We start from the raw sequence: 144,179 nt of genomic DNA on the forward strand, positions 1-144,179 counted from the left end.
AATATGTCATCCATTAGCCTCATAAAGGTTGTAGGAGCATTCGTCAATCCGAAAGGCATGACCAACCATTCGAAGAGGCCCTCCTTGGATTTGAAGGCAGTCTTCCACACATCGGAGGGTTCGATTGGTACCTGGTGATATCCTGACTTCAGATCGATCTTGCTGAAATATTTCGCCCCCTTTAGTTGGTCTAGGAGGTCATCAATCCGCAGGATTGGGTACCTATTACGGACAATGATCTTGTTCAGCGCCCGATAGTCAATACAGAGTCTCCACGTCCCATCCTTCTTCTGTACCAACACGATCGGGCTCCCACAAGGCGATGAACTCGGACGGATGTGACCTTTCTACAGGAGCTCCTGAATCTGTCTCTTGATTTCATTGTTCTCCAGAATGGAGCGCCGATAAATTGGTCCATTGGGTAGCGGCGCACCTGGGGTCAGATCGATGGAGTGCTTGACTTGACAGTGCAGAGGAACCCCTGCCGGGGAGGTGAAGATGTCCTCGTACTCCTCCACAACCTTGTCCATCTGTAGTTGTCGTGCAGAGGGACCCCGTTTGGAGGCCGCGGCCACTGTCTTCTTCTTTCCTTGAGGGCGTATCATCAGGAAACAAATTTCCTGGTTTTGGAAATGATCTTACTGCATTGTTTTGCAGTAATCAAAGAGATGGCGGCAGGTGGTGCTACCTCTGGTATCCTGAACAACTTATTTCCCAATGTAATAATAACAGCACGGGGCCTTGATTCATATACAGCATGTCACTTCCACAAGTATGGTTGTCCTAGTAATACATCACAAACTTCAAGGGGAGCAATGTCACACAATACCTCATCCGTGAAGGGCTTGATGTTGTATGGAAGGCGACACTGCTGGCTCACGCGAAGATCTCGTCCTTGGTGAAGCCACCCAATGGTGTATGGTTGTGGATGTGCTGTGGTCGGTAAGCCCAACCGCTTCATGACCTCTGCCGAAATGAGGTTCTTTTGACTCCCGCTATCAACAATGAACTGTATCGGGGAGCCCTTTACCCACATCTGGGAGTGGAAGAGACGCTCCTCCTCCTCTGGATCTTCGGGTTCATTTTTCTGGATCTTTGCGGTAGCAACAGTGGCGCTGGGATCCGCATCAATGATCTACTTCCCTTTTTCATACCCCTTATCGGGTTCTGACTCAGAGTCGGAACATGCATCTGATTCTGAAACCTTTAGCTCAGCCACCAGTGACTGCTTGGCCCGACACTCACTTGTGTTGTGAGTGGAGCTCTTATGGAACTCGCACCATTTTCCAGTGTCCTTTCTCGGCTTAGCGACGCTGTTCTTTGCTTGCAGCTTCGGCTGGTTGTCTTGGGCTGTCCCGCCTTGGCTTTGTCCTTTGTTCTGTGGTTTAGGGGCACCTTTCCCCTGCTTTGGATTCGTAGATCCAAATTCTCGCTTCTTTTGTTTAAACTTCTGCTCGACCTTGACGGCATATCGGTATGCTACGCCGAGCGAGGGGATGTTTAGGAATTGTATTTCTTCCTGGATGTACTTGTGCAGGCAGCCACGGTATTTGAGTATCAAATGTTGCTCCGAATCCTTGATACCCAACTTTGTGCGAAGGGTATGGAAAAGATTGGTGAACTCCGGCACGTCTTGGTCCCTTCCCTACCGCAGCGTGGTCCACTTTATGTATTCATCCTCATAGCTTCCGACAGGGTAGTACTGCTCCTTGATGGCATCCCGGAACGAATCCCAGGTGGGTGCGGCTGAAAATAGTGAGCCAGTACTTTCATCCTTCTGCTCGCAGTAGGTTTCCCACCAGTCCTTGACGTGGGGGGCTGCTTTGAGAAGAGCAAAATCAATCTTTTCCCGACTCGAAAATTCATGAACAGAAAAATAACCCTCTAGCAGATTTAACCATTTATCTACGGCATCTACGTCTATCTGACCCTCGAATATGGGGATTTCAAAATTAACTTGTACCTTAAAGGGTGTGGCGTTTCCAGAGTAGCTGCTGGAAGCCGATGCGTTGCTTCTGGGTAGCCGCTGAAGGATCTGGGCAAAGCTGTCCATCATCGCGTTCCGTTGTCGCTCGAGGGCTTCTTCGAGCAAGATTTTGATAGGATCTCCTGCCCCCTCGTCTTTCTTCTCGTCCGCCATGGGAGGCCGTCGGGATTTGCGAGGCTGGTCTTGCAAAGGTTCAACCAGTTCAAGCCCTAACTCCTTATATCCCGACCTTGTTGGGGACATGCAAAGAAAAACAGAGAAAAAGCAGACCGCTCTGATACCACTGATCCGGATTTAAATAGGAACGCAACAAATTACAGAGATAACCATATACACAAAGATGCAGCGGAAATAATACTTCATTTCATTAATGGAAAATACTGAAATATGCTTACAACCAGAAATGGAAATAAACCAGCTAGGGCGATGGTAGCTTATCTCTGAGAAGAGATGTGATGGCTACATGCCTCTGAACTATGTTACAATGAGGCTCGAAGGCCTATTTATCGTTGAGAAACAATGGAAAACCCTTAACATTCCAAAACCTAACCCTAGGAGATGAAACGCCAAACTGTGGGCCCCGTTTGGGGGTAAATTGGTACATCAACTTCCCGGGGTCGTAACTTTGGCATATGATCTCCGTTTGATGTGTAAGTTGTGCTACAATTAAGGAAACTGAAAATGCTGAGAAAGACAATGGTGGGGGTCCACGTGGACTTGGCAGGTGGCCACCAATATCCACCTGGATCATCCTGAGGCATCATATTCCACAATAAAGGTTTTTGTGAAGTCCGTCATAGCTAAGACTGGTGTTCGGCACATTGACTCTTTAAGATGTTCAAAGGCCTTGGTTGCTTCTGGAATCCATGAAAATCCATATTTCTTCAATAATGTTGTTAGAGGTGCTACTATTCTCCCATAATTCTTAACAAATTTGCAATAATACACTATCAACCCGAGAAATCCTCACAAATGCTTTATGGATGTGGGGATTTTCCATTCCTTAATGGCTTTAATTTTGCTAGGGTATACCTTAACACCTTCATGAGATACAATATGACCCAGATATTCCACCTCTTGTACTCCAAAGAAAAATTTGGAGCTTTTTGCATATAATTGTTTCTCCTCCAATAGTTTGAGCACCCTATCAACATGTTGAACATGATCCTTCCAAGACTTGTTGTAGATTAGTATATGATCAAAAAATACTAACACAAATTTTCTAAGGAAGGGTTTGAAAATAGAATTCATCAAACCTTAAAATGTAGAAGGTGCATTGATAAGGCCAAAAGGCATGACCAAAAATTCATAATGACCCTCATGAGTTCTAAATGAGGTTTTCGAAATGTCTTCAGTCTTCATTCTGATTTGATGATATCCTAAACAAAGATCCAACTTGGTGAAGTAAATTGATCCATGCAATTCATCCAATAATTCATCAATGGTAAGAATGGGAAATTTATCATTAATAGTGAGCTTGTTGAGCTCCATATAATCAGGACACATGCGCCATGATCCATCCTTCTTGTGCACCAATACTACTGAAGAAAAGAAAGAACTTTGACTAGGTTGAATTATACTAGCCTCTAGCATTTCTGTAACCATACGTTAAATTTCACTCTTTTGGGCATAGGGATATCTGTAAGGCTTGATGTTTGGAGGAACACTTCCTGGAATCAAATGAATAGCATGACCATGATCACAAATAGGTGGGAGGATTTTGGGAGTCTCAAATACCTTGGAATGATTTTCCAAGGTTGTTTGGAGATATAGAGAAATAGATGATTTCGATGTGGGAACCTCTAGCGAACATAATTGTGCAATTTCGACTCGTTGTTCTTTCTTTAGAAGCTTTGTCATTCCATTAGAGATGATTATCTTTCCTAGTTTCCCTACGATACCCCTTAATTCAACTTCCTTTCCTTCTGAACATAATCTCATGAAAAGTTCTTGAAAATTAAAAGCTATGATACCCAAGGATTGTAGCCATTAGACTCCTAGTACAACATTAGCACCACCAATTGGAATGGAAAGCATTGGGATATTCAATACATATTCTCCCATGGATAGCTTGATATTATGGCACTTTCGAGAGAAATTTATGGTTCCTCCACTTGCAACCATCACTTGACACTCTGGTGCTAGATAAAGGAAGCAAATCAATTGCTTGGCTATATTACAATGAATAAAATTATGGGTACTACCCAAATCAATTAACACTATTACCTTTTTCTTCTTGGTATGTCCTTCTATCTTGATAGTTTGAGGAGTGGTAATTCCAGCCAATGCATTACAGGATATGGTCGGATTCATTTATTCTTTCTCTAGGGTTTGTTCCTCATGTATATCCTCTTCTTTTGACGTTTCTTGTTCCTTTTCTTCCTCCTCTTCACAATCTCTGTAAAATAATTTATTCTCAGCACACTTATGACCTTTAGTGTCTGTAACAAAGCCCTTTTGCTCTTTTTTCTTCCAATTGTTGTGTTGTCAACGTTGTAGGTTGTGGAAGGCTAGGGGAAACAACACTTCCATCTTTATAGTTGTGAGTGGTAGGCTTCCTTGTTGCCATAATCTTTCTTTCCATTTTTCTTTCCAACCTAAATGCCTTCTCCAATGAATCAGGTTCCCAAAGGCGAACCTCATGTTGGATGTTATCCTTTAAAGTCCTATGAACACATCAATCTTATGCTCCTCTGGAATATATTTTACCATTATATTCAATTTTTGGAATTCCTTAATGTGCTCCATCATTGAACCCTTTTGTTTGAGATTTATCAATTGGATAAAAAAGGTGTTTCCTTTTGTATCCTCATAATGTGCTATCATTTCTTTCGTAAAAATTGCCCAAGTGACAATTTTTCTACGAGAGAAAATCCATCGATACCATACAAACTGATTTGGTTTGAAATATAAAGTTGCAATGCATACTTTTTGTGTGTTTTGCACATTATGGAGATCGAAATATTGCTCCATCTGTAGTATCCATGTTACGGGATCCTTGCCATCAAACTTCCTCGTATCAATCTTTGGAATATGGTGGGTCTTCAATCCAATGTTAGAGTCTATGAAATCGCGATTAACATTTATTTTGTTCTCACCATGAGTTTCCTTTACTACCCTTTCACCATTAGTAAACATTTCTTGTAGCAACTTTGTCAAATCTATCTTCAAATCTTCTATTCTACTTCCATCTTAGCTTCCATGACTTTATTTAAACCATCCATCTTATCTTCCATGCCATCCATCTTAGCTTCCACGTATTTATTTAAACCATCCATCTTAGCTTCTGTTACTTTTTGTGGGAGTGAATTTTGTTGCACTTGGTCTCGTAATTTTGATATATCATGTCGCATTTCTTCCTATTCTTCATGAGTCATGCTAGAGTTTTCAGGTTGCTTACTAGGTGTTTCCATTTTCTTTCTTCGAGGAATCAATTAATGATAATTATTCTTCACTATGCCCTTTGAATTCCTTCAAACTAATTTTTCAAACCAAACTTATGCAAAAATTTAAAAAAATACACACCTTTTTTCACTTTGTAGGAGCTCAATATTGAATTTGATGTATCTCTAAAATTTCAAATCTCTAGGGTCTGAAATTGCGAACTGTACTAGCCCTCTGATTCTCTTTCCAATGCCACCAGTCTGATCGAAATTGGATTCTCCGAGAAAGAGTTGTATCCAATCTCCCAAGAAGACCTGATTATACACTTTTTCAGTAGAGCGAACTTGTACTAAGTTCCACATGTCACTGTTTCAACCTTCAGACCTAAAAATGATGTACATAATAATAAGTTCCATCCTCTTTCTGTAACTTCTTATTAACTTTCAATATGATACTCAGAGAGAAAGTTATTACGATTTTCCCAAGGTTACCTATTTGGGATGTAATTCGGGAGCCTGCAAAAACCCTAACTTACTTAGATCATATCTCCGAAAATCTAGTGAGACAAGATCCAAAATTCCATCCAGAGGATCATCGCGATTTCGGCTCAAATGGGTATTTTTTAGCTTCTGAAATGTTGCAAAAAAAATAATAATAATAAATAAATAAATAAATTATAGCGAAAATGCCACGATGACCTGTTTGAAGCAACAAAACCCTAGAATCCAAAACTCTGATACCAAATGTTAAGAACTAGCTCACAAAAAGATAGAAAAGATAGATCAACAACTTCAAAATCAACCTCTTTGAGGGGGAAACCTCCTTTACATTACGCAAATGAACAATTCTTGGATGATACAAATGACTAAACCTCCTTTCTATATATAGGAGTCTAAGAGGTCACAACATAATCAAAGCTGACATAACAATAATAATATAAGGGCGCAACAATAACAATAGTGGGCTTCTATGGGGCACACTAATAACAATATGGGGACAATAGGGGCACAATAATAACAATAAGGGCTACAATGACAATAGTAATGGGGGAATCACTAGTACTATAGGGACCTAACAAAGAAGGAGAGATGGAGAGAAGTGGGGAGAGAAGGAGAGAGAAGGAGAGAGAAGGGAGAGGGAGAGATATAGTAACATAGTTGGAGAGAGAGAGAGAGAGAGAGAGCGATGGGGGAAGAGAGAGGATTGGAGGGCAAAGAGAGAGAGAGAGAGAGAGTGCAGGGGAGAGAGAGAGGAAGGATGAGAGACGAGACTTTAGAGAGAGGAGGAGAGTGATGGGGGTAGAGAAAGGATTGGATAGACAGAGAGAAATGATGGAAGAGAGAGGGAGGTAGGAGAGAAAGAGAGAGAGAGAGGAAGGACAAGAGAGATGAGGAGAGAGGGAGGGAGAGAGGAGGAGAGAGGGAAGGATAGAGAGATGGAGTTGGAGGGGGAGAGAGGGAGGCAAGGATAGAGAGATGGAGTTGGAGGGGGAGAGAGGGAGGGAAGAAGAAAGACATAGAGAGTGAGAAGTGGAGAGAGAGAGAGAGAGGGAGTGACAAGGGAGATATGGAGAGAGAGTGTGTAGGTTTGGGGGTGAGATAAATAGACAAAGAAGGAGATATGGAGAGAATGTGGGAGAGAGGGAAGGATATAGTAACAAAGTTGGAGGGTGAAGAGAGAGAGATAGAGAGAGAGTGAGAGGTGGGGGAAAAGGAGAGAGAAGAAGAAAGAGAGAGAGGATGTGAGAGAGTGGAGAGAGGGAGGGAAAGAGAGATGGAGTTGGAGGTGGATAAAGAGGGAGGTAAGAAGAAATAAATAGAGAGAGAAAGGTGGAGAGAGAGAGGGAGTGATAAGGAATATGGGGAGAGAGGGAGAGAGGACAACAAGAGGGAAGAGATACAGAAGCAGAGGAGTGGTAGAGAAGGGGAAGAGAGAGAGAGAGAGAGAGTGGGAGTGGAGGAGGGAGGGATAGATAGATAGATTGGAGAAAGAGAGTGTACGTTTTGGGGGTGATATAGAGATACAAAGGGAGATAGAGATATAGATGGAAGGTGAAGAGAGGGAAGAAGAGAGAGATGGAGAGAGGGAGAGAGGGGAAAAGAGATTGATAGATATGGAGTGAGAGAGAGTGTGCATTTGGGGGGTCAGATAGAGAGATAAAGAAGGAGAGATGGAGGGCGATATAGATATAGATGGAGGGGGGGGAGAGGGAAGAAATTTTTTTGCACTAGATGCATTAATTTCATTGTAGATGATAATTTCTAATCCTATTTGATTTCTTGCACTAGATGCATTTATTTTAGTGTAGATGTTAATTTCTCATGATATTTTATTACTTTCACTAGATGCATTGATTTCAATGTATATGATTTCTAATCCTGTTTGATTGCTTGCATTAAATGCATTGATTTCAGTGTATATGGCGATTTCTAATCCTATTTGATTGGTTGCACTAGATGTTGATTTCAATGTAGGTGTTGATTTCTAATAATATTTGATTACTAGCACTAGATGCATTGATTTCAATGCAGATGATTTCTAATCCTATTTGATTGCTTGCATTAAATGCATTGATTTCAGTGTAGATGGTGATTTCTAATCTTATTTGATTCCTTGCACTAGATGCATTGATATTAGTGTAGATGTTGGTTTCTAATCCTAGTTTCTTAGTTGCACTAGATGCGTATATTTGAGTGTAGATGTTGATTTCTAATCCTATTTGATTGTTTGCATTAGATGCATTGATTTCCATGTAAATGTTGTTTTCTAGTCTTATTTGATTGTTTGCATTAGATGCATTGATTTTAGTGTAGATGTTGATTTCTTATTTAATGTAATTGGATGTATGATGGTACATTAATTTTAAAGTGATTGGATTAGCATTGTGCGTTGATTTCAGTATAAGTACAAAAACTTATTGACAATGTACATTGATTTTTGTGTTATAGTAATTCAACCTATTAATATTGGAGAACAAGAGAGACAAGGTATGATGTTTACTACAACAACTCGAACTAAAGATTTGAATGGTTTATAATTTCAATTGTCCTTTTCATATAATCGATATGAAAAGATCACGAATGTAACAAGGGCGACAATAAGAATATTAGAAGAAAATAGTTTGAGATTAATCGCAATGAAGACTATTTTTAATTGACTACATTCTTATTATTCACATTTTCTATCATTCAACACTATTACATTGTCACTTTGCATTCAAAAAATGTATTTTATCATTTTTCATAATTAAAATTAATAACAATATTTATCATCTCAATAAATTGACGTCACTAAGAAAATTTAAAATTAAAATGACCATATTAATCTCATACGTATTTAACATATTTAAAATGATTATATTAATATTAGATGTATTTACATATTATTGATAAAATTAATCACATCTTCGATATATTTTGTTTGGCTGCACACGATTGAAACTAACCTGGATCCATATTAACTTCGGATATATCAAGTGCAGAGAGGGATCAAATTTTTCGAGGTGCAAACCTTTCCTCAAGTTTTGCACTAAAAAAGGAGGTTTGCACCTAGAGAGATTTGATCCCTCTTGGCGCTTGATAGATTCGGAGTTAAGATGGATATAGGTTGGTTTTTATTATTAGTGTAGCTCTCTTGTTTTTATTGTTAGTATAGCCCCCTATTGTTATTGTTGTGCCCTTTCATTATTATATATTGTTATGTAGGCTCTGATTATATTGTGACTCCTTAGACTCTTATATATACCAAGGAGGTCTTGTCATTCGTATCATCCAAGAATTGTTCATTTATGTGATGTAAAGTAGGTTTCCCCCTTGAAGAGGCTAATTCTCAAGTCGTTGATTTATCTTTTCTTCTGTTTTGTGATATGCTTTCATAACATAGCCTATTTAAATTGGAAAAGTAAACCAACCTAGGTTCATCTTAACTTTGGATCTATCAAGTGCCAAAAGGGATCAATTCTCTTGAGATGCAAACCTCTTTTAAAGTAAAAAGAGATTTTATCCCTCTCGGTGCTTGATAAATCCGGAGTTAAGATGGATCTAGGCTGATTTTAATTGAGTAAAGTTTAAATCCACTTGATAACTCAATTAAGAGAAAATTTGAAACTTCATGCACCTCACTTCTATTAATTCAAAATTATAAATGAAAAGAAGGGCATAACATTTGTTGAAAGAATTTCAAAGTATGTCATCCATCAAACATTTTAAATTAAACTTTTTCTTAAATATAAGTGGTTATGTTTTTTTTAAATAAAATTATATATTACAAAAAAAAAAAAAAATTCTCTATTTAATATATAAATGGTTTGTTTAATTAATATAAAATGATTAATGATCTTATAGCTCCTCCCTTGTTTCCCTCAACGCAGTGCCTCCCTCTTCTCATCATCCCCCTCCCGCGCAGACAATGCCCCTATCCTCCTATGCAGGGCCTCCCTCTTCTCATCATCCCCCTCCCAAGCAAACAATGACCCTCTCCTCCTATGCATTGTCTTCCCTTTCTAGCGCAACACCTGTTTCCTCCAGCGGTCACCCATATGGATCTGATGAACTGTCCTTCTAAGAGTTAGCCCTGCACCCATTAAAACACGCAGAAGGTTGTGTTGGAGCATATCGAATCAATGTTGGAGCAGTTGCACAGTCAAACAAAATCAGATCACGCTCTCATCTTCTAGAAACTCAGCGAGCACATGGAGGAGTTGGAAAAGCTCAACAACATATGTGCACACTTAGAGAACACAATCAATTTCCTGAGAGAAGTCATAACAAAGAAGCCAGGGGAAAGCTCCAATACTGTGGATCGAATCAGCAAGAACCAACCTAAAGAGTAAAAAACAGTCAATTAGTGTTAAAAGGATTCATGGGCCTAATGTATCAACATCATTTTGCATTCAGTCATATGAAATATCAGATCTAGTTGTCTCCTGATATATATTTTTTGCTATGAAATGTAAATGTAAATTACTGCTCTAATAGTTTGTCAAGATCTTCAAGCTTGGAACTATAGGTAAAATAGAAATCTATGAAGTAAACTTAGCAACTGGGAAAAAAATTAAGGATTTTTTTCTCAAATCCTTCCTTGTTCTCTTCAACAATTTTGTAACTCGAAGCGTAGCTTCCTTCTTTATTTTGGAATGAAAATCAAAATACCCGACTTTGTTTATATATATATATATTTAAAAAAAAGGAAATTGTGTGTTTTTATTATAAAAAAATTATATAAAAAAAAAAAAAAAATTTATTTAAAAGAAAATAAGTTTGATTTTTAAAGGAAAATTTAGATAATTGAGAAAATGTATTGTTAATGAAATAAGTGTTTCTTAGAGTGGCATCATTATATTGACTTTTTACCAAATAAATTACCCAAACATAAAATGTTGATAGCGAGAATAATTTTGTTAGTAAATAAGTGTTTAATGGTTGATAATTTATTGAATAACTCCCACTTTGAAAAATAAAGTAATTCAAGAAGGCCCTTGAGGACCTTGCATTGTGAGCAATAATTTGAGCTATGAAGGCTCTTATGTAGTTTTCTCTGTGAGCCACAAATTAATCTATAAAGGCCTTAGATTCCTTTGCATTGTGAGTACTAAAAGCGATCTAACAAGGTGTCATTAGAAGTAAATTGAGCTAGATGTTATGCAACTGTAAGTTTAAAATGTTTATTATGATTTTATTGATGAATAATTCTTCGTGACATATGAGTTTGACAAAGCTATTTTATTGAGTATACCCATAAAACTGCAAGGGATGGGTACCAACTTTCAACGAATAGTCCATGAGAAGATCATGAGTGATAGTTGACTTACTACTTCATCACATCCCAAGTATGGTCCAAAAGATGAGATGAGTCACTAAAAGGGTTGTAGTATTAGCACTTGAACTTGCTTTTGGATCTTGAATGGTAACACCAACCTACATCTCACTTGTAGAAAGGGGACAAGCAAATCAACATCAAGAGAATTAGAATGAGTGTTTTGTTTTAATTGAACTTCAAAAATATGGCACTTGTGAGAAGGCACATGAAGGAGGACTTTACGATCCAAATGACATATTTAGTTTCCTTGCATATGTAAGGCCTTCTCAACCCTACTTTGATACCATGAGCGAGTGAGACATTTGGAAGAGGTATAATAGAACCACTCTTTCCATGATCCAAGTGTGAAGAAAAGAGTGGAGTCAATAATTCCCTAAGTTTGTATGAAATGACAAATGGTGGTCCTTTGAACAAAGAATGGCCCTAAATTTGTCAACATGATTGATGTAATAGTTCAAATATGTAAAGTGAGATTCTACTAAGCACCAAACATTAGAGAAGGAGATCCAACAAAATTCAAGCCTTAGAAGAAGGTTGTTGGACGTTGAATGGGTAATCACCTAAAGTCTTTGGTATTTTCCACGGTTTCAGAACCTTGGGGAAATTGGTCACAAGGAATTTGGAAGATTAGAACTAGCTCAAAATCCCAAGGTGTTTAAAAACTTAAGCCTTAAAATTTCAATGTCTTTCCTAGAGGAAGGATGACCACAAGAAATTGAGTCAAGGTATGTAATAAGAACCATGACCAAGAAACTCAAGAAAGAGCAATGAATCATTCACCATCCTTGGTACATAATTTCACATACCCCTATCGAGTGAAGGTGTGGGTACACAACAACATCAACGGAAATAGGGTGACAACGTAGTTTGATGAAACCTATACAATCGTAAGTGCCTTGGCCTAGTTTAGGCTTGACAGATAAAATAAAGTTATCAATATTGATAGATAATGAAGTAACCTCATACTACCAATATTTTGGTTCAACTAGGAATGAGGTTCCACCAAGTGAACAATTTATCTCATAACAATGATAAATAGATGTTAAGTGTTGTGGACTATATTGAAGGGAAGACCCTCACAACTTTTCCTCCCTAACTTGAATACAATCCCCAATAATCTTACTTCCTAATGCACACAAAATGTAGTTTGAGGGTAGTTATGTGGGAATCCCTACGCAGTTATGCACTATCATGAAAGCTTCTATAAAACCAACTTGTCAAATGAACATTTATTGGGCATTCACCATCAAGTTTGGTGGAAGTGCATAATTAAGCAAATAATCTTAATAGAGGTTGTTAATTATAATTGCTACCAAATTTATAGTGAAATCACACTTCATATAAACATAGATATGACATAAAGAAAGATTTTCACTCTTCCTTGTTAGGATCTTCCATCTGTCAAGAAGTGTTAAGTGTTCTGTGAGTGACACAAAAGATACAATATCTATGCAGTAGTGATTCATCTTCGTTACATCCTCAATCTATATGGACAGGTTTATATTACTAAATGAACAATCAATATTCAAAGGAATCATCCCTTGTGTATGTGAATTAAAGTAATTCGATAACTTTAAGTAGTAGTTTAACAAGGTGTCTTTTTAAAATTTAGGCTTTTGAGATCCATATCAAGTTTATTGAGGAGAGTTTTCGGCAAAAATCACATCAAAATACATTTGTTGACACATTTCAAACCAACAAGTGTGGTTTATCTTGTCCTGATGATGAACCACACTAGCTGGTTCGAAATGCGTCAACAAATGTATTTTGATGTGATTTTTGCCGAAAACTCTTCTCAATAAAGGTGTCTTTTTGTTTTTTACATATTTTTCAATGGATTTTTGCCTAAAATCTAGTTAAAAATTGGGAAAATTGTAGTTTTAAATTATTGAGATTGCACAATCCAAGTGTCCTAGGGGTTTTCCAGGGTTCTGAGTCTATTTCTGGATTCAAAAATGCACTTTAAAGGACACAGTAGTGCGGTCTCACCAAAAATCATGTTACCAGATTCCGACAAAAGAACCAAAAAATTGTCTGGTTAAACTATGCCTAGTTTTAATGGGTTTTGAAAGTGACCATAAATACACATTTAAATTATAAACTTATGAAAATGATGTTTGAACACAGAATTGATTTTAAAATAAAAATAAAAATGATGAGATTGCTAGTAAAGTTGACTTCAAAGACACATTGCCATGAAGTTGAAAATAAATCATATATGAGACTGATAAGTAAAATTTGACTTTACTATATATTTCCATGTCCATGCATAGTTATGTTTTCACATATACATGGGAAAATACTTTAATGATGTCTTCTAATTTTAATGGTGATTCAAGTTGTTCAATTACTTGTTCAAATAACACACCGCAGTAATAGAATGAAGCAGAGCGTTATTGAATGATTAAACTGTCTCGAAAGTAACTCGATTCGATGGCAGCGGTTTTTTAACTTTCTGTTCATGTATCATACCTGGAATATGGTAAAACTTTCAAAAATGGATCCAAACAAGATGGGTTGCTCAATAAAAATCCAAGTTCCATGAGAACTAGCCCAAGTTGTTGCTTTAGATCCTATACAGTAATCAGGTCAGTGAAATCACAAGGCATGAAAATAGTTCATTCTCTGTGATTTTATTTACAGCATCGGTAAAGCTGAATACAAACCCAAGTTCCATGAGAACTAATTAAAGTTGCTGCTTTAGATCCAGTACAGCAATCAGGCCAGTGAAATCACAGGGCATGAAAATAGTTCACTCTCTCTGTGATTATATTAACAATTTCATTGAGAAGCATACAAATACACAACCGTAACAAATTGCAATCAAAACAAATCATGCATATCTTTTTCCATTGAACTCCATAGCAAGATTTCTGAGGGATTTGAAATAAGTTCAAACCCTCAATTTCCCAACATAACTATGTACAAGCTTTTATGAAAGTCGCCAACTTTAGCTGTAATTTTTAATCACGCCCTTGTGAAAGTTGCCACTGTCAGCTACAGTCATTAATGGTCAGCCCCAGCTGGAGAACCTTCTTGCTTTTCTTCTTCCTTTTCAGCCTACAGCAGCAAGAAGACAAATGTTGAGGTGAGACCATAATGCCTGACCTTACTGAAATGCTTATGCTGGCCTATATGACTTGCATATTTTACATGTAGGATCCTTGAAATATAATGTGAGGAAGAGGCACTAGTGACTCATTTAAACTTATACCCCCAGACTCCAGTACACTTAGATCAGAAATGTGTCAAAACATTTTGTAGAAATCTGAAATCTTCCTTTGATATAGAGAATTATATAATGTGAGGAAGAGGCACTAGTGACCCATTTAAACTTATACCCCCGGTATACTTAGATCAGAAATGTGTCAAAACTTTTTGTTGAAATGTGGAATCTTCCCTTGACATAGAAAATTATAACCAAAGTAAAATGCAAAGTAGGTCTTGCATTCCAGGTAAGGTAGTGACAGATTAACTTTCCAAACTAGAGGCTTAAGCCAAAAATAAATTTTCTACTTGCTATCGACCCCTAAAGAGTTTTTTGATTTAGAGAATCTCTTGAGAAATGTAACAAAATTTTCCTCGTCCTTCAAGACATTCAAATGCATTTTAATTTGTAAGAGGAATAGAAAATCATAGGATCCAAGTGGAAAGAAAACAGGTATAGTCCTTACTTCTTTAATAACCCTTTCGAGTGAATCATAACCATGTATTGCAATGTAGCGTTCAACTCCAGCTCTTGCAGTAGGGCTTATCATTCGATAGACCTGCTTTTTCCCTTTTGGTAACTCTGGGCTGCTGGGTTGCTCTTTGGCAACAACGAACTTTCTAACATAGTTCTCATATATGTAAGCTGCTCCATTGAACATTGGTAAGACCAACCAGAATAGCAGAACCAGTTTTACATAAGGCCAGATGGGGATCCTGTCAAACATGCATGGTATCTGAGTTTCGTCTTGAGTTTTGTAGCATATACTTTACAGCTATTATAATTGTTAAGAAAGGAAAAAAAAAAATGTGAGCAAACAACTTTAATTGCAATGGAGAGAAACTCCTTTCAGATATCTCACATGGCTTTCTAAACAATGATAAGTGTATCTTACCAGGCAAGAATTTTATAGAAACTAAGCTCAAAAAGGGTAATCAATGAGTACAGCACCCAGTAAGTAAGCCACTGTTGGTCATCCAGCTCCGAAGGACTTTCAATTGCTCTGATTGAGGCATATCTGTACAGTGCAATGTATTACATATCGACCCTTCACTTAACAAATAAAAAGAAAGACTACATATTTAATTTTTAGGAGCTCATTTGAAGTGAGCTTATTAATATTCATTATACTCCTCTCTAGTCCAATACATATTTAGCTCTGCAGCTACCCAATTCCTCATTAAACAAGAAAGAGAGATAAAAAATCATTTCATATTTTCACTCACAGCAGAAGACTTGCATGAAACCATTTTTTCACTCATTAAATTGCATATAAGTATACACATCCCTTGTTTAGTGCGAACCATCATTGCACAAGATCAAAGTTCAAGCTGGATTCTGCGAAAAAAGATCACAAGATTTGGTAGGATTTGAAGTACTTACAGAGGATAAATTAGCATCACCGTTGGCCTGGATCATAAACACAAACAACCGAAAGAAGGTTAATTGTGCAATGAAAATCAAAGCTGTCCTTTGCATTGGCAATACTTGCTACTAAAGAGCAGCTTAAAATAGAGCAGAACAATACATTCAAAACCTAATTCATGAAAGTTTAATTTCAAATCAAAAGCTTTCTTTGATCGAGCTAAAGCTGCCACCAATGGCCAATTCTTTGAGCGTTGCCCTCTGGGAATATAACAAACATACGCCTTTATGCTTAACCCTAACAAGAAAATCTGAATGAAACAAATGCTATATGGTTTTTGAAGATAAGTTACATCAAACATTGAAATGTTGTCTGAATTACTCCTTGAAATCCCTGTCATCCTATTAACCAGAGAAATTAACACAACAGAGTAGTAGTAGCCAGATAAGATCTATTGGCTAAGAATTATAACTTGGGAAAAACAGAGTAAGCATAGGAGGCCTTGAAACTTCAAAAAGGCCATGTTACAGAAGAATTTTCCCAAACCCCACTAACAAGATTAACCGAGAAAAAAGACCATCAGATCAGCTTGATACATTGACATGATATCAGGTTAGCTGGATGAATGTGGGGAATGTGGAAATGAGAGGCCTTAAAAGTTGGGTCGAGCCTCCGTAAATTTTATCCAGGATTCCCTCTCTAATTCACTAGATGGATCAACATCGCATGGGTTTGCTCCACGTGTTTGACAAACTGTAAAAAACTGCCCGTCTTCAATTCAACAGACGAGACACCAACTAGGGAAACACTTAGATTGGTTCAATTTCAGATGCTACAAGTTCAGACTTGAGGGAAAAGATTCATCTGTCGATGTTATAACATCATTCAAATTTCATTACTCTCTGTTATGCGAAGGGTACATCCAATAGATGAATAAAAACGAGAAAAACTGATGCTTACCAGGCGACTTTAACGATGTGCTTTACAATTACTAAAAATCCCATGACGAAATGAAATAGGAAATGATTTGCTGATGCAAACTCTGAGTAAGAAACTGAAATTGATGTTGAAGTTGCAGGTGTTATTTGGCAAGAGTCCGAGTTATTAATATAACAGAAACAACATATTATAGTTGGTGGGTATGAATTCGTTGATGTTAGCAAAGAAATAGGCGTGACGGAAAGCAGATGCTCCCTCTCATGCTTTTCTTGATGTTGGTTTTGCATTGCTTAGAGCCCACTCATACCCGCCTGAATGGACTCTGACAAAAGCAATTTTCTCGGCAAAAGCCATCAAATCTGAAAGAAAAGAGAGCGAGCTCATCATATGAAAATTTATCGTCGTTGTAATGGCATCGCATATTTCCTTATCGACGCATATCTCGAAAGCAAAAGGGTTTGGATAATTGTGCCTTCTTCTTTCCAAACCAGTTGGTTCGTTTCCATAGAGCACACGCGTTCAATGAACTGCTTTCAAGGCTGGATCCTATTCGTTGTGTTTAACATATATCCACCAAAAATTATGAATACTTTTGCATTCATCCATGCTTGGACCTTGGAAGCCTAAACCGTAAAGAACAAGTTAATAAGAAGTTATAGGAGTGGTCTATATGAGAATTTTGCATTCATCCATGCGTGGACCTTGGAAACCTAGACCGTAAAGAAAAAGTTAATTAGAAGTTATGGGAGGGGTCTATATGAGAATTGGTCTGGAGTTTCCCAAGGATTTTTGGGTGATTAATTTTTTTTGAAGTGTAGGTTGGGGTGAGTCTTTCGATGGCAGGCTTATTAATGAAATGAATGTTTTTTTGAGATAGTTTAATTTTCATAGAGATGGTTTTTGTCTTCACTTTTTTTTAATGAAGTTTGACCTCTATACACAATAAGAATACAAAATAAGAATATTTATAAAGATGAGTTATTATAATAGATAAATGGTTTTTTATTAAATATTAATTTTAAAAAAATAACCATTAATCTCTACTATGTGTATATAGTTTTTTATTTGAACTTTGTTTTAGGTACAATTTTATTACAATTAGTCATAACCATGCCAATGTATTTTGTATGACTTTATCACTGGTCAAAATTTCATCAATACAAATAATGCATAAGTGTAAAGTTAGAATTATTTTATTTGGATCTATGATATCTAAAAATTAGAGAGATGGATATGACATCTAAAAATTAGAGAGATGGATATAGCAAATTTTAAATACACAAATAAATATATATATATATATATATATTTAATATCTCTTTGGTGACATGGATTTTAATAAAATGGAATATGTAATAATTTTTATTTTAAAATAAAAATAGAGAATAAGTTTTTTAATAAAGAAATTACTTGTAAGCTTAAATGAGTTTGATTTGATTCGAAGTGCAAATTGGTGTGATTTGATTCTCATTTTTAATAAGGAAAGTACCTGAGACTTAACATTTTATTATAGTAAAGTATAAATTTATTTGATTTGATTCTCATTTTTATATTGTAAGCTAATTAGCCAGTTGAATTTGCATTTGATTTTTCCTAAATCAATATCTATGTCTTTAGTGACATGGATTTTAATAAAAAGGAATATATAACAATTTTCATTTGAAAATAAAAGTAGAGAATGAGTTTTTTAATAAAGAAATTACTTGTATGCTTAAATGAGTTTGATTTGATTTGGAGTGCAAATTAGTTTGATTTGATTCTTATTTTTAATAAGGAAAGTACCTTCTATATTTTTAATGAGACTTAAAATTTTATTATAGTAAAGTGTAAATTTATTTGGTTTGATTCTCATTTTTTATTGTAAGCTAATTATCAAGTTGAATTTGCATTTGATTTTTCCTAAATCATCTCATTTGTCCTCCTTTAATTCCAAATTCTCATTTGAACAAACAAGAATACACCATGTTCATATGGCTTGGATGTTCTGTTGTACCTCTGAGATAGTATTAGGTCAGCTACCAATGCCAGAGCATCTAAAATAATTGTTTTGGGGTTTTTGGTTTAGTTTTGGAAGAACAATGAATGAATACAGATGTAGAATTGAAATACTTAATCCTTTGGGTTATATTAATATCTCAGCAAAAGGCTGCTATAAATCTTTATACAGTGATATAGATAGGAAATAGTGGTGAGAAGAAGATAGAAAATAATATGATTATCACAGTTTCCAGACTGTAAAACAGAACAATCATAAGTAGGGAAACCTTCTAAACTACGTTCCAAAGGTTCAAGGCAGTATACTTAAGCTTACATAATATGCTGATGATTTATTGATTAGAGGGGATTAGCTAAATAGACAGTTCATTAATCCATTCTCTTAATAGATGATCACTTCAGGAGCTTATAAGAATAAATTGAGACACAATTATTCCTACCTAGATATCTCTATAAGTCATAAGCACATGAAGAAAAACATAATGATTGATAATTGGAAAAATTTACAGGATAACACAAACTGTGCAAAACCAAATTTAGAATCCTCTGCTTTGTATTAAGGTTCCAGAAAGACTGAATACATCAAGTGTCTACAAAAAGCTTCCTTCAAAGGTGGTTTCCAGGTTCAAAGTAGAATAAACAATCACAACTTAACAAGCAAAGAACTAAGAACCTTGAACTTCAAACCCCTAACATCTCAAGAAGAGAATTATTTATACAATAATGAAACTAGGAAAATATCCTAAAACTAATTAAGATTTATTCTAGGAAAGGAAAGATCTTCATACAAGAAGATAGGGGCAACTATTGAACTACTTCTTGTTGTCCCTTTTATTCAAGTTGTGTTGGCTTTGTTGTTTGATATTTTTCCCCTTTAAGCTGCTTGACTGTTTGAATCCTTTATGCTTGGTTGATTTCTTCATTTGATCTTTCATCTGATACTCTTTAAACTCTGTGAAAATCATTTGACTCTGCTGATTAAACTTTATTGTGTTCCTCTTTACCATTACTGTGCATTTCATGCTTTTACTGTGTTTTTCAACAGTAAATCCTTTTTAGATTTGTCTTCAAACTATATGTGGCTTTTTCCTTTGTAAGCCTGGAACATAAGTTTTTACCTGCAAAACACAAAAATTGTTAAGAAAACTGGCGACAGAGGAGGACATAAATGGCTTTATTGAGCACAGGAGGATATTGGAAGGAGTCCAGAGCATATCGGGAGGTAAAACAATGGCTTTATTGGTCGTAGAGGCTTATGGGGGGTTTACTATGAAAACAGGCAAAACAGAGGCAAAATGGTGATTTTTGCGTTTAAACAAAGAAACATCTTTCTTTTTTAAATATTGGGCAAAGTGAACAGTGGTCATTTTGTTGTTATGCGGGAGGCGGTTTTGGTTTTCATTGCACCGCTTTATGGAGTGTGAGCAGTTTTGGGAGGGGTCACCCGAAATAATATAAGCCTGACACGTAGCAAGGGGAGGTCATAGGAATACCACTTTTCGGGTGGGTAATGCTCATATAGAGAGCCAACCCAAAATTGCTGAGGGTCGTTGGATTTGAATGGACATGATCAAACAGTGGCGGAGCAAAAGGAGCAGCGTGGATGGTCCCAACAATTAATTATGGCAGCAATGGCTTTATTATGAGTTAAAAAATGAGATTAGCGAGTAAATGGAGGTTTAGTTATTTCTTCGTTTAAATCATAAAAACAATTTAACAAAGAAAATCTTTGCAAAACACGGTTATGGCAGACTTGAAATAATATAAATTCAGACGGGTAATGATATTGGATCCAAGTTTATCGCATATCGCAATCGGAGTTTAGCGGAGGAAGGCCCATCGCAAAGGAATGCGATAAGGGCCAAAAGCAATATGAAAATAAATCATGGATAATATTTGCGTTGGGCCTAGGTTCCCATCGCAATCGGAGATTGCAATGGCGGAGGGTAATGCTATTAACCGGGACTTGCAATGGAGGCAAATGCGATATGGTATGAAATATGAAATATATTTGCATTGGGTTCAGGTCTATCGCGCATCGCATATCGCAATGGTGGGGGGATTGCATTCATATGAAAGGTTTGCGATGCAATATTTTATGAAATACATAATTTTATTATAAAATTTATGGTTTCGGGTTATTTAATAAAGGGAGTTAATGTATACGGGAAAAGGGTTTTTTTTAGGGGTTTAATACTATAGGTTAATGTTAATATGAAAATATGAGCGGAAAGTGAAAATATACGTGAAAAGGGGAAATATAGGCAGAAAAGGGAAATATAGGTGGAAAAGGGGAATAAACTAAGTATAGTGTTTTTCATGGTTTTTTTGCTTTTCAAATATGCATTAATACTTAGGATAAACATATTTTTGTGAGTTTTTTTGGGTAAAAGGGGATTAAACATGAGATTTTCACTTTTCCTAGGTAAAAAGGGTTTTGACCTTAGCAAAAGGGGTTTTTTAATGGAAAATGAATGAATATGAATGTATGAAGGTAGGAAGGGGAAATTAGTAATATAGGGATGAATTTAGTAAAGTAGACCTTCATTTGCTTTGTGCAATTGCCTCATGGACATAGAAACATATGGTAAAACATGATAAATGTACATTTCATCCAATGAATAATCATACTTCTGCAACCTTTCTCTACTTACCCTTTGCTTATCCAATCATTTTTCTTCACTTAATGGGTGCATTTAAGCTAGCAAAACCTTTTCCTTTCTTTTAATTATACAAAAGCAACCTATCTAATTCTAACCTTATAACACCCAAGGGCTCAGATTAAATTGATGAGCACCTTATTATTCTCTACCTGACTACTGATCTGCCAAGATTAAACAGTTTGGCCAGATCTTTATTCTCTAAATATAACATCAAATTTAAAGCTTGAAGCGGTCAAGAATAAACTATTTGACTGTCATGGGTTGTGGCATTTATGACAAGCTGCACACAACCATTATTTTGCAGAAACAATAGTAGTGGCATTTAGACTTGCTCACTTTCAGAGTTCATTTGTTTTCTTTTCTTTCTAACCTAACATTTTCTTTTTGTCTTTTTTTTTTAGGACATCTAACCTAACATTTTCTTTGATATGGACATCATCATTAAGATTTTTTTACTAAAATTTTATTCACTATTGTTATGCCCATATCTTAACTTAACATTTTTTCAAAATATTTTTAATTTTTTTGACTATTTTATTTTATCTTATCAAAACCAAAAAATGCTACAACATTGGCTCCAACTGGGGACTGCTTTCTCCTGTAGAATGCAGAGAACCTGCAGATCCATGTGCCTTCTCCTCGGGCTATGGAGTCCTTGCTGTAAATAGAATCACACTTACATCTTGAAAAGTAAAAGAAAACCGGAGTATTTACAATGAAAACTATTTAAACGTTTTAGTACTGAATGTAATGTTTGAGAAACCTTCCATTTACAGGATAAGTGGAATATAGCTCCTCAAGATTCTGCAGTGCAAAAGTGTTGTTACCCTTGACTTCAGCAATTGCTAAAGGTCCAAACCATAGATTGTCAAATTTTCCATGCTTTCCTTTCTCTTCTCTCCTGACATCCCATCTTAGAACTAGGTCACCTTGATTAATGTCCCTTTCCCTGGCTCTTGTTTCAAACAGGGTCTTCATCTTATTCTGATATTTCATCAATTTGTATTGAACTTCACCTCTGTTTTCATTAAGTTCAATAATATGATTTATCCTTCTTGAAAAATCATCAAGTTCATCTGTTGAATCTTACAGGAATTTTAAAACACGGGAGGCCAAATTGGTAGCGAAGATTGCATCTTTCCCATAGACTAACTGAAATGGAGATTTTCTAGTTGATCTCTTTGGAGTAATTCTATTTGCCCATACTGCATAAATCAAATGTGAATCCCAACTCTTCTTATGATCAGCTATAGTCTTTTTTATTACCTTTACCAGGCTTTTGTTGGGTGACTATGCAAGGCGATTACCTTGAGGGTAGTATGGAGTTGAATGATGTAACAAAATATGATATTTCTGGAAAAAGTCAATCATTTTAACACTAGAAAAATATGTTGCATTATCAGTGACAATTTGAGTTGGGCAACCAAATCTAGATAAGATATTCTCCTAAATAAACTTAATTACTATTGAATCAGTAGCATTTATGTCTGGAATTGCTTCCACCCATTTAGTAAAGTAGTCTGTTGCAGTGAGGATCCATCTATGATTATTACTTGAAGTGGGGTGAATCTCTCCAACAAAATCTAATCCCCATTGAGAAAAAGGTGATGAAACTATTGTTGGAACAAGTGGAAGAGCTGCGAATTTTTGTTTACCAGTAAACATTTGACAAGGAACACAACCTCTCACCTTTGCCCCTACTTGTAAGAACAATGTGGGCCAATAAAATCCTTCCGTCAAAATATTGTATGTTGTTGCTCTCCAACCATAATGTCCCCCATAAAATCCTGTATGAAACTAATCAATGATTCCTTCAGTTTTTGATTCTGTTAAACATAATAAAAAAATATTCAGTGGATCTTTCCAGTATAAATTTGCATTTATAATGCAGTACTTGACTGATTTTAACTTAAGGGTTTTACACTAGGTTTTGGAGAATGATGCTAGACACTCAAAATGGATTAAGAAATTTACAATATCTTGATACGAGTTTGACAACAAGAATTTTTCATCAATGTGTATAGGACTGATTTGCTCTGAAGGTAGAGGTTCTTATGGATTCTCCCCTTTAGGATGAAGGGAAGGTTCTTGTGGATTCTCCTCTTCTGCAAGGACAAAAGGTTCTTGTGGATTCTTTGCTTGTGCAAGGAGAGAAGGTTCTTGTGTATTCTTCCCTTGTATTTCTAAAACAGAATTGATTCCAAGTACTTTGCAGTTGGATTCAGCTAGAAGCTTGGCTAATCCTTGACCTTTTACTAGCTTGGTAGTCTTGATAGTTAGATCAAACTCCAGAATTTAAGTGATCCATCTACCTCTTTTCCCATCAGTGTCTGGTTGGGTTAGGACAATTTTCACAACACTATAGGAACATAAGTAGTAATAGGTGAATGTAATAAATACATCCTGAATTATTTCAGGGCTTGAATGAGGGCATATGCTTGCTTCTCAATGATGTCATACTTAAGCTCAACATCTCTCATAACCTTGCTGAAAAAGGCTATGGGTTGGTCATGGGAATCTTCATTTTTCTGTAATTGAATGGTAGAAAGGGTTGTTTTAGAGGCAAAAGAGAAAATACTGAATGGCTTAGTATAATCAGGGTTGGCTAAGGTGGGAGCTTCAGAGATAGCCCTTTTTATTTGTTCAAATGCATGCCTAGAAGAGGGAGTCCATTTGACTTCATGGTCCTTTCAGAGCATGTCAGTTATATCTTTTACAATCTCTGCATAATTTGGAATAAACCTCCTTAGAAAATTAATCTTGCCTAGAAAAGCTTGAATCTCCTTCTTATTTCTAGGTAATGTCAATGTTTCAATGGCAGATAATCATTTGGGATCAATTACTAGTCCCTCCTTTGAAATTATATGGCCAAACAGTTTTCCTTCTTTGACAACAAACAAGAACTTCTTAGGGTTCAATGATATTCCAAATTTTCTACACCTGTCAAAAACCTTCATCAAGTGCTTTAGATGTTTCTAATCAGATTTAGAAAAAACAGTTATGTCGTCAAGATAAATAACCAAAAATTTATTTACCTGACCCACAAAAGCTATGTCCATAGCTCTCTGAAATGTTGCTCCAACATTGGTTAACCCAAATGGCATCCTAGCAAACATGAATGTAACCCAAGGTGTAGTAAAGGTTGTCTTCTCTCTGTTTGCTATATCAACATTCACCTGATTGTAACCTGAAAAACCATCAAGCATAGAAAGTCTTTGTGCTCCTGAAACCATTTGAAGTAACTGATCCATTTTGGGCAAAGGATGATTATATTTTAATGATGATTTGTTCAAATTTCTAAAATCCACACAGAGTCTTATTTCTCCATTTTTCTTTCTAACAGGAACTAGATTTGCAACCCAATTATAATATCTAAGAGGGAGGATGATATGAGCATCTAGCATTTTCTTAATCCCTTTCTACAGTTGGTAGAAGGGCTAGATTTATCCTTCTAAGTTTATGTTGATAAGGTTTTGCTTCTGGTTTCAAAGGAATCTTATGTTGTATTAATGAAGTATCATAGGTATTTAGATCAGCATAAGTAGAAGCAAAAACATCCTTTTAATTTTGCAGTAACTTAAGATACTGAGCTTTTACCTCAGGGTCTAGAGATGCACATATTTTGATGTTTTTGATATCTTCATTAGTTCCAATGTTAATCTCTTCTATGTCATCTTCTGAAGAAATGGGCTGAGGGTTTCAGAGGACATCATTTTGATCAAACAATCTTTCTAAAGGAATGAGTCCTTTTGGAATAAAATTATTAGATAATTGAATAATGTCATGAATAACAACTTGGGTTTTAAAATCTAAAGTATCATTTCCATCTGCATTTTCATTTATTTCAGTTCTATCTTCATCAATTTGTAGAAATGAAAAATCATATATTACCTGTAGAAATGATTTCAATTGTTAATCATCTTCGAATATTTGCCAATGTTTCAGATTATCTGGGATAGATGGCCTATATTTGACTTGTATCTGATAGAGTACATCAGCATGATCAGGAATTGTAAAAGAGCTAGCAGAGACAGCTAAGGAATCTACATGAATATTCTGATCTCTGGGAATATGAGTCAAATTAAAAGCATCAAAGAAGTTTTCAACTGAATCCCATACTTGATTTCGGTAGGACCTAAGTCTAGTGTGCTTGGTCTGGAAAGCATTTCTTACTTGCTTAACAATAAGTTCTGAATCAGTAAAAACACTTAAGTTTTGAACTTTTAAGCTTTTGGCTAATTGCAATGCTAAAAGGAAAGCTTCATATTCAGCCACATTATTGGTAACTTCGAAGTCTAATTTACATGATTGGGTTATATTTTCTTTTTTAGGTGAAATTAAAACTACTCCAGCTCCTGCCCCATCTTTCATGCAAGAGCCATCAAAGAACAGTTTCCAAATATTACTTTGGTTTGGTTTAGGACTATCAACTACTTCTTCAATTTTGACTTGAGTTTTATGTTGGTTTGAAGTGAGTTGAAAACAACCAAAGTCTTGATCTATCGCATAAATTGGATGGTTCCTTGGCTGGTTAGTTTTACAAATAGTATGTACAAATCTTACCTCTCTATATAACCTTAATTGCTCTCCTCCATAAACAAGAATAGTAGCATATGACATATCCATCTATAGAGTTCCCCCTAATTTGGTACAACAAGACCTAGAAAGGAGCATTCCAAACTTGGGAGGGATATTTGTGACAACAATATCAAGTACTGCACTTTTCACTGGAATTTGGGCAACGGTAACCACTAGATCCTTGATCAATCCCAAATAGGGCACCCTTTTAGAACCAAAGGTGTACAGGTCATGGTAGGATTTAGTTATGTCAAGTTTCAAATGGTCCATGATAGATTTTGGCATAAGTTTGTGTGATGCTCCTGAATCAAGCATACAATTATACAACATGGAAGCATTTGTTTTAAGAGTTACATAGAAAGGAGGCACGATCTCATCTATCATGCCTGAACTAGGGCCAAAAACTATTGCTGGTTTTTCATCTTGTAGACTTATAACATCACCTTCAACATCAACCGAGGTATTTTTTATCCATTTTGTGACTTGGCATTTGTAACCAGGGTTTTTAGAAGTTCTGATAGTGGAATTGGGATCTTAACCCTCTCTAATTCTTTTTCAGCATTAAATGCAATCAAAATGTTTTTACCAATTTGGATAGTGTCAATTGACTGATCTAAAGGCTGAATAAGAGTTGTTTGAGCTTCAGAAATTTTGGTACGTTGTTCAATTACTGGAGTTTCCTTTGGAGGTCTCCCAGGACCAGGCCTAGGCCTAAGATCATATCTCTTGTTTAACTCCGCACTTAAAAATTCAGAGAAAGCATGATATTTAGAGACTTGTGAAGCTTCCTGATCTTCTTGAACCTAATTTCGTTGTGAGAGAGGAATGATGGTTGTTTGATTGGAAGAAGAATCCATACTATTAATATCTTCAGTAATTGTCATAGTATTATCATTAGGTTGTTGGTCATCTATCAATAGAGGAGTAGGAACCTGTTGATCATTGCTAGGTCTCTGAAGAATTTGTAGTGGTGGATTTCTTTTATACTGACCTTGATTTTGGTTTTGGGGTCTAGTAACTATTTGTTGTATTGTCCTAAGTTGGATCTCAATATTTGAAATCCTATTTGATAGGTTTCTATGAAGAGATGTTATTTCATCTATTTTTGAATCTTTTGATTTAGTCTTAGAGGAACTAGAGGTTTCTTGAACAGATTTGAGTTTTCTTTGGGCCTTTTCTTCCGTAAGTTTTAAAGAAGTTAAGGCTGCCCTATTTTCTTCTACTTCTATAGCATTTGTTTGAATATCTTCAAGATTTCATGAAGTTCTCTCTCGTAGCATAAGAAAAAAGTCATCATCAAAAGCTTTAGAAAATCTAGACTTAGCTACTGCTACAGGGGGCTTACAATCAGCATGCATTTTGTGATAGAGTTTATTGAATCTTTTGATAAAATCTGATACTGGTTCACCGAAGTTCCTTTTAAGCTCTTCAAATTTTGTGAGGAAGTAAAGAGGATCCTTTTTCACACCCCATTGATTTTTAAATATTTTTGTAAGCTCTTCCCAATTTCTAATGGAAGCTGTTGGTAACTGCATAAACCAAATCCTCACATTTCCTTCGAGTGACTGTACAAACAATCTTATATAAACGTTTTCTTGTTCAATATTCATGTTGTCTGCAAAGTCTAGGAAAGCTTGAAGATGGTCTTCAGCTGAGGGACCAGTTTCTCCATTGTACTTGGGAAGGTATTTTAAATATCCAGCTGGGAATGCATCAAGGTTATTAGGTAAGGCTAAGGCAGCATATCTAGCCTATACAATAGGTTAGAAAGCCATGAAAGCAGGTGGTGTATGAGGTGCTTGAGGTATATGAACTTGTCCAGGTGGAGTATGAGGTGTTTGTGTGGATGTAGAGGATGAAGAAGAAGTAGAGGAAGAATATGGTGATTCAGAGGTTGATGAACTAGTTGGGGGTAAGAAGGAGGAGATCTCCTGAAAGACTTCAAAGGAGTCTTAAGAACTAACTTTGGGACCTGTAAAGGAATACCTTCTTTTGCTTCAAAGAGAGGATTGGAATATATAGAGAAGGTCTCCTCAAGTTTTTTAGAAGAAGAAGCTTCAGGTCGGTCAAAAATGGAAGGAAAATGATAGGTGGTAGGGGATATGAAATCCGTGGGTTTATATTCTGGTAGATTAACACCCAAATTAGATTCAGTTTTAGGTGATCCTAGTGGTAGTGTGGGTATTGGATGGGATTCTAATGAATGAATAAGGTATGCTGACTTAAAATCAACTCCTTTATCTAGAAGTTCAGCAACCCTAGGTGATAAATGCGAGTAATCAGGATCAGATGGGATATTACTATAGGGGTCAACTGATTCTAACTCTTCAAACTATAAGACTTAAGAGGAAGAAGAAGATGGTTGGTGTCCCATTTTAGAACTGGCTTTTCTCAGAAGCCTTTCAGGATCTAACAGAGGACTAACTATGTCAACTTTTGAATGAGATCTGGTATTGTTATAGACATTTTTGTGCCTAACAGCATGGAGCATGAAATGTCAATAATCTGAGGGATCCAAAGTCCCTAAATATGTTGTTCTTACCCTTAGAGGAACAAGGTCTGCAAACCACAGCACTGAGAATCAGTTCTCCACCCAAAAACACTCAAAAACAGGCTATTTCTGGATCATGTCAGCTGCTCCACTGAGCATCTGCGCTAAATGTCAACTGCTCCTCCTTGTACCTGCGCTGAAGGTCAAAACTAATGAAGGCTACCTGTGCTGGGCGAGATTGGCCAAGTGGCACAGTCATTCTGCAAGGTGTCAACTGCCCAGGAAGCTTCCAAACTAACACTTGGTTCAAGGAATTCGCCCTATGATGAGTAAGAAGGTCTTGATCTCCAAGTGGAAGCAAGATTCTCCAAGTGGGCTCAAGAACTGAAGATTAACTAAAGTGGGAGAGGACACAAGTCAGCTTCAGGCCAGTCTCAAGATGACTCATCCTTTCTCCAAATCTCCTATATATAGAGCTCTCTCATGAGGTCTAGGGAGGCTGGAATTTTGTGCAAGTAAGGAAGTGCTGTTGGTTTGTGTATAGAGCTATTGGGTGTTTTGCTTGAAGGAGGTGAAGAGGAGATTTCTTTCAGCTGGGAGGTGTTGCTGGATTGGGCCCATTGTGGTTGTAACTCTCTCAGAACTTTACTTCTATTATCAATAAAGTATTTGAGGTTCTTCTATATGCATGTGTCTTTATGATGAATAGATGCTTGTATATTTGATTTATGCTAATCCTATAATCGATTATGGATGTATGCTTCTTGTAGTTTCCTCTTCTTGTGCTTTTACAGGATTTGTGTGTAGCTAGGCCGGTGAAAGGGCAAGGAGCTAGGAGCAAGCAGCAAGGAGTGAAGACTGGATCGACTATTAGCGCAAGATAACGGTTAGTAGATCATCCTTTTCTTCCCTCTCTCATCTCATAAAGAAGAAACTTTGAATAGCTTTGCATTCAGTTGTTGCTGAAGTACTATCACCTTCAGAGTGGGATAGAGGCATTCTGCATTAGATACTTTTCCCCCCAACAAATTGGCGACTCCACTGGGGAGCGTATCTTGTTGGTTGTTTGTGGTTTTTTGCTATTCATTTCATAAACAAAGGGAGTACCGAATCGAACTGTGTTTGAATCCATCAAACACAAAGTAGAGGGCAACTACTCTAGCTCAGTTTCAGGGCAAGTTTATGATTTGAAGAGCTGATCCACAAGGACTCTAATAAGCTCTTAGTGATAGCTTTTCATCCTCCTTTACATCCCTTAGTGTGTCCTTGACTGATAGCTTCTGATTTGAGCAAAAACTGTGAATTTTTGAGCAGTCTGTGACCCGGAAACCAAGACGGACGAAAGTCTCGTTCTTCATTGCAGGCTGTACAAAGGCAGTCTGCATTTCTGCGCAGTTCCCGAAGGGGCTACCTGCGCTGAAGGTCAAACAGGCAGTGTTACACCTGCGCTGGACCAGTCTTGGCTTGAGTTGTCGGGGTTTCCTGCTGTGTCTTGCCTTGTTTTCACTATTGTTTTTGCTGTTTGTTGCCAGTCAGTGGGCCTATCTGAAACCATCTTCCTTTGTCATTATTCTGCCTCAGTTGTATAAAGAAACTGTATTTGTTCTTTTGTATTTCTTGTGTCATTTACAGTTTCCCATAACGAAAGTGAACCAGTCTTGCATTGACCTCTTAGATCTAGACCTGTGATAAAGTGTCGTTTTGATCTTAAGAGTTAGTTTGTTTGCTGTTCATAGCTGATTGAGCTTTTGCTTTCGTCATTTGGTTTGAGTTTACATATTTCTAGTGTCGAAACAAGTAAATCTTAAAGTGTCTTTTGATTTTGGACGAACTTGTTTGCTTTCACTTGAAATTGAATTCAAAGTTATACAACAGCTTTCTTTTTGTGTCACACAAACATTAAGAAAAGGAAAAGAAATACTTGCATTTTTTCCATTTTGCATATAAGTTTGTATGTTGATTTAGGGAAAAAGTGCATCAGCGAGTGCTCTTTGATCTGTGTGAAAAGATTTTGTCTCTCTTTTCCCTCAGTAGTTAAGATTTTCATAAGTCGAAAAGATTGAAAAAGCTTCCTTCTCATCTTAGACTGCATTTAGGAATTTGTATCAATACATCTCGTGGTGAACCTTGAAAGGCAAACTTTAAAAAGATCAACTTAAAATATATTGAATGAACCTAACAACGCTTTGAAACATAACGCAAACACATAGAGGTCTAAGCTAGAGACGTGTTCCGGCGTCGTTAAACGTAGTGACTGTCGATCTCGACGAAGGTGGGTGATTCCTCCTGAGAGTCGGTGGCACTAATACGGACTTGTGCTCCCACGTACCGTCGCATATATATTGGGAGACCCCTATAGGCATATATCTTTTATCCATAGGAAGCCGTGTCGGCCGCCCTACTGATCGCAATGCAGTGAACACAACATTCACGAAGATTGACCACCCGTACCGTAAAACGTATTCTGTGGTTTTGCGAAAGGTTTGGCACACCCTCTGCCTAGAACTCCAGAGCAGTTTCTTTTGGACTTTTTCAAACTCTATAACTGAAAAAGTCCATCCGAGCATTTGTCACTTCGGGCTCATTAAAACATCGAAGGAGACTAGAGTCATCTTTAGCTTTTTCTCGACTCTTTAAAACTGAAAAAGCAAGTTGTGTCTAAAGCGTCGTTATAAAATTTATTTTAAGCGGAATAATCATCACCTTTCCCTCGTTGATCTTCGAAGTTAGTCCACCACAAGTGGAAGTTCCTGTAGAATCGCTAAGAAATCTTTTGGATAGACTAGATATGTCTGAACAACCGTCGACATCTAGGACTGTGTCGTCCGACACAGCAGCAGCAAAGCCTCCTGCTGCTACTCCAACGATGTTCGCTGGTATACCATCTGTCCCGGCAAATTGTCAACAACAAGCCGGAGTCCAATCAGGGACAACGACATGGTTAGTTCCTATTTCTTCATCCGGATTATCATCTGGTATTTCTTATGTTGAAACTCAACAAATTGATCCAATGTGTCTTCAAAGACCAATTTACCCTTTAAGTACTGGATTTCCACCATATGGAGGGCAGTATGCTCTTTCATTGTTCCCTCCCAGAGAACAACCATATGGGAGTTTACAACAAAGTTCAGGTCAAACTGGAATTACATCCAGTGGTTGGGTACCAATACTGCCTCAACAACCAGGGGTTGTATATTCAATGCAACCAGTACACCCTGTGTCGAATATTCCCACCATACCTGCTATAGTGAATGTGTCGCAAGTACAAGCTCCACCTGTTGTATGTCAACCCCAAGTTTCTCAGGTTGCAATACAACAACCTCTTGTCTCAATGACTCAATCACAATCTCAGGGTAGTGCCTCCTTATCTGGAGTGACTCAGGCTCAAACGCGTACTGTGACTCCTCATCCCGGTCAATCATCCAGTATTGGTCAACAGCAAATGGTCCAACAACCAGAGCTGGTTCAATCTCAACAACCGCCATTCCAGCAATCATATCAAGGACCTGAGCAACAAGTCTTTGTAAGTAATGGGCAACCATACTATAATGGTTATGCCCATCAACCTTGTCAAAGTTGCCAGCATTATGCTGGTCTACAAAGACCCATTGCTCAGGCGATACCATCTTATCCTGGATATGCTTCGCCTAACCTGAACCAACAGTTGCCTTTGTAGCAACTCTAGAATTACCAGATCTAAACCGGCTGACGAATGATCCAATTGCTTATGCCCCTTGGTGGCCAGCGATTCCACATAAACTTCCGTCAGATATTCCTAAATTTAATGGAAATCCGGGTGAAGATCCGTCGAATCATGTGATGACATTCCATCTATGGTGTTCATCGAACACTCTGAATGATGATTCGATAAGACTTCGCCTCTTTCAGAGGACGTTAATGGGTCCAGCGGCAAAATGGTACATTGAATTGCCTAGAGCTTCGTTCGACAACTTCAGTACCTTAGCCACAACCTTTTTAACCCATTTTCAATTACCGATAAGGTATGAAACGGGAACAGAACTCCTTACCAACTTCAAACAGACGACTGCCACCCACATATCTGATCATATACATGAGTGGTGACGTCATCGTAGGATGGTAAAAACGTACGTTCCCGATCAGCTATTAGCTGAATGGTTTATCAAGTCATTACTTCCTGCCATCACGGAAGATGTGGCCAAGGGGGGAGTCGTAACAGAGGAGCAAGTTATCGCTCGTGCACAGTATTTGGACTTAGTTTATACTCAGTCCGGCACGCTCTACGACAAAATACCCGACGCTCCTAGACCGGAATTTTCAATTCCTCCTCCTCCTAAATCAAACAATGACACCCACGCCAGTGATGGCGTGATTGGCAAGCACAAAATTTATAGTCAAAATGCAAATGAAGAACTTCTTTCCTCAGAAGTAAATGCCATGTCGACCAACAAGGGCAAACAACTGAAGCAACTAGGGGGCAAGAAGAAAAAGAAAGGGAGAAAAAGGAAACCCCCAGCAGGGTGTCATATATGCGATGAGGATCATTGGACGAAATATTGTCCACATATAGCTGAAGTTAAGAAACTCTTTAAGAGTTCAAAAACCCCAGCAGTATTGACTGATCCGTTTCCTAATCCAGGTCAAAATCTGGTTGCTAATCAAAATGCTTCCCGATCCCAAGTGCTTATGTTGTCTACCTCAAAGCAGTAAAATAATGCTTTGACGAGGAATAAGGATTACAGGAATCCAAAGCTGTCGAACAACAAGGCTAACGAACAACCTAGTAGTTCGACAACAACTTTGACTGAAGTTGTGCCACCCATCGTTCCTGAGCCAATAATAAAGTCGCAAAAGGGAGCAGTACACAAATCGACATTTAATCCTTGTGCGAAAATAGCACAGATAGAGGACCTGGCCCAATCGCCGTCCGTTATGTCGACACTTGAGGTACCGCAAAATTGCTTCTCCCAAGAACAAGCTTTATTATCAGCAATAGGTGGAATTGACCCAATGGATTCCAATCTTGTCGCCTTTGATCATAAAGGATATGACCCTCAGTTACCAGCTCAACTAGCTTTCCTTATTCAAGTGAAAGCCCTCAACAAAACTGTTCATCGAACAATTATTGATGAGGGGGCATCTACATGTTTTATGTCGATGAGTTTCTGGAAAGATTTAGGCTCACCACCCTTGTCAAAATCGTCAACGACGTTAAAAGCATTTGATGGACGATCATACACTCCATACGGGATTTTAAGTAACTTGCAAGTTGAACTGGGGGGCAAAACAGTAGGAATTGATGTTGAAGTAATTGATGGAAACCTCGATTACAACATCCTACTCGGAAGACCATGGATCTATGCCATGGCCGCAGTTGTGTCGACCTACTTCAGGAAGATTGCATTTCCCTTCCAAGGAGGAATTACAATCGTCGACCAACAAACTTTTCTCCCCAATAGTTCACAAGTTACGGGAAGCATTCCAATGATACATGGAAGGAATCATTCGCTCCAAAATATCGGAGTAGGTCTCCTAAAAGACCCTGCCTTAATGGGTACTTTTGCCCTACCGCCTCCAAGTAATCTGGCGGAAGTGGCCACAGTGGAATATGAAACCTTCTATGTCTGATGGATTTGGACTCCGAGGATGGTTCTTATCTTGTGTCAACCTCGTTAAAAAATGAAACAAGGAGTCGAGGATAGTTCCTATCTTGTGTCAACCTCATTAAAAAATGAAACAAATCCCCGAGGTAAACCTTCATTCCAACCACCGAGTTGGATGCAATGAAGCTTGGGGGGCATGCACCTCGATTTGCATTATTATGCTGGGGGCATGCGAACTTATCATCGAGCAGTTTTAGCGTCATAGTTCATGCTCGTTAAAAAATAAACATAAGCTTTTGAGCAGTGTTTTGGCGCATTCAAGCTCTTTAAAAAATGAACCCAGTACCGGTAAATAACCATTGTGATCGTAAATTTATTAGCCATAAAAAGCCTTGGTCGTGTTTTGCACCTGCCACCTCCATTCCAGTTGGCCAATCGTTCACCTCCATATGATTGTTTACCCATTTTGAGGAACAGCTGCGAAGAGTGATTTCACCTAGCCATCCTTGTGACACTGCCGTGATTGGAAAATTCCAACCTGTACCTGGAATCAGCTGCTATCCCTGTTCATCACTCGTTCCTCAAAAGATGAGTCTTCTTTAAGCTCTTTTCAACTGACTCGTAAAATATGAAAAGATTGCCGAGTTTTGGCCTTCCAGCTCGTTAAACGACCGGAAGAGCTATCCCTCCTCTAGATTTTAATCTTTTTGGACCTGAGGGATTATTGCACAAAAAGATCGAGCGCTTGTTTTGTTCGGCTCGTTAAAACTATCGAAAACTCATCCCTTCTGTATTGTTTTATACTTTTTCGGACTTAAGGGATTAGATGACGAAAAAGGAATTTTGGAGTTAACTTTCTGTACCTTTTCAGACTCTCTAAAAATGAAAAGGACCGAGTTTTCCTTGTCGTTAGACTCGTTAAAATGATTAAATAGCGACAAACTTGTCTTTAGACGAGAACGAGTTTCCCTATCGCTAGGCTCGTTAAAACATAGCGATGGGCTTGCCCGAAGGGCAGGTTATAGAACAAGCATATGTTATCCTCCTCAAGCTTGACAAAAATAAAGAGGTACTGGTTAGAAATGACTGGGGAAAAATTGGGAGAACCTCAAAGCTTTAATGGTAGCAAGTCGCTCTTGAACATGACACTTTGTCTTCCGTATCACATCGGGTTGGGTTGTTTCATTCACCGGTCTCATCACCATGGTCTTTGCCAAACCATCCACATTTGGGGTAATGCTACCGATCCATCACATCAGTGTCATTATATGTTCAAGAGATGGTGTTCAGAAAGAGTCAACCATGTCCCATCCACTGCCATACATTATCCTTCATCCACCCATGATTGCCACCCTGGATCATATTTCACAGATTGTTTTCACCTCCACTAAAATCATTAGCTCCGTTCCGTGTCAATGATGTGGGATTCATTAAGGCCCTCCTTTGACGGATCGCTTCTTGTCGACTTCAGCTCATTATCCAAGAAGTTGATCTAGGAACAACCCCTTCAGTACTTTGAAGCTTGCATGCCTCAATGGCAAGTTTCTCACTTCCGGCGACAGGTATACATCAATGACCTTTGACCAGAAGATTTTGCGTGGTGTTCGACGCCAAGTCCTTTATTCACACCACGTGAATTGTACTGTAGTACCTTGAGGGTCATTGTCATTATTGGTTATTCCTCTCGCGCTTGTTAACGGTTTACATTATTGACCGGTAATCAAGCGATGTCTTTCCATGTTTGACTTCAGCGCAATTCTCACATGGATCGACTTGTACTTAGAGTGAAGATCGAACGAGATTGAAGACCCCGGATCTAGTTTCATCCATCCAGGCTGCGATATATATTCAGGAAATATAAAGACATTGGATATGTACATCATTGCAGCAAATGATCATCCTACTCAAAGGATGATAATTTCAGCAGAGAATTATCAGTCTATTATCAGACGATCGTCTGTTATGTGTACCAAAATGAATTTATAAAGCTGAGCATGGGAATGCCCGCCTCAGCTAGATCATGAAAGCAGAATGAAAAATAATGTATTGTATTGTATTTTATTGCAGGGCACCTCTCAGCGATTGAATGAACTTCGGATCCTCCTAATAAAGCATTTCACCCGATAAACGACCTCATACTTTAGGGGGCAACTGTTATAGACATTTTTGTGCCTAACAGCATGGAGCATGAAATGTCAATAATCTGAGGGATCCAAAGTCCCTAAACATGTTGTTCTTACCCTTAGAGGAACAAGGTCTGCAAACCACAGCACTGAGAATCAGTTCTCCACCCAAAAACACTCAAAAACAGGCTATTTCTGGATCATGTCAGCTGCTCCACTGAGCATCTGCGCTGAATGTCAACTGCTCCTCCTTGTACCTGCGCTGAAGGTCAAAACTAATGAAGGCTACCTGCGCTGGGCGAGATTGGCCAAGTGGAACAGTCATTCTGCAAGGTGTCAACTGCCCAGGAAGCTTCCAAACTAACACTTGGTTCAAGGAATTCGCCCTATGATGAGTAAGAAGGTCTTGATCTCCAAGTGGAAGCAATATTATCCAAGTGGACTCAAGAACTGAAGATTAACTAAAGTGGGAGAGGACACAAGTCAGCTTCAGGCCAGTCTCAAGATGACTCATCCTTTCTCCAAATCTCCTATATATAGAGCTCTCTCATGAGGTCTAGGGAGGCTAGAATTTTGTGCAAGTAAGGAAGTGCTGTTGGTTTGTGTATAGAGCTATTGGGTGTTTTGCTTGAAGGAGGTGAAGAGGAGATTTATTTCAGCTGGGAGGTGTTGCTGGATTGGGCCCATTGTGGTTGTAACTCTCTCAGAACTTTACTTCTATTATCAATAAAGTATTTGAGGTTCTTCTATATGCATGTGTCTTTATGATGAATAGATGCTTGTATATTTGATTTATGCTAATCCTATAATCGATTATGGATGTATGCTTCTTGTAGTTTCCTCTTCTTGTGCTTTTACAGGATCTGTGTGTAGCTGGGCCGGTGAAAGGGCAAGGAGCTAGGAGCAAGCAGCAAGGAGTGAAGACTGGATCGACTATTAGCGCAAGATAACGGCTAGTAGATCATCCTTTTCTTCCCTCTCTCATCTCATAAAGAAGAAACTTTGAATAGCTTTGCATTCAGTTGTTGCTGAAGTACTATCACCTTCAGAGTGGGATAGAGGCATTCTGCATTAGATACTTTTCCCCCCAACAGGTATGTTTAAAAGGTGCCAACTTGGGAGTGTGGAGTCGCATAGGTGAATGATTTTAACCTTTCTAAACCTTTAATCACCTTAAAGGAAAAGAATGAATGAATATCGTTGTCCCAAGGGAAACTTAAATGAAATTCGAATCCCCGGCAATGGCGCCAGTCTGATGTTGTACCTTTGAGATAGTAGTAGGTCAGCTACCAATACCAGAGCATCTAAAATAATTGTTTTGGGGTTTTTGGTTTTAGTTTTGGAAGAACAATGAATGAAGATAGATGCAGAATTGAAATACTTAATCCTTTGGGTTATATTAATATCTCAGCAAAGGGCTGCTATAAAGCTTTACACAGTGATATAGATAAAAAATAGTGGTGAGAAGAAGATAGAAAATAATATGATTATCACAGTTTCCAGACTGTAAAACAGAACAATCATAAGTAGGAAAACATTCTAAACTACGTTCCAAAGGTTCAAGGTAGTATACTTAAGCTTACATAAGATGCTGATGATTTATTGATTAGAGGGGATTAGCTAAATAGACAGTTCATTAATCCATTCTCTTAATAGATGATCACTTCAGGAGCTTATAAGAATAAATTGAGACACAATTATTCCTACCTAGATATCTCTATAAGTCATAAGCATATGAAGAAAAACATAATGATTGATAACTCGAAAAACTTACAAGATAACACAAACTATGTAAAACCAAATTCAGAATCCTCTGCTTTGTATTAAGGTTCCAGAAAGACTGAATGCATAAAGTGTCTACAAAAAGCTTCCTTCAAAGGTGGTTTCCAAGTTCAAAGTAGAATAAAAAGTCACAACTTAACAAACAATGAACATTGAACTTCGAACCCTGAACATCTTGAGGAGAGAGTTATTTATACAATAATGAAACTAGGAAAATATCCTAAAACTGATTAAGATTTATTCTAGGAAAAGAAAGATCTTCATACAAGAAGATAGGGGCAACTATTGAACTGCTTCTTGTTGTCCCTTTTATTCAGGTTGTGCTCGCTTTGTTGTTTGATATTTTTCCCCTTTAAGCTACTTCACTGTTTGAATCCTTTACGCTTAGTTGATTTCTTCGTTTGATCTTTCATCTGATACTCTTTAAACTCCTTGAAAATCATTTGAGAATTGGGGTTTAGTGGAGGAAGGCCCATCACAAAGGAATGTGATAAGGTCTAGATGCGATATGAAAATAAATCATGGATAATATTTGCGTCGGGTCCGAGTTCACATCGCAATCGGAGATCGCAATGGCGGAGGGTAATACTATTAACTGAGATTTGAGATGTAGGTGGATGCGATATGGTATGAAATATGAAATATATTTGCATCGGGTCCAGGTCTATCGCGCATCACATATCGCAATGGCGGAGGGGATTGCATTCATATGAAAGGCTTGCGATGCGATATTTTATGAAATACATAGTTTTATTATAAAACTTATGGTTTCGGGTTATTTAATAATGGGAGTTAATATATACGGGAAAATGGTTTTTTTAGGGGTTTAATACTATAGATTAATGTTAATGAAAATATGAGCGGAAAGTGAAAATATATGCGAAAAGGGGAAATATAGGCGGAAAAGGGAAATATAGGCAGAAAATGGAATACACTAAGTATAGTGCTTTTCATGGGTCTTTTGCTTTTCATATATGCATTAATACTTGGGATAAAAATATTTTTGTGGGTTTTTTGGGTAAAAGGGGATTAAACATGAGATTTTCACTTTTCCTAGGCAAAAAAGGTTTTGACCTTAGGAAAAGGGGTTTTTATGGAAAATGAATGAATATGAATGTATGAAGGTAGGAAGGGGAAATTAATAAATATAGGGATGAATTTAGTAAAGTATACCTTCATTTGCTTTGTGTAATTGCCTCATGGACATAGAAACATATGGTAAAACATGATAAATGTACATTTTGTCGAATGAATTATCATACTTCTGCAACCTTTCTCTACTTACCCTTTTCTCATCCTATCATTTTTTCTTCACTTAATGGGTGCATTTAAGCTAGCAAACCCTTTTCCTTTCTTTTAATTTTACAAAAGCAAACTATATAATTCTAACCTTGAAACATCCAAGGGCTCAGATTATACTGATGAGCACCTTATTATTCTCTACCTAACTACTGATCTGCCAAGATTAAACAGTTTGGCCAGATTTTTATTATCTAACTATAACATCAAATTTAAAGCATGAAGCAGTCAAGATTAAACTATTTGACTGTCATGGGTTGTGGCATTTATGACAAGCTACACACAACGATTATTTTGCAGAAACAATAGTAGTGGCATTTAGACTTGCTCACTTTCAGAGTTTATTTGTTTTCTTTTCTTTCTAACCTAACATTTTCTTTTTGTCTTTATTTTTTAGGACTTCTAACCTAACATTTTCTTTGATATGGACATCATCATCAAGATTTTTTCACTAACATTTTATTCACTATTGTTATGCCCATATCCTAACTTAACGTTATTTCAAAATATTTTTTTATTTTTTGACTATTTTATTCTATCTTATCAAAACCAAAAAATGCTACAACATGTTCCACATTTCTTATTAATGTCAACTTAAGTATGAAAGTAAAGCCTTCTTTGTTTACAAGTATGTTTTCACTTGGTAAAATAATATAACATTGTTATCTAAATGAGTGACTTTAAGTGTGTGTGTTTTTTTAAATGTAATTGTTGTGATTTATGTTCAAATTTTATTGATGACATGTTTTGTGTTAAGATATGAAATTGTAACTTATATTATATTGATGTAGAGTTGGGCTTTATAATTTTGGATGGATCTATGTTAATTAATTATAACTTATATTATATTAATCTAGAGTTGGAGTTTATAATCATGGATGGATTTATGTTAGTTAACTACATGTGAGTGTAAAGTTGTCCATCTTAACCTTAGGATATAAAATGTACCTCTTAATATATTTTTCTTTTGGTTTATAATAATACTTGAAACTTTGTTACTTAACTACTTCATGTGATTGTCAAATTGGTCATTTTAACATTAGGTTTAGAATGCACTTCTAAGTATAATATTTTTTTGAACAACAACAAAAATTAAAAAAATAAATGGTGGTAAATTACAACTACCACCACCAACTCATAGAATGATATAATGGGTTTTATCTCAGGAAATAGAGTATCCAAAAGCAAAAATTGCAACATTAAGTATTTAAAATCTAGACTAAAGTTTAATAATTTTATCGACATAACATTAAGAGTATAAATATAATTAAAATAAAATGTTTTCCTAGAAGGGTATGAAGACAGAGCATGATTATAAAGGCTTAAGCATAAGTAGAAACAACAATATCTAGGTTTTCATCCTTCAAGTTGGAAAACTAGTCATTAGAAGCAAGTCATCGACAACTTACAACCCCTAACCATGAGTTCCTTCATTCTCGTCATATGTCTTGATTCCTTTAGAGTTTGGTGAAGGGAATGTGTGGCACTTTTTCATTAAGTTAATAATAGGGGATCACACCTTAGCATCCATGTGGTTATCTATTCATGTGTTGGGGCCAAGGTGAAAAAGGTGATATTTTTTTTTTTTAAATTTTGGCTAAGTATGGAGAAACTGCTCAATAAGGAGGAAAAAGGGAATATTGCACACAACAGAGGTTGGTGGAAACCATGTGTAATGCAAAAACGAACAATAATATTGTGCATATGTTCGACACACCATAAAGATGTGTCCCAAAAGTAGCAAAGATCACAACATAATAGAAATATGCGGGTGTCAACATCACACTCTCTAACAGTATGGGTTAGTTTTTTATGGTCAAGCAGTTGGTTGTGGTTTGACACATTATGGTGAAATAGTTAGTTGTGATTTATAACGAGAGTGGATAGCTCGTCACAATGATTTGGCTAGGTGAGTTGGCCAAAGATCCCTAGGAGTGCGATGTTAGAGATTGTGTTATATGAAGAGTTGTTGGTGCTTCTATTTTACTTATGGATGCTTTTCCTACTTGACGCTTTTCTAAAAACTTCTTGGTTCTATTTCAATTATCATTCTACTAATTGTATTGGGGTTTGGATGGATATTATGAAATGAACTGTGATGGTATGTCATGATGGTATGATTTTTCCGATCTAAGCATATGATACCCCAAGTTGTAATATGTATCATTGATCTTTGTGATCTAGGTGGATATTGGTGGCCACCCACCTATTCCACTTGGACCCCCAACACTGTCTCTTTCATTTTTTTGGTTTCCGTAATTGTAGCACAATTTACTATTTTTGGTAGTTTTTTGGGTCCTAAACTTCTAGAGCCATTTTGAGGCCCTAAATGACGTTTTTAGGAAAAACAGAGAGAGAAAAAAACATGCCATAGAAGATTGACCAATTTCCTTCAGCCTCCTCTTCAAGATCTTCGAAACGAGGTATTATGATAGTCAAACAGAGATCATATGCCAAAGTTACAACCCTGAGAAGTTGATGTACTGATCTAGGTGGATATTGGTGGCCACCAACCAATTCCACTTAGACCCCACCATTGTTTCTTTTAGTTTTTTCAGTTTCCTTAATTGTAGCACAATTTATTATTTTTAGCAGTTTTTCGAGTCCTGAACTTCCGGAGTCGTTTTGAGACCCTGAACGATGTTTTTGGGAAAAATGGGAGCAACATGGATCCATGGATGGATGTTTCTCTTCCCAAAGTTGTAGTCCTTAGATAGATCTTCTAACGGGGTGTTTTGCGTGTCAAACAGATATCATATGCCAAAGTTACGACCCCAGGAAGTTGATGTACCAATTTACCCAAAACGGGACCCATAGTTTGGCGCTTCATCTCCTAGGGTTAGGTTTTTGGATGTTTAGGGTTTTCCATTGTTTCTAAACAATAAATTGGCCTTCTAGCCTCATTGTAAGATAGTTTAGAGGCATGCGGCCACCACATCTCTTCTCAGAGATAAGCTACCATCGCCCTAGCTAGTTTATTTCCATTTCTGTTTGTAAGCATATTTCAGTATTTTACAGTAATGAAATGAAGTATTGTTTCTGCTACATCTTTGTATGTATGATTATATCTGTAATTTGTTTCGTTCCTGTTTAAATCTAGATCAGTGGTATCAGAGTGGTCTGCTCTTTCTTTGTCTTTCTTTGCATGTCCCAAACGAGGTCGGGATATAAGGAGTTAGGGCTTGAACTAGTCGAACCTTTGCAAGACCAACCTCAAAAATCCCGACGGCCTTCGATGGTAGATGAAAAGAAAGACAAGGGGATAGGAGATCTTATAAAAATCTTGTTTGAAGAGGCCTGTGAGCGACAAAGGAATGAGATGATGGACAACTTTGCCCAGATCCTTCAGCGACTACCCAGGGGCGACACATCTACTTCCAGCAGCTGCTCTGGAAGTGGCACACCCTTTAAAGGTACAAGTTAACTTTGACATTCCCATATTTGAGGGTTAGATAGATGCAGATGCCGTAGACAAATGGTTAAATCCTCTAGAAGGGTATTTTTCTATTCATTATTCTTCCGGTCGGGAAAATGTTACTTTTGCTCTTCTCAAAGCCACTCCCCACATCAAGAACTGGTGGGAAACCTACTGCGAGCAGAAGGATGAAAGTATGACCTCATTGTTTTCAGCCGCACCCACTTGGAATTCATTCCAGGTTGCCATTAAGGAGTAGTACTACCCTGTTAGAAGCTATGAGGATCAATACATAAAGTGGACCACGCTACAGCAAGGAAGGGACCAAGATGTGTTAGAGTTTACCAATATTTTCCATACCCTTCTCAAAAAGTTCGGTATCAAGGATTTAGAGTAGCATTTGGTACTCAAATACCATGGCTGTATGCACAGGTACATACAGGATGGAATAGAATTCCTGAACATCTCCTCGCTCGACATGACATACTGATATGTCGTCAAGATCAAGCAAAAGTTTAAATAGAAGAAGTGAGACTTTGGATCTACGAATTCGAAGCAAGGGAAAGGTGCCCCCAAACCGCAGAACAAAGAACAAAGCCAAGGCAAGGTGGCTCAAGACACCTCGCCAAAGCTGCAAGCAAAGAACATCATTGCGAAGCCAAAAAAGGACATGAGAAAGTGGTGTGAGTTCCATAAGAGCTCCACTCACAACACAAGTAAGTGTCGGGCCAAGCAGTCACTAGTGGCTGAGCTAAAGGTTTCAGAATCAGATGCATGTTCTGACTCTGAGTCAGAACTCAACAAGGGGAATGAAAAAGGGAAGTAGATCATCGATGCGAAGCCCAATGCCATCGTTTCCCCCAAGAAGATCTAGAAGGAGGAACCCGAAGATCTAGAGGAGGAGGAGCGCCTCTTCCACTCCCATATGTGGGTTAAGGGCTCCCCGCTACAGTTCATTTTCGATAACGGGAGCCAAAAGAACCTCATTTCGACAGAGGTCGTGAAGCAGCTGGGCTTACCAACCACAACACATCCAAAACCGTACACCTTCAGGTGGCTTCACCAAGGATGGGATCTTCATGTGAGCTAGCAATGTCACCTTCCATACAACATCAAGCCCTTCACGGATGAGGTATTGTGTGATGTTGCCCCCTTGATGTTTGTGATGTAGTATTAGGCCAACCATACTTGTGGAAGCGACATGTTGTGTATGAATCAAGGCCTCATTCTGTTATTGTTACTTTGGGAAATAAGCTGTACAGGATACCGAAGGTAGCACCGCCTACTGCCATCTCTTTGGTTACTGCAAAACAATGTAGTAAGCTCATTTCCAAAATCGAGAAATTTGTTTTGCTGATGATACGACCTTAAGGAAAGAAGAAGACGGTCGCCACGACCACCAGACAGGTCCCCTCTACACGACAACTATAGATGGACAAGGTTGTGGAGGAGTATGAGAACATCTTCACCTCCCCTGTAGGGGTTCCTCTGCACTGTCAGGTGAAGCACTCCATCGATCTAACCCCAGGTGCACCGCTGCCCAATGGACCAATCTATCGGCGCTCCGTTCTGGAGAACGATGCAATCAAGAGGCAGATTTAGGAGCTGCTACAGAAAGGTCACATCCGTCTGAGTTCATCACCCTATGGGAGCCTGATCGTGTTGGTACAGAAGAAGGGTGGGACTTGGAGACTCTGTATTGACTATCGGGCGCTGAACAAGATCACTGTCTATAATAGGTACTCGATCCCACAGATTGATGACCTCCTGGACCGACTAAAGGGGGGAAAATATTTCAGCAATATTGATTTGAGGTCAAGATATCACCAAGTACGAATCAAACCCTATGATGTGTGGAAGACTGCCTTTCGAATGGTTGGTTATGCCTTTCGGGTTGACGAATTCTCCTACAACCTTCATGAGGCTAATGGATGACATATTGCGGTCATTCACCAACTCATTTGTAGTGGAATACTTGGATGACATCCTGATCTTCAGCCAGAGTTGGGAAGAGCACCTCCACCACATCCAGTAGGTTCTCCAAACATTGCGGAAACATAAGTTATGAGCCAATTTGGAGAAATGAACTTTTGGCATGACCCAGGTTCAGTATCTGGGATACATTATTGATGAATGGGGGATTCATGTGGATCCATCGAAGATCCAAGTCATTCGAGATTGGCCATCTTCAACCACTCTGACAGAGCTCCGCAACTTTTTGGGTCTTGCCAACTTCTACTGCAGGTTCATGTTGGGATTTTCTCATATCACTTGGCCCTTGAGTCAAGTCACCAAGGGAGGAGTGAAAGAAAAATTCTTTTGGTCTGAATCTCAACAAAAGGCATTCACAGATTTGAAACATCACCTCTTCTCGACACGAATGCTTGCATTACCAGACTTGCAACAACCATTTGAGGTCGAGACAGATGCCTCTGACTATGCTATTGGGGTAGTCCTTACCCAACACAGGCATCCATTGGCATATCACAGTGGGACACTTTCAGACACAGTTCAGAAGTATCCCACTTATGACAAAGAGATGTATTCCATTGTGCAGGTTTTCCAACAATGGAAGCATTACATTTTGGGGAAGGAAACGGTCATCCACACAGACCACCGGCCCTTGCAGTTCATACAGACCCAAGGGAAATTACAGAATGGTCACTATCAGAAGTGGTCCACATACCTGCAACAGTTCCATTTGAATATCAAGTATAAGAAGGGAAGCACCAATAATGTTGTAGATTTCCTCAATCGACCACCGATCATGGCGTTAACCATCGTGCTCAACTCTTGTGGGCACGAGACTTCTCATTGGCCACTTCTCTACAAAAGTGACCTAGAATTCGGCCACACATACCAGACACTCTTGGAGGGGCAGCATGTTCCATATTTTCACCTCCAGGATACCCTGTTATTCCACTTGGGTCACCTTTGTGTTCCTTCAAGCGAGCATGCCAACATGATTTGGGAAGCACACTACAGTCAGGCTGCTGGGCATTTCGGGGTTGAGAAAACGATGATAGTAGTACAAAAGTATTTTTATTGGCCGAATCTTTGATAGGATGTCGGTAAGTACATCAGATCATGCACTGCCTGTGCCATTGCCAAACTGACCATCAAGAATCAAGGCCTCTATACCCCATTGCCTACCCCTAGTCAACCTTGGGAATCCATCTCCATGGATTACATGTTGGGTCTTCCTTCTACTAAGCATGGAAATGACTGTTATTTTGTGGTCGTTGACAGGTTCTCGAAGATGGCCATTATGGCGGCCTGCAAGAAGAATATCATAGTAGAAGCCATTGCTAAACTCTTCTTTGAACGAGTGTGGGTACACTATGGGATCCCACAGTCTATCATCTCAGATCGGGACAACAGGTTCCTCAGTACATTTTGGTACAGTCTTTGGTCGATGCTAGACACCAAGCTCACTAAGTCCACAACCTTCCATCCCCAAATTGATGGGTAGACAGAGGTTGTCAACAAGATGATCGTACACATTCTGCACATGTACAACTCAAAGCATCCATGCACATGGAATGAGAGCCTCCCCTATGTTCAACACAGCTATAACCGAGCTCTCCACAACTTGACTGACCACAACCCTTTTCAAGTGGGCTTGGGATTCCAGCCACTATGTCCCATTGATGTGGCCATGCCATTTGCAGCTACTCATGCAGATTTGGCTCATGTCTAGTCTGAAACAGATAAGGGAAACAACTTCATTGAGCACTTCCAACATATTCACCAGCAGGTCCATGACATTCTGGAGAAATCAAATGCCAAGTACAAGCAGTGTCATGATCAACATCACGTGCCACACAAGTTTCAGGTGGGGGACAAAGTCTGGTTGCATTTACAAAAGGAACGCCTTACCGGAGCCTATCAGAAACTCGGACCACTCCGATATGGTTCTTACACCATTACCAAGGTCGTGGGAGACAATGCATTTGATCTCAATAGTCCCCAATTCCTTGTATTGCACCCAGTGTTCAATGTGGATCGCCTTCGGCCATACTTTCCACCATTACTAGACACACCCAACATTGTAGAACAACTCACACCCACAGAGTTAAATCCAAATTGCATGGAACAAGCTACAGTTGATTGGATCATGGACACATAGATCAAGCACACTCGCCAATAGAAGATCCAACTGTATCGAGTTTTCAAAGCAGGCAAACTCCTTCACCAAGGAAAGTGGCTCACCAGGGACCAAGTTCAACAAAAGTTTCCTCATCTCATGGAGGAACTCAACGCAATGGGGACCATTACTTCCTAAGGAGGGAGGAATGATCCAAGTGGATATTGGTGGCCACCCACCAATTCCACTTGGACCCCCACCATTGTTTCTTTCATTTTTCCAGTTTCCTTAATTGTAGCACAATTTACTATTTTTAGTAGTTTTTCGGGTCCTGAACTTCCGGAGCCGTTTTGAGGCCCTAAACGACGTTTTTGGGACAACTAGGAGCAACATGGGTCCATGGACTAATGTTGCTCCTCTTGAAGTTGTAGTCCTCAGATAGATCTTTCTAACGAGGTATTATGTGCATCAAACGAAGATCATATGCCAAAGTTACGGCCCGAGGAAGTTGATGTACCAATTTACCCAAAACGGGGCCCATAGTTTGGCGCTTCATCTCCTAGGGTTAGGATTTTGGATATTTAGGGTTTTCCATTGTTTCTCAACAACAAATAGGCCTTTGAGCCTCATTGTAAGACAACTCAGAGGCATGTAGCTGCCACATCTCTTCTCAAAGATAAACTACTGATGCAGGAGCATCCGAATGAAGAGGTGACAGTTGGGATTTTTTTTTGTTTTGTTTTAGTTTGTTTCATTTAAAATTAAGGCTGACACAACCATTGTTAGTTCTTAAATTAGGAAAACAGATTAAGTTAGGATTAGTTAAGAACTGTTAGAGGAAACTGTTGAGAAACTGAAAAATAACTGAGGAACAGTTCCTCAACTGTAAAAGAAACTGCTAATAATGTATTGAAAAGAAAAAGAAAGAGGAGGGAGAGGGGTTCTTCTTCTTTGGCCAGATTAGAATGTGTTTGTAAGCCTATGGGCAGAATGTGGAATAGAGGCCACTAATTAGCAGAGTCTGGCAAGAGAGACAGAGAAACTGAATTTTTAATCATTCATTTATGAATATACTGTGATTTAATCTCAAACTGTACAAATGTATGTTTTGTGTATTGACTGATAAATTGCAATGAATCAGAGATTTGCATAATATATATGTATGCAGGTGGAACTCAACGAATATACAGAGAGGAGAAGAGTGAGACAGAGTATTGGAAATGGGCTGTTGAACAATTGGAGAACCTAGAAACTATTATGGAATGAAAGTGAATAAGGACACAGGTAGAGTTAAGCTCAGGAGGGAGTCACATTGCAGAATGGCGGAAGGACGAGGAACCAAAGAATAAACCAACACCATATAGAAAAAATTGAAGAGTGGTGTAAACCTAAGTGAAGAGAAGAGGAGCGTTAATGCTCAGCAGCCACTGGATCTTTACGACCAACGGCCAGGATTAAATCGCGAAGAGTGGAGCGGAGTTTTAATATCGCATTGGAGGAAAGCAGTGGAGCCAAAGAACCCTAGCCTCAAGCCCTGAGCGATTGCGATCCCGTGACTGAACGGGGACCGTTGGATCAGAAGTTTAGATCAACAGTGGAGGATGTACCTTGAGCCACTAGCCTAGCCATAAGTGATTGCAATAAAGTAAAATTATCGCATTGCCAATAATCAATTGAGCTTTATAGGTGGAGAAATAATACAACGAGTGATGGAATGGACCCGATAAGGAATTATGCATCATTTATTATTTTAGAAGTCTGGCGTTATCGCATATCGGAAGTGGAAGGGTTCATGTGTAGTGTGGCCGCGGAGAGCCGATACCCCGATTGCGATAAAGGCATGCATCGATAACTGTGCAGAGGCCGTGTTAAAAGCGGAAAAGGTATGTTTACAAAGGATTCTATTATAAATGGTTTGTAATAGAGTTAAGTGCGATATGAGAGGGTAAGTCCAACATTAACAAAGTAAAGTGTGGGTTTTTATTTATATAATTAGGGTAAACTTGCGTCATTTGGTATCAAAGCAGGTATTTTCCTTTCTCTCAGTAAAGATGGAGGTAGGAAGATGAGGTCGAGGAAGAGCCATTAGAAGAGCAGCAAATGAAGGCTTATGAGAAGAGATTAGAAATTTAACTGCACGTTTGGCAGCAGTGGAAGCAGGAAGGCGTAGAGATCTGTAAGGCGGGGATGATAGTGAGGAGGAAAACATAGCCACGACAGATGGGTCAGATGACGAAGGACCAGAACTTAGGCTATTGAGGTTAGTTTTGTTGGTTAGCAGTAAGCCAAAACCTGAGATCTCTAATTATTATGGCAGTTTTTCCACAGAGGCATTGTTAGATTGGATAAGTGAATTAGAAAAATATTTTGAGTATGAACATCGAAGACAAGAGGATCATGTTTGCTATCACCAAATTGAAGGGACATGCAACATTGTGGTGGGACAATGTACAGGAAGAAAGGAGGAGATTAAACAAACCATTGATTAAAAAATGGGACAGGATGGTTGCTAGAATGAAGAGCAAGTTTCTGCCTAAGGATTATCAAATTGCCCTTTATAGACAAGTACAGAACCTGAAGCAGAGAATGATGATTATGAAGGAATATACTGAAGAATTTTATAAAATTAACCTGAGATCTGGTTATGTAGAAGATACCCCTGTGAAAACAACGAGGTTTGTAAATGGTCTATGGATGGAGATCCTAGATGAGATTAGCATTCTTTCCCCTAGGACCATGGAGGAAGCTTATCAGAGTGCTTTGAAGGAAAAGGAAAAGATTGCTAGGAAACAGAATGCTAGAAGAGGACGTGGTTCTGGTAGAGGGAAAAGACAGACCTTTGGCAGAGGTAGGACTGCCAACAACAATGAAGAGGGTAGTAGTTTGAAGACTTCGGGACAGAGTGAAAGGGAAGGTAACACCAGAGGAGGAAGGTCATACCAGCGAGGAAGAGGTAATGGCAAAGGCAGAGGAAATGCCTATCAGTGTTACAAGTGTCACAAGTGGGGACATAGGTCCTTTGAATGTCCTTAAAACGAGAAAACTGGGCAGAGGGGAGCATATGTCGCTCAACTTGATGAAGGGGAGGCACCGCCACAGGAGGTGGAAAATATGCCAGAAACTGGGGAAGCCTTGGTGTTGAACAAGGTATTGTTAAAACTAGCTAAGGAAGTAGTTGATCAGACATAGAGGAAAGCATTGTTCATGACTGTATGTAAGTCACACAGAAAATGCTGTAAATTGATTATTGATAGTGGGAGCACTGATAATTTGGTAGCTACGGAGATGGTGGAGAAACTGGGTTTGAAGAGAACAAAACACCCAACTCCATACAGGGTGTCGTGGTTGCAGAAGGGACACCAATTGTTAGTTGATGAACAATACGAGATAGATTTTTAGATAGGCAAGTACAAGGATAAGATGACTTGCGACATAATGCCGATGGACATGTGCCATATTCTGCTGGGTAGACCATGGTATTACGATAGAAAGGTAGTCCATGACGGAGTGAAAAATTGTTACAGATTTGTTAAAGATGGGATTAAGCATACCTTGGTACCCATGAAAGAAGAGGAGACAACAAAAACAAGTGGAACAAAAGCATTGCTGCTAGGAGGAAGGGAGTTTCTGCGACAGATTGAGGAGAGTGAATTGGGTTATGCAATTGTGAGAAGACCAAGGGCAGTTTAGTACACACCAACCTTACTGATTTACCTGTGGAAATACAGAACATGTTGCAAGAATTTAGTGATATTGTGGTAGACGATCTACCAGACAAATTACCACCGCAGCATAGCATTAGTCACCATATTTATTTTATTCCAGGAGTGAATTTGCCAAACAAGGCTACCTACTGGATGAGTCCAAAGGATAATGAAGAAATCCAGAAGCAAGTGCAAGAATTGTTGGACAAAGGACTGATTCGGGAGAGTTTAAGCCCTTGTGAAGTTCCGACTGTTTTAGCTCCCAAGAAAGGAGGTGAGTGGAGAATGTGCACAGATTCCCTTCACCTCGGATGGATGATATGATGGATGGTTTGAGTGGAGTAGCGTATTTTTCAAAGATAGACCTGAAAAGCAGCTACCACCAAATCAGAATTTGAGAAGGTGACGAGTGGAAGACAACTTTCAAGACTAATGAAGGCTTGTACGAATGGCTAGTTATGCCATTTGGGTTAGGCAATGCCCCTAGCACATTCATGCGGTTGATGAACGAGATGCTAAAGGAATTCATTGTAAATTTGTGATTGTGTATTTAGATGATATACTTATATTCAGCAAGATGGAGGAAGAACATTTTCGAAACGTGAGGTATGTATTGAAAAAATTGCAGTAGAATAAATTACTGATAAATTTGAAGAAATGTTCTTTTTGCAAGAAAGAGTTAATTTATTTGGGATTTGTGATTTCTGAGAATGAGCTAAAAATGGATCTGGAAAAGGTTGCAGCCATAGTTAGCTAGCCATCTCCCAAAAGTTTGTTTGAGGTACGAAGTTTCCATGGATTGGCGAGTTTTTATCGGAAATTTATTAAAAATTTTAGTGGGATTTTTGCACCCATGCTGGACAAATTAAGAAAACAAATTATCCTTTGCATTGGATAGAAATGACAGAGAAAAGTTTTCAGCTGCTCAAAAGGAAAATTACCGAAAAACCGATTTTGAGACCAGACTTTAACAAAATTTTCCAAGTTCGTTGTGATGCCAGTGGGACAGCCATTGGTGCCGTACTTAGTCAAGAGGACAAGCTAGTAGCCTATTTCAGTGAGAAACTAAATGAAAGTAGGCAAAAATACATGTCCTATGACAAGGAATTTTATGCAGTGGTTCAAGCACTAAAGCATTGGAGACATTATCTATTGGCCAATGAATTTGTCTTATTTTCAGACAATTCTGCATTGCAGTATATTATGCAGCAGCATAAGCTGAACCATAAACATGCCAAGTGGGTGGAGTACTTGCAGAGTTTTACGTTTGTGTTGAAACACATCAGTGGTCAAGCCAACAAAGTGGCAGATGCGTTAAGCAAGAGGAATTTGATCCTACAAGAAAGTACAATACAAGTATTAGGATTTGAACATCTTAAGGACTTGTATGAGGCAGATGCAGATTTTAAGGAAGCCTATGAAGCTTGCCAAAATCCATTGTTGAGAGATAATAGTTCATGGCTGGACTATAATATGCAGGAAGGATTGTTGTTCAAAGGAGGACAGTTATGTATTCCGGAATGTTCTATGAGAGAGAACTTAATCTAGGAAAAGCATAATGGAGGTTTAGCCGGGCATTTTGGCATAGACAAGACCTTGGATCAGTTGAGCCACTTTTACTACTGGCCGAAGATGCACAGAGATGTACAAAGGTTTGTGACTAGATGCAAAGTGTGTTAGCTTGCAAAGGGACACAACCAAAACATAGGGTTGTATACACCCTTACCCATTCTGAATAGCCCATGGGACTCAGTTAGTTTAGACTTTGTCTTAGGTCTGCCAAAGACACAACGGGGATTCGACTCCATCATGGTGGTGGTGAATCATTTCACCAAAATGGAACATTTCATTCCATGCAGCAAAACCAGTGACTCCACACATGTAGCACATTTGTTCTTTACCGAGATAGTTAGATTGCATGGCTTGCCGAAGTCTATTGTTTCGGACCGAGATGTTAAGTTTACAGGACATTTTTGGTGAACCTTACGGAAGAAATTAGACACCAAACTAAACTTCAGTTCAGCTTATCATATGCAGACCGATGGTCAAACCAAAGTGGTGAACCGAAGTCTGGGAAATTTATTGAGGAGCTTGGTTGGAGAAAATTCTCAGCAGTGGGACCGTATTCTTGCACAAGTGGAATTTGCTTATAACGATTCGCCCAACCAAAGCATGGGAAGTAGTCCTTTCCAGATCCTATACAGAATGCACCCATGTGGAGTACATGAGTTACGGGATTTGGGACAGTTGGAGCACAAGAGTGCTGATGGTGAAGACTAAAGGCAATCAACAATCTTCATGAACAGGTGAATTAAAATTATAGAACAACAGTGAAAGATACAAGCAGAAGGAAGATTTGAAAAGGTGAGAGGCATAATTCAATGTAGGAGACATGGTATTAGCACACCTATGCAAGGAGAGGCTTCCTACAGGAAAATACAACAAGTTGAAATGGAAAAAAATTGGGCCTTATAGGATTCTTTAAAATTTTCCGCGAATGCCTATGAACTGCAGTTACCCCCAGGTATTGGAATTTCACTCATTTTCAATGTAGTAGATATGTACCCCTACATTGCGGTAGAGGACGAAGACAGTTCGGAAAGATGAACATGGGACACTTAGAAATAGAATGATTCGTGAATTAAACAAATTCCCCTAGCAAAGCCTCTAGAGATCGAACAGATCCTAGATACCCAGGTGGCTAGACGAAATCGACGGAAGGAATATTTGCAATACCTAGTCAAGTGGAAGGGTCATCCTATTCAAGATAGTTCTTGGTTAGATGTTGACTAGATTCAAAGCATCAGGTACTCTATTGAAGAGCTCATGGACAGGAGCCATGAGTTTAATTTACCCCGGGAGCCTCATGCAAGAGCATTCGAATGAAGAGGCAACAACTGGGAATTTCTTTTGTTTTGTTTCATTTAAAATTAAGGCTGACACAACCATTGTTAGTTCTTAAATTAGGTAAACAGATTAAGTTAAGAGTAGTTAAGAACTGTTAGAGGAAACTTTTGAGAAACTGAAAAATAATTGAGGAACAGTTCCTCAACTATAAAAAGAAACTGCTAATAATGTATTGAAAAGAAAGAGAAAGAGGAGGGAGAGGGGTTCTTCTTCTTTGGCCAGATTAGAATGTGTTTGTAAGCCGACGGGTAGAATGTGGAGTAGAGGCCACTAATTAGTAGAGTCCAGCAAGAGAGACAGAGAAACTAAATTTTTAATCATTCATTTATGAATATACTGTGATTTAATCTCAAACTGTACAGATGTATGTTTCATGTATTGATTGATAAATTGAAATGAATCAGAGATTTGCATAATATATATGTATGCAGGTGGAACTCAACGAATATACAGAGAGGAGAAGAGTGAGATAGAGTATTGGAAATGGGCCGTTGAACAATTGGAGAACCCAAAAATTACTCTGGAATGACAGTGAATAAAGACACAGGTAGAGTTAAGCTCAGGAGGGAGTCGCATCGCAGAATGGCAGAAGGACGAGGAACCCCAGAATAAACCAACACCATAGAGAAAACATTGAAGAGTGGCGTAAACCTAAGTGAAGAGAAGAGGAGCGTTAATGCTCAGTAGCCGCTGGATCTTTACGACCAACTGCCAGGATTAAATTGTGAAGAGTGGAGCGAGTTTTAATATCGCATCGAAGGAAAGCAGTGGAGCCAAAGAACCTTGGACTCAAGCCCTGAGCAATTACTATCCTGTGACTGAACGTGGACCATTGGATCGGAAGTTTAGATCAATGGTGGAGGATGTACCTTGAGCCACCAGCCTAGCCATAAGCGATTGCGATAAAGCGAAGTTATCACATCGCCAACAATCAATGGAGCTTTATCGGTGGAGAAATAATACGATGAGCGATGGAGTAGACCCGATAAGGAATTAGGTGCCATTTATTATTTTAGAAGTATGGCGTTATCACATATCGGAAGTGGAAAGGTTCATGTGTAGTGTGGTGGCAGAGAGAGGATACCCCGATTGTGATAAAGGCATGCACGGATAATTATGCAAAGGCCGTGTTAAAAGAGGAAAAGGTATGTTTACAAAGGATTCTATTATAAATGGTTTGTAATAGAGTTAAGCGTGATATGAGAGGGTAAGTCCAACATTAACAAAGTAAAGTGTGGGTTTTTATTTATATATGCGGGGTAGACTTGCATCAACTACCATCACCCTAGCTAGTTTATTTCCATTTTTGTTTGTAAGCATATTTCAGTATTTTAGAGTAATAAAATGAAGTATTGTTTCTACTGCATCTTTGTATGTATGATTATATCTGTAATTTTTTGCGTTCTGGTTTAAATCTAGATCATGTATGAATTTACCCAAACGAGGCCCACAATGTTGGCGCTTCATGTCCTTGGGTTAGGTTTTTAGATGTTTAGGGTTTTCCATTGTTTCTCAATAATAAATTGGCCTTTGAGCCTCATTGTAACATAGTTCAGAGGCATGTAGCCACCACATCTCTTCCCAGAGATAAGCTACCATCGCTCGAGCTAGTTTATTTCCATTCTGTTTGTAAGCATATTTCCATATTCTGATATTAATGAAATGAAGAGTTATTTATGCTGAATTTCTGTATTTATGTTTATATGTGTAATTTGTCGCATTCTTGTTTAAGTTCAGATAAGTGGTATTAGAGCGGTCTGCTCTTTCTTTGTTTTTCTTTGCATGTTCCCAACGAGGTTAGGTTATAAGGAGTTAGGGCTCAATTTGGTTGAACCTTTGCAAGACCAGCATTGCAAACCCTGATAGCCTCCCATGGCGGAAGAAAAGAAAAACGAGGGATCAGGAGATCCTTTCAAGATATTACTCAAGGAAGCCCTCGAGCGATAAAGGAACGTGATGATGGATAATGTTTCCTAGATCCTTCAACGACTAGCCACAGGCGACACATCTTCATCGAGCAAACACTCTGTAGGTGCCACTCCTTTTGAGGTACAAGTTAACTTCGATATTCCCGTATTTGAGGGCCAGATAGATGCAGACACCGCAAATAAATGGTTGAATCTATTGGAAGGATATTTTTCAGTTCATGACTTTTCCAATTGGGAAAAGACTACTTTTTCACTTCTCAAAGTTGCCTCGCACATCTAGGATTGTTGGGAAACCTACTGTGAATAAAAGGATGAGAGGGAATCCTCACGTTTTCTGCCATACCCACTTGGGATTCTTTCTGAACGCCATCAAGGAATAATATTACCCTCTCAGGAGCTATGAACATAAATACATAAAGTGGACCAAGGTGTCTTGTAGTTCATAAATGTTTTCCATACCCTCCTCACGAAGTTGGGTATCAACAATTCTGAGTGGAATTTGGTATTCAAGTACCACGACTATCTACACAAGTACATCGAGGACGAGATTGAGTTCCTAGACATCTTCTCGATCAACACGACATACCAATACATTGTCAAGATTGAGCATAGCTTTTAATAAAAGAAGCAAGACTTTGGATCTACGAATCCAAAGCAAGGAAAAGGTGCCCCCAAACCACAGAGAAAAGGCAAAATCCAAGGTGGGTCGTCCCAGGACAACCCGTTGAAGCTGCAAGAAAATAATAACACCATGAAGACAAAGAAGGACACAGGAAAATGGTGTGAGTTCCATAAGAGATGCACTCACAACACAAGTGAGTGTTGGACCAAGCAGTCACTGGTGGCCGAGCTGAAGGCTTCCGAATCAAATGCATGTTTTGACTTTCATTCAGAACCTGACAAGGGGAATGAGAAAGGTAAGTAGAACATTGATAAGGAGCCTAGTGCTACTGTGGCCACCACCAAGATCTAGAAGAATGAGCCTGAAGATCCAGAGGAGGGGGAACACCTCTTCAAATCACAGATGTGGGTGAAAGGTTCTCCCTTGCAGTTCATTGTTGACAATGGGAGCCAAAAGAACCTCATTTAAGTAGAGGTCGTGAAACAGTTGGGCCTACCAGCGACAACACATACACAACCGTACACCATCAGGTGGCTTCACCAAGGATGATATCTATGTGTCAGATAGTAGTGCCACCTTCCTTACAACATCAAGCCCTTCACAGATGATCTGAATTGGATCCTAGAACACTCTCTAAGTTTTCATGAACTCTTCAAATTATGCCAAAAGGATACAAGTCTTATAAATATCAAAGCTATTGGAGATATCCTCATAATAGTTGAAATTTGTGATCAGCGCATAGCAACAAGGACCCTCGGTCAAGCATGCAAATCGTCGACCCATGGTAACGCGTGCTGCCACAAATTAGAAAAACCAGGAGTCAATTCAAGAAATGGGGGTAGTTTCTGATATGAGATTAGCGAGTCAATTCAAGTCGCTAATCGCATATCGCTAGGAAAACCCCTCAAAGAAGGAAAAGCCCCGAGCGCCTGGACCCGAAATAATTGTAAAATTCGGAAAAATTTTGTTCTGATTCCATCAGAAGCGGGGGCCCACAAAAACCAGCAGAATATCGGAAGGGCTTCGAGTGGTAAGCGGTTTCAACCAAGTCCCACCCGATGCCACACAATGGTTTCCACGCGTCCAATGGAAGAGAGAGAAAACTGCTCACATCAGATGGGTAAACATCATGTTAGTTACCTGCCCGATATGGACGATGACCGTAGGATCTAGGGGCTCCAGATCAATGACAGAGATGCGTTTCGATGGATGACCGGATTTGATGAGGTAAACAGACAGAGTTGTATAGGATTTGAAGTCCGATGTGGACAATGCATTGGCAGAAGGTCGTGTTTCGCAGGCATGCTTGGACCTAGTGGATTAAACATTCGTTTCGAAAACGTCCAAGAGAACTAACACTCAGTTTGTTACGAAATAGGTGGCCACCTCCCTGTGAGGAATTATACAATGATGATTATGCAAAATAGATGGATTCAAATGGATAGAAGCAGGGGAACCAGAAAGCCAGGATGTGGAAACGAACAGTTAGAAAGCAGATTGGATTTAAAACCATAAACTAATAGAGAGAGTAGTAAGCAGTAAAGTAGTAATAAAGCAAGTTAGTAAGCTAAGAGCAGAGAGACAAAGCTGAGCTGACCTGCAGAAGCAAAGGCAGCATTGAGCTAGAGTTAAGATAGAGCCAGAGAGAGTCGGAGAGTTTGTGTACTCCACAGAAGGCTTGAGAGGTTCAAGCGAACTCCTCTGTATATGCCTGTCATTTATGAGTCTTAGTTTGGGCTCATACTACTGTGACCAATAGAGGTCGAGTTTCAGTAAGGAGAGTCTATGTACTCCAGAGACTTGGGGAATCCAAGTACAGTCCTGCTGATTTCTATCTGCTGTGTGAGACTCAAATTGAGCTCACTGTTGTAAATTTTTTTCTTTGAAAACATAATAGAGAGGCCACCACTGAAGGCTGGACCGACAGATGTAGCTCATACCATAGTCATAACAGAGACTTTTTTGCCTCCCATAGCCATACTATTTTTTCCCATTATTTAGGCACAAGACTATTACAATCTTAATCCCTTCCTTAGGAAGAATTCAAGGGAACAAACAATGTTTCATTATGTCAGAGAACATAATTCTTATTGATACTATGAACCATTCAACTGCACAATGATCAACATGCAACAATAAATTTCGATTAAGCATATACACAAATTATTGTACAATTAATATTTTTAGGGTAAAGTATAAAGATGTAGGTGTATTATACAACCATCCAACCCACACAGGTCTCTAGTGCAAAAAATTCACAACCATAAGTTATCCATTATGCCATTATTACCATTCTGAAATCCATAAGAACCTAAACAATCCATTTTCTCATTAACTCACATCTTATGCACTCAAAGGCATACATATTTTCACATCAAGATAAACACAAGAGCTACTTGTACATGTTACTACAAAGACACTTATCTTATATTATGAGATGGGAAACTAATTTTGGGACTTCGAATCTCCTCCCAACTGTAAACAAGACACAACTAAATCCTTCTTGCAACTATCACCCCTGAGCCATATTCTATATTTTAAGGAGAATTAGTAAAGGGAAAAACCAAATCTATAGGTGAAATAGGGATTTCAGAGGACCAATTACCTCCACACACCAGCTGATTTTATTGCAGTCAATCTTCAACAGGTACTTTATAGGTCCACCACCTCCACCCTCTAACAAATTAAGACACAGTTAGCTCTTCACGATGATGCTGAATCATAGAATATAGAGGTTCTTCACCTCAACCCTTAATGACACCAGAATCCAAAGACCTATGTCTCAACCTTAAATGAAGCAAGGGAATCCAAATACTGTTGTCTCCACCTTCAACAAAGAAATAGAATCCAAAGACTTAATCTCCACCCTCAAATCAAGCAAGGGAATCTAGAGGATGAACCTACACCCTTAGTTTAGGAAAGGGAATCCAGAGTCTAAACCTCCACCCTCAAATCAAGCAAGGGAATCCATAGGTTGAACTTCCACCCTCAGTTCAGGAAAGGGAATCTAGAGGCTAAACCTCCACTCTCAGTTTAGGAAAGGGAATTTAGAGGCTTATCCTGCACTTTCAAATCAAGCAAGGGAATCTAGAGGCTAAACCTCCACCCTCAAATCAAGAAAGGGAATCTAGAGGTTGAATCTCCACCCTCAATCATATAGACACAATGGTTCCTTTCAATGAAGAGAATTTATAACTCCCTATAGAAAACTAAGAAATAAGCATAGGAGACCTCAAAATTCCTCTTTATTAGGGATCCAAGGAAATAGATATCCACTGCAATCTGTTAGGACTCAGAATTGACCTATTTTGACCTCATATTTTTTTTCCTTAATATTATCCTTTTCAGTCATAAGTTGTAATATTTTGATTACATAATGACTTATCACCCCAAGGTACGAAGTGACTTTCCGCATATCTATATGTTTAACTGTTCATAGCATATTCGTGAGTATCTTTATATTTATCTTGGAAAAGCTGATTAAATTGTCTTAAGCCTGCAGGAATTATAAGTTATAGTTGCTGTGACACCAGAAACAACAACTACACAGTTGCTGCAACACCAGAAACAACAACTACGCAGTTGCTGCAACACCAGAAGCAGCAACTACGCAGTTGCTACAGTCAGCAACAGCAACCATCTAAAGCAGGCTATTTTGCAACAGCTGGAAATAACAACCGGCTACTATCTGAAGAACGCTGACGCGGCACGATCTACAGTTATCTAAAGCGGGTAGAACACAGTTACCACTGCTTAAATCAGGAACAGCATGGGGAAACGGCAAAGGAATGTGAAGATCCCAAGAAGATGGTCGAAGACAGTTACCAGCTGTGTAACAGCCAGAACTTAAGAAAGAATATATTGTTATACTGTTGTAACAACGATCTGTAACTTTTATTTTTGATCAAATGAGTTGACTGAATGAACTGTAATGATCTATTGTAATAGATGTCTCCTCTATAAAGAGGAGACATCTACATTAGAAGGGGGTTAATGTGTAATCTGTAAGGGAGATTTTGAGAGACATCAGCAAGTCTGAACTTTATTGTACTTGAGTCTTTTGGCAGATGAATAAAGAATCGTTCTGAGCACTTAATCTCATCTTCGTGTTCTGGGGAATCTTGTGAGAGGGACTGGGCCCACCTTCCTCACAAGATTCACCCATTTACTTTTCTGTTAAAGTGTGTAAGTGTGTGATAGTTTCTTTCCGCTGGTACTCTATTTGGATTCTGTAGCATTACCTCTGGTATTTCCGCTTTGCTAGTACTCTGTTTCATTCATTGCTTGAAGTTGTGCAAGGATATTTCACCGGTGAATTTGAGTGCAGTGTGTGTTAGCAATCTGGTTACAGAGGCAGGTGCTGAACGTCCTCACCTGGAGGATAGGGTCCTGATCCTCTGCCAACAGAGCATCCATCATTTTACTTTTCAGATTTGTAATCTTAATTAATTACTTTCATTTTAACAGTACAGTGATAACTTAGCGTAAAGATTACGTATACTACAGCTTTTTAATGCTTTTAGGAGTAAGTACATACAGTACGCGGTAGCCTTTGTAATAAAAAGACTTTCCCAGGTTGACAATTAATGTGGTACTTGAATGTTTAATCCATAAACAATTCAACTAGCCAACATTTTGGCACCGTTGCCGGGGAAGGCAACTAGAGATTTCTAAAAGCATTAATGATTTCTTTCTGAGAATAACAGATGCATGAGAGGACGCAAGAAACCTAATTTCACAGGCGGCAAAGGAGGAAGAAAGACTTATATCGACGAAATCATCTCAAAGGCCGAAACATCACAGAGGACGAGTTCCCGGAGACCTCAGATCCAATACTCCTCACAAACAGACCGACGGACGGAGGAAGTAATAGGACCTGAAATGAAGCTGGAAGTACCAGAATACACTGAGGAACCGGTAGAAGAACCTGAAGAAACAAAAGACACAGAAGATAAAGCAAGTGATTCAGGAAAAAGACCAATGGAGGATAACAGAACAGAAGGAAGAGGGGAAAACTCGCTCTCTACCCTGGAATTCCCTATTGGGGACCTCCCGAGAGGAACAACCCCCATGAAAAATGTTCCACTCTCGGCATTACCCAACTTTCATGGGTTATCCTCTGAAGACCCGGACGAATTCCTCTTTGAATTCGACATACTATGTAGAAGTTATGATTATATAAGTCCTAATCAGAAGCTAAAATTGTTTCCAGCAACACTAAAAGGAAATGCGTTGAGGTGGTTTATGAGCTTAGGAGCTCAGGCAATCACCACCTGGGACCAGATGAAAGAGGGATTTCTGGCCAAATATCAAGACTACTGCCGGACAAGAGAAAGGAAGGAAGAATTGTTTAAAATGGTTCAGAAAGAGGATGAGAATTTGGAAGATTTCGTGGAAAGATTACAGTATAATCTGCAGCGGTCTGATCATCCTAATATGAGTAAAGATATTTTGAAGACCATATTGCTGAAAGGGGTAAGAGATGACTTCCTGGACATGTTGAACATGCTTGGAAAAGGGGACATTTCCAAAGAACCCTTTGATGAAATTATTAATCTCTGCATGAGATGTTCAAGGGGAGCAGCAGGCAGATCAAAAAGCAGAGATAATGTGTATTCAAGAGTTCAGAAGTCAGCCAGTGGAGGAGCAACAAGAGCTGAAATAGGTAACTTATTGGAAGAATTTAAAACTGAGATGCTAAGTTCTTTTGCTTCACAAATTGATGCTCTGCAGGTTAAGAAAAAACAGGCGGAAGCAGAAGCTTCTCTGGCAATTTTCTGTTCCAAATGCAGAGAAAAACATCCACTCAGAGAATGCCCACTGGATAAGATGCCTATCTGCACAATCTGCAAGAAGGACCATGAAACATAGCAATGCCCCTCTCTGCCTGGAATCAAAGCAGCACTGCAGTCAACCGAAGAAGAAGCTGAAGCAGTGTACCTGATGACACAGAGGAGGCAATGGCCACAAAGACAAGGTATGAGCTCTAACACAGCATTCAATCGTTGGAATAATAACTCTCCTTTTCAAACAAACTACCCACCCATGAACCAAATGCAGTACCCACCCTTTAATACAATGAATTTTCCACTTATGCAACAACCAAATCTTCCTTTTCCTGATCCTACTATATGGAATCCTTGGGCTCCCTAGCAACTGTATTTTAATCAATGGAATCCAAACTGGGCAGCCCAACAGATACCATTTCCTCAACAACAATAGTCTCTTTCCTTACCATCTAATACTCCTCCGAATAACTAGGCAATGAGACCACAGCTGCCTGTACAACCTAACCCCAATCCAAATAATAATAAAGCCCTGCAAGTTATTGACATTCAAAATCAACCTATCTCTCCCCTACAATGTAATGATATTCACCTTCGCTCAGGGAGAATTGTTGAACCCATTATAGATGATATTACTGACTCTGACAAAGAAGAGGCTAGAAAAGAGAAACCAGTTAACAATAACGCTGAAACAGCAGAATCAACACCTAACAATAATGATCAAACAATAGATCCGCCATTCCCTGAATGGCTGACTCTCACTAAAACACCTGAACAACCTACCTTTAACCTTTTAGGAGAGCTACAGAACTTGTATGTCAAAATCCCATTATTGCAAGAATTAAGGGATGTTCCTATTTATGCTAGAACTATTAGAGACATTTGTATAAAAAAGCCTGGAAGGAAGGCTAAAGATCCCCTCATAGTTCATGTGATGGGGGAATTAACTGCCTTAATGACTGAAAAAGATTATCCTGTGAAGTATGGTGACCCTGGTCACCCTACAGTAACAGTCCAGGTCGGAAAAACCTTTATCTCTAAAGTCCTAGTAGATCTAGGAGCCGCAATAAATATCATGACACTCGAAACAGCACAATTGCTCCAGCTAAACAACTTTATCAGGGAAACTCCAACTATCTTAGAGTTAGCTGACCGTTCTACGATTAAACCTGAAGGGGTCATTGAAGACCTTATAATCTCTGTAGAATCCTGGAATTACCCGGTTGACTTTGTGGTGTTACAAACTAAAACAAAGTTGGGGGGTCATCCGTTGATTCTAGGGAGACCTTGGTTGGCTACAGCAGATGCTTTCATCAGCTGTAGATCTGGATCAATGACCATCTCTAATGGACAGGAAACTAAACAGCTTACCCTCTATCCTCATGCCACACCCATGATTAATAGTGACAATTCTGTATGGGTAGATTATGAGGATGAGGAGACCCAACCTATATTAACTATTGGACAAGCTTTGAATTTTAAGGACTCCACCGAAGATGAATTAATCAGCAGCTTTATTTCTGAACCCTCTTCGGTCAGCCCTGAAACATATAATCACTTCACTACAATCTTAGAATCTGAATCCCAGCAGAACATGAAAGATGAAAACTTATTTCAGACAGCAGTAGGCAGCCCTTCCAAAAGTACAACAATCGAAATTGAACCTGGTAAAACATTAAATATAAATCCTGATTTGACTGATAATGAAAAACAGAAATTAATAAAGTTACTCCAAGAAAATAAAGAGGCATTTGCATGGGACTACACAGACATGAAAGGGATCTCCCCTGAACTATGCACTCACCGTATTTATATTAAGGAGGGATCCCGGCCAGTCTGTCAACCCCAGCGAAGAATGAACCCCAACCTTAGAGAAATTGTCAAGGAGGAACTTCAAAAACTCTTAAATGCAGGATTTATATACCCCATATTTGACAGTGAGTGGGTTTCCCCACTTGTAATTGTACCAAAGAAAAATGGGAAATGGAGAGTATGTGTGGATTACAGATCATTGAATAAAGCCACCCAAAAAGACCATTTCCCTTTACCATTTATCGATCAGGTATTGGATAATTTAGCAGGAAAGAAATTCTTTTCATTCTTGGATGGGTTTAGTGGATATAATCAGATCAAGATTGCACCCCAGGACCAGGACAAAACCACATTTACTAGCCCATGGGGAACCTTTTCTTATAGAGTACTTCCATTTGGGCTGTGTAACGCTCCAACAACATTTCAAAGAGCGGTAATAGGGATCTTTTCTGATATGTTAAATGATTCATTGGAAATTTTTATGGATGACTTTACTCCCTATGGAGTGACCTTTGAGGATGCACTGCAAAATCTTGAAAAAGTACTTAAGCGGTGTATAGAAGCACACCTTGCTTTAAGCACTGAAAAGTGCCATATGATGATGAATCAAGGTATTGTGTTGGGTCACTTTGTTTCATTTTTAGGGATTCAAGTCGATCCAGCTAAAATTCAGGTAATTTAGAACCTTCCTATCCCAAAAACACAAACGGATGTAAGAAGCTTTCTAGGACATGCCGGATATTATAGAAGATTCATTAAGGATTTTTCCAAAATAGCTTCTCCTCTATTTGTGTTGTTAATGAAAAATGCTGAATTCAAGTGGACTGATGATTGTGAAAATGCATTCAATAAACTTAAACATCAGTTGTCCGCAGCTCCTATTTTGAGAGGACCTGATTGGGCATTACCCTTTCACATCTCCTCTGATGCCTCAGACACAGCAATTGGAGCTATCTTGGGTCAGGAAGAAAACAGTCTCCCCTATGCCATCTATTTTATCAGCAAGAACATGACACCAGCTGAGCTAAATTACACAGTTACCGAGAAGGAATTTCTAGCAGTTATTTATGCTATTAACAAATTTAGACATTATATTACTGGCTACACTACCTTTGTGCATACTGATCACTCGGCCATTAAGTATTTAATGAATAAATCAGTTACAAATGCCCGAGTCACCAGATGGTTATTACTGTTGCAGGAATTTGACATCACAATTGTAGATAGGCCAGGTAAAGAGAATGTAGTTGCTGATTTCCTTTCTCGTTTAAAAACTGATGAAAATGCTCCAGTAGATGATTCTTTTCCTGACGAGTATTTATTTGCAGTATCTGCTCACTCACCTTGGTATGCAGACATTGCCAATTATCTAGTTGCAGGAAAATTACCATCACACCTATCACATAGGGAAAGAAGAAAGATCATCCAGCAAAGTGCTAGGTACAGCTGGATAAGCGGGTGTCTGTTCCACACAGGAATAGATCAAGAAATCTGGAGATGCATTGGGGAAGACAAGATTTATGATATATTGAAAGCTTGTCACGATGGTCCTTGTGGATTACATTTTGCAGATAAAAGAACAGCTCACAAGGTACTTAGAATGGGGTATTACTGGCCATCACTTTTTAAAGATGCTAGAAAATATGTGAAGGCATGTGACAGCTATCAAAGAATGGGCCAGCCCAACCATAGGGATGAAATGCCACTCAATCCCCAGGTAACTCTTGAACCCTTTGAGAAATGGGCATTAGATTTTGTAGGTCCCATTAATCCTCCATCTAATCAAAGAATTTATATTTTAGTATGCACAGATTACATGACTAAATGGGTAGAGGCCAAAGCACTCATTAAAGCTAATGAAGAAGCAGTACTAACATTCTTATTTGAAGAAATCTTTATTAGATTTGGATTACCCAGAGAATTAGTCATTGATGGAGGACCTCCTTTCAATTCTCATGGCTTCAAAGATACGCTCCAAAAATATCATATCAAGCATAAGATGACCACACCATACCACCCCCAAGCAAATGGGCAGGTGGAAAGCACCAACAAGGTCATAGAAGCCATCTTAACAAAAACGATAAAGGAGAATAGAAGGGACTGGTTTCAGCGGTTGCCCGAGGCTCTTTGGGCCTATAGAACCACTTGGAGAAATACAACAGGCTTTTCACCCTATGAATTAGTTTTTGGAAAGAATGTTATTTTTCCTGTAGAGTTTGAGATTAAAACCTTAAGAACTGCCTTAGCTGTTAACCTTGATTTAACTGATGCACAGACAGCCAGGTTGCAGCAGCTGCAGGAATTGGATGAGAAAAGACTGGATGTCGTCCATCAAACAACTATGATACAACAAAAAAGAAGCAGATGGCATGACAGAACCATCAAGCAAAAGCAGTTCCGGAAAGGTAACTGGGCTCTACTTTATGATTCACGTTTCGAGAATTTTCAAGGGAAGTTGAGAACAAGATGGTTAGGGCCGTACAAAGTGGATACTGTCTTCCCAAATGGAACAGTTAGACTTTTAACAATTGATGGAAGCAGAACACCACTATTAGTGAATGGCTATCGACTTCGGTTATATCAGCGGCCGGTTTCCAAAGAGGATTTTAAAGCCACTTGCATGGCAATAAAACAGTATTCTTTTCCAGGGGAACCTGTTGTCCGTCAAAGCACTTGAGTTTCTATTATTTATGTAATTTTTTTTAGGTTAGATATTCTTTTTTTAGGAACTAATAAATCCTGCCAAGGATGGCGATATTACATTTCAGTATTTTGCAGATTTTGGCTCGGGAAGTAGCTGAGAACAAAAGCTTCAAAGGAATTATTTTGTGGACTCGGAACTCCTGTTGCTACAACACCATCTCCCTGTTGCTGCAACACCATTTCCCCGTTGCTGCAACACCACCCCCGTTGCTGCAACACCATTCCCTGTTACTGCGATATCATTTCCCGTTGCTGCAACACCACTCCCGTTGCTGCAACACCACTCCCGTTGCTGCAACACCATTCCCTGTTGCTGCAACACCACTCCTGTTGCTGCAACACCATTCTCTGTTGCTGCAACACCATTCCTATTGCTCCAGCACAGTTCCCGTTTTTACAAACGTCTCACATCATTTCCTGTTGCCACATCAGCAATTTTCCGTGGCTGCAACACCAATCCCGGTGCTACAACATCACTTCCGATCACGGAATATCTTTCCCAGCAGATTATTTCATGTACGAAAATGCCAGTCTTACCTCTTCAGCCCCAAGGAACAAATTTTGATAAAATATACCACTCCTTGTGATGATTACAGCACCCTACTATCACTTTCCGTCGTTATCATTACAAATTACCGGTATTCCCATGCTTGTAGATCCGCGGTAATCATTATGATCCAGCACAAGACAAGACAAGACTTTTTGGCGCAGCAATCAAAAAGGTAAAATAAGAAGGTATGCATGATTATGTATGGACATTAAATGATAGGTAATGCGGAGAAGTTGATAGGAATATTAAATCTTTGTACTTCCAATCATATCATTGACACGTAGGGGGGGGGATTACCAAAGCAATTCTCATAATGACATACCACGCCAACTACCGCCACCCTTAACTCTCCCGGTAATAGGTAAAAGCCACCCTATCACAACATGTTACCATTTGCGACGTTCTACTCTGAACTGAAATTGGAAGCTCGGCTCTGAACTCTGAAAGTTACTGAAACAACAACTATGGGAGGAACCCTCATTACACATGAGCCTGGCTCGACAGCAGTCCTTGAACTCTTTTCGGAAATTTATCAAATTTTCCTGCAAGCGGGTTAGATAGAGTATTTCAAGAGACTTCCGGACTTTGACGAGCAGCAAGTCCTTGAATTCGCATGCAATTTAACAGAAGGATTCTCGGTCGTCCAGGGAATTCAAGTTCCAGTCACAGAGGAAATCATAGCTGAAGTTACCGGGCTACCAGCTAATGGGACACGATGGTTCAGCAGAAAGCACCTGATTCTTAATGCGCAGCAGGATTTTCTCCGACCAGGCGAGCACGTAGAGACCAAAGGCAGAGGCGTAGCACTTCGGTCGTTACCTCAACCGTGGCCGAAAGTTGCTGAATTTGTCAAGAAATATCTGACGTACGAAGGCCGCTACCAGGTAATTTACCAGCACGACTTTGTCCTGTTAAATCATCTAAGAAATGGTCAGTTAATAAACATGCCATATTATCTATTGGGTTGTCTCCAAAATATGTCACGATATGCTGTGAAAGCTAAGCATCCTCTAGTTTCCTTAAAACACCACCGCTTAGCCCAATTGCTGATTAATAGAGCCTTCGCTCTAAATAACCCTCCACCCCCCATTAATCCCCATCAGGAGGCACAAATTCCACAGCCGGAACATGAAATTCCTCACCAGGAAGAGGAAATTCTCCACCAAGCTGAGGACATACCTCAGCAAGATGAAGAACTTCCTCAGCAAATGGAGGATATGCCCGAACAAACCCCTCTGGAAAACCCTCAGCAAGCAGAGCACATTCCTGAACAAATCCAGCAAACACCCCCGCAAGATGCTGAGAATGCCACTAGGACAACCCCATCTCCCAAAGGAATCAATCCTTCCATTCCCATACTGGGTATTTCTACTGATGACTCCGATGACAATATCCCCATTACCCTGCTTAAAATAAAAAGGCAGCAGGAAAATAAAACCCCATCGAAAAGAAGGAGAACCAGGGTTTCAGCTAAGGCACCTGCTACTCCGGCTACTGTCCCCATCCTAAAGAAAGCTAGCCTAAAAAGAAAAACGCCTGAATTCCCTGCTTCTCTACCAAAGAGAAGAACTCGGTCATCGGTAGCAGCTAAATCTCCTAATTCCCCCAGTTCACCGCCCATCACTATAAAAATCCGTACTCCCACCAGCCCTCAAAACTCCTCTCCCTCACCCTCGAAAGCAGAGATGAAGAGCGTTCATAGCTTCGTGACATCATACTTTAAGGCAGCTGATACACAAGAACCAGCTGCCGACACCCAGGATAATAGTGACCAAGCGGCTGCAAGACAAGAAACAGCCACTGCCGCAGGTGCCACACAAGAACCACCTGTGGAGAATACTGATCAGAATGATGAAACACAACCACTGCCTCCATTGGAATCTACTGCTCTGCAGGACCAGCCTACCATACCTGCCCTACAGGAAGAAATTGAATTCCTGAAATCTCAGATTGAGGACTATCAGGAGGAAATAATAAGGGTTAAAGAGGCATATCAAAAGGAATTCAACCTGCATGTTTTAGCACGAGTAGCATCTGCAGCAGAAAAAAGTAGGGATAATGAATATGTGTGCACCCATTGTGGTGAAATTTACACTCAGGCATGATATAAGGTAGTGGCAGAAACAATGAAGGAAGCATCTGATGTTGCTGGTGAAACGAAAGAGCCTGCTATTATACAGACGGAAATGCCACAATCCTCTACTGAAATAAAGGAACCTGTTGTCACACAAGAACCAACAGGTACTCCAGAAGAAGTGCAGACAGAAGAACCTGTTGTCACACAAGAACCAACAGGCTCTTCAGAGAAGATGCAGGACCAAACTGAAGGACTTACTGACACACAAGAACCAGTAAGTTCCCCAGAAACTGCACAAGACAAAGCTGAAGGGCTTACTGACACACAAGAACCAGTAAGTTCCCCAGAAACTGCACAAGACAAAGCTGAAGGGCTTACTGACACACAAGAACCAGTAAGTTCCCCAGAAACTGCACAGGTCCGAACATAAGAACTTACTGCTACACAAGAACCAGTAAGTTCTCCAGGGATTGCGCAAGAACAAGCAGAAGGGCTTGCTGACACACAAGAACCAGCAAGCTCCCCAGAAATTATGCAGGAAGAAATAAGGAATGAGAAAGAGGAGAATACAGACTCACCCCGGCCTACCCAAGTTACTATGGAAGAAGTTGTTGCACAAGAATCAGGAAATGCAGAAGAAAACACAGACTTACCCCGGCCTACCCAAACTGTTATGGAGGAAAAAGAAATAGTTTCAGGAACGAATGAAGAAAAATCAGACTCACCCAGCTCTATTCAAATTGCCAAAGAAGTAGAAAAAGAAGAAGAAAATCAGGAAGCAGAAAAAGAAGAAGAAAATCAAGAAGTAGAAGAAGAAGAAGAAAATCAGGAAAAAGAAGAAGAAGAAGAAAATCAGGAAAAAGAAGAAGAAGAAGGAAATGAGGAAAAAGGCACAGACTCACCCCGGCCCACCCAAATCACCATGGAACAAAATGAATCAGCACAACAGGAAGAAGAGACACTAACCAGAAATGAAGAAAAAGATGTTGGACCATCCCAGACTATTCCTACAGAGCAGGTTATCCTTGTGGATGCCTTTACACAGACAGAGCTTCCCTCCGTTACTGATGTATGCACAGAAACAGATAGCTTTGAAACATTGAAGGGACAATGGTGGAGGGAATATGAGCAGTCGCAAGGCAAGGCATTCGAGCAGCAGAAAGGGATCTGGTTTAGTCACGCATACAAGAACTGGGAAGCATTGGAACAGTGCAGAGCCCAGTACAAGGAGATCAAAGAACTAAAAGTCACATTAACCCAGATGTTTGAATTGTTTCAAAGACTACTTGCCACAAGGCAACCTTCTTTTAATTATGCAACATTTCTAAGGGAAAGACTCACATTTTTGCAGATAAAGGCTGTCAAAGAAGGTAGACCTCATCAGGTAGTCACGTCAGAACAATTTATGCAAACCTTTGCAGAAGCACCTAAAAACGATCAACATTTTTTATGTGAGCTCTATCTCCATAATGAAGCCATGCCCGAGGAAAGAAATATGAATATGATACCTGTAGTCGGTGACATACAGTTGAGAGCCTTTATCTCCTTTTTAGCTAATCAACTTACATGGCAGAACGCCTTTGTTTCAGCTCAGCATAATGAACATAATTGTCTGCTGTGGATTAGAGCTGAGCCGCAAAACGCAGCCACCTTTATTGCACAACACCTGAGCATGGTAAGTGATCCTGAAATGAAGGACCATGTTAAGCAACTACAAACAATGGTCCCGAAAGACTGTCAGCATTATGTAAAGACTAAGGCATCCTTGGCTGTTAAAGCAAATAAACTGTTTTGGGAGAACTGCCCCAAGGAGAGGCAGGAATACCACCCTTATAATCCACCTAATTTGCAGGTGGCACTCTCAAGGGTACCTCATTATGTTAATTGCATGCAGCATTGTGCTGAAAATTGGATGGGTTACAGATTTAGATTTCCACTTTTATGGCTGTCTGGTGAACAGTATAAAGGACAGTTTGGATTGTCCAGCAAGGAAGAAGCAGCAGCATGGAGGCAAATACAGACTGCCTGTGGATTTAGGAAGAAGTTTGATGCCACCTCTTATAACTATTGTCTCAGTAATCTACATTGTTCATCCCAGTACTCCGACTCGGACTCAGAGTAGCCATTGCATAGGGACATGCAATCTCTTCAGTTGGGGGGGATGTTAGGACTCAGAATTGACCTATTTTGACCTCATATTTTTGCCTTAATATTATCCTTTTCAGTCATAAGTTGTAAGCTTTTGATTACATAATGACTTATCACCCCAAGGTACGAAGTGACTTTCCGCATATCTATATGTTTAATTGTTCATAGCATATTCGTGAGTATCTTTATATTTATCTTGGAAAAGCTGATTAAATTGTCTTAAGCCTGCAGGAATTATAAGTTATAGTTGCTGTGACACCAGAAAAAGCAACTACACAGTTGCTGCAACACCAGAAACAACAACTAGGCAGTTGCTGCAACACCAGAAGTAGCAACTACGCAGTTGCCATAGTCAGCAACAGCAACCATCTAAAGCAGGCTATTTTGCAACAGCTGGAAATAACAACCGGCTACTATCTGAAGAACGCTGATGTAGCACGATCTACAGTTATCTAAAGTGGGTAGAACACAGTTACCACTACTTAAATCAGGAACAACACGGGGAAACGGCAAAGGAATGTGAAGATCCCAAGAAGATGGTCGAAGACAGTTACCTGCTGTGTAACAGCCAGAACTTAAGAAGGAATATATTGTTATATTGTTGTAACAACGATCTGTAACTTTTATTTTTGATCAAATGAGTTGACTGAATGAACTATAATGATCTATTGTAATAGATGTCTCCTCTATAAAGAGGAGACATCTACATTAGAAGGGGGTTAATGTGTAATCTGTAAGGGAGATTTTGAGAGACATCAGCAAGTCTGAACTTTATTGTACTTGAGTCTTTTGGCAGATGAATAAAGAATCGTTCTGAGCATTTAATCTCATCTTCGTGTTCTGGGGAATCTTGTGAGAGGGACTGGGCCCACCTTCCTCACAAGATTCACCCATTTACTTTTCTGTTAAAGTGTGTAAGTGTGTGATAGTTTCTTTCCGTTGGTACTCTGTTTGGATTCTGTAGCATTACCTCTGGTATTTCCGCTTTGCTAGTACTCTGTTTCATTCATTGCTTGAATTTGTGCAAGGATATTTCACCGGTGAATTTGAGTGCTGTGTGTGTTAGCAATCTGGTTACAGAGGTAGGTGCTGAACGTCCTCACCTGGAGGATAGGGTCCTGATCGTTTGCCAACAGAGCATCCATAATTTTACTTTTCAGATTTGTAATCTTAATTAATTACTTTCATTTTAACAGTACAGTGATAACTTAGCGTAAAGATTACATATACTACAGCTTTTTAATGCTTTTAGGAGTAAGTACATACAGTACGCGGTAGCCTTTGTAATAAAAAGACTTTCCCAGGTTGACAATTAATGTGGTACTTGAATGCTTAATCCATAAACAATTCAACTAGCCAACACAATCTTCAAGGGAATCCAGGAATTCCATCTCCACCCTCCCATGTAAAGGGGAAACTATAAAGCACTATCCCTCACATGAGAGGAAAAATTGTAGTCCCATCAATCTTAACCAAAGTATTTCCTTGTCTCCTTTCGCCATCGTAACACCAGAATTACTTCTTACTTCCAACGATGTTCTTTGTAACTTCCTATGGATCATGGGAATTCTCTGCTCCTTACTCTATAGTTCATCATCTACTCTCCTTTCCCTTGTTCTCTTCCAATCATTTTCTTCATGTCCCTCTCTATCTGTGATCCTCATTTCCTTCAATGCACAGTTTTACTACCCGTCCAATCACCTCCTCAACGTCGTTCTTTCCTTTGTTTTTAGTAGAATATTCATAGTTTTGGGTGATGCCACGTCTTACTCCCCACAATCTCCTTCTTTACTGGATGTTACATCCAACCAAAGACCCACTTCCTCCTACATGATTTGGCCTTCACAACCCAATAACATTGTCATCCTTGCATTAACTTTGGTGTCTTCTTCTTTCTTGCGTTTTTATCCAAGAGAGAATGGCCCTTGTCCCATTGTCCACCTCCTCTTAATGGAATTATTCCAACCATTGAATATGCACACCTAACAACCTCTTGGCTGTCATAACAGATTTAAAGAAATCCCAACCAATTTTCCCTCCTCACCTCTAGTATATTCATCTCTTGACTTAGCCCACATATCTCTCTTTTATCAAAAGTATTTACAATATTTACAATGGTAAGGAAACAACTGGGGCTATAAAAATATCCAAGTTGAGCTAAAGTGGCAAAGATGATTTCCTACATTATAGTCCCATGCATAGGAAAAATTCTAAGACAACATATCATTTATAGGCTCTAAAAGAAATTTCCAAATTTATATAAGCTTAAAAGCCAAAGTGCTAAGTTGGGAATGGGTTTTCCACTTCCCATTAAGTTTGAGAACAATTAACAAACCCAAAGTAAACCATTTACATCCATAATATGGATTAAATTTAGAGAGAAGATTTTAACTCGACCAATCCCATTACCTTGTCCAATTGTTCACCGAAAATACAAACTTTAAATAACAAATAAGTAAAAAATTAAGGTTATGTTGACAGTGTTGGGCTTGCCAACATTAAGGGATATCCTTGGTACGAAGTCCCAACTAGACCTCACACTGTTTGGTGTAGGAGTCCCATCCAGTATGATGGTCCGGTTGCCATTATGTTAAATATATTCCTTAGCTCTTGCTTGTCAGCACATGAGAGTGATATACTTGGTCTTCAAAAAGCAAGGTATGTGTGCCCGGTGAGTGCTTAGTGTAACTTGTGTCTAAGTTCCTTCACTATAGGGGGGGTGAAAGTGAGTCTCTGGTCCAGAGGGAGTAGTCCCAAATTAGGTAGAGACACACACAACACAATAGGATTTGCACAACCTCCTAGTGAGTAGTCCACATTGATGCAAAAGTCATAAATACTAAGGTAAATGAATAACACGTACAACACCAAATGGAGTAGTCCACATGGATGTGACGGTCATTATAGAAAATATATAAGAATGAATCTATCTAGTGTCTAGTGAAGTAGTCCACATAGATGAGATATCAATAGAAACCATTACAACACATCTTCAACAATCTATGCACTATAATATTCGAAGTAGTTCAACTATTCTAGTACAAGTTAAGAAAACATGCATTACAAGCATTTACAAAATAGTCTTACAAATGAATACAACGCATACATGAAAACTTGATGGCCTGTGACAAGCTTCTGAATTAATGAAAATTTCCAAGACACATCCATACACCATACATCACTAGCCCCAGTAGTGGGGTGTTTGAGCCACTGTTCACTCCTCAAAGAAAATATTACAAATTCTCAAGGCTACGTGGGAGGAGCCAAGGTGAAACGTTCTTTGCTCATACAATGAGGGGGTATATATAGCCAAGGAGGAATAACTGACCCTTGTGACTCTTTGAATTCCCTCATGATTGTTTGACTTCCTATGACTTTTTGGCTTTACATGACTCTTCAACTTCATATGTGGGTCTCTTGGACTTCCACTTTACATTACATTGATTACAACAAGTATGGCCCATAGTAATGATGTGGTAGAGACAACTCATGACACAACTCGACATGACACTGCTGACATGTACTAGCTGACTATGGTGTTTGTGTCGAGATGTTGTGCTGCTAAGTGATGGTGTGCTCTAAGTGTAACATGTCTTCACCTCCGCATGGCAAAGTGTTTGGGGTCTTCGACGGTCTTGGTCTTCGCTTGATGGTGCATGTGAATGTGTCCCCTTCTCTCGCTTTCTCGATGTGCTTCATGTGTTCGTTCGACCGCGAGAAGGGATTCTAGAATGTGCCACTTTTCCATCCCATTTGTCATCATGCCATGTTTCCTCCATGTACATATTCCCGCAATCACTCATGATAAGACAACATCAAGTCGAAAAGTCTCCTAGTCTACCATCATGCAATTTTTTCCATTTCGGTGCATGTGGTTGGGAGAGGAACAAGGCACTGAGACTGCAAAGAGCACAACACAGGCTGGGATGCAAGGCTTTGGAGCATTGTTGGGAAAACCTGCGCATATATCACTGGGAGAAAATTTTTGGTGATCCAAGACAACAGTGAAATCTGTGGGGGAAAACCCAGTTGGGAGGAAAAATTGCATAGTTTCCAGGATGAAGGTTAGGTGGGGTGCTGGGGAGCTGCTGGGCCAATATGCACAATTTTCTAGGGTAGCACTAGGTATTTCATCTAGCTAGGATCTGCACAATTTCTCCAGAGAAGACAATGCAGGAAATAAGAGGCACTGACAAAAAAGTTTTCATAGTTTTCTAGAGGAGCACAATTTTGGGTTGCGGGAGCTACTGGTCAAAACTGCATAATCCTGAGAGACATTCCAAGACTAGACAACTTTGCACAGTTTCTGAACTAGTTGCAAAGTGGGACAGAAGGGTTGGGAAGGACAACTCTTTGCAATTCCTAAGCTAATTGAAGAATGGGGAAGAAAGGATCGTAGAGTAGGATTGATTTGTGCAATTTTTGAGCTCAGTACAGCCCAAGGTCACAACTCAAGTTCTTTCTCCAGTTGATGAGAGGGAGGATTGATGGGAGGTCTTGCAGGAAGCATAGATTGGATCGGCTTATGGGACAACTTCTACGTAGATCTGGTAGTCAGTCAGTGGGCTCATCTCCAGAATTTCACAGAGCAGGCTTCCTGGAGGACAACCTCAAGCTCTACGCAGTTCTGGGTAGTAGTGTAAGGTCAATGAGATCAGGTCTGGTTGAAAAAGGGTTGTTTGCTTGACAGATTTTCAGGAGAATTGAGTAAGTGTGAAAGAAAGTGTCCACATGCATACATGACAATGTGATATCACACTTAGCATGACTCAACAACATGACACATCAAACCAACAAGACAACATGTGCTCAATGTGTTTGACTTGACGGTTGGGAGTGACAAGTGCGACAGTTGAAATATGTCTTCGAACGACCATGATGACACTTGTGTGACAATACTTAAAACTTTGTGTGTGAGTGCGACCAATGTTGATAGAGCGAAAAAAACTCATACACACAAAGAAAAACCTTCAGAATTACTAGAACTAGGTCACAAGCATGACATAGCAATCAAGATGCCACGAAGACAGTTGGTCAAAGAAGAGAGAGGGAAGTAAGACATGTAGAGGAAACACATGAAATGACTTTGTGCTTGAAAAAATGCATGTTATCGAAGACAAAATGATATGACAATGACAAGAAATCCTTCAAGCTACACTAAGAGATGTATTTCAAAAAATATTCTTTACTTACCAACTTACCCTTGAGATGATCATGAACAAAGAAAAATTTTGAACAATCTTGCGGACACTCTGAATGATGGAACCAAGTTTGTTGTGTGCTAGATATGACAAAACACCCACCTGCAACTGGTGAAAATTTGCGTAGGCATCACAATCATCACAAGAATGTAGAAATAATGCCAGCACTATGAATGTGTGAAGCCAGTTGGGGTGTGGTGAAATGAGAGAAACTTGATTCGTGTGATAGCCTGTGCACTCGTCATCACACAGGGAGATTGTTGTTGTGATGCGTGGGTAGATTTGAAGTGCAAGTTTTGCAAGAAGACCAAGGAGCTAATCACGAGAGGGCGTATTTGATAAGTATGATTCTGGTCAATGATAGTTTTTGAGATGATCAACTTCACAGTTCCATGATTGCATGAGAGATAGACACTCCCAACTCGAATTGGATGTAAGAGAAGTATATGAAGACGGATACACTGTAACAAACTTGTGGATTCGATCATTAGTGAAAATTTGAAATTTTGAAATATCACAACCGGAATAGTAAACATTTTTGATATGGGGATCCACATCGAGTGCAACCATGCAGATAGATGGATTGTGCATGTGAAACCAGATCTGATTTTGTTCGAGGGTCTTACCAGGGTTGTGAGGTCCCGACATAACCATCAACAGACGTTGAAGTGGCTCGACTCCCTGAGACGTCTTGAAACTTTCCAGAATTAAAAAATTGGAATTTTGAGATGTGAAAAAGATAATGCATGGCTTGAGGATGGTTATTGTTGCTGATTTCAAAAATGTTCTTAGGATGAAAGCCATATCTGTCACATGTTCCATCAAAAATTTCAGCTTCAACAAGCTGACTTGACGAGTTGTCTTTATGAAACATACAAGATGATGACGAGTGGGAAGAGTCATGTTTGTTGAGATTGTTTTCATCATGGACAACCTCACTACCTTGTTTCGATCGAGGAGATAAATCATCAGATGAAGAAACAAGAGAATGCGAAGTATCTTCAATGCATTTCGATGCACTGTGAATGGTAGGACACAAAGGAAAGTGGGGTGAAGAGGAAGTTTCAATATGGATGTCTACTTTGACTGGTGCGCATTCCAGATCTAAGTTAGATTGTACCTAAGTAAACAACAAATCATATGACGTGTTTGGGCATTCATCACAACATACAGAAGCATGGGAGTCATGACAACCCAAGACTGGAGGTTGATCGAAATAATTAATTGTGCATGATGTTTCACCAAGATTAGCGGATTGAGAATCGATCAAGAATGGAAGCTCATTGTCTTGATGTGAACCACTTTGAAGCATAAAAGTGGAATTGATTGTGTCTTCATCTTTCTACTCCTCCGCCTATGTAATGAGACTGCCTTGTACATGACCACAATTAGAGCTAGTAACTTGAGAATCAAGAGAATGCGCACAACTGGCTTGTCAAGTGGATTGATCAAGCGAGTCATGGTACAAGGAGTCATGGATTGTAGATGATGGAGGATGGAAAAGGTGCAGATTAGGCATAGATGCAGATCAAACTCAAGACTTGGGTTATGCACGGTGATGTCCTCTTGTGGAATGGAGGAATCAGTCTTTTCCATAGGCTTTTTGAGTCATTCTAGAATTTCCTCCATTGGAGTGGAAGATGGCTGAGAAGATGGGTTGGGAACATGCTGCACAAATTTCTTAGCTTTGCAGTCACCACGAGGGAGATCCCACTTCAAAACTGGAAAGGGAGGAGGACAAGGAACAACCAGTGTGGTGGGCTCCTCCTTCGCAATCTGAGGTGCCTCATGATCCACAAGAGTTGGGGAAACAGAAAAATCGGGAGGTTTAGGTCCATCGTATGAAGAGACATGAACCAAGTGCTCAAACCCTTGTTTCAAGAAATATCAGTTCAAATCTTCTTCTTGAATTTCATAGCAAGGGTGAAGGAATCGATCAAAAAAAATCTCAATTGATTCATCGGGTTTCATTATTAGTAGGTTGATTCTTCCACAAACATCTCGGTAGTTATACTTACAAAATGCTTGATGGAGCTCCTTGAGGAAAGTAACAAGGGAATGGATGGAAGCATGTGGGAGGGTATGACACTACTGATTAGCATGACCTTTAAGGGTGAGGAAGAAGTATGAAAACAAGCTCTTCACTATCGATTTCATGAGATTTGTAGAAATGAAGAAAATCATTAATGTGCTTGGTTACGGACATTCTATCCTCACTGTCAAACTTTAATATTGACAAGTGATCGAGAAGCTCACCAGGGAGTGATAGTTGATTAAGGGAGAAATGGGAGAAACACCTTGGGAGCACTATTTTTGTATGATACATTTTGATAAGAGATTCGAACTAGATGAAATAGGCTCAACTTGTCATCTGGCCCTCCTTCTAGCACCAAAAATGTTGATGGTACTGGACCCACCAACATTCAAGGGGTATCCCTGGTATGAAGTTCCAACTAGACCTCACACCGTTTAGTGTAGGAGTCCCATCTGGTACGATGGCCTGGTTGCCATTATGTTAAAGATATGCCTTAGATCTTTGTTGTCAACACATGATAGTGATATACTTGGTCTTCAAAAAGAGAGGTACGTGTGCCTACTGAGTGCTTAGTGTAAATTGTGTCTAAGTTCCTTCACTGCAGAGGGGAAGGGTGAAAGTGAGTATATGGTTAAGAGGGATTAGTCCCAACTTAGGTAGAGACACACACTATGCAACGGGATCTACACAGCCTTTGGCAGAGTAGTCCACATGGATGCAACAGTCATAAATACTAAGGTAAATGAATAGCACGTACAACACCCAGTGGAGTAGTCCACACGGATGTAGCAGTCATTATAAAAAACATATAAGAATGAATTTGTCTAGTGTCCGGCGGAGTAGTCCACACGGACAAGACAACAAGAACAGCCATTACAACACATCTTCAACAATATATGCACCAGAATAACCGAAGTAGTTCAAATATCCTAGTACAAGTTAAGCAAACATACATTACAAGCATTTAAAGAATAGTCTTAAAAATGAATGCAATGATTGCATGAAAACATGCTGCCCTATGACATGCTTCTGAATTAAGCGAAAGCTCCAAGACACACTTGTACACCATACATCACTAGCCCCAGTAGTGGAGCGTTGGAGCCATTTCTCACTGCTCAAAGAAAATATTACAGACTCTCAAGGCTATGTGGGAGGAGCCAAGGTGAAAATTTCTTTGCTCATACAATGAGGGAGCCAAGGGGGAATAACTAACCCTTGTGACTCTTCGACTTCCCTCATGACTATTTGACTTCCTATGAATTTTCAACTTTACATGACTCTTGAACTTCTTATGTTGGTATCTTGGACTTCCACTTTACATTACATTGATTACAACAAGTATGGCCCATAGTAGTGATGTGGCTGAGACAACTCATGAGATAACTCAACATGACATTGCTGACATGTATTGGTTGAATGTGGTATTCGTGTCGAGTTGTTGTGTTGTTGAGTGATGGTGTGCTCTTGGTGTAACATGTCTTGACCTCCACGTGGAAAAGTGTGCGGGGTTTTCGACAATTTTTGTCTTTGATTGACGGTGCATGTGAATGTGTCCCCTTTGCTTGCTTGCTCGATGTGCTTCACGTGTTCATTCGACTGTGAGCAAGTCCTCTAACATGAACTTCTTTTCCATCTAGTTTGTCGTCACACCATGCTTCATCGATGTACCTGTTCCTGCAATCACTCATGATGAGATGACATCAAATCCAAAAATATCCTAGTCTACCATGATGCATTGACTTCCATTTCAATGTAGGTGGTCAAAATAGGGACAAGGCACTAAGAATTCAGAGAATACATCATAGGCCGGGATGCGACGCTCCAGAGAACTATTGGGAAAAACTGCGCAGATGTCATTGGGAGACAGATTTTGGTAATCTGAGATATCAATGACAACTACAAGGTAAGACCCAACAGGGAGGCAGAATTGTGCATTTTCTAGGAGGAAGGCCAAGCGTGGTGTCAGGGAGATGCTGGGCCAATCTGCATAATTTTCTAGGGGAGCACTAGGTAGGTCATCCAACTGGGATCTGCACACTTTCATCAGAGAAGAAAGTGCAGGAAAAAAGAGGCATTTGAAGAAAAATCTACACAGTTTTCTAGAGGAGCACAAGGTTGGGTTGTGGGAGCTGCTGGTCAAAACTGTGCAATCCTAAGAGACATTCTGGGCCTAGACAGTTCTGTGAAGTTTCTTAGCTGGTTACAAAGTGGAACAGAAGGGTTGGGCAGGACAACTATGCACAATTCCTGAGCTAGTTGCAGAATGGGGAAGAAGGTTTGGTAGGGCAGGACAACTCTGCTCAATTTTGGAGCTCAATATGACCTATGGTCACAGCTCCAGGTATTTCTCCGGTTGACTAGTGGGAGGTTTGATGGGAGGTCTTACTAGAGGCATAGACTGGATCGAATTCTTGGACAACTTCTGTGTAGTTCTGGGAGTCAGTCAGCTAGATCATCTCTAGAATTGCATAGAGTAGGCTGCTTGCAGGACAACCTCAAGCTCTGCGTAGTTCTGGGTAGCAGTGCAAGGTCACTAAGATTAGGTCCAGTTGATAGAGGGTTGTCTGGTTGATAGATTTTAAGGAAAATTGAGTAAGTGTGAAAGCAAGTGTACTAATGCATACATGAGAATGTGATCACGCACTTAGCATGACTCGACGACAAGACACCTCAAACCAACAAGACAACATGCACTCAGTGCGACTCACTTGATGGTTGAGAGTGACAAGTGTGACAGTTGAAATATGTCTTCAAACGAACGTGACGACACTTGCACAAAAGTGTTTACAGCTTTCTGTGTGAGTGAGACCAATGTCGATAGAGCGGAAACAACTCATACACACAAAGACAAACCTTCAAAATTACCAAACTGGATTGCAAGCATGACATAACAATCAACATGCCAAGAAGACAGTTGGTCAAACAAGTGAGAGGGAGGCAAGACATGTAGAGGAAACACATGAAATGACTTTGTGCTTGCAAACATACATGTTATAGATAATAGAATGATATGAAAATGACAAGCATTCCTTCAAGATACATTAAGAGATGCATTTCAAAAGATATTCTTTACTTACCAACTTACCCTTGAGATGATCATGCATTCGATGAAGTTTGCATGAGGATCATAGCCTAGTTTCTTGTTCCTTCTCCTTAACTCCTTGAGAGTGATCTAGCATGTCATCTTTTACTATAATCACTGAGAGATAGATATGTGCAATTTCAACGGATAGTGATTGCTGCCAGGATGTTCTGCACAATTTTCCAAAGCAAGGCTAGGCTGCTTGCTCTATGCAATTTCTGAGAGTAAGGCTACTGGCCTGCTCTGCAAAATTTATGGGAGCAAGGATGCTAGGTAGTTAGGGAAAACACTGTGCAATTTTGAGATGCCAGACACTGCTATGGGATGGGGTCCTGGGAGGACACCTTTGTATAGTTTCTGAGTGGAGGACAACCAGACTACTCTATGCATTTCTGGATAGCTGTGTTGGTTGTCTGACTTCTCCATGCATTTCTAGAGAGAAGTGTTGGATGCCTGATTGATCTGTGCATTTCTGGAGAGCAGTGATGGCTAGGCAGTTGAGGGAAAACACTGCACAATTTTTGAAGGCAGTGGGTTTTTCCTGGGGAAGGACACTGGAGGAAGCCACTGCACAGTTTTGGATGCCAAGGGAGGCTAGGGTATATGATCATTGTGTAGTTCCAAAAGGAAAGCGAAAAATCTTAAGGGCTGCAGAAGAAAAGTGCACAGTTCCAGGAAGCTGGATGAGGCTAGGTTGCTCGAGAAATTGGCTAAGTGTGAGATCAGTGAAAAAAATGTAAACAATGATAGGACTCGACTATGATCACACACAAACACTTAGTGATACAACGTAGACCATCTAGAATGTATAAAACATACTCTTCTTGATGCAACAACCTTCGTGACAAGAGTGTGTGAAGTGAGTGTGAAACATGTCTATGTAATGAAAACAATTCATATGTACAAGATTTCCCTTCAAGCAAAACAAAATTCCCTTTGCATGACAAACAACAATACTTATGCCCAAATATGACACATACTACATAAAGATGAGAATGTGAACAACTCTTAAGATCAAGTAGGAAGTTTGAGATCATCACCTTACCAACAAGTTACCAAGGAGTGATCGATCACAAGATCCAAGGTAGGCTTCGAAATTTGCATGCGAGCCCAAATTTTGGGGGGTAGTTGTAGCCGCTACAACAAGTTAAAATCTAAATCTTTTAGAAAATGAATTTAACTGAGTTGTTCAAATGGAAGGTAATGAAAAGTAATGAAATATTGAATTTGGTAGAGACCATGGAGTTCAGTTATGGGTTTTAATTGAAAAATTATTATGTAGGTACTTATTTATCCAAAATAAGTGAAGACCCAATACTGACATATTCTCATTATGAGACTTTCCCTAATCAAATATGACATAGGACCACCATAATGAATGATCATTCATAGACACGTCTAATCTAAAACTATCCTCTTTCCTATGTAATAAAGTTTTTGTGACTTCTTAGGCTTTCCAAATGTTCTTGTCAATAAAGGATTCATCAATCTTGACATGGGAGAGGGAAATAAAGGTTTGTGATTTCAAAATTTTCAACCTTGTTCTTCCATAAAATAAAAAAACAAATATGTTTATGTAGGAGAAGCTACCAAGCTACATTTGCTTCCAAAAGAGAAAATAATCCATTTAACAGATAAGATAGGACATTGTTTCAATCAATTAATGACATCCAAATCACAGTAATATTTAGGAATACAACAAATTTTATTGTTCACACTATGGAAGCTTCTTTTACCTTCCTATTTGGCCTAAATAAAGGTACATAAGAGCTTCTTGAATCTCAACCTTCACAAAGAAAACTACTAAAGCGATCTAGTGAAATGGGTGATAAGCATATGATTATAGCAAGAACCTTGGTGTAAATCTAGTAAAGGGTTGACAAAATTGATGGGATAGCTCAAGTGGTTGGGTATTTTTTGCTTTATGTTGGGGTTCTCGAGGTTGAACCCCAAAATTGGCTTCCTTTGTTGCATACCTTAGGCGATATCTATAATATGTCACTGTTGTAACAAATATTGATGGGGTTAGAGTATGTACCATCCATCATAAATGTGAGGAAGTTCCCAAGGGTTTTGTTGTGAGGTTTTCTTGGGTAAAAAATACAATGAACCATTTCACCACCTTTATTCTCAATGTTATTGAAAATAAACCACCATTTTTTGTTGAAGGCCTATAAATAAAAGGGAATCCCAATGAATTTGTAGGTTTGGTCCACGCTCACTCAGTATTAGAGAGTTGCTTTAGGAGGGTGTTAACACTTTAAAAATACGACATGACATTTTCCATTGAATGTATTAAAGAACTTGATGGTGGATCAATACAAGGCCAGATATTTTTGAATGTCAATAAATGAGTCATTAAAAAATGGTCATTATTATGATGTATATATCCATGCCTAGGAAGTGAGATACCCTCTTTTTTTCTAGGAATTGCACTCATTTAAAATAAACATCCCAATTTTTTGTTTGACAAATGGATTGTGCACCCCAACTAAATCTTTAATAAACTACACACATTATTAACATGGAAAATATGATACATGCCTTAGATGAGACCCTCCTTTACAAGGTTATATATGGCAACATACTAGACTAAATCAAGCATGTGTTGGACATCAGATGCAAGAGAATATACAAGTTAAATTCACGAGTGACCTACTTAGGTCAAAATATTTATAAGAGGAAATATTTTTCCTCAAATTTCATTTAAATTTGTATTATTTAATGTTTTCTAGGTTGTAACAATTCTAGGAATCTTGATGTTAGGAGGTTTTGATGAATGTCATTTAATGTTCTATGTAATATGACAAACTAGATAAATTAAGGGGATTGTTAGACAAGGTAAGGAAAATATTTAATTTGTTAGTATAAGGGTATTTTATAAATGAGGTTTTCAATGTAATCAGATTAGAGTATGTGGAGAGATTAGAGAGAGGGAGAGAGAAAGGAAGTCCGAGTGAGACTTAGAAGAGCATGGTAGTTTAAATCCATTACAAACCTGTAATCATTTTCTATTCGATGAATATATAAATTTCAAAGTTATTTTGTATTTTCTGATTGATGTAAATGTGGTAACTCATACTCAATTTGCAAAACAATAAGTTGCAAATAATAAATTTTTATTTAATGAAACAAATGATCAATGATGCAATTTCCTTCGTGATGGTTGCCTATATAGGCATTGTCTAGTCACGAAGGTGATTAGTCATGTCTTTTGACCATACAAACATTTCATAATTAATAATGATTTAAAAATGATTAATTAATTATTATTATATATTATCTATGAATTATATTTATGAGATATTTATTGATAACATTGCCCCTTCCTTAAAAATGCTTTGGCCTCAAAGCAGAGGTATTGAGGGATATTGTTGCCATAAATTTTTGGTTTCCCATGAGGAATCTTCTTCTAAAATATTTTTCCACTTGATGAGGTATTCTCTACTAGTTTTGGAATGTAACACATTCTCTTGGGTAGCAAGGATGCCCTAAATTTCTAAAACTATATTTCCTTCTTCATCAACTTAAGGTATCTTGGTTTGAGATGATTGGTTTTGTCCCAAATTTTTTTTGAGACACGAAACATGGAATACATTGTGCATTCGACAGTTATCTAGTAGCTTCAATTCATAAGAAATGCCATTGTTCTTTCTGATTATTAAAGGTCCATAAAATTTCAGAGCCAACATGTTCATCCCTTGTTGTTTCAAAGATAATTTCTTGTAGGGTTGCAGTCTTATGAAGACCCAATCACCTTCCTAGAATTATCTTTCTGTACAGTGCCAATTAGATTATTATTTCATTCGATTATTAGGGGTTTTAAGTTTTCCTTTAATATTCTAATAATCTTTTGACTTTCCCCCAAACGCTTATTCACTAATTTAACCTTTGATTCATTTAATGAAAAGTCCTTTGATTTTGAAGGTTCATAACCATACAGAACTTGGAATGGGTTCATTTTAGCTGAGATATGATTGGTGGTATTGTACCGCCATTTTGATAGGTGCAACCATTGAGACCCTTTGTTTTGTTTTTTAGTTACGAAGCATCAAAGGTGTGTTTCCAGGCACTTATTCACTATTTCTTTTTGGCCATATGTTTGCAGATGATGTACTGAACTTATGTTAAGGGTTATTCTAGCTTGATTGAAAATTTATTTCCAAAATTTTCCCTTAAATATTACGTCTCTATCACTAAAAATGACCTTCAGAAGTCTATGTAACTTGTAGATGTTTTTACAAAATATTTCTGCAATTTTCTTGGTTGAGTCTGTTTTCTTAACTGCCATGAAATGTGCATATTTAGTGATTCTATCCCCGACAAAGGATATCTTGTCCTTACCATCAGACATAAGGAACACTTCGATGAAATCCATTGAGATTTCCTCCCATTTCTGATTTGGAATATGTAGAGGATGTAGCAACCCAGGGGTTGGGACATTTTCATTTTTATTTCTTTGACAATTGTCACATTTGGCAACATAATTCTAAATTTATTTACCCATTTCCTTCCAACAATACGATTGATGTGTGTTGTAGTATGTCTTGAAGAACCCAACATGCCCAACTGCATGGGAACTGTGTGATTCTTTTATATCCTTAATTTTAAATTTGGATGACAAACTTAAATAAATTCTTCCTTTATACCAATCGAAGTTGGGGTGTTTATTAATATTTTTTATTATTGAACAAGAATATGGATCTTTGGCATATTTAGTCTAAATATCATCTAGCCAATCCAAAATTACAACCAATGTGACATATGTTGTGACATCTTCATTCTTTTGTGATAGAGCATCGACGACTACATTATCCTTCCCCTTTTCATGTAAATTTTCCATGTCAAATGTAGAAAGTTTCTCCATCCACTTTTGTTGTTCTATTGATAAGGTATTTTGTTATAGTAGTAATTGAATACTGTTGTGATATGTACGATTCAATAATTTTCTTATTAATAGATATTAACACCACTTATTTAGTGCATGTATGACGAAAGCATCTCCTTGTGGTAAGTAGACTTCAATATTTCTCTTTTGTTGAGCTTCTGACTCTCAAAAGCTATGGACTGGTCATCTTGCATTAATACTGCTCCAATCTAGAATATTGAAGTATCACATTCTACCACAAAGGGTTTAGAGAAGTCTAGGGTTAATACCACCAGAGTAGATGACATCCCTTATTTTAATGACTCAAAACACTCATCTACCTTGTTATCCCATTGAAAGGAATTTTTCTTTAATAGGTTTGTTAGGGGTGCAGTTAAATGCACATATTTTTTATAAACCTCCTGTAATATCCTGTTAATCCAAGAAACCCTCGTATTTTTGATACATTTTTTGGATTTGACCATTCCATGATTTCCTTAATATTATTGGTGCATACTCTAACTCCTTCCTTGGATATGATGTGTCTGAGGTGTTAAACTTCTTTTTTACCAAAGGTGCACTTTGATAGTTTGGCATAAAGTTTATTCTCTTCCAGTAAGGGAGGTACCTCTTCCAGATGCTCTTTCCAATTTTTTCTATAGATAAGGATGTCATCAAATAAAACCAATAGAAACTTTCATAAGTATGGGAAAAAAATCTCATTGGTTGTTGCTTGGAAGGTGGTTAGTGCACGGGTTAACCCGAATACCATTACTTTGAACTCATAATGTCCTTCATGAGTTCTGTATGCAGTTTGATTAATATCTTCCAACCTTACTTGAATCTGGTAATAACCTGATCTTAGATCGAAATTTGAGAAAGACTCTATGCCATGGAGCTCATCTAACAATTCATCTATAAATGGAATTGGAAATTTGTTAATAGTTATTTTATTTAATATGCAGTAGTCTATGCAAAGTCTAAAAGACCCATCCTTTTTTCGAACTAGTACTACTGGAGTGACATATGGGCTTCTACTATTTGTAATAACTCCACATTTTAGCAAGTCTTGAATTAGCCTTTCTATCTCTGTTTTGTGATGATGAGGATAACGATACGGTTTGAAATTCACGGGTGCTACATATGGTTTGACTTCAATGATATTTTCTATCTTCCTTTCTGGAGGTAATTTCATAGGAAACTATTGAAATACCTTGTTATATTTCTAGATCAAAGTTGTAACCTCAAGTTGTTGGTGAATTCCTTTTGTAGATAAAAATTCTAACTATTGAAATTGTGTGACGAATACAGGTGCTCCTTTTCGAATAAGTTTCTTCATTTGTTGAGAAGATACAATTTGAGTAGGAGGTGGTTGAAAAATTAACAATTCATATTTCCTTCTAGCCCATTTGAACTTAATGAATTGCTCTTGATGGTTTGTGGAGTTCATTCCTAATGTTTGTATCCACTGCATTCCCAAAACAATGTCTACTCCACCAAGGGGTATGGTGTAGAAACTAGATTCTAACTGACAATCATTTAATTGAAATTTAGCCTTATGACATTTTCCAACTCCATTTATTTTCTTTCCATCTACCACCTTGACTCTTATATCTTTCGCAGGGTATGAATTTTTTTTTAGTCTCGCAACATTGACATCTATAAAGTTAGGAGCACTTCTTGTGTCTATTAGCATAATAACGTTCTCCTTTTTAATGCGATCCTTTAATTTTAGGGTTTATGGTTGTGTTATTCTTGTGATTGTGGCTAGGGAAATTCTAGGCATGGCTTCCTCTTCTAGTTTTTCATTTGGAACTTCATTTTCCTCGTTAGTCTCCTCATCTGAGTCACTACTTGATTATTTTTCTTGCTATTCTTCTTCACAATTGTAAAGTTTCTGGGTGTTGCATTTGTGTCATGCTCAACATTTGTCTCCACACCTCCAACATTTGCCATCCTTCTTCTTTTTAGATCTTGAATATTGGTTCCCTTCTTCTCGCAATTGAGGTGGAATATACCTGTTAGGATTATCTAGAGAATTACTACTTGATTTTCCCTTTGAGTAATTGCTTTATTTTTCAGAACTGGTATATGATGACTTATTGAATATATTCTTTTATTGAATAATATTTTCTACAAGTCTGGCTTCTTCTATAGTTTGGTGTTTGTACAATTTCAATTTTTCACAAATATAATATTTAAGACAACATCTATACATTTTAAGTGGTTGTTCATCAATAAATCATATTTGTTTTGTAGCCAATACTTCCTATTCGTGGGTACATTCGCTGACCGTTTTTGCTTGAGATGAAAAAATTTGTTGTAGAAATCATCTTCCTCTTCGTTGAAGAATTGTTTTAGCAAATCATCCACAAAATTATTCCAATGAAAGGAACGTGTGCCACATTTTCCAGACCACCATAAGAACAAATCAAATGCCTTTTATACCAAATTGTTAGATGTCGTCATGATTTTCTCATGTTCACTGAATGGTGCGTTTGATTCAAAATTGGCTTCCATTTTGTTTACCCAAACAATAGCGCTTCTATGGTCTTAATCATTGTACTTGGGTAGCTCCTTTTTAATTTGCTAATAGTCGTCTTCTGGAATTTTGTATAGTATTGGATGTCCAAAAAGTGTATTTGTGAAATCTCATGATTTAGGGGCTCTTCGCTTTCTTGGGCTTTGGGATTTTGTGCAGGTTCTTGAGCATTTAAGAGATTTACAAAAAATGAATTTACCCTTCCTATTAATTGATCCATTCTTTCTTCTTGTTCTTTAACCTTACTATCTTCTTCACACTTGTCTTCATCCCTTAATTTTAAGAAGGCTTTCCAACGATAACCAAAATCCCTTTTTTCTTGGTTCTACATCCCTTGCAACATTTTTCCAATCTTGTCTATATTTTCATATCAATTTCTAATTCAAGTTTAGTTTCAATCATCTTCTCTTTTCCTTCTCCTAACTTTGTTGGCCTTTTTTTGACATTGTCAAGGTGATAACGTGCCTCATCAAGTTCTTCTCGATATTGATTAATGTTGGCTTCATCATTATTATTCCCCATTTTGGGTTTGTTTTGTTCTTAGGAGAACCCACCTTCTCTCTTTTTAATTATTACGATTATATATTATAATAATAATAATAATAATTATTATTAGTATTTTTTTAAATAAGATTATTAACTTAAACTATATATATAATTATTAATAACTATATGATAAATTCAACTATATAATAGATAGTTTGAATTATCAATAACTATATAATTACAAATTTATTAATAGTTATTGAACATGTAGTTTTCCACGAATGGGGGATAGGTCAAGAAACACAGACACGACAGTCAGGAACACAACGACGATCAACATATTTAGCAGATACGTCGGGATAATATGTGCCTTTTCAAAATGATAGTGGACGAGACAAGTATCGACCTATAAGGAGGGTAAAAGGTGACTGGATAATGGCAGACGATCAATGCTTAAAATGGTGGGTCAATGGATGGCGACAGGGAATTGGATGACAAGGGGGGCGATGGAAGGAATGTCAAGGAATGATGACACAAGAGAGTATGTATGAGTAGTGACACAAGAACAGGGACAAACAACAAGGATGATGGGCGCAGGAGATGTTGGGGACGTGGCAAAAAAACACATAATTTAATGGAATGGGCTATACCGACCTCAGGTGTAAGGCCTCCGAGCTGCGGTGCGATGGGCGCCGGGTGGGCGATCATGCACGAGGGTGTGGGCAGGCGCACGGGCGCGTGGGCGGGCAGAAGTGCGACGGGTCTGCGACGTTGGTGCGACGAGCTGCGACAATATGAGACGATAAAAGCGACGTTAAAAATACACAAAAAATGGCTAAGTGTCATTTCCTCACTTGTACACATATGTTATGAAACAATATGGAGGTTTATATATATGCGTGGAATAATAAAACATAATGGAGCATACGACAAAGATTATTGGGGTGAACACCCCATGTAACATCACATGTATGCATAAGGATATACGTTGGGCAATAAAATATAATATATAATAATATTATGTGAAAAGGGCTTTATGACATAAGTCGGCCTTAAAAGAAGAGTACGCATGATGTGCATATATATATGAGGAGGGTGCTCCTCATTCGAACCAAGAATCTTCGCTCATATACTCTCGCATAAGGGAAGGGTAAAAGGTGCATAGTCTTGTAAGGATATGCGCATATCTCATGCGCATAAGACTTAAGGACTTTGTAAGTTATCTTATGTGAAGGGGTGGCAAGTGTGTCACGGTTTGAGGAGGTTCTGGTATACGGTTTTATGCAGGATTTGGTAAGGAGGTTGTGTGGCTCGGGTGAGCACTCCTTCTTATGCAAGGGTGCATGAAATGTTGTAAAAGGTTGTTCTATGCCTTGGTGGTAAAATTATTCTAAGTGTTGGCTTGAAGTTTGTCAAGCACACTTGTATTGTAAAATTGAAGAAGCTGTTATAATATATTGTCGGGCAGACTTTTCTGGGAGTTGCCCCTCCCTTTATACTTGTGTATTGTTGATGTTCTCGGTTTATTGTTCACGGTTAATGATTGAGAATGTTCTTCTTTAAAGTATAAAGGATAAATCTCTACTTGGTTGCAAGAAAACATAAGTTAAAGTAAGTTTGTGTTGAAGTAGGCATAGCCCATAAACGTTAGTATTGTTAAAAAGAAAGCGTTCGGTGGTGCCGCACCTCGCTACAAGCGGTTGGAAGATCACCGCAGGTGTAGGGGCGTGACAGTTGGTATCAGAGCTCGGTTGGAGCTGGTGACAGGTGAAGCAGGTGCAGATAAGGTTATGGAGAACAGTTTGGGTTTCGTAAACTTGATGGTTTATGGCAAGACCATTCAAGCTTTGGTAGACACAGGTGTTATACATAACTTTATGACAACACGGTTAGCAGAAGAGGCTGGGCTGATGATCTCCTCATCAAATATGGGGGTCAAGACAATGAACTCTAGAGCTAAGGTGGCAGGTTTGGTACACGATGTACCCGTGCAGATGAAAGAATGGGAAGGTCAGTTAGACTTCATAGTGATGGAGATGAATGACTTCGATATGATACTTGGACGAGATTTCTTGGAAGGCAACAAGGCTATTGTTGTCCCCTTCTGTGATGAAGATGTTGCAGGCTTGACTACGATGGAGGATGAACTTGAGGCTGATCAAGTTGAACCAGGATCGTGCAGTTTGTCAGCATGGATGGATGAGGGCACTCACATGGAGGAGCCTCATGAGGATGAAGTAAGTGATGATACTTGTGTTTCATTTGGGCATTTGGGAGATGGACCATGTGCAGGAAAGGGCAAAGCCAGTTTGCCAATGCTAGGGAGGATCTCACCATGGATGACTATGATGGAACCTTGTATGGAGAAGCAAGGATTGTCGGTTGTTGAAGAACTTGTTGGGGTTACTTGTGACCTTGTGATGGAAGGTGCAAGGACCCAGGACAAGGGTGGAACTTGATGATCGTTGTGGAAGAATGAGTCATGCTTTAGCCATATGGAGAATTGGCTAAGTGCCCGGCATGACTCATGGACAGATTGAAGGGCACACTCTTGGGGGGACTTCTCATGGCCGAGACCAAGAGGTAGTCTTGGTGGACACTTTGGTGGAGGAGTTGTGATGGAAGGGACTCGTGATGATGATGTTTTGGGTGGACTTGTCATGGCTGAGACCAAGAGCAAGGCTTGATGGACACTTTGGTGGAGGAGCTATGATGAAGGGACTCATGACATGATGATGAGATGGTTGGGTGACCGAGTTCACTAAACCAAAAGTTGAATACTTGGGTGGGATGGTCAGATGTTGTGATGTGTCTACTTGGTTGGACTACATGGGTAGCTTAGTCATGGACATCAGGTTGGAGACTTGAAGACATGGGGCATGGCAGAGACCTATGCAAGGACATTGTGTGGAAGCACTTGTAGAGATGTCAAGGTACATCCTAACAAGGTGCTAGGGCAGGAATGTTATGCAGGAGGACTTGCTAGTGTGACATGGGGACTTGAGGATGGCACATTGCAGATGATGAAGAGGACTTCATGGACCTGAATGGGGCACATCAAGAGTTGATCAGATTGGAGACTTGAGGATGGCACATTGCAGATGATGAAGAGGGCTTCATGGACCTGAATGGGGCACATCAAGAGTTGATAAGATTAAAGACTTGAGGATGGCACATTGCAGATGATGAAGAGGACTTCATGGACCTGAATGGGGCACATCAAGAGTTGATTACTTGGATGGAGTTGTGAGCAGCTATGGAGCATTCCTACTACATGGGGAGCTGAGGCATATTGTATGCTTGCTGAGGTGTTGGTTGGAGATGGCTCATGGAGCTCATGATGACATGAGATTGTTGTGACTTTTAGGGACTTCATGTACGGTGGACTTAGAAGATCTGATGCATTGAGGAGCTGAGGTCAGGTGACTTTGATGCAGTATGGGATGCATACTTTCAAAGTGCATGTATGGGCATGGCTTGGAAGAGTGACTTGATGTGGAGGATCGATGAGGCACTTTGGAGTGATGGAGTTACAATGATGATGATGATGCTTTGGTGATACACTTGGGCATGGGTTGAGCTGAGACTCAATGCCTTTCTATACATGGGAGCTGATTTGATCAAGGATCATGGGCAACACATGGATAGGTGAGACAAGTGCATGCTTGTTTCGATGAAGACTTGAGGGTGGCACATTGCAGATGATGGAGAGAGCTTCATGGACCTGGATGGGGCACACCAAGAGTCGGTTTGATGAGATGATCTCTTCACTTTGGAGGAGACACACACATGGACAACATAGTGCAGATGACAGTGGTTCTACATATGTTGCAGTGATGTTTGCCTTATGTGGAGGAGTCAACATCATGGATGATGGTATGTTGCCGAGGACGACAACGATTTCAGGTGGAGGAGAATGTAAGGCCTCCGAGCTGCGGTGCGACGGGCGCCGGGTGGGCGATCGTGCACGAGGGCGCGGGCGGGCGCACGGGTGCGCGGGCGGGCAGAAGTGCGACGGGTCTGCGACGTTGGTGCGACGAGCTGCGACAATATGCGACGATAAAAGCGACGTTAAAAATACACAAAAAATGGCTAAGTGTCATTTCCTCACTTGTACGCATATGTTATGAAACAATATGGAGGTTTATATATATGCGTGGAATAATAAAACATAAAATATAATGGAGCATACGACAAAGATTATGGGGGTGGTCGGCCATGGGTTAACACCCCATGTAACATCACATGTATGCATATGTATTATAAGGATATACGATGGGAAATAAAATATAATATATAATAATATTATGTGAAAGGGCTTCATGACATAAGTCGGCCTTAAAAGAGAATACGCATGATGTGGAGCATATATATATGAGGAGGGTGCTCCTCATTCGAACCAAGAATCTTCGCTCATATACTCTCGCATAAGGGAAGGGTAAAAGGTGCATAGTCTTGTAAGGATATGCGCATATCTCATGCGCATAAGACTTAAGGACTTTGTAAAGTTATCTTATGTGAAGGGGTGGAAAGTGTGTCACTGTTTGAGGAGGTTCTAGTATACGGTTTTATGCAGGATTTGGTGGGAAGGTCGAGTGGCTCGGGTGAGCACTCCTTCTTATGCAAAGGTGCATAAAATGTTGTAAAAGGTTGTTCTATGCCTTGGTGGTAAAATTATTCTAAGTGTTGGCTTGAAGTTTGTCAAGCACACTTGTATTGTAAAATTGAAGAAGCTGTTATAATATATTGTCGGGCAGACTTTTCTGGGAGTTGCCCCTCCCTTTATACTTGTGTATTGCTGATGTTCTCAGTTTATTGTTCACGGTTAATGATTGAGAATGTTCTTCTTTAAAGTATAAAGGATAACTCTCTACTTGGTTGCAAGAAAACATAAGTTAAAGTAAGTTTGTGTTGAAGTAGGCGTAGCCCATAAACGTTAGTATTGTTAAAAAGAAAGCGTTCGGTGGTGCCGCACCTCGCTACAAGCGGTTGGAAGATCACCGCAGGTGTAGGGGCGTGACATCAGGAATGATGAATAGTTGATCAAATCAAACACTATGCAATAGTTTTTTTATTTTTCCTAACTAGAATACCAAGATCGCTCTGATACCACTATGGTAACTCAAACTAAAATTGCAGAACAATAATTTGCAAATAATAATTTTTATTTAATGAATAAACTGATTGATAATACAATTTCCTTCGTGACAGTTGCCTATATAAGAATTGTTCGGTCACGATGGTGATTGGTCATGTCTTTTGACCATTAAAACCTTTCATAATGAATAATGATTTAAAAAGTGATTAAATAAACAAATAATAATTATTATTATTATATATTATTTATTTACTTATTTTTATGAATTATTTATTCATAACCGTAAAAAAGTGTGTTTGTAAGCAATTGATTCTACACTATTAAAAAGTGTGATTATCATCCTCTGTGAATGGTCTCTTGGTCAGAGTTGGAATAACCAATCAAGGTTCTTGGAGGGGTTCCAACTAGGAATCAAGTCTATCGAGAATGAAATTCCTTTGTTAAAAGGTTTCGAATGAGGAATTTGGTGCTATATTTAAAAAACATATAAAACATGAAAATCTCAAATTTTCCAAGTTTCAACGACGATTTTGCCAATTGACATGTTCAAAGTGACGTAAATATTGTCGTCAAGTTCTGTTTATTTTATTGGCATCTATCCCTATCGTAGCAAGGATTTATCACAAAGTTATGTATCAGGCCTTGACGTTTGGAAGTTAAAATCTCTATATATTTCAGTATCACCGATCTACTTTGAGTTTTACACTAGACCCTAGTTGTTTGGAGAGTATTTAATTTTTAATTTGTTTTGGATGAAGCTATAATATATGGGTATCATAGCTATCAACTAATGAGAATATTAGGCAAATATATTCCTACTAGGTAATGTCTATCACAATGGCTCGATGTCATATTAGAATTTTTGTTAGTCGATCTCCTGATATCTATAACCTTCAATATCCTATTGATTTGGCCATTCGGTGATATGAAATAATGGGAAATGTTCTATTAAATTTCAATCATGCCAAGGTGCATCCATATCGATGTTGTTTAAAGCCTTGGTGAATTGTTGATATATCGGTATATTGATATGATGGTAATATCCTGGGCATATTACTCGGCCCTATGGATATTATTGTATTTAGTGACTCGTGCTAAAGGTTTTAATCATTTTGTGTTTTGCATGGTTGATAGTATTAATGACTTGATAGCTTTTGAGTTGGAAATTAAACATTCAACAAAAAGTTCGACTGAAACAATAGGAAAACAAACTAAGGGAACTAGGAAATTGTCCTAAAGAGGGTGCATTGGTCCGATCTCTCTTCATTTTGGTATTAGAGAAGGCATGCCCTTTTAAGAAATAAGAAATTAAACACACACAAAGAGGAGAAAGAATAGGTCAAGGGAGACTTGTAGCAAACACAATGTTGCTAGATGAAATGGGGCACATCCAAGTGAGGTTGGAGGCCATTGAAATTATTCAAAAGATAGGAGTTAACATAGGATATGTTAGTGAAAAAGAGGAATAAACTTATCATGAAGGCGAAGGAGGTGAGGAACCAATAGAATACAGAATGTTGAGAATGATTTCTAGAGTAAGTTCCAGACCTAAGATGGATGTACCCATATATGGGGATAATTTAAATGTCGAGGAACTGATGAGTTGACTTAATGCTATGGAAAAATACTTTTATTTTGAATATGTGGATGAATTAAAGAGAGTAAAGTATGCAGTGAAAAGGTTGAAAGGTCATGCAATACTATGGTGTGATGAAGTGCAAGCAAATAAAAAGAGAAAGGAAAGTCTAAGATCAATAGCTAGGATAGAATGGTTGTTAAACTCAAATGCAAGTTCATGCCTAAATATTACTTGTTGAATATTTTCAAGCAATTATAGAATCTTGGATAGAAATATATGTTAGTAAGGGAGTGTAGTGAAGAATTTTATAAATTAAACATTAGAGTTGGTCATATAGAGGAAGATGCTAAAAAGGTTGTTAGGTATATCAATGGGTTGAAGTATGAAATTCAGGATGAAATCAATATCTTGTCTCTAATAAAAATGGAATATGCATATCAAGTTTATTTAAAAGAAGAAGAGAAGACAACTAGAAAACATGGTCAAAAGAGAAGAGGAAGGAGTATTGTAAGATGAAGAGGACAACATAGTAGTAGAGGGAGACGTTCAATCTCCAAGAGACGAAGGAGGATGCTTAATCCCATCAAGTCAATAATGAAGAGGAGGTGCATTAAGAGGAAGAATGTATCCTTTAAAATGTATAGGAGGAGATAAAGACCATAAAGTTAGATGGTATAAATATGGTAAGCTAGGACATATTTCATGGGGATTTCTAGATAATAATCCTACAAGACAAATAAGTGCACATGTAGTAGAGGAAAAAGAAGAGAGTGTGAATTTAGTTGCAACAAAATAGAATCTAGAAGTTTGCGAGTCATTGTTGATGAAGAGAGTTATGATTAAGTCAAAAAAAGGAAGCTAAGGAACTACTCCAGGGAAATTTGTCATTGTTGATGAAGAGAGTTATGATTAAGTCAAAAAAAGGAAGCTAAGAAACTACTCCAGGGAAATTTTTTATTCAAAATTGTATGCAATTCAAGAAGTGTTGTAAGGTTGCAATTGACAGTGATAGCACAAATGATTTTGTTTTCATTGAAATGGTATAAGAAATAGGGTTGAATATAGAAAATCTTACACTCTATAAAGTGTCATGGTTACAAAAAGGACATTAGATCTTGGTTAATGAGTAGTGTAAAGTGGAATTTCAAATAGGTAGTTATAAGGATGAAGTGTTATGTGATATATTCCTATATATATCTACCATATCTTTTTGGGACGACCATGGCATTATGAAAGGAGAGCCATTCATGATGGTTGGAGGAACACTTATTCTCTTGAGAATAATGGTCAGAAACATGTATTGTTACCTTTAAAGGATGAAGGAGAAAATAAGAAGTTGGTTCTAATGTGTTTCTTATAAGTGGAAAATAACTATTGGAAGAAGCCAAGGAGGAGGAGGTACACTTTTATTTAAGTGGTAAGCCCAAGGTAATACTTACCAACAAAAAATTGGATGATTTTTCTATAGAATTTAAAACCTAGTTGGATGAGGTTTCTTATATCATAGTTGATGATTTTCCAAATGACTTACCTCCTATAAGGATTATTACTCGTCACATTGATTTCATTATAAGGGATAATCTTCCTAATAAAGAAACGTATAAGATGACTCCATAGGAGTATGAAGAGGTAAAAAAACAAGTGTGAGAGTTATTGGAGAATGGTTTGATCAAGGAGAGATTGAATCCATGTGTTGTTCCTATAGTACTCAATCCAACAAAATATGGAGGATTCCTAATGTGTACATATTCCAGAGAAATAAATAAAATCACAATATGGTATAGATTTCCATTACCTAGTGTTGATTATTTGATAGATTGTTTAAATGGTACTAAGCATTTCATAAATATTGATTTGAAAAGTAGCTATCATCATATTAGAATTAGAGAAGGAGATGAATGAAATGCAACTTTCAAAATCAACAATGGATTGTATGCATGGTTAGTGATGCCTTTTGGGCTCATGAATTCTCCTAGAAATTTGATGAGATTGAGGAATGAAGTTTTGAAATAATTAATTGATAAATTTATAATAGTTTATTTAAATAATATCTTGGTGTATAGGTAAGCAAGAGAAGAACATTGGAGACACCTTAGGTTTCTCTTAAATAAAGACACCTTAGGTTGCTCTTGAATACTTTACAAAGGGAAAAGTTCCTCATAAATATGAAGAAATGCAATTTTCTGAAGAGAGAGTTGGTATATTTGGGTTTTGTGATTTGTAAGGATAGATTGAATATGAATTAACAGAAAGTAAAAGAAGTCATAAATTGGGCTGTTCCGAGGAATGTTTTTAAGGTGAAAAGCTTCCATTGTTTAGCAATTTTTTACATGAAATTTATTAGAAAATTTAGTAGTATTTGTGCTATATTGTGGAAAATATTAAAGAAAGAAAATAACCATTTAAGTCGATAGAAGTGGATGATAAAAACTTTAGATTGTTAAATTAAAATATTACAAGAACAACCTATTTTAGATTTCCTAGACTTTAATACGTTTTTCCAAGTTTAGACATATGATATTGGGATTGCAACGGGATTTGTTTTGATCCAGGAAGAAAGACCAATTGTACACTTCAGTGAAAAGTTGAATGAAGCAAAGTATACAATTATTCATATGGTAAATAATTTCATGTTGTTATTCAAGAACCAAAGAAGTGGAGGCATTACCTCATGCTTAAAGAGTTTTTACTTTATACTGACAATCATGCTTTATAATTTACCAATAGTCAACCAAAATTGAACCAAAGGCATGCTAAATTGGTGGAACACTTCAAAAACTTCACATATTTTATTTAGTGTATAGGTGGTAAATCAAACAAGGTAGCTAATGCATTGAGCAAAATTAGTTTAGTTTTGCATGAATTCCAGGTTAACATTTTTGGATTTGATGAGTTAAAGAAATGTATAAAGATGATGAAAATTTTAAAGAAACTTCTACAACCTATGAAAATCCAATTAGAACAACTAAACCTTCATGGTTGAGTTACATAATAGAACAAGGATTTTATTCAAAGATAGTAAGTTATGTGTACCAAGGTGTTCAATAAGAGAAAATATGGTAAAGGAAAAACACAGTGGAGGAATATCATGACATTTTGGATATGATAAAACCTTTTCTTAGGTAAGTTCTTTTTATTTTTGGCTAGGTATGTAGACTAATGTAAAACGGTTTGTTGAGAGATGCATACTATATCAATATGCCAAAGTGAGAAGTCATAATGTGAGTTTATATCAACCATTACCAATCCCTAGCAAGCCATGGGATTTAGTAAACATGGATTTTGTATTGGGGTTTCTAAGGACCAAAAGTGATAATGATTCAATTTATGTTGTTCTTGACATAGTCTCAAAAATCACAAATTTAATATCTTGTACAAAATCCAATTATGCAACCATTATTGCAAATATATTATTTGAAGAAATAGTAAGGTTGTATAGATTGCCTTAAAACATTTTTTTTATAGAGATACAAGGTTTGTAGGTCAATTTTGGAGAACTATGTGGAAGAAACTAGGCACTAACTTGAATTTCAGCTCAACATACAACCCACAGGTTGATGGGAAAATAGAGGTGGTAAAAAAAAGTTTAGGAAATATTTTAAGAAGTTTTGTAAATGAGAATCCCAAGTAGTGGGATGAAATACTTGGTTAAGAAAAATTTTCATACAATGATTCAACAGATAGAATGCATCTAAGAGGAATCCATGAATTAAATTTTTTAGGAAAACAAGAATTGAGAAGTGTTGATGATGAAGATTTTGTAGCAATATGTAGGAATTATTGGAAAGGGTTAAACAACAATTGTAGGAAAGTAGAAACAAGTACATATGAAGAGTAGAAATGAGAAGGAGACAACTAAATTTTGAAGTTCTTGATTTAGTTATGACATGTATAATAAAAAAAAATGTTTCCTACAAGGACATATAACAATTTGACCATGTAAAGTTTCAAGAAAATTTTCTTCTAATGCTTATGAAATAGAACTCCCAAGTAACATTGGGATTTCTCCAATATTTAGTGTTGTAGATTTCTATCCCTTCAATTAAACATGAAATGTTTCAATATATGACCCTGTTAGTGATGAAAATCAAACCATTGGATGGAAGAAACAATTTCTAAAAATGGTTTAGCAGGAGATTGAAGCAATAATCGACCAATTAGTGGTAGAAAGAACATGGGATAAATAATAGTTTCACATTTGGTCAAGTGGAAGAATAAAACATTAGAGGATGCTACTTGGATGAAAGCAACATAAATTTCCAAGTATGTTACAAGTATTGAAGAACTCATGAATAATCATTTTCTTCCCCAGGAGTTTGATGTAAGAGAATCTACAAGTTAAATCCATGATGGACCTGCTTAGGTCAAAATATTTAGAGGAATTTGGTTTCCTCAAATTTCATTTAAATTTGTAATATTTAATGTCTTATAGGTTGTAATAGTTCTATAAATATTGATGGTTGTGAGGTTTTGATGAATGTCATTATTTTTCTATGTATTAGGAAACAATATCTAATTTAAGGAGATTTTTAGATAGAGTAGGGAAACAATTGAATTTGTTAATACAAGAGTATTTTATGTATGAGGTTTTCAATGTAATCATATTAGTTTATGTGGAGAAATCACAAATAAATTGAGAAAATGAGTACAAGTGAGACCTAGAAGCTGGTAATAATGTAAATCCATCACCAACTTGTAATCATTCTTTTTTTATCATTATATAAATTTAAAAGTTCTTATGTATTTTCCCATTGATGAAATGAATGGTGTGTTTATAAGTAATTGATTCTACACTATTGCATTTTTTATTATCAACCTCAATGAACAACCTCTTAATCATAGTTGGAATAGGTTGTCAAGGTCCATGGAGGGGTTCCAACCACAGATCAAGAGTGAAATCCCTTTGCTAAAATGTTTTAATGAATAGTTTGGTGTTATATTGAAAAATCCCATAAAAAATGAAAATCTCGATTTTTCCAAGTTTTGGTGCTGATTTTATCAATTGATGTGCCCCGGATGATGGGAATATTTACCTCTAAATTTTATCTATTATACCATGATACAACCCTATGGTAGCAAGATTCCATCTCACATTTTTGAATCAAAACTCTACAATTTGATAACTAAACCTTTATATATATATATTTTTTGTGGCTAATATACCAAAATTTCGATATCACATTGCTGCTTCAAGGTTCAACACTGCCCTCTAGCTATTTGGTGAGTATTTCCTTTGTTGTTTGTTTTGGTTGAAGTTATGATATCTCGCTATCGTAGTTGTCAACTAACTAGAAGATTAAATATAGATATTCCCATTAGGTATCATCTATCACATCAACCTGCTGCCATACTATAAATTTTGTTAACCATTCTCATGATAGCGTTGACCACCAATATCCTAGTGGATTGACCATCTTGTGATGTGAAATAATGGGAGATGTTTTGTTAAAAGTTGTCATCATACTGGGTCAAATCCATATTGCTATTTTTTTAAGTCTTGGTGAATTTTTGATATACTAGTATACTGATATGTTGATAAGCTCCTGGGCATAACACTTGGTATTGCGCATATTATTGTGTTTAGCACTTGGTGCTAAAGGTTTTAAGATTTTTTTGTTTCACATGGTTGAAAATATTAATTAATCAATAGTTCTTGAGTTGGAAATTTAAGCATCCAACCAAAAATTTCATTGCAACAATAGGAAAACAAAAAAAGGAAACTAGGCAATTGTTCCAAAGGCGGTGCATTGGCCTGATTTGTCATCAACATCATTTATAGATTCAGGGTTTATCATGGAGCCAATAACATGGTTTCATTGTTGGGACTCTAACAATGTCGAGTAATGATGTGATGGAGGTCGATGAAGAGAAATATTCAAGATTGGAAAGAAGCAATAATTCATGAGTTCCATTATCAAGAAAATGCTTATGTAAGAGAAGATGTTGCAAGATTTAAATATAAATACCTATTTGAGTGCTTGCATGAGATTTGGTAAGTTTAAGTCTCAATAGGTTTGCATGAATGGCTAGAATGACCCATGGTGAAGGATGAATGTTTCCTTCCATATCCAATATTGAGTGAACCTACTGAAGATCTAGCAATATGATGAAAACTTGACATGAGTAGTTGATTTTTGGTATAAAGGAATTATGGAAGGCCACACTTTGTAATTTATGGTAGAATGTATTACGTTTTTATCATGGTGCTAAAATTATTTAAAAAGGGACCATGTGGAACATTGATTGAAGAAATATCAATATGGATAAAGATGTTTATTGTGGAACATGGTATGCTACTAAGCCCTACTAAGATGGAAGTGTAAGCTTTTTTTAGGGATTGGAATGATATGAGGAATTTATGGTAGAGATGGTATCATAAGTTACTTGAATGATTGGTGATGGTAAAGTTAGTGGGTTTTATAAAGAGAATGGAAAAATAACCAACAAAGTCATGTAGAGATGATAGAGAGCTAGTGGGGGAATAAATGGAAAAGATATACATAATGCAAAGTGTTTATCATCATGAGGTACATTTCACACATGGGATGATGTAAAATACGATAGAAGCATGAGTAGGAGCTTTGGCTAGCCTCTAAGAGAAGATTCATAAAGTGTGGTGATGTGTAGAAGTCAAAAGTTTGTAGAACTTGAAGGAAATTTGAAGTGTTGAGATGATAGATGCATGGTGATGTAGATATTCAATCTTTAGGTGAAAATATGTTGGTTGATATTACTTACTTAGAAGTCATTGATAAATCCATGGAAGAGAAAAATAAAAAGGAGGCATTTGTATATGCTTTTGAGTTTCATCCTTCTATTATTCTAACCTTCCAAAAATCCATATCATTGAGGAACTAGAAAAAAATGATAGTCTAGATGATATAGACAAAGTGACTTAAAAATGGTAAAATGTCAATGAAGATAATCCACTTTGAATTGGAAACCTATTTTTACAGCTAATTCAATACAGTAAACAAAATGATGTGATCCTAATCTAGATCTCCTTGGTATATATAAATGAGACAAAGGGTAAAATGAAAAGGTTCTATCCTCCATAATAATATAACAACATAAATGTAATAACTCAATATATAGGGCTTAACAAGGGGTTTTGGGTTCTTAACATGCCACTCCCCTTCAAACAAGTGTTGTTCTTAACACTTGACTAAATATGATTGTTTGTGCATTAGTAACTCATCTTCCCATGTTTCCTCAGTTTCTTGCTCAATTTTAGAGTTGCTTAATCCTTGTTTCCAGTTCTAGTATGATTTTCCCTTCTTCAGTTATTTAAATTAAAATAGTTTGGAATGGGATCTTGTTACCAGTTACCTTCTTTAAGAAATAAACATGGAAGACTAGATGTATATTTGAATTTGGAGGCAACTCCATTTGTAACCAATACTTCCAATCCTCTACAATACCTTATAGGGGCCATCCTACCTGTGTGATAATTTATTGTCCTCATTTTGTTGCTTGAGGGACATGTGTTTATATGGTGGTATCATAAAAAATACCCAACACCCCACTTTAAATTCTCATTCACTACGATGTTGATTTATTTGTTGCTTCATCCTATTTTGTGCTATAACCAATATTTCTTTCAATAGTTTGAGAACCTCTTGTTAGTGATCTATGTGGTATTCTACTAATTAAACCTTTACAACCCATTTCAAAGGTGATGTTAGGAGGGAGGATGATATCCATAAAGTTCCATAAATGTTGGAATTTTTTATGAAGTATGGAAGGATGTGTTGTACCATTATTCTACCAAGGGAAACCACTTGAACCATTGTGTTTGTTTGCTAGATGCAAAGAAATAAATTTATCCTTCTAAGCATTTATTCACAATATTAGTTTTCTCATTATATCAAGGATGATAATATTAGTTGTGAGCCAATTGAGCACCCAAACAAGAAAATAATTAAGTCCAAAAATTTATAGTGAAAGTTGGATCTCTATCTCTTACAATACTCTTTGTGATTTTATGTAGCTTTTGGATTGTTTCCATGAATAATGTTTCCATTATAATTGCTTTAAAAGGATTATAAATAAAACAAAAAGGGCATACTTTGTTAGTTGATATATTACTAGCACAATGAGATTATTTTGTTCAATTTCGGGTAAAACTATAATAAAATCCATTGAAAGTTCTTCCCAACATTGACTTGGTGTATTTAATGGTTGTAGAAGATATAAGGTCTTGATTATCTCTTTCTTATTCTATTGTAAAACCACAAATTCTACCACAAAATTTTGAACATCAATTTTAAGACCTTCCTAGAAAAAAATCCTTCTTGATATTATGGTAAGTTTTCGATAATCCTAAATGTCCTCCTATAGGAGAAGTGTGAAATTATAAAGGGAACTTTTATTTGATATGAGAATTATTACATAAATATAGGCAACCTTGATAACATAATATATCATTCTTCCCCACAAATTTATGTAATGCACTTGGGTCCTCTTTTAGTTTTTGAATGATCTTGTATACCTTTTAATCTTGCTTCCATTTAATCCATGCTTATTCCATCCATTAAATTGAAAAATAGAAATAGAATGTAATAAACCTTATATTTCTTCTTCTTTCTTTGTAAGTGCATCTACCACCATATTATGTTTTCCCTATTTGTATATAGTTTTAGGAATATATCTAAGCATCTTTGCAACCAATTTTTGTTTCTCTTTTGAACATAATTATTGCTCCAAAAAGTAACTTAAACCATCATGATATTTTTACTTTCAAGTGTGTTCCTATTAAGTAAGGGTACATTTTTTAACTACATGTAGTATGCCCAAAATTTCTTTCTCATAAAATGGTTTGATCAAGTTCTTCCTTTAAGTTGGTTTCTTTAAAAGGCAAGGAGCCTTCCTCCTTACATTAAAACTATACAATGTAACAATCCCTCACACCCCCTTGTACTATATCAGGCTATGGAAGGTGTTAGCAACGTCTTAACCCAACCTCCATAGTTTTTCATGAATATGAGGCTACGAAAAATGCTCCCTTTTCAAAAATTTTAAATTAAAATATGACATCACCATCACATCTATCTCAATGAGAGCTTTTTGACGATATACATTTCTCCTTGATCTGAGCCTTGGTTTGAAATTTGTGCACGTTAGAATTTTTTTCCTTTTAGTGGGGGCCATTTCATCATCGAGGTGCCATGTGGCACCCACATGGCTTCACAATGGGTCCCAACAGAAGTGCCATGTCAAGCTACGAGAAAACTAGAACTGGGGATTGACGTAATGGTTTAACCACACAATGAGGGCATTTTTTGCATATAACATTCAAAATGCCACAAAACCTTTGTGAGGTGGAGCCCTAGGTCCATAATATATTAGACCAAGCTCCATGCAAAGGTAGCATTTACACTTTGCAAAGTTTACATATGGAAGTTACAATTCACATGTTAATGGCCCACCTCAGCACACATCTCCTATGGTTGAGAGTACCACCTCCTCTCAACACCATTACTGATGTTAGATCCAAAGTCCACGGTTTGAGAACTAGGTGAGGTCCACACAAAATTATGTTGGGTTTGCACCACTTTATCATTCTATGAAACATTCTTTTGGTTTAATGAATCGCTAGCCAAGGAATGTTGGGACTTACATTAGGGTCTATCAGATTCAGGGTTTCCTCCCCCTATTACCACGTAGTTGATTTAGGGCTTGATATATAAGAACTTGCTGGCGAGTCCTGCCTCGATCTATGGGGACCATTGACCATGGTTTATTTTGATTAAGTAAGAGTTCCTCGAAGCTCAAGGTCTTGAAACTTGGCAGAGCCTACTCAATCCTCACCACACAAATTTATTGAGTGTTTAGCTACTTACTACATCAAACCACTAGGGTTCCCAAAGGCCAAACATTCAATAGCATTTAACCTCTATGTGTTACAGCCTTGGGTCCATCGACCCATTCTTGACCGAGAATAGTTGAGTGTTGCAAAGGCTTGAAGGCATGACACCTCGAAGGCCGAAGACATGCCTACTGAGATAGTTCAAGATTTTACTAAGTGTGGCGTGCAATCTTGAACAATTATGAATTATTGTGCTATGTGTTACGACCTTGGGTCCATCGACCCATTCTTGACCGAGGATAGTTGAGTGTTGCAAAGGCTTGAAGGCATGACACCTCTAAGGCCGAAGACATGCCTACTGAGATAGTTCAAGATTTTACTAAGTGTGGCGTGCAATCTTGAACAATTATGAATTATTGTGTTATGTAGGAATTCAGTCAGTGTTGGGAGATGGTTCGATAATTAGTGAATAAGAATTAGGATGGATTGGTGGATTTGGATCTGATTGATTTTTTGCATTAACATAAGCATAGTTTGGTCCCTTTCTCAATAAGGTATGTAAGAGAAGCCAGAAAGGGAAGGTTGGGTAACCGTTTGATGTTGGTAACTATCCTAAGGTTTCCTAGATTGTTTATATAAAAAAAAGGTGAGATATTGTAGTGAATATTAATGTAGTAAAAATAGTTATTCGGGATATAAAATGCTACATGAGAGGAAAGCCTCTAGTTTAGGGTGTACAAAATGACGGGGCCTTTACTATGTTTTTCCAACCATGAGCCATACCTCTATAAGGAAAATTACCAATTCTAATCATAACAATAGATACTTGTAACACATAAGATATCATAAGTAGGACATAAATTCCATATTTCAAGTGCACAATGTGTACTACACATTCTGGGCATTTTATTCAATTTATATTTTACAAGATAGCCTACACTTTAAGGATAATGGTAGAGAACTATCTAGTTCTAATATAACTGAAGACTTATTAGATTATAGGTTAATCTTAAGTGAACTCGAAGAACATAGTTGTAGATATACAAGACATCTTATAACTAATGAATATGGTAATGAGCTACACATCTCAAGCATTCATATCAATAATAATTGTAATGTAATTTTGTTAATCCTGAGTACATCAATGCATTTCAGGTAAACAACTATAAGCATTGGAGATATCCTACAACCATACATATAATAATGAGGTACATAAAACATACATGCCATATTCATGGACACATAATATTAGTTGGTCAATCTTTAGCATGATAGATATATCTAGGTAGTTACTCATGAACATACAAGACTACGCATAAATCAAAACACCACATGGAACACCGCATTCCATTCAAGGTTGTTAACACTATGAAAAATGACCTAAAATTCACTAAGAAGGTAGTAACCACATGTCCCAAATATTCAACAACATTGCAGATAAGAAAAATAATAGATCAACCATGACTATATAGTGACTCAAGCATTATTTCATAAATAAAATAGGGCCTCACATCATCCCATCAATATATCAACACAATCATAAATCAAAGATGCATTAATTAGTATACTTATCTCAGTGTACTTAGTGGGAAACTAAAGGAGGGACTTCCACTCTCCTCCCAACCATAGGCTAGATACACTGCAATCTCTTTTGCAACTGATCACCCTTGAGCTAGATCTAGAGTATGAGGGATGCTTTACATAGGGTAAATTTATGCCAAAGAATTTGTTAAGCTCTCAAGAGCTTTAGGGCACAAGACATCATGGAATTTCATAGGAGAGGTTTCTTAACATCTTAATATTAATACCACTTTGCAGGTGGTTTAAAAATAGATTTGAGATCACCTAGTGATTAACACCTAGGAAATAATTTGAATTCAATCTCTACTTTCCAAGATGATAAAAGAAGTTTAGACAAGGGCACAATTAAGATTTTTACATAGGCCAAGGGATCATAGAACACCTACCTCTATGAGAGATCTTTGGTTAGTGAGCTAACACTAGAGACAACGCTATAGATCTCTAGTTAGTAACTGGCACTAGAGATAACACGATAAAGCTATGGTCAGTGAGATAGTTCTTGAAAGGTAATATGAATAAGTTGGAGCTTTGAGAAAGCTTTGCTAGTTGAACCTAATGAACATGAGATGGTGCAAGTGTCATCCCATTTGTATAGTACAAGTAAGATAAGGATGGTGTGAGCACACTAGCGATAGGTGGTGTAGGTGTTTCCAACAAAATATGGTATGATAATTTTAACCAAGGAATAATATGAGCATTCTCATTGTGAGATGATATTTCTTTGCTAGAGGTGATACAAGTGAGTTAGAGCTTTTAGAGAGAAATAAATCTTTGAGAATTAAACTAGAATGGCTAGAGTTGATGAGAGCGCACCATAGCTTTGTCAATGAACCATAAGGTAAAGAGTGGATATGAGTTCACTATAGATCTGAGAGAGCTCTTTCAATTAGTTCCAATGAGCAAGAGATGATGTAATAAAGGTCTCTTATGGTTGTTTTAGAATATAGTGTGATTGAACAACACGAATGAAGAATGTTACCCTAACTATCTTCTCTTCAAAGTGGGGGCACGCATTTATGGGCCACCCTCTGGCCAAGAGGGAATCACCTTGAGATCCTCAGTGTCTTGGATTGCAAGCATCATCTCTTCATGCCATATTTCCCAACCCCTTTGCCTCTTCACAACAAAAACAATTGGCAGGGTATGTCGCCTCCATATTGGCCTAGCCACATCTTATTAAATTTAGTTAGAAACATGACTTTTTCCAATAACGAATGGTTCCTGCATTCAATTCAATAGATAAACGTATGAATTTCTAGGGCATGTAAATAAAACCAAAATTCTTCCCTCAGACCAAGGATTTATAAGGAATTCCAACCTTTAGTTGTTTAAATTAATTAATTTTAATTAATAATATCATATATTAATTAGGGTTTTGGTCAGTCATGCCTCTCTGCACACTAGTGTGGTCGTCACAATAATAGGGTAGCATAGGGGGATGTTACAACCAATTCCATAGCCTAAGGCATGACACTATGAAACACATGTTTTTGTGAAGTCAGGTGTGGCCAAGGTAAGAGTTGTAAGCATAACCTCATGTTTTTCAAAGGATTTGGTTTCTTTCCGATTCCAAGAAAAGAATTCCTTATTTAATATTGTGGTTATAGGTGCTACTATTTGACCATAATTCTTGACAAAATTGTGTTAGTAGCCTATCAATCATATGAATCCTCTCAGTTTCCTCAAGGTTTTTGGGATTAGCCATTCCATCATAGCTTTAATATTATTAGGGTCCACTTGGACACCTTCATGAGATGACCCAAGTATTCCACTTCTTGAACCACATATAGGTTTTAACCATGTATTATTAATTGTTATAACTTTTTTTTCAATAAACAAAAAATATGTAATGGAAAATACACTCCTTAAAACAAATAAATTACCCTAGAAACCAAAAAGATTTTTTAGTATATACATCTATACACACACACACACACACATACACATATATATCCTTGTGGCATTAATAAACCACTAATTCATTCAACCTAGTGTTGATAAGGGAAAATGACCTTGCAATGGTCAAGGGGTTCTCTCTAATATGAGGTCCCAATCAGACCTCACATTGTTTCAAATAAGAGGCCCATCCAGATTCTATCATGGTGACCATTCTTGGTTGGGAGTGGGTGTTGTGAGATGTACATGAGCATCACATTGGTGTGGAGCACCTATAGAGATAGAAACTATTCTAAATGTAGGAATGAAACTATTCTAATTGTTGATGGTGATGGACCCACCAACATTCAAGGGGATCTCCCTGGTAAGAAGTCCCAACCAGACCTCAAACTGTTTGGAGTAGGAGTCCCGACAATGGGTGGTAATGTAGTGCCTTGACGACGGTAGCGCGCAGAGGTAAGTATGATAACTTTGGTAGGAAGCAAGTGTGTGACCTTGTAGCAAGTCAAGTGAGATGCATGGGGGTTCTAACACACTGAGGGGAAAAGGAAGTGTGTCCCTTAGAAGCATGTAATAGTACATAGCCTGAAAGGAACACATGAGTGGAAATAAATCACAATATGGAAGCAGAATAGTCCACAAACCAAAGTGATGGGTTAATCTAACAACACGCCTTCAACCAAATTCATACAATTGTAAGCAAAATAGTTCATAAGAAAATGTGTAAGTTAAACAACATACATTTCTAAAGTAATCAGAATAGTTGAACTACAATAAAAATATATGCATGAAAAAGTGTTGGCTTAGTTATATTATTATTAAGTGAAAGTTCCATCCATACATACACCAGTGACAACCACTAACCCCAATAGTGGAACATTACAATCAACACCGCCTACTCCTCGAAAGAAGTGTACTCTCTATACACTGTGGAGAAGCCAAGGCTCATCACAATACTCCCAAGCCTTCTCTAAGCCTAATCCTAGCCAAAATATTGGCTCCCAAAATCCTCTTCTATGAGTTATGAGGTTCTATTTAAAACAAAGGGTGGGGTGAAGCTTGACATTCCCCTTTGTGACTCTTTGACTACCCTCATGACTCTTCAACTTCTTTACAAATAACTCATTATATTACACAATGTCTATTCAAGTTCCACTAATGACACTCGGAATTTCACTTACAACATATTTACAGATAATATACATTTTCCACATGTACCCATGTGATACAAAATAGGCTAGAGACAACCTAACAATACAAAACACTATGACTCTGAAGTTTGGGGAAAGACCAACTCGGAAACCTCCACTTGATGCTTCTCGATCACCTACTTATGCCAAGCTTGGTATTGCATGATGATGTCCCCAAACTAATTGATGGTGTCTTTCTAATGGAGGACTCTTTCCTCCATAGCTTCCGGGTATATAGTCTTGGAACCTGTGTCCAACTCATCCTACATAATATGCAGCATGGTGTTGGCCGTGACAAGACCACCAATGTACTTCTACATGTTATGTGTGATCAACTCCAAGTCATCCCCGGTGGCCTCTCGCCTTAGATGCTACACGTACTCATCGATCTCTAGTCGGACATGGTTATTGTGTTTAGCTTCGCTGAGGGAACTGATTGATGGGATCATGTGTGTTCTCACCATGACATCCGAGCTCTTGTACAACCATGCATATGAAGTCTATATGTTGCTAATGAACGAGGTGAGCTACTCATAGTTCTGGATCAACATCCAAACCTTTTCTTTCTCTAGCTCTACCTATGGCTTCATCATCTTTGGCAAGTGAAGCAAGGCCCCTTTGTACCGCATTGTCCACTCTTGCACATGGGTGATGGCAGCATGTATGTTCCTAAGAGTTTGAACAAAATGCTTGCTCTGTTGTTGCAAGCCATTCACACAGACAACTAATTTGTGCATGGTGACAAATTCATCATAGAGTTTTTCCATGGTGGTCTTAAATGTTGACACTACAACAAGAATCATTTTTCTCATCTCTTCCATTGCAGAAAATGTGCTATGCTCTCGAGATTATTTTTCCCCTTTTGTGGTTTCCTGTAAGTTTTTTGTCAGTTTTTCATTCTCGGCAAAAAAAGTACTTAACATTGGAGCTTGTTACTCTGACATAGGCCAAGGTGGCTTTAGCAAGGGCAGCTAGATGCTTCTTGGTGTCTGGCACTATCACCTTCTTCTTAATGAATGTAGGTGATGTGTGATCATTCAGAAAGTGCTTCCTTCATGCCAGTACAATATTCTTTTGCAACTCGTCAAATGACAGATTGTACACATCCATGATCAGATCATCATCAAAGAGGACACAATCTCCTTGTTCACTATTAGGGTCCAACCCTAACCCCTTTATTTATGTAATAAGCCCAATGGGCCGAGTCATAGTCATAGTTCGTTAGAGAGTAAATAAAGCCTGCATTAATAATTGTAAGTGGGTGACCTGCATTAGATAAAAGAGACCACATTTACTTGTAAATGGGCCTTAGTTAATAAATAAAGTGGCTAACCCATGTTATGCAAGGGACCACTAGTAGTTAGAGTTTTGGATGTCATTTAGCTATAAATCGTCTTAGTTAGTAAAGGAAAGAGGATCGAGTCTTATTGTAATCGAGCTCTGCTCTGCTAGTGGTTGCCCCCTCGAAGAGGTAAGTGAACATTGAATCTTTTTATGAATGATAAAATACTTGCTATTTTTCTCATTTTATTATGTATTTTGGGCTATATTTCTTCACATTTCTAGTATTTTGGAATTTCTCACAGGTCAAGAGCATAACAAGTGGTATTAGAGCACTTTCCAGGGTCTGTTATACCTCCAATTTTTACAGAATTTTTTTAGGATAGAGACGTGTTCTGATGTCTTTAAGCCACAAGATCTATCATTGAGCACATAAACCTACGAATTTTGGGAGGCATGCACACATGAACTACAAGAGGTGGTCATGCTTGTTGGACTCCCTTGTAACCCCTTTGGGTACCCCTTCGAGTAGTAGCACATTAGACAGAACCACGCATGAACTACACTTCCATGTACCCTTGGGTATATTGGAAGCCCCCTAGGCTCACCTCAAACCTAGTCTTAGATAAGCCGTCAACTGTCTTGCTGCTACAGTACACTAAGAACAAAACTCGGGGAGATTACTCGCACATACGATAGGGTAGTCGGGTAGTACGGCTAAGGGTATGGTTGATCCTCCTTAGTTAGTGCCTTGAAAGATTGGGCCAAGTACTATTGTTGGAATCCTATGTATATGGAAATTTGTAGCACCTAACACTCCTTTGTGACGATAGTTCCCTCTTCTATCTGAAGATCACCCACTACCTTATCTTCCAGATCAGATCTAACAGTAAAGGTTTTGTTGTCACAGTGCAAATCAGATCTGGAAGTTGGGGTTTTTTCGCCACCGTACAAATCAGATCCAACAATTGGGGTTCTACTGCTACCATGCAACTCGCATTCAACAGCTAGGGTTTCACATTGCTGATCATACTCTTTGTGCAGTGAGGTTTGCTGCTACTACAGTCCGGGCCCTATTTTAGTAGGACATTGGGCAGGATCAATTTTTCTGGAATTCGGCCACTGTAGTATTGATCAGTAGGGAGTAAAAAAAAGAGTTAGAGACCATCCTGGGGCACCTGCAAGAGAATTAGGCCATAAAATTGAGGACGACAAGATGGTCAAAGTGGTACCATTCACTTGTAAGCCCCAAATTTTTTGGCAGTCTCAATTTTTTTCCCAACGCAGCCTCAAGTGATCCACGTCATTAGAATCACAAGCTTTCCCTCTTTCCAAGTAGACTACTCTTAAGTAAGTTAAAAATTGTTTTTTTATCCCGGATTGGTGTATGGAGGGTACCAGATGTCAAATTATGGATGCGGAAAATACACTCGAGAGGGTCAACAACCTTGAAGAAAAATTCGACACATTCGAGGACAAAGTTATCAAATATCTCTCATGTTTATCATCCCTTCTAAGCCCACTTCATATGGAGGAGCCTAGTGTTGATGCACACATAGAAGGAGAATCCAACTATCACATTCACTTCCATGGAAATCACCGCTCTTCCCACCATTAGACACCCATGTTGGACATGTACAAATTTGATTGCTCTAATCCTGCAACATTGATAGAACAAATGGAACAATATTATCCCTTAATGACATCTCGAAAGATCAATTAGACTACATGTGGGAGCCCTTTATTTGGACCAAGAGAGATGGAAATGGTGGCTATGGAATCAAAAATGCTATCTAGGGAACTTTACTTGGAACATGTTCTCAAAATCCATATGTGATTGCTTTGACCGCAAATCTAATTTTTTGGGTCGTCTCACTAAACTCAGGAAAAAAAGCTCAGTAAAGGACTACATTGCAACCTTTGAGAAATTGGCCATCAGAACTAACGGTCTAGTAGATAAATTCTACTCGAAGTGTTTCATCAGTGGCATAAAAGAGGCCATCCAAGCCCATGTCTGGATGCACCACACAACTACTTGGATGGACGCCTCTAAAAAGGCCTTAGAAGTGGAAATTGTCATAAACGCCCGATCCAATAGTTCAAATTTTGTTGCCAAGGCGCATCCCACCCTAGTTCAGGGCACCACCCAAACACTTAAGGTTTAAATGGTGTAACCAAAAGAAATGGTAGAAAGAAGAAAACAAGGGCTGTGTTACCACTGTGATGACAAGTACTCTCTTGGACATAAATGCAAGTAACTCAAATTCTTTGAAATTGATGCTATTGATAACAGTTCACATGAGGAAGCTCCATCCCTTGAGGTGCCCGAGGAAGAAGTTGGGGAAACCCAAACTGACAGTGATCTCACAACTACACCAGACGAGCTGATCACTACACACTTTGGCTGGCATTTTTCGCCTCAAACTCTCAAAATTCAAGGCTTTATTAAACATAAATCGGTTGTGGTATTGATTGATAGTGGCAGCACTCATAAATGTATCCATAAGCGAGTCACAAAAGTTGTTCATTTCTTTGTGTGGGTAGTAGCTAATTTCCAAGTCCTTATCGCTGATGGGGGGACCATGAAATGTGAAGGCCAATGTGAAAATATTAAGCTTCAGATGGGAGACTACCACCTAAAGACCCATATGTTTTCTATTGAAATGGATGGTTGTGACATTGTCTTGGGTGCTAAATGGCTTTGCACATTGGGCCTGATAAAAATGGATTTCTAGGAGTTATATATGAGCTTTAAGAAAAATGACCACATTACATGGACTCCAAGCAGATGCTCCTACTATCATCAACTCACATCGAATGGAAAAGCTTTTGAAAAAGGGCCATCACGGATTCATTGACAAATTTAATGCCATCCAGGTGATTGAATCCACTACTCCTCATATCATCCTGAGATGCAACATGTCTTAGACCGCCACGAACAGATATTTTACAAACCTAAAGAGATTCCACCCTTTAGGGGTGAACATGATCATAGCATTCCTTTGGTCTTGGGGGCCCAACCACCTAATGTGCACCCATACTGATATCCTTTCACCCAAAAGAATGAAATTGAAAAAATCATCAAGGAAATCCTTGAAGCTGGTGTTATTCATTCCAACATCAGTCCTTATTTGCCACCAGTGGTCATGGTGCTAAATAAATATGGAGAATGGTGCATGTGTCTAGAATTTTGGGACCTCAACAAGCTCACTGTCAAAAACAAATTTCCTATTTCAGTTTTTGATGATCTTCGTGATGAACTACATGGTACTCAATTCTTTACCAAGCTAGATCTTCGCTCTGACTATCACGAAATATGCATGAAGGAAGTAGACATTCCCAATACTGCCTTCCGAACTCATGAAGGCCATTATGAATTCCTTGTCATGCCATTTGGTCTTTTTAATACTCCATCTAATTTTGAAAGCCTCATGAACCACCTGCTGAAACTATATCTCCAAAAATTTGTCATCATCTTCTTTGATGACATTCTCATCTACAATCTAAATTGGGACAAACATCTTCAACATGTAGACCTAATCTTGCAACTACTCCGAAATCAAAAATTATTTATCACATTTCCCAAGTGCTCTTTTGGTGTGGAAGAAGCCTTTAATAATTTGAGGGGATTCTTGGGTCTCACTGGCTACTATTGCAAAGTTGTTCGCAATTAGGATCACATTGCTAGACCCCTCACTAATGTTCTCAAGAAAAATTCATTTCTTTGGACTGATGAAACTCAACAGGCATTCGTGGCTCTCAAACAGGCCATGTGATCCACTCTCGTATTGGCCCTACCAGACTTCACCAAATATTTTATGATTGAATGTGATGCTTCTGGTACTGGTATTGGTGTTGTATTAATGCAGGAAGGTCGAATATTGGCCTTCACCAGCCAGCAACTAAGTGGAAAACATTTGGGTCAATCTACCTATGAGAAAGAAAGTATGGCCATCTTACATGCAGTAGAAACCTGACGACCATACTTGTTGGGGCAATGTTTCCAAATCCGCATGGACCATCAAAGGCTAATTTTTTTTTGGAGAAACGTTTATCATTGCCACAACAAAATAAATTGTTGGCCAAAAAGTTGGGATATGATTATGATATAATTTATAAGAAAAGACATGACAATCTAGTAGTTAATTATTTATCACACCAATTTGAGGATGAAAGCACCCTACTATCAATCTCTCTTCCCATACTAGATTGGATTGAAGAGGCCCATAAGGAATGGTCCTCACACCCCTCTCTCTCCCAACTTATTAATAACTTGAGAGAAGATCCTAATTCCTCAATCGACTACTCTTGGAAGGATGATATTCTTTGCTACAAGGATTGAGTAGTTATATCGCTGACATCCACCCTCAAAACCCACATTTTGGAAGAGTTGCACTCATCTCCAACTGCAGGGCATTCATGCCTTCAAAATACTTATGCTCGCGCTCATCATTCTTTCTTTTGGACTGGCATGAAAAGTGACATTCTTTCTTTTGTAGCTGAATGTGATGTGTATCAATGCAAAAAAGGGTACAATGGCTACCTTTAACTGAATGGTGGTATAATACTAACTTTCATGAACCCACCAAGATGACTCCATATGAGGTAATGTATGCCAAACTCCCGCCTTCACCTATTTCTTATATCCCTAGATGTTCTAAGGTGTAGACAATTAATCAACTCCTACAGAATCGTGCCACCACGATAACTCATTTCAAAGATAATCTACTCAAGCTCATAATCGAATGAAGCAACAGGCATACCAACATCATTTCAAGCACACATTTCAAGAAGAGGATCAGGTATTCCTACGACTAAAACCATATAAGAAAACATCTCTCAAAGAAAAGGGTTGCCAAAAATTAGCACCAAAATTCTATGGACCTTATCAGATACTTCAGCGCATTGGAGAAGTCACCTACAAACTGGCCTTGCCACCAACTTCAAAAATCCATCTGGTCTTCCATGTATCATGCCTCAAGAAAGTGGTGGGGAATAATTGCAGAATTTAAACTAGTCTACCCGAATTAGATGAGGAAGGCTCACTCTGGCTCCAACTAGCGTAGGCCCTCGATACCCATGAGAGACATCGTCATGGCCGCACGATCAAGGAAGTCCTCGTCAACTAGAAAGACACCTCTCTAGAAGATGCGACCTGCGAACCAACCACTATTCTTCAGCAGTTCTGCAACTTTAGCCTTGAGGACAAGGCTTCTTTTGATGGGGGAGGGCATGTTAGGGTCCAACCCTAACCCCTTTATTTATGTAATAAGCCCAATGGGCCGAGTCATAGTCATAGTTAGTTAGAGAGAAAATAAAGCCCACATGAATAATTGTAAGTGGTTGACCCACATTAGAGAAAAGGGACCACAATTAGTTGTAAATGGGTCATAATTAATAAAGAAAATGGTTAACCTATGTTATTTAAGGGACCACTAGTAGTTAGGGTTTTGAATGTCATATACCTATAAATAGTCTTAGTTAGTAAATGAAAGAGGATCAAGTCTTATTTTAATCGAGCTCTACTCTACTGGAGGTTTCCCCCTTGAGAAGGCAAGTGAACATTGAATCTATTTCTGAATAATAAGATACTTGCTATTTTTCTCATTTTATTCTATGTACTAGGCTATATTTCTTCACATTTCTAGTATTTTGGAATTTCTCGCAGGTCAAGAGCATAACATTTGCTGGGGAATGCTTATAACAATGGAGGTGGTAGAGACTGAGAGGTGGCCTTGTGTTCTCTCGACATGAGGTCAATGTCTTCATTTCGTGGCTCTTGCTCTAACTCCATGTCCATCTTCTCAATCCATTGCTCAATCCACTAAGCTAGTTCCTGATCCTACATATGTTCACTGTCTACCTTAGTTGTTGGTTGTTCTGACTCCTCAACCTGTATGGGCATTATTTTCTATGTCATTGCATCTTTCATTTATTATTCCTGTTATTTCTTCTTTTCTTCTCTTTCTCTTCTTCTTAGCTCTTGTTCCTCCTTCATCTTTTTCTCCATCTCCTACAACTTCAGTTCTTCTACCCGCAAGCTTTGATTTTCTCTTTCTCTGCTCTATTGTTGGTGTCCTCTGCTTCCTTTTTCTTCTACTACCAAATCTGCCTACATGAATATTGAATTCACTTTTACTCTACAACTTTTTTCTCCCTGTATTATGTTAGAAAAATCCTCTTTCCATGATCTTGTACTATATTGTTACCTCCTTCCACTGCTATTGTACTTGTTGTCATGTTAGTTTTAACTCCCTTTCTATGGAAGATTGAGTGTCTACATATATTTGCAAGTTAACTGGAATTTTCTCAACTACTTCCCTAGTACTGCTTCCAATGTTCTTTCTTGAAGAAACTCTCTTTGGTGCCATGGTACAATTACTGTTGGAGAGAAGTGCTTCACAAGTGTGGTACCTGTGGGACAGAAAGGACACTCATGGAAAGTAAACATTAGCTCTTACAAATCCAAATTAAAAACATGATCAAGCAGCAATCAAGGCATCTAATGAGAGGGATTACACAATTTTGATCGACAGGGGTGACTGACTAATTGTGGGAATTGCGCACTGTGCACTCCCAACAGTCAGTGTGAAAGCTTGATGACTAGAATTGTGCAATGCGTAGTTCAGTCTGGGGCAGAGCTTGGGAGCAACTGTGCATTGCGCAGTATTAGTGACCAAGTTGGGAGACTGGCTCTTGGAACTACACAATGTGCAGTTGGATCCAGGCCAAGACAACCTTTGTGCAATTCCAAAAGCCAAGGGAGAGGGCTTGAGATGCTAGATTGCACAGTGCATGCAAGTGAAAGTGAGATTTGGGCAAGGGGAACCCAGATCTACCCACGGGGAGTGTGCAATCAAGTAGATCTGAAGGATGGTATTGTTGGCTTGATGGGGCCTGGCACAGGTTCAGAAGTGTTTTAGCCAAGCAAATCCCGCACTACCAGCCCTTTCAGCAACAATCCATGGAGCACGAACTGAAGTCTCACCCGAGGTAGTAGGGGAGGTGCTGCAACCAAGTTTCCGCACCCTAGGGATGTCTTGATGGGGATTGGATGAGTCGTGAACCGATCTACACACTCGTGCTACTCTGATCTGTTGTCAGGCCTTTGTGTAGCTCGACGATGAGGCACTTCTTAGAGTCTTATTGTTATCAAGGTTATTATATATCAAATCTAATTCTTAAGGTCTTTAATCAAGCATTCAACAGTTATAACTACTGCACGCACCCATAGAACTTACAGATTTGCATAAACTCAGAACATAAGCATACACATATATATCTGCACTAAAACACACAATATTTCCATAACAACTTATCTTTTATTAACAGTGATCCAGTACATTCCAATTCCAACCTGCGCACTCAGCTGTAGGGGTCTGCGCACACAACTGCGGACTCTACCAGGCCTTTGCGCACACAGCTGCAGAGCCTCTATCTATCTACTAACTTCCACGACTCAGACTTACAGACTCAGAGTGAATATTGCAATTACAAACCCGCGGACCATGGGCAGGCTGACTCGCTTTCTATTATTTTACATTATTTTCGGGCAGACAACCCTTTGACTCGACCCAGTATAGTTCGTGCTCCATGCACTTCGTGGAGATTTTACAATATTGTTACCCTAAATTGTGGGCTTTAAGCCCCAAAATCGTTACACAGGGGATCCACTACCCAACAGGCCCCCAACACAATCATCGTGACTCATCCCGAGTCACTCGTCAGTGTGGCGAGACACGCTGCCAAGGTGTCGCGATTCACCATCCCTACGAGTGACACACTTCGTTCTGTTGCTCCATCCTTGTCTCCTGCAAAACTCCTTCAAGCTCCTATTCCATTGCCTGTACTACTTCGCTCAACCGATGATGCTCATTCTACTCTGCTCGGTTAACACAAAGCGACCCCTCATAGGATTTTAGCTCTAGCTAAGGCGCCAAAGGCGGGACTTCTTTGTAAGCAGCAATTTTCAAATTTCTAGTCCACTATATGCACTGTCAGCTGCAGCTTGTGTTGCATTTTTGCAAGAGAGATTTTGTTTTCCACGAGATCCCAATCTTCAAGGTGCATCAGAGACGAACTGTTAACTACTTCAGTATTCACGGTCTTTCACTTATCTTTCATGGGTCGCTGGCTAGCCCGTGGTTTAGGCAGCGACATCCGGACTAGTTCTACTTCGTGTCTAAGAATTTCTGGTACATCCCCTACCGTCGATGCTGAACTTGGTGCACTATCTACGGCTGTTGACATTGCACTATCCAGAAGGTCCTACATCTCCATTTGCCACATTACCACCCCTGGGCTTACTCCTTAAGTGTCAATGATCAACAATTCCATACCGGTGGGAAGGCACAATAGCTTACTTCTCTCGATACCACAAATCGTTCGGTGGATGCCCCCTTGCAATTTATAGACGTGTTGAAATTCAAATTCAGCCATTCCCTCCTTTTTTGGTGCATTAACGTTAAATCTATGGTAGATCGTTTTGGATCTGGCTCGTACTGTGCATCTTAATTGCCCGCTGCCCACTCCTTTTCGTTGTAACTCAACCACCCTGTCATGAACAGTGATAGCAACGGTCACCTCCGTGTTTATCCACGCAGTAGCGCAGCCCCTTCTGCGCAACCACAAACCTTGTGACATACCAATCCTGTGCATGCCCTTGTCATGCAGCTCCTTAACAGACTGTTTTACCATCTCGTGCTCTCTTTCAAATATCTAGAGACTGTGCTTCAGTCAGTTAGTCAGGTAGCTGGCCCACCCATGTAGAGCTTCAGGCGACTGCCATTTACTTTGCCTAGGAAGAGCTCTCCATTAAGCTTGCCAAGCTAGACCGCACCTCCATCTGTGACTTCTTTGATTACATATGGCCCCAACCAATGCATTCAGAGCTTTCTAGGGAATTTCTCGAACTTGCTGTCATACAGTAATACTACATCATTTTCTTTGAATGTGCGCAACTCGATATGGTGATCATGCCAAGATTTTTCCTGCTGCTTCTGTACCTGCTGATGGAATCCCGCCAGAAACCATTCCTCCTCAAGTTCTTCCAGTTGCGTGAGCCTCTCTTCCAAGGCCCCGCGGTTTACCATGCCTGTCATTGCTGCTATTCACAAACTAGGTACAATGTATTCCATTGGCATGACGGCTTCTGTGCTGTAGACTAACTGGAAAGGCATCTGACCGTCAACTTCTTTCATGTGGTTCGATATGCCCATATCACAGCAGGTATGCACAAATCCCAATCATTTCATTGCACATTACAAACCTTGGTCAACATAGTCTCTAAAATCTTGTTGAATGCTTCGACTGTCCCATTTTCTTGTGGATGATACAGCGTACTTTGCTGATGATATACTTGGAACTCCTCAGTGAGTGCATTGATAGATTCATTTAGTAAGTGCATTCCATGGTCACTCATTAGGATTTTCGGGCATCCAAACCATGTCAACAAATTCTCGAATAAAAATTTCGCAGTTGTAGCGGCTGTGCAGTCCTTAACCGGTTGCGCTTTGCCCATCAAGTCAAGTATTCTGTCGTGGTGATGATATAGCACACACCCATCTTTCCTTGAGGTGTGATAGGCCCCATAAAGTCAATCGCCCATTTTTTGAACGGTTGCAGCGTCATCTAGGGATTTAGCAACATTGTGTCCCTACACGATGGTTTCCCAATCCGTTGGCATATGTCACAGGCCTCACAGTACGCTTTCAGTCTTGATGTAGAGTTGGCCGCCATAGTCCAGCGTGAAGAATCTTCTGTGCTGTCACCCTCCCTGCATAATGTCATCCTACAACCCCCACATGTGCTTCCACAAGGATCTGTCCCCATTCAAATTCAGGTACATATCTTCGTAATATTTCTTCGTTTCCCATTTTATAGAGGCGCCCCGCAATAACAGTAAAGTCCATTGTGCATATCACCTGTTATTTCTTCCGCTGAACTGAATACCCCTGCGATGAAGTCCCTGTGGTTAAGAAGTGAATTATATCCTCAAAGTGGCCATCCACGATGCACACTGCATAAAGTTGTGCATCAGGTAGTCCTTCCTCTAAATTTGTGGGCTCTTCATCGTTCTTAATTTGAGATAGGTGATTTGGGCCTGCGTTTAGGCATCCCGGCTTTACGATGACTTCGAAATCATATTCTTAAAACAAAAACAACCATCTACAAATGCACCCTCGCAACACAGGCTTATTCACTAAGTATTTCAATGCGGAATGATCAGTATACATCTTAAAGTGTCCACCGAGTAGATAGTGGCGGTATTTATGGAGCGTGTATACCATCGCCAACCCCTCTCGCTTAGTAGTGGAGTAGTTCTTTTCATCTTTGGACAATCGTTGACTTGCAAATGCAATCGGGTGATCAATTTCTTCTGCTCCTTCCTGCATGAGCACAGTGCCCAGCGCGATACATGACACGTCCACATGGACATGAAATTCAATATCCCTTATCCAAATTGGATCCTAGAACCCTCTCTAAGTTTTCATGAACTCTTTAAAAATCATGCCAAAGTTTCAAAGTCTTATAAAGATCAATCTTACCGGAGATATCCTTGTAACAGTTGCAATTTTTTATCAGTGCAGAGCAACAAGGACCCTCGGTCAAGTGCGAAGATCGTCGATCCGTGGTAACGTGCGCTATCGCAAATTAGCAAAATCAGAGTTCAATTTGAGAAACCAGGGTAGTTTCTGATATGTGATTAGAGATAAGTCGCTAATCGCATATCGCAGGGCAAAACCCTCAACGAAGGAAAGGCCACAAGCACCCAGACCTAAAAAATTATAAAAAGTAACGGATATCGTACTGATTCTGTCAGAAGCGGGGTCCCACAAAAACCGACAGGATATCGCAAGGGCTTCAAGCAGTAAGCGATTTCAACCGAGTCCTGCCCAATGCCATACACTGGTTGACACACGCCCGGTGGAAGAGGGAGAAAACCACTCACATCGGATGGGTAAACATCATGTTACTTACCCGCCTGATATGGATGATGACCGTAGGATTTGGAGGCTCCATATCAATGGTGGAGATGCATTCTGATGGGTGACCGGATTTGACAAGGATAATAGGTAGAGTTGTATAGGATTAGAAGTCCGATGTGGATGATGTGTTGGTAGAAGGTTATGTTTCGTGGGCATTCTTGGAGTTAATGGATTAAACGATCATTTCGCAAACGTCCAAGAGAACTGGCACTCAATTCGTTATGAAATAAGTGGCCACCTCCCCGTGAGGTGTTATACAGTGATGATTACGCAGAACAGAGGGATTCAGATGGACAGAGGCAGGGGAACCAAAAAGCTGGGAAGCAGAAACAAATAGTTAGGAAGAAGATTGGCTTTAAAGCTACAATCTGATAGAGAAAGAAGCAAGCAAGTTAGAAGCGGAAAGCTAAGAGCAAAGAGAGAAAGCCGAGATGACCTGTAGAAGCAAAGGCAACATCAAGATAGATAGAGCTAGAGAGAGTCAGAGAGTCTGTGTGCTCCAGAGAAGGCTTGAGAGGTTCAAGCGAACTCCTCTGTATATGCTTGTCATGTATGAGTCTCAGATTGGGCTCATACTACTATGACCAATAGAGGTCAAATTTCAGTAAGGAGAGTCTGTGTACTCTAGAGACTTGGGGGACCCAAGTACAGTCTTGTTGATTTATATCTGTTGTGTGAGACTCAAATTGAGGTCACTGTTGTAAAAAATCTGCTTTGAAAACATAATAGAGAGGTCACCACTGAAGGCTAGACTAGGAGACATAGCCCAACAGTGTTGGGTGAACTCCTCATTAAACTTCTTGTGTTTATATGTTTTCCTGTTATGTTTTCCTTAACTATTTCAGTGCCTGTGTGTTTCACAATCTTATCAATCCGTTGCATAAAATAGCATAGGCACATCCATGCACATGAGTCTGTAATACCTTAATTGTTTGTCTTAGATCAAGTTCAGATCAAGTGGTATCAGAGCTCTAGGTTGCTAAGGTTAGACAAGCTTGTGCTGTATTTTTTTTGTTGAATGCTAACTAGGACAAAGCTCAAATTAGGAGAAGGAGAATGGGTTGAAGCTAACCTAGAAATTGGAAGGATCTATCCTAAGAGGAAAATGGCAGAAGAAAGTCCCTTGGAATCAGACTCCTAATTCATGGACAATTTCATGACCATGAGAGCCATGGTAGAATAAATGTATAGAGAATTTAAGAAAGGTAGAGAAGAAGATTCATCAAACTCCAAACAAGATAAAGGAGCATAAGAATCTCTCCTCCATTACCATTCTAAAGGCAAAGGGAAATAAGGAAAACTTCCCACACCTCCTAATAGCCCTGAAAATAAAAAGAAAACATATTTGATTAAATTAGATGTTAAATTTGATTTGTCGATATATGATGGAGAGTTGAATGCAGAGAAGCTGGATAATTGGATTATACAGATTGATGTGTATTGTAGGGTGCAAAGCATTGATTCAGACAAAAGTAAGATTCAGCTAGCCAGCCTACGCCTTGGAGGCACTGCCTTGGTATGGTGGGAAGGAAGGACACAAGCTGACATGAAGCATGGTAAAATCCTTTCTGTCTGGAGTGAATTTGTTTCTGCAATTAAAAAACGGTTCTACCCACTAGCTTATATGCAACAAGCCATGATGAGTTGGCAAACTCTTCGACAATTAAAAGGGCAAAGTGTACAAGGCTACACCTAGGAATTCAGAAAAAGAGCTTTGATTCTAGGAATTTCTTTAGACTCACCTGAAACTCTACTGAAGTATATAGGTGGTCTACACAGCTATTTAAAGTACAACATTCTCATGTTTAATCCCACTAGCATAGATGAGGTATCTGTCTAGGCTACACATCTAGAGGCTAGAGGCAAGAATGTGAACCCAAAAGTTGGGGGATCATCAAAACCCGCTGCAAGCAAGAACAAGGAAAAGAGAAAGCAGAAATGGAAAGAGAGGAAGACAAATATTATACAAAAGACCAAGCCTTCATGCACTCACTACAAGAAGGATGGGCATGATGATGAACACTGCTCGAATCTGCATCCGGAGTTGAGGCCCAAGACGTACGATGGAAAAAAGAAGACTACTGCAGCTATTTAGAAGGATTTGGGGTCAGACTCAGGGGACGAAACAACAACCATATCCACATGTATAAAAGGTAAAAATTCTTAAGCATCTACTAGTAATTTTGCACAATCTACTGATAATGAAGAAAATTAGAGGAAAAGACATGAGCTTTTTCATATTAGAGTTATTTCCAAGCATCAAAAGATTTATAATTTGTTTGATAGTGGCTCACAAGTAAACTTAATTTCTGAAGAAATTGTAAAGAAGCTGGGATTACTAACTATACCTCACAAGAAGCCATATCCGATAGGTTGGTTATGTAATAAAGCAAAGCTATAAGTGACTAGACAATGTAAACTTAGGTTCTCTTTTGGGTCAACATTTGTAGATGAGGTTGAGTTAGATATTGTTCCCTTGGATATATGTGGAATTGTTTTAGGAAGTCCTTACTTGTATGATAGGAAAGCCATTTTATATAGAGTAGAAAACAAGTATCAACTCATTAAACATGGAATTGAATATATTGTAAGAGCTCATAAACTCAAGAATAATTATACTCTTATAAACTCAGGGCATATGAAAAGAATTGTAAATTCATGCAAACAATTTTTGTTGATGGTGTCACACGGAATAAGTCGATCTTGTGGACAAGATAGACCTTCCTAGAATCTAAATAAGACCTAATGACAAGCAAACCAACCAGACACTATCTTTCTCTAAATATGCTTTAATAAACAATAGAAAACAAGTGTTTTTAGGGCCTACCTTAGGTCCAACGCTAGCTTGTGGATGCCCTCGCTCCTTCGATCCAAATGAGCTCCTTTTCGCGAATCTGCAAACATAAACAAGGCAAACAAATTAAATAGCACCTGAAAAGCCAATTGCATAAAACATATTTAACATGAAAGTCAAGGAGTCCATGAAACAAATAACATAAGATACTTGTTGAGAAAAATGAGTTTGATTGTATTAATTAAAAAGAAGAAGAAACTTACAACCTTTGCTTTGACGTTGTACAAGCTCCTCCTAGGGTCCAGCAAGAAGTCTCCTCTACTTTGACAAGTTTCACTCACTCCCTAATGAAACCAAAAAGGTATGTGATCTCTCCTCTTTAGGCTTAACTAGGAAGTCTTGATTTCACCAGCGTTTACCCTTAAAAATGTTCAGCTTCTAACCTCTCTAGCAACTAGCCCAATGCTTGTATTTATAGTGCAATGGAGGGAGGTTACTAGGTCCTTCTTCAAAGTGATAAAGCCCTCCTTCAAAGGGATAGCTCCTTTCCTCAAGGGATTAGCTCCTTCTCTTTTGGGATGCATGAACCACCTCAGAGCGAATAATCCACGTCAAAATTCCTTCTAGAAACCTCTAGAATTAACCCAAAGTGAGTTTTTTAAGATAAAACTTGTGCCTTTTGACTTTCACAGGGGTCCGCACCTACACCGTTAGGGACAAAGCGGGCAGGTCCGCAGGTTTTGTACATAGAAGGTGCGGGACCGCAGGTGACCATGAGAGAAAGTGCAGAACCAGAGTTACATTGACTTTTAATGTCTTTCTCTCATTTCCAAAGCTTGATTTGAAGAGTTGAGGTCTGAGACTTGCTTAGGAGGATAGTACAAGTGATGATAGACCCATACTGACTGCAAATAATCATGATGACGATATTTTTGTGTAACAGATTGCCCCCTAAAGTGCGAAGTCTGTAGTAGATGAGGGTTTCTTATCATTTAGGAAGAGTGAAGTACTTTATCATTTTGAGGATCATCTTGTGGAGAACCCGGTTGGAACCTGTAAAAACATTCAATGAAAAATATATATATGAGATCATATCATCGCTGAGGTAGGCATTCCCATGCTCAGATCAAAACTGACTAGAAAAACTAACTACTGCTTTGATACAGGAATGATCTTGTAAAACATCACAAGTAAAGACTCATGTGGACACAGTATGGATGCAGCCATCTGTTTATGAATAGTCCATTATATAATGAATATAAAATTCCTCGCAGCCTGGATTGTGGAAACTAGATCCAGGGTCTTCATTTCTACTTCCCGAAATAGTACGATTCTATCCATGCGAATGAATGTGTTGATGTCGAACATGGTAGAAACCACTTGATTACCAGTCAATGATGTAAACCGTTAACAAGTGTGAGAGAAACCACCAGTGATGTCAATGGCTCTCAAAGTACCCAGTACAATTCATGAGATGTGAATAAATGTGTTGATGTCAAGCATGTCACGGAATCCTTTGATCGAAAGTCAATGATGTAAACTGTCGTCAAAGGCGAGAAACCTGCCATTGATGCATGCATATCTCAAGGTACTGACGATTCCTAGATCATCTTTCTAGATAATGAGCTGATGTCGATAGAAAGCGATCCATCGCAGGCAAGCCCACAACACGAAATCATAGATCAAGTTGAAGAAATTTAGTTGCAAGAACTGACTCAGGGATGGTCAAGATGGATGAAAAATATTTTGCAGATGAATGGCTTATTGGCAGTGACCTCTTGAACACATAACGACACGACAGATGGTTTGGTGACAATTGACCCAAAGTTAATACCCAGAAACCGGCTGAAGACTTTCAATGTGGTTTGATCAACTGTTAGGCAAAGGATTTCCCAACCCAGGTGAATAAAAGTGTCGTGTTCAAGAGTGGTTACAAAGTATGACAAACAGGCTCATTTTTCTCTCTTTTCCCCCACCATTTCTGGCAAGTACCTCTTTATTTTTGACAAGCTTGAGGAGGATAACATTTGCTTGATTATAAGCTCATCCTTCGGATGAGTCCAACTTAGTTTAAATTTGAACCCTAAGAAGGAGTGGTCCATTCCTGTTTGTATTTGAACAGGTCCTTTACTGTGAAATTTTAATGAGTCTAGTATAGGAGAAACTCGGGGTTTTTCAATTTTAGAGAGTCTGAAAAAACTTAAGAAGACTCCAGGGTTGACCTTTTTCGTAAATTTGTGTCTCCCAAGCTCGGAAAAGTATAAAATAATACTTGAGAGAACCGCTCGATCTTTTACGACCAAGGATTACTTTTCGTCATTAGTGCCTTTAACCCGAAAAAGTAAAAAAGCGATCAATGACATGTCGTTTTATAACCAATATCGAATTTGAAATGACAAAAATCCGGAAATCTTTTCATGTTTTTACGGTCGGAAAAGAGCTGTAAGTGGACCGCCTTTTAATTCCGTTTAAACGAGTTTAAAAGAAACACTCGGCAATCTTTTCATGTTTTGGGAGTCAGAAAAGAGCTTAAAGATGACTCTACATGTTTTTCTGTCAAAAATGGTAGATTTCACTTGAATAATCCTTTATTCTGCACAAAAACATAAACATTACTCATACCTGTTTGAAATGGATAAAAACGTCGCAAAATACCTTTTCAAAGTGAAACATAAACAAATTTGCGATTTATTTACTCAAAAAACTTATAAAAAGGGCTTTTGCCAATTCGTTTTACCGTTTGAATTTGGGTGAGAAAATAGTGCTTTTGCTTAGAAAACTTCCCGTGAAGATTGCGGAAAATCCAATCGTCGGAATCGAGCGCCGTCTTCTCCAGGTAATCTACATCATCCTACTCTTCATTTTCAACAGTTTAATTTTTTGTTTTAGTCCTTCATTTCGTTTTTGGGAGGGTTTTTAGGCGCAAAACCCACACGCGGGGGCCCGCAGGTTTACCATTGCGGGCCTGCAGACCCCGACTTTTTCTCCATTGGGAAAAAGCTCGGGGTCCGCACCTTCCGTGTAGACAAAGTGTGGTCCCACGCACTGTGTCTAACCCAGGGGGGTGCGTACCCTGCCGCAAGGGTTTTGAACCCAAAAAATCTCAAAAATGGACCAACCAAAATATTTTCTAGCAATTTAATTAATCTTTATACTTGATGTAGAGAGTACATCATGCTAGATTGGCATGAACGAGAGCATGAGGACGTGGATGCTACCGCATGGAATCATCAGCCTTCACTTGATGCTTTGAGGGCGTGCGGACTGTACAAATTCTGGGCCATTCTTGGCATGAGGGCTCAGGTGGATTTCTTACAGTGGTTGGTTGACAGATGGAGCATACAGGACCAGTGATTCTTCATTGGCGGCCACCAGCTCCAAATCGAGCCGGCGGACATATATTTCTTGACTGGTTTGCCCAAGAGAGGCGAAGACTTGACTCTGCACGGGACTAGGCCAGGTGGCCATTCTGTCGATAGCCTCCGGCTAGAGTACTGCAACAGCTAGGCTAGAGACAAAGGGATAGACATAAAGACCATATCCCGTCCTGAACTCATGGTGATTGCATTCACTGTCACCAGACTTTGTGGAGTTGCCGCGTTACATATTGCCACCGGATCTTAGATGCGTACGGCAATTGATTGCTTTCGAGGCACCATCTTCAACTGGTGCGATGCCGTGTTGGCCAATGTGAAAGGCCAATTGACCAGGGCCAAGAACGGACGACTAAAGACCTTTGGTTATGGGGCTTTGGTCATGAGTTTTGGCCTGGAGAGGGTTCCTATGCTGATCCCACAGCACCTTACTGTTGGAGCTGGGCTTCCTCGAGAGCCCAAACTGATGCGATGGGTCACAGTCATGGCCCGTCACCCGGACGAGAGGACAGAGGTTGCTCGGTTCAAACCTGAGTATTTCCAATGGCTGGAAAACCAGGTCTTTTCCATTTAGGACTTTCCTTACGCTGGGATATATTTTCGTGGTGACCCAGACATGGCTCTTCCACCAGGAGAGCAGTGGGACGAGTCAGGTAAAATCCTTTCCAACATTTTCCTATTTTAATTTTTTTTATTTTTCCATCGTCTCAAAACTGATAGTAAAAAATTTTAAAATGCAGATGTGGGTCCACAGCGACCAGCCGCTCTCTAGCCTTTCGATAGGAGGCAACCAGTTGCACTCGCGCCAGCCCCACAGGATGAATCAACAGAGGTTTTGGCCGAGTTGGGGGGTCATCTTGAGCGCTTGACAGGAGATATTCCTGAGACCACTATAGACGACATTCCTCTTCAACTTCAGCGCTATGTGATTGGAGTCCCGGGACATTTTAGGAGGTTCCTTTGCAAGGTGGCCCGTGTAGTGGTTTCTTATAAAGATCATCACCAGTGATAGGATGATCGCCTATTGTGGGCACATGTGACATTTTTGTTTTTTGTACTTATCATTTTTGTCGATCATAAGGTGTTTTTCAACCTATGATCAAGGACGATGTATTTTTTGACACACTCCTATATATATATATCACTATTACCGACTTATCTTGTTAATCATGTTATGGAATGATTTTAAATTTACTTGTATGATTATTGCAAATGTCTATTTAACATTCGAGAAGCAATTGCATCTGCTAATGTATTTAAATATCTTGGAATATGCTGATATTCAATGTAATCAAATTCACGTTCCAAGAGACGCACTCTCAAAAATAATCTTAATAACACTGGATTTCCAATGGCATACACTCTATTAAGTTGTAATACAACGAGTTCAGAATCTAACCTCACTATCAAACTCCGATTCCCAAATGAAATAGATTCATACAATAACTCAATCACTGCACTATACTCGGCAATGTTGTTTGTTGTTTGACCGAGGCTTACCCCATGCATAGATACTAACTCGTCAGAGGGAGAATAGATAACCCAAGCTGCGGAAGAGATGTTCCATGTATTACGACAAGCACCATCAACGAAACCAATGTATGTTTGGAGAGGCATCGACATCTGCAATATCAATAGTAAAACCAAGATAAGCAGGAATAATGACGAAAAACACTCTCTAAGCTAAGCACACCGTTTAAACTAAAACACACCAGCTAGAAAGAAAAACTATCCTAACTAAAAATCTCCATACCCATTCTTTTAAGCATAATACCTCTTCAAGTAAAGGCCATTTCTGGGTTTACCCAAAGAGTCCCCATCAAAGTCTACCAATTCATAAGCCCCTTTGGCTAGCTTTTGCTTGACAACATAGGGACCATGCCACATAGGAACGAATTTTCCAGCGCCTAATTTATCATTAGCTTGATCATAAACTAAGACTAGATCTCCTTTCGAAAAATTTCGAGGGGTCACATTTCTATCATACTGAGCTTTCATTCATTTTGCGTGAGTCTCGATTGCCAATGCAGCATCACGTCGATTCTCATCTAATTGAGCCAAGTATAACAAACGCTTTTCCTCTTCGGAAGTGGTTGGAAGTAACTCAATGTCCATTTGCAGTGACGGGATTTCGCATTCAATGGGTAACACGGCTTCCAAACCATAGACTAGTTGGAAAGGAGTGAACCCTATTGATGTCTTTACTGAAGTTCGGTACGCCCAAAGCGTTGAAAATAGCATGTTGTGCCAATTCGACCAATGAATCCCAATGATTCGTCGGATCATGATAACTAAAACTTTGTTGATGGACTCAACCAGACCATTCACTTATGGATAATAAGGGGTTGAACTATCGTGACGTAAACCAAGCTGGCCTGTAAGTTCGGTCATCATAACGTTTCAAAAATGATGCCCATGATCAGTGATTATCGCTTGCAGGACACCAAACCTAGCAATTATATGATTGAACACGAAAATTGCAGCTGTCTTGCCGTCTGCCTCGAATGTAGGCATCGCCTCGGCCCACTTAGTAAAATAATCTACCGCAAGGATGATATATGCATGCCCCCCAGCCGAGTGAGGGTTACATGTAATAAAATCGATACCCCATTTGGCAAAAGGACCAATGGAAATTATAGGGTAGGAGCAGGTGGTGCGCGCATCTTACGATAAAAAATTTGGCAGTTGTGGCATTTTCGGACCGCCGTAATACAATCTTTAAATAAAGACGGTCATAAGTAGCCAGCTCACAATATCTTCTGGGTTGTGGCAAACCCAGACATATGACCGCCACACGCTCTAGAGTGACAGTCATTTAGAACCATTTCAGCTTCTTTGTGAGTTAAGCAATGTCAAAAAATAGAGTCTGCCCCACGGCGATGAAGAGTATCTCCAATAATTCTGAATTGTTGGGATTGGAATCGAATTTTTCGACGTTCTGACCTTGAAATTTCCAGCCGAAAGGATTTGGTCTGGAGATAAACGATGATATCCCCATACCAGGGATCTAAAGTGCTGATTAGAAACAAGGATTCGTCCGCAATGGGCTCCTCCGCACAGTTTCTGTGTCAGCACGCGGAAAGTCACACATTAACTCTGCAAAAACTAAAGATTTCTTAGACTTAGATTTCTTGAATTCCAAGTCGAACTCTTGCAGAATAACGATCCATTTAGAGTACTTGCCCCCTAGCAATTGCTTGGTCAAAATGTAGATCATAGGGTTGCAATCCGAAATTACCGTAGTTTTACGTAGTAGAATGTAGTGACGAAAACATTGGACAACTTGAACGGCTGCCAATGCCAATTTCTCCACATGTGAGTATTTTAGCTCAGTTGGATTTAACGTTCGACTAAGGTAATATATCACATGTTCCGTTCCGAATTCATCTTCCTAAACTAAGACCATTCCAATGGTGGAATGAGAGGCGGCCAGATACAAGAAGTAATCCTGGTTGTAGTTGGGAGGATGCAACAATGGTGCATGGGTCAACGCGTGTTTGAGTGCATCAAAAGATTTCTGAGCTATCTCATCCCAATAGAATTGATTGTTTTGCTTCAACAACTGGGTAAAACCCTTTGTAACCTCGGCGTAGTTAGGAATGAATTGTCGTAAAAAGTTTGCTTTCCCCTGCAAACTTTGGAGTTGGCGAAGACTCGAAGAAGGAGGCAATTTGATGATAGCTTCGACCTTCGAGGGATCAACGCGAATGCCGGCTTTCGAAACTACAAATCCCAGCAATCGACCCGTTTCTATACAGAAGTCACATTTGTGTGGATTCAACCGAATTCGATAATGCCTACACCTCATAAAGATTGCTCGTAAATGGACGAGGTGATCAGCTCGATGTAATGAATGAGTAGGAAAATCATCGAGATAGGGTTGCACAATGTGATTGATGTCATGAAACGCATAAGACATCGCCCTTTGAAAAGTTGCTCCGGCATTCTTAAGCCCAAAAGGTAATTTGAAATAAGCAAATGTCCCCCATGGACAAATGAAAGCCGTTTTTGGTTGAACGACGGGTAGAATGTTGATTTGATTGTATTCGGAAAACCGTCCATAAAGGAAAATATTTCGCTGCCGGCACAATCATCAATGATTTGATCGATATAGGGAGTTAGGTAATTGTCCTTTGGACAGGCTCGATTAATATCCCTATAATCGATGCATATTCTTATTGTTCCCTACTTTTTGTTAACCGGAACAATATTTGATACCCAATCCGTTAACGGGATCGGATAAATGAAACCTGCTTTCAACAGTTTTTCAACTTCTACTTTAATTGCAGCAGCTTTTCGTGGGTGAATCTGACGCAAACGTTGTCGGATGGGTTTAGTGTCCGGGTAAGTCTTGATCTCATGAACAACAATCGCGGGATCAATTCCTGGAATTTCCTCATAGGACCAGGCAAACACGTCGCGAAATTCTTGAAATACGGCCTTATATAATTGAATTTCGTCATCTGTACACGAGGCACCTATATGAATGTTCTCAACAATTCCGGGCTTAACCGAAATGTCAATAGGAATAGTTCGAGAGATGTTTCCCAAATTGAACTCTGAATTGGGATGTTTCATTGGATTCTGAGGTTCCTTGACATATTCAGTTGTAAAAATTGATGAGAAACCATTTTCAAAACGATCATCCTCAGGTAAAAACAAAGATCTGTGATGGAGATTTTCCCATGGTAAATCATCTACACATAGGATTTCACGAATTTGATCATTAGAGTGAACAAGTTCAGAAAACGTAGTTAAATCCGAGGTTGATGTGAAAAGTGATTCCTCATAGACCACATTCATTAAGTCATTTTTGGTTGAAAACGAGTCGGCAAAAGATTGCACGGCTTCATAGGCAATTTCATATGGACTCAAAGGCATGGAATCACCGAATGAGTCTATCTCATATTTAGAAGGAATGATCCAAGGATCATCATAAACAATGGTGTCTGATGTAATCATATGAATGGTTGCAAATGAAGATGATGTGTTGATTGGAGGAAAAGGAAAAGTTCCCAGTAAACCAGCATCTTTAACTAATCCTACTCCAACATCCTTATATGGGATAGTCGTTTTACCAACATGCTGAATACTCTTTGAAGAGGCTGGGTCGGATGAAAAGTAAGCCAGCTAGTCTATTGTTACGATCTTTCCATTGTGTGGAAATTTTATAACTCGAAAGACCGATGAAACGACCGCTGTCATAGCGTAAGACCAACTTCGACCCAAGAGAAGGTTGTAGTCTAGAGGGGCATCAACCACCTCCACATCTAGACTAACGGTTTTTCCTTCAACCCCTATAGGCAAATCCTATAGAATGCCAAAAGGATGAAACCCACGGCCATCAAAGGCCTTTAGAATCGTCGGGGATTGATTTAGTGAAGGAGAACCAAGCGATCTCCAACACTGTATCGACATAATACACGTTGAGGCTCCCTCATCAATTACAGTCTGATGAATAGGACTGTTTTTGACTATCACTGGAATCTGGAAAGCCATTTGATGAGGCAAATGCGGTGTACTATTTTCTAGATCGAAAATCATTAGGTTCAGGTCCTTAACATCAATAGCTCCTATAGACGACAAAAGTAATTTACACTGTGTTGGGCATGATTGCAGCACTTCCAAAGCTGACATTGCTGAGGGTGAAACAGCTAAATCCTCAACAATGTTATAATTCTGAGCCGCTCTCGCATGTGGATTGAAAGCTGACTTTCGAAGTATACCCTTGGCAAGTGGTTTGATTACCAAATCTGGATTAGGTTTCTCGATCTGTAGTGGATCGGAACTGGGAGCTGAGGTTGATGGATTAGAATGAGAAGATTCTGATTCCTTACCATCAACAGGACTCTTACTACCATAATCTTGCGATCGAGTCGCAATCCTAACATGGGACATCATCAGTATGGGTTCTTCATTGGCACTCGAGGATGAACCTATCATCTTACTATCTTGAGCCAGAAAAGGATCCTTCAAAACAACATGAGTTTGGGAACCCTTGACAATCTTCGCAACCTCTGCACGATGAGGGTAGTCTCTTGTAAAATGTTCATCGTCACAAATGAGACAAGGATAACGAGGTTTGCGTTTTCGTCATTGGATTCTGCCTTTTCAGGTTTCTCCTTTGAACTTTTGTCTGTTTTATTCTTCTTCTTTCCTTTCTTCTTCCCACCGGATTTTGATTTGGCTGTAGATGACTCTACAACGTGAATGTCGGTGGAAATCTCTGCAGAAGAATCTCCTGTTGGGGAATCAAGCAAGGTTATAATGGGAGAAGAATTCTTGGAAGACTTCTTCTTACTTTTATTGTTAACCGTGCCAATCATACCATCAGTGGCATGAGATCCCGAAGGAGCTGTAGCGATTTGATTTTACTTGGGAAGATCTGGGATTTTTTCGTGTAACGTACCTGACTGAGTATAGACTAAGTCAAGGTACTATGCTTGAGCAATTACTTGCTCCTCAGTAACAACTCCGGCTTTAGCTACATCTTCTGTGATCTTTGGCAACAAAGATTTTACAAACCACTCAGCCAAAATTTGATCCGGAATAAATACCTTCACTAAACGCCGTCGACGTCTCCACTCATGAATATGATCTGAAATGTACATGGATGTTGATTGTTTTAGCAAAGTTAACAATTTCGTGCCATTGTCATATCGGACTGGCAACTGAAAATGAGTTAAAAACGAGGTAGCTAACTGACTAAAATTATAAAAAGTGCCTCGCGGTAACTCAATGTACCACTTGGCCGCGAGACCAATTAGAGTGCGCTGGAAAAGTCTAAGACGGATCAAATCATCTGTGATGGAGTTAGACGCACACCAGAGATGGTAAGTCATTTACCTTCGAACTTGGGAATGTCACTGGGCAACTTATTCGGCATTGGCGGCCAAAACAGAAGATAATTAATGGGATCGTTCATTAGGCGCGACAAGTCAGGCAAGTCCAAAGTTGTGATAAACGGTAACTGCCGATTAGGATCCCTAAAACTCTGGGTCATGATACCAGCCCCAGGAGGAGGATATCCAGGATAACTAGGAATGAATCGCGTTTGGGATATTGTATCCTCCTGGAAAACCAGGATTAACCGAACCGTACTGGGGTTGTTGAGGTTGTTGATAAGTGTACCCAAGATACGATTGACACTGATAAACTGGCTGTTGGATAGCAGGACCGAATTGGTACTGTCCCTGGTACGGTTGATAGGTGAATTGTGGTTGACTTGTGACAACCGTACTTAAACCAGGTTGTCCTACAGGCATCTAAACTGAAGTTTGAATCGTAGATCCAGACGGTGGTAAAGATGTCTGAGGAGTAGATACAGGAACAGTAGAAACCAGAGCCGTCGATACTCCAGAAGTAGGTGGGGTAGATTGAACAGATGTTGTGGCAGTTGTAGCAGTCGTTTGAGGCGGAGTACGAGGTGTACTAGGCCCAGGCTGAGAAACTACCGAAGGTACAGAAGTTTGAATGTTAGACTGGACTGGTTGCTGGGATGCACCAGAAACTAAGGGCTGTCCAGTTTGAGATGACAACTGTACACTTGGCTGCAACACCTGTTGGTTTTGCGATGGATCCCACACTATATTCATTCTGGGGTACTGACCCATAACTGGTTGAGAATATTGAGGACCATAACCGGGTTGAGGGTAGGATTGATAATTGAAAGGTACATTTCCCTTTCCTTGAACAAACGTTTGACCTTGGGGTGGTTGGAAACCTTGGTTCGAGTATTGACCTTGGGGTTGATACCCTTGAGGCACATACTGATACTGGGGTTGACCTTGAGGTATAAATTGATACTGGGGTTGACCTTGGGGTACATATTGAGTCTAGGGTTGACCTTGAGGGACGTATTGTCCCGTAGGTATGTACTGTCCTTGAGGTTGCCCCTCAGATGCAAATTGTGTACCTTGAGGTTTCCCCCCAGGTGTTAATTGAGTCTACCCCCCAGGCGGTAACTGGCCACCTTGAGGTTGAGGATTGGGAATAGAACCTGACATCACAAGAATGTCTTCTACGCTCAACAGTTTATCACCATTGCTTCCAGTTAATAACCCTTGCTCAATGGGTTGAGGAGATGCTCCCAAAAAAGTACCAGAAAGAGACTGATACCCAGAGGGAACAGATGGACCGCCGTACAAAAAGGATTCGGGCGATTGAGTAAACATGGATGACTGTCCTGACATATTGACGGGAGTATAAAAACCTCTTAGTGTTGAGTGATAAGGAGCACGAGGTGGTGAAAAACTTAACCCTGAGTTTTCTAAATAATTATTCAAAGAAAGATACCAAGAACTACTCCTAGGTGGATAGTAAAAAATTGATTCACGCTCCCTTAGTTCAATAACAGGTTGATTTTCAGGGATAGGGATGCCTACTTCTTCTTCTTCCGGAGCAAGTTCTTCAATAGAAATAAGGCCAGAAGGAAGATCTTGAGTAATTACTCTTTCTACCCTAGGTGAACCAGGACCACTAAAAGTTGGAGAAACAAACCCCGATGTCGGAGTAGCAGCAAATTCACTTTTAGGCTCGGATATTTTGGGTTCTTCACCTATATCACTAGTAGATGAAAAGCTACCAGCGATTTCGGAAACAGACACTGACTGTGGATTATATTCTGCTACTGGTGTTTGAAAATCAGGATGTACTATCAAAGAAGATTCTCCTTCTTCCGGTGACCCAACTCTACTGTCTCTAGGAGTTACGAGGACTTTTAAGCCTTCAAGTTGGCTCGGTACTTCCTCAGGAGGTTGGCCCCGAAGTCTACGGGACTTCCTCAGTAACTCAGCCACGTTTATAATCTCAGGGCACTGGCCCCGAAGTCTACGGGACTGTCTTGGTAATTCAGTTAAAGACTTTTAACTACTTCACACGCAAACAAAGTAAAATCTCAATGAAAAGCGCCTAAGGCCTCTAAAGAACCAAACAAATTTGAATCACATGCCTAAAGAATCTAGGAGATCAAACACATACAAACAGTAACTTTCCGGACCGAAAACACTAGTTGGTGATGAAATCCAACGTCGCAGAGTTCAGTACAGAGATGGCGGTTGGAACAGTTACCCCGGAAACCTGCTTAATGAATAGACTGGCACAAGTTCCTCCACTTAACCGTCTCGAGTGAAGTGAACCCCCCAGAAAATCCAAGTGAGTCTAGCCGACGTCTGCTCCAGGTATAGTGGGATCTTCCCACCAGTGTCACCTCAGGAAGAGTCCTAAAGAATATGGCCACTAAGGTTACCAACTGAGACAAATACACCTGGGGGAACAGTCTACGATCTGATACACACGCAAGGGTAGAGTAGCAAGCTCAATCCCCTTGAAGGCTCCTTGACATAATCCAAGGTTTACCAACAAGTGACCCCAGGCTCCTCGACAATGGTTAATCCGAGGTTTACCGTTTTTAATACGTGAATATCTGGCATCGTTCCCAATGAGGAATGATTGATTCCCACACTGGTTCGGACACGATCTCGTGCTTCTCCTTTAAGAGGAGCTTTCCCAGAGCATAAATGCAACAATTGGATTTCTTCCCTACCACAAGATACAGCTACTTGTTTGTTTTTACTGTCTTGGAGAGTTAATTACTCTCCTACTCCAAGACACTAGCCTAAACTAAGTTGGTGTATTAGAGCCCTAGAAATAAAAATGTTACTAGGTGAATTTTACTTTAAGCATTAATTTTAGTGGTTTTTTTTAAAGTCCAAAGGTGCGGAGATGAAACTCGTGGTATGAAGACTCGACTCAAAATCACTAAAAATGCACCTAAGATGATTTAAACAATCTTTTCTCTTCGATGAACTTCTAAACTAAGAAAGAGTTTGAGAATGCAAATACTTTGTAAACACAAATCTTTCTCAATTAAACAAATTAAAAGAAGAGCTTTTCCTTTCCAAAGCACTCAAAATGATACAACTAATTATTTCACAAAAATTTCCCTTTTCGTTTCAAAGCACTCAAACACTACAAAAACAAACTTTTCCAAAAGAGATTTTTTTATATTCTGTAAATAAAACACTCAAAACTAATGAAAATGACTAACTTTGAGAGCTAAAAACTATAAAAACCTATTTCAAGTCAAAACCTACTAAAAGTCTTTTTTAAGGATGTTTTACTCAGCTAGATGCAAGCTAAGGACTAATTTATGCAGAATCACAAATCAGTCAAGAACAACCAATTTAGTTTTCTTTTTGAAAATGAAAATCCAAACTCTCAAATACAAGCTTTTCGAAGTTTTGTAAAGAGAAAACTCAAAGCGGATTCCTCAAACAAGGGGAGATTTCATTAATGGTGAGACTCATAAGAGAGATGGTAGACATTAAGGTGATCTGAAGTCCCTACAGCCTCTAAGCTCAGAGCCACTACACAACCAAAACGAAAAACAAACCCAACAAGCAAAACTCCTAGGAATTTCACCTAAAACCCTAACACTAATGAAATCAATCCAAGGAAAGTTTTTGACAGGGTACACGCGGGTCTGGGCAATGGCTAAAACCTATAAACAAATTCTAAACTGATAAAAAAGAGAAAAATTTAAAATTTCTCAAAATTTTGACAGGGTACGTAGGCAGCCTGTTTACACAGGTGCGTTCACGCTCTGTGCACAAAGAAAAAGCACGTATAGGTATGCACTGTGCTTAACTCAGAGGGTGTGTACTTCTCCCAAAACTATGAAAAATAAAAACTAACTCAAAATTAACTAAATTCACCCAATCCCACAATCATCAAGCCAAAAACAGAAACAAAAATAAAGTTTCTTAGGTCAAAGTATAAACAAGGAAAACAATCAAGTCCCCAGTGGAGTCGCCATTTTGTCACACGGAATAGGTCGATCTTGCGGATAAGATAGACCTTCCTAGAATCTAAAGAAGACCTAATGACAAGCAAACCAACCAGACACTATCTTTCTCTAAATATGCTTTAATAAACAATAACAAACAAGTGTTTTTAGGGCCTACCTTAGGTCCAACACTAGCTTGTGGATGCCCTCACTCCTTCGATCCAAATGAGCTCCTTTTCGCGAATCTACAAACACAAACAAGGCAAACAAATTAAATAGCACCTGAAAAGCTAATTGCATAAAACATATTTAACATGAAAGTCAAGGAGTCCATGAAACAAATAACATAAGATACTTGTTGAGAAAAATGAGTTTGATTGTATTAATTCAAAAGAAGAAGAACCTTACAACCTTTGCCTTAACGCTGTACAAGCTCCTCCCAGGGTCCAGCAAGAAGTCTCCTCTACTTTGACAAGTTTCACTCACTCCCCAATGAAACCAAAAAGGTATGTGATCTCTCCTCTTTAGGCTTAACTAGGAAGTCTTGATTTCACCAGCATTTACCCTTAAAAATGTTCAGCTTCTAACCTCTCTACCAACCATCCCAATGCCTGTATTTATAGTGCAATGGAGGGAGGTTACTAGGTCCTTCTTCAAAGGTATAAAGCCCTCCTTCAAAGGGATAGCTCATTTCCTCAAGGGATTAGCTCCTTCTATTTTGGGATGCATGAACCACCTCAGAGCGAACAATCCACGTCAAAATTCCTTCTAGAAACCTCTAGAATTAACCCAAAGTGAGTTTTTTAAGATAAAACTTGCGCCTTTTGACTTTCATAGGGGTCCACACCTACACCGTTAGGGATAGAGCGGGCAGGTCCGCAGGTTTTGTACACAGAAGGTGCGGGACCATAGGTGACCATGAGATAAAGTGCGGAACCAGAGTTACATTGACTTTTAATGTCTTTCTCTCATTTCCAAAGCTTGATTTGAAGAGCTGAGGTCTGAGACTTGCTTAGGAGGACAGTACAAGTGATGATAGGCCCATACTGATTGCAAATAATCATGATGATGATATTTTTGTGTAATAGATGGCTATAAAGGAAAAGAAACCTGGTAAAACCAATGTATTTGAAGGCTGTAATGCTAAACAACAGGCTGATTTAGAAAAAGTTGTTTCATAATATGATATGCTATTTCAAGAACCTAAAGGTTTGCCACCCAAAAAGGAAATAGTACATGATATTAATTTGCAGCAAGATGCTCCATTGCCTAACATCGGAATGTACAGGTTGTCCACTTTAGAGAATGCAGAAATCAAGAAGCAGGTACAAGAGCTGCTCGAGAAAGGGTTCATAAAACCTAGCACATCACCATGTGAGTCTCCAATTGTCTTGGTGAGAAAGAAATATGGCTCATGGAGAATGTGCATTGATTACCAAGCACTGAATAAGATAACGATAAAAAATCGTTATCCCCTTCCTCGCATAGATGATCTACTAGATTAGTTGAAAGAAGCTGTTTACTTTTCCAAGTTGGACTTGCATAGTGGCTACCATCAGGTCAGAGTTGCAGAGCAAGATGCATGGAAGACTACTTTCAAAACAAATCAGGGATTGTATGAGTGGTTGGTTATGCCTTTTGGCTTAACTAATTCTCCTGCTACTTTCATGAGAGTAATGAATGATGTACTCAGGCCTTTTATTGATAATTTTGTCATTGTATATCTAGATGACATTCTTATATTTAGTAAAACATGGGAAGAACATTTGAAGCATGTAAAGAAAACCTTAGATGTTTTGAAAAAATAAAATCTTTATGTTAAGCTATCAAAATGTGAATTTGGCAAAACATATTTGAATTATTTGGGTCATATTGTAGGGGGTGGTGAATTGAAGATAGATCCCTCTAAGGTTGCAGTCATCGTAACTAGCCTAAGCCCAAATCTACTACAGAAGTTAGAAGCTTCCTAGGAGTAGCACAATATTGGAGAAAGTTTATTTCTAACTTTTCCTTGATTGCAGCTCCCTTATATTCTTTAACAGGATTGAACAAGGTGTTTCAGTGGGGAGGCAGACAACATAAAGCCTTCGACACCTTAAAAGAAAAGATTAGTACAACACCAGTACTAGCACTACCCAATCTTCAAAGACCATTTGAGATTGAAATGGATGCCAGTGACTATGCCATGGGAGCAGTGTTGATGCAGCACAATAAACCCATATATTATCATTCTAAGACATTTAATTTTGCAGTAGTTAATTATCCCACAATGATAAGGAATTGTATGCATTAGTACAGAGTGTGAAAAAGTGGAAACATTATTTAATGGGAAAAGAGACAGTTATACATGCTGATCATCAACCACTTCAATATTTACACTCAAAAACTAAGTTGCAGCAATCAAGACACTATAGGTGGATGGGTTTTCTACAACAGTTTCATCTTGTCATTAAATATAAAAAGGTCATACACAATAAAGTTGTAGATATGTTTTCCAGACCAATCATAAATGCATCTACTATACTTAATCATAATTCAGTATTGCATGAAAGCTACATTGAACAATATGCTCAAGATATATATTTTAAAGATGTATATGCAACTTTAAGTCATGGAAAACAAGTAGAAGAATTGGATTATCATGTTAAGGACTGACCCTTGTATCATTTTGGAAAGTTATGCATTCCTCAAACTGAAAGAGTAAAGATAATTCGAGAAGCACACACTTCTCTAATATCGGGTGATTTTGGTGTATGTAAAACAGTTGCACAGCTGCAAAGAATTTGTTATTGGCCCAAAATGAATGAAACGGTTTCTAGATATGTAAGAGGGTGTACCTTGTGTGCTAAAAGCAAGCCCAGCAATAGAAAACTAGGCTTGTACACTCCACTACCAGTTCCCTCTCATCCTTGGGAAAGTCTTTACATGGAATTTGTTGGGGGACTGCCTAAATCTAGAAAATGTCATGACTATTTGTATGTTATTATGGATAGGTTCAACAAAATGTGTATTTTAATACCCTGTAACAAATAGATTACAGCTGAACAAACTGCAAAGTTATTCTTTCAGCATGTATGGGTTCATTTTGGATTACCCACTTCCATTATATTTGATCAAGATTCCCGATTTGTTGGGAAGTTTTGGTCGAGACTGTGGGAATTAATGGACACCAGACTGAAAAAGAGCACATCCTTTCATCCACAAATAGATGGCCAAACAGAAATGGTGAATAAGATAGTGTTCCAGTTGCTCAGAGGCTATTGCAGCAAGCATCCCAAGCTTTGGGATGAACATTTTTGTTATGTGAAGCATGCTTACAACCGAGCTAAACATTCTTCTACACAAAGATCTCCTTTTGAGACCTGTTTTGGTTTCACACCAAGGTCTCCCTTGGATTTTGTCTTTCGTAAAGACATAGTGGTTGATGGACACAATGATGTGGACAAGGCAACCAAGTTCATTGAACAAATCCAAGAGATTCACCAGGAAGTACAGGAACAGCTGGAAAAGAGCCAAGCCAAGTACAAGGCAAGGCATGATAAGCATTGGATTGAGCATAGTTTCCAAGTCAGTGATCAAGCCTAGTTGTATATCAGCAAAGACAGAATGCAAGGTGAAGGTAAGAAGCTCAAGCCAATAAGGTATGGACCTTTCAAGATACTTGAGAAAATTGGTGAGAATGCTTTTTTCCTTGATTTGCCAGCTTACATGCACATCTATTCGGTAGTTAATGCAGAAATCTTGAGACTGTTTTAACTTTCATTGATTGAATATCCCGAAGAGAAGAGTCAATTTCCTTCTATTGATGATCTGTTGCCTGAATATTTCAATGAATTGCAGGAAGATACCGTTCTAGACAGGAAGGTAAGAACTACGCATAGAGGGGATGTTGAGTACCTCAGGATTAGACACAGAGGTTCAAAACCAAGCAGTGTAAAATGGATAGAAATTGGGCAAGAGAGGAATCTATATCCTCACTTGATTGATGCTTAAAACCAACTTTTGGTGGTCCAAAATATTTTCAGTAGGAAGGTCGTGATCCAAATTGGATCCTAGAACCTGTTAACACCCAGGTTGTTCCCTATGACTCCCAAGGGAATACGACTGGGGTAACCACTAACCAATCTTTGGATCACAGTTTCTAGCCAAACTGTAATCAGAGAGGGCTCTCTCTTTATGATTTGTCTCTGTTATGATGGTGTTTTAGGCTAGCTATTATGCTCAGGTTTTGGTTTATGCTTTGGTTGAAGGATTTCTTTCAGGTCTTATGATATACTGTTTAGAGAGTAAAATATCATTGGGCAATGGAGTCTGGAGTTGTGAAGTGCTTAGATATGCAGGATTGGTGGTGCTCAAACTGCAGGGCCAATTTTGTATTTCAGACAAACAAATTTAGTTTAAATAGTGATGTATGTCAACCAATAGAAAGCAATTAAGAATTTTCTATTAAGCTGGTGAGGTGAAAGTGTAACACGCTGCACAGGAGCAAACTTGAATTCCTGTGACAAAGGCCACTGTGAAAGATGTATTCTGAAAGTGCAGCAATTAAGAATTACACTTATCAAGATTGCATCTGAAGAAAACATTGATTAACAACACAGATTGAACTCAGGGTATTCATTGAATAAATCCTGAAAG

General features: G+C 38.8%; 1 protein-coding gene across 1 annotated transcript; it reads right to left on the reverse strand.

The window, feature by feature from the left end:
- Positions 1-13,796: 13,796 nt before the first annotated feature.
- Positions 13,797-17,195, reverse strand: LOC149180805 (HVA22-like protein f). Its single transcript, XM_089416302.1, has 5 exons — positions 16,723-17,195; positions 15,780-15,806; positions 15,292-15,414; positions 14,863-15,112; positions 13,797-14,248 (listed from the first exon to the last, which is right to left on the reverse strand). The coding sequence occupies exons 1-5, from the start codon at positions 16,986-16,988 to the stop codon at positions 14,195-14,197; spliced, it is 720 nt and encodes a 239-aa protein (XP_089272428.1). The 5' UTR covers positions 16,989-17,195; the 3' UTR covers positions 13,797-14,194.
- Between the last annotated feature and the right edge of the window lie 126,984 nt (positions 17,196-144,179).

This window comes from Pinus tabuliformis, chromosome 3_2, assembly GCF_031772625.1.
Source record: "Pinus tabuliformis cultivar Carrire ecotype Pingquan chromosome 3_2, CPIR1, whole genome shotgun sequence".
In the NCBI taxonomy this organism is placed as follows: Eukaryota; Viridiplantae; Streptophyta; class Pinopsida; order Pinales; family Pinaceae; genus Pinus; species Pinus tabuliformis.

What these genes read in the sequence shown, in the direction of transcription:
- LOC149180805 (XM_089416302.1), bottom strand. Translation starts at nt 16,988, where the DNA reads ATGCAAAACCAACATCAAGAAAAGCATGAGAGGGAGCATCTGCTTTCC. An exon ending in CACATCGTTAAAGTCGCCTG is followed by an intron (nt 15,807 to 16,722) that starts GTAAGCATCAGT and finishes TTTATGATCCAG; the next exon opens with GCCAACGGTGATGCTAATTT. An exon ending in TTCTATAAAATTCTTGCCTG is followed by an intron (nt 15,113 to 15,291) that starts GTAAGATACACT and finishes CATGTTTGACAG; the next exon opens with GATCCCCATCTGGCCTTATG.